Source organism: Mus caroli, unplaced genomic scaffold (genome assembly GCF_978045245.1).
Source record: "Mus caroli unplaced genomic scaffold, Mus_caroli_1 scaffold_9, whole genome shotgun sequence".
In the NCBI taxonomy this organism is placed as follows: domain Eukaryota; kingdom Metazoa; phylum Chordata; class Mammalia; order Rodentia; family Muridae; genus Mus; species Mus caroli.
In genome coordinates this window covers 76,232,682-76,367,672 of record NW_028227264.1, presented here as the reverse complement: position 1 = coordinate 76,367,672, position 134,991 = coordinate 76,232,682, and the positions used below count along the sequence as shown (strand labels likewise).

General features: G+C 50.8%; 4 protein-coding genes and 2 non-coding genes across 9 annotated transcripts; 5 read left to right on the top strand and 1 right to left on the bottom strand.

Moving 5' to 3' along the window:
• Window positions 1-15,530: 15,530 nt before the first annotated feature.
• Pfkl (phosphofructokinase, liver type) lies at window positions 15,531-37,591 on the top strand. Its single transcript, XM_021173872.3, has 22 exons — window positions 15,531-15,708; window positions 19,864-19,937; window positions 23,361-23,438; window positions 23,954-24,143; window positions 24,613-24,778; window positions 25,266-25,310; window positions 25,501-25,609; window positions 27,814-27,909; window positions 28,995-29,087; window positions 30,020-30,145; window positions 31,194-31,258; window positions 31,955-32,018; window positions 32,842-32,988; window positions 33,295-33,365; window positions 33,940-34,027; window positions 34,559-34,711; window positions 35,077-35,241; window positions 35,426-35,487; window positions 35,799-35,910; window positions 36,526-36,625; window positions 36,711-36,816; window positions 37,134-37,591. The coding sequence occupies exons 1-22, from the start codon at window positions 15,624-15,626 to the stop codon at window positions 37,279-37,281; spliced, it is 2,343 nt and encodes a 780-aa protein (XP_021029531.1). The 5' UTR covers window positions 15,531-15,623; the 3' UTR covers window positions 37,282-37,591.
• A 2,480-nt stretch (window positions 37,592-40,071) lies between these two features.
• On the bottom strand, window positions 40,072-46,894 carry Cfap410 (cilia and flagella associated protein 410). Of its 3 annotated transcripts, none has more exons than XM_021174317.3 (7): window positions 46,729-46,894; window positions 45,731-45,749; window positions 44,967-45,013; window positions 43,688-43,917; window positions 42,468-42,639; window positions 41,910-41,985; window positions 40,072-41,100 (listed from the first exon to the last, which is right to left on the bottom strand). In XM_021174317.3, exons 1-7 carry the CDS (start codon window positions 46,803-46,805, stop codon window positions 40,972-40,974), a joined length of 750 nt encoding a protein of 249 aa, XP_021029976.1. In that variant the 5' UTR covers window positions 46,806-46,894; the 3' UTR covers window positions 40,072-40,971. The 3 variants fall into 3 exon arrangements, with proteins under 3 accessions (XP_021029976.1, XP_029338436.1, XP_029338434.1); XM_029482574.2 differs by lacking the exon at window positions 40,072-41,100 and adding an exon at window positions 41,128-41,584; XM_029482576.2 differs by lacking the exons at window positions 45,731-45,749; window positions 46,729-46,894 and adding an exon at window positions 45,461-45,713.
• Window positions 46,895-55,576: 8,682 nt separating this feature from the next.
• Window positions 55,577-113,447, top strand: Trpm2 (transient receptor potential cation channel subfamily M member 2). 2 transcript variants are annotated; one of them, XM_029482913.2, is made up of 34 exons: window positions 55,577-55,724; window positions 56,848-56,985; window positions 59,042-59,287; window positions 60,073-60,161; window positions 65,542-65,710; window positions 72,938-73,118; window positions 74,194-74,360; window positions 76,053-76,233; window positions 78,112-78,173; window positions 78,906-79,106; window positions 80,758-80,860; window positions 83,758-83,879; window positions 84,066-84,416; window positions 86,215-86,352; window positions 87,061-87,190; window positions 87,409-87,554; window positions 88,543-88,655; window positions 89,668-89,881; window positions 91,359-91,477; window positions 92,045-92,177; window positions 92,621-92,792; window positions 96,054-96,237; window positions 97,746-97,927; window positions 98,277-98,409; window positions 101,932-102,019; window positions 102,794-102,866; window positions 103,481-103,638; window positions 104,343-104,416; window positions 104,692-104,793; window positions 107,942-108,028; window positions 108,830-108,935; window positions 110,091-110,192; window positions 111,347-111,463; window positions 112,428-113,447. In XM_029482913.2, the coding sequence occupies exons 3-34, from the start codon at window positions 59,126-59,128 to the stop codon at window positions 112,572-112,574; spliced, it is 4,506 nt and encodes a 1,501-aa protein (XP_029338773.1). In that variant the 5' UTR covers window positions 55,577-55,724; window positions 56,848-56,985; window positions 59,042-59,125; the 3' UTR covers window positions 112,575-113,447. The 2 variants fall into 2 exon arrangements, with proteins under 2 accessions (XP_029338773.1, XP_029338774.1); XM_029482914.2 differs by lacking the exons at window positions 55,577-55,724; window positions 56,848-56,985; window positions 59,042-59,287; window positions 65,542-65,710 and having other exon boundaries at window positions 60,072-60,161.
• LOC115032201 (Z6 small nucleolar RNA) lies at window positions 108,889-108,942 on the top strand. The gene has a single exon (XR_003837858.1). It is a non-coding gene; the product is annotated as a Z6 small nucleolar RNA (small nucleolar RNA).
• Window positions 110,059-110,134, top strand: LOC115032202 (Z6 small nucleolar RNA). Its single transcript, XR_003837859.1, has one exon. It is a non-coding gene; the product is annotated as a Z6 small nucleolar RNA (small nucleolar RNA).
• A 7,742-nt stretch (window positions 113,448-121,189) lies between the features above and the next one.
• Window positions 121,190-123,080, top strand: Lrrc3 (leucine rich repeat containing 3). The gene has a single exon (XM_021174044.3). The coding sequence runs from the start codon at window positions 121,288-121,290 to the stop codon at window positions 122,059-122,061; it is 774 nt and encodes a 257-aa protein (XP_021029703.1). The 5' UTR covers window positions 121,190-121,287; the 3' UTR covers window positions 122,062-123,080.
• Window positions 123,081-134,991: the final 11,911 nt, after the last annotated feature.

Here is a 134,991-nt window from a genome sequence, read left to right as displayed (position 1 = left end):
TTCCCATCTCCACCCCTGTATTAGTCTCCCTGGGAAAGCCCCTTCCCCCATCATTCAGTCTTACCCCAGGCCCTTGCCATGTGAAGTTTTCTGTCCTATGTCATGTGTCTATCGTCCTTGAGACCTCAGTCACCCACAGTGTCCCTTCACTTACTCATTAAAAAAAAAAAAAAAATCAGCACTGGAGAGATGGCTCAATGGTTAAGAGCACTGACTGCTTTTCCAGAGGTCCTGAGTTCAAATCCCAGCAACTACATGGTGGCTCACAACCATCAGTAATGAGATGGGGCATCTGAAAACAGCTATAGTGTACTTACATATAATAAATAAATAAATCTTTTAGCCGGGCGGTGGTGGCGCACGCCTTTAATCCCAGCACTTGGGAGGCAGAGGCAGGCGGATTTCTGAGTTCGAGCCCAGCCTGGTCTACAGAGTGAGTTCCAGGACAGCCAGGGCTACACAGAGAAACCCTGTCTCGAAAAAACCAAAAAAAAAAAAATCTTTTTAAAAAAAACCCAATCCCCACTGTATATCTATTACCAAGCATTTTTCCAGGCAGGCTCCAGAGGGGAATATCGTAATCAGAGGCACAGAATCTGAAAACACTGGTCTGACCTCAGACAATGTAATGGCTGTGAAGCCAGAAACTGCAGGGATCAGAGGGGGACCAAGGGTGTGCTGGGCCATGGCTTGGGACCCTGGAGGAGGCGGGGAGCCCATGTGTAGAGGCAAAGCACAGACCCTCGGGTATGGTGAGGGATGGGGCTGTGCATTGCTTTCAGAAAGTTGGGTTTCCTGGCAGCTCTAAGCCCAGAATCGTGTCCTGGGAACGCTGTGACATATTGAAAGGTCCCAGATGCCAGATGGCAGCTGTTCCTCATCAGGCCCTTAACTGAGATGCACCTCAAGGGAAGCACACAGCTACTGTCCTTATGCGATGCTCTGAAGGGGGAAGTCACGCAAGATGAAGAGCTAGGACCCCTAGAGCCTACCATTCTTGGTGCTAGTGGTTGGCAAGAGCCGGGCTGGGTGATCCCAGATACCATCATGGATGCATTGACATGGGTTCCACACAGTTCTCCCCAGATGACCCCTCCCCCCAGATAGAGAGAGGGACCACCCACCTCCAGCCCTTCCCAGCCATGGCTGGCTTCTCTCACAGGGCAGCTTGTGTCTCAGCTTGGGAATCCTGGAGGACCCCATTACAGATAGTTGTGAGCCACCATGTGGTTGCTGGGAATATGAAAGAGCCCATGGTCACCAGAACGTTTCTCCAGACAGGTCCAAGGAGGATTCCATTCAAGGTCCACCCCTTTCACAGGGACCTCGGACCTCCATGAAATATTTATTTCATATATATGTGGGTACACTTTCCTTGTCTTCAGACACCGCAGAAGGCGGCGGCAACAGATGGTTGTGAGCCACCATGTGGTCGCTGGGAATTGAACTCAGGATCTCTGGAAGAGCTCTTAACCATTGAGCTATCTCTCCAGCCCCCTGGCTGGTCTTTTGAAAGGAATGAAACATGGCCTTTTGCCTTTAGGTGGGGCAGGTCCCAGTCCTTGGACCCGTCACTCACCCCACTTTCTGGCTCCTCTCACGGGCAGCCCATAGGATTGTCAAGCCATCTCTTGTTCCTGTCTGTCTGTGGGTGGTTTGTCTCCTTCATCAGAATCCAAACCAGGACTGCCCACCATTGTCCTGAACTTAACTGAGTAGCCTTCTTGACCAGGCCTTTAGTGCCACCTAGTGGCTATCAGAGGAAACAACTGCTTCTGCTGGTCTGGGAAGGTTTACCTATTAAGGCTTACCTTAATTTTATGCAGAGTGCTGTTTTGCGTGTGTTAAGTTGTAAATGGAGTTCACCCAAAGGGAGATTGAACCGTGTCAACCTATAACAAGCTTAATTGCTTGGTGCCCTCCAAGACAGACTACAGGTGCACTTCAGCCAGACTTCCACGAATTTGAGGCTTCCAGATGCCACTCCTTTAACTGGCTTGACATGGGTTTAACCCTGTGCAGAGGGAAGTAATCTAGAGTCAGATTTCTTTTAAAACGTGTCTTTAGATATATTTAACTTAATGTATGTGTCTGAGTGTTGCGTCTGCATGTATGGATGTCTGTGTGCCACATGCATGTCTGGTACCCACAGAGGTCAGAAAAGGGTCTCAGACCCTGTGGACCTGGAGTTACAGATGGTTGTAAGCCACTACGCTGTGTGGGTGCTGGGAACCTAACCTGGGTCCTCTGCCTGAGCAGCAGGTGCTCTTAACAGCTGAGCCCTCTCTCCAGCTCGGAGTTCGCTTTCTTTACAGGTGATTTCAAAGTCCTCTTGGTCACATAGTTTGTAGAGACTGACTTCTATCTTTTCATCAGTATGTCAGAGTAGAATATTTTTTTCTCATACAAGGGCTCTGAATTAAAGAGTCAACAGAGGGTCTGGAGAGATGGCTCAGCAGTTAAGAGTACCGACTGCTCTTCCAGAGGTCCTGAGTTCATATTTGCAGCAACTACATGGTGGCTCACAACCATCTGTAATGGGGTCTGATGCTCTCTTCTGTCTGACGCCCTCTTCTGTCATACATGTAAACAGAGTACTCATATAAATAAAATCTAAAAAAAAAAATGTAAGATAACTTTTAAAATGTAAAAAGTCTTAACGGGGCTATTATATCAATGTCTTTTATACAGTCAGTGTGAGACAGGTCTTTAGCCTGTTGAGTTCTAAGAGTGAGATGACAGAGGGACTCAAGTGTAACTTTCATTTTTTTAAAACCTTATGTTTAGTGATGGTTTTTAAACGTTTTAACCTTTCTTGTAATCTATCACCCACCAGAGGTAGCGGAATAGAAAGGATACGGGGGACGCAGGCCTGTTTAGAAAGGTTCTTTGGAGCAACTCCCATCTGTGTTGTCTGAAAATTGGCAGTTCAACTCCTAGGATAGCAGCATCGGCAGCTCAATCCTTTCGCAAACACTTCACAGATGCTCCAGCTGTCCAGTTCAGTAGAGTCACGATAGCAACAGCGGTGACATGACCTAGCAGAGGCAGCCAGGCCTCAGCCTCAGCTTGAGTCAGCAGGAGGAACCAACAGGAACACCAGGAGAAGTTCTAGGCTGTGCCTCTCTCAGAGAAGTGAAGATCAGCTAAGATGAGCTAAGTGTTGCACAGCTAGCTGTACCAGCAAGCCAAGCTCTGTCTCTGTCACTCTGTGGCATCCTATCTATACCCTCCAAACATCACCTTTCCTCCATGTGCCTTGCTCTGCACGAGCCTCCAATCAAACTGAGTCCGTGGAAGCAGCAACAAGCTGCAGTGCATTTCTCTCCAAGACATCTTGACAAATGCAGTTCAACTATGCAATGTAATGTGGACCAATACATGCATGTCATTAGCAAAGTATCCTTCATCACGTGTCCTTTCACATGCTTGCCGGAGCAGAACATCCTCTCTCCTGTGTCTGCTTCAGCTAAATGTTCCTCATGAGTCTGCCTGAGCCTTTCACACCTGTGTTCACTTTAACAAAACGTTCCCCAGCAAGACCCATTCAACCGACTTTCCAAGGAACCCTTACCTTTCCACTTCTCTCAAGCCTTTTTGTGGTTTTTTGAAAGATCATTTCATTTGTCATGTAAAATTACTGTAAATGACAATGTATACAGACTTTCTGTTTATGTGTTAAACTGTAAACCATTTAAAAGACCTTCATCTCTAAGCTGAGTGAAGGAGCATGCCTGTAACTGATCGTATGGGAGGAAGCAGGAGGACCAGGCAGCTTTAACTACAGGAGATAATGTCTCAGAAACAAACAAAAAGCCTGGCAGTGGTGGCACAAGCCTTTAACCCCAGCACTTGGGAGGCAGAGGCAGGAGAATTTCTGAGTTCGAGGCCAGCCTGGTCTACAGAGAGAGAGAGAGAGAGAGAGAGAGAGAGAGAGAGAATTGAAAAAATAGCAAGGATTTGTCTTTCTCTTGCCTCTGTGTGCAACAATGTTGAGATTAAGACCTACACACAATCCCAGCACTTGGGAGGCAGAGGCAGGCGGATTTCTGAGTTCCAGGCCAGCCTGGTTTACAGAGTGAGTTCCAGGACAGCCAGAGCTATACAGAGAAACCCTGTCTCGAAAAACCCAAAAAAAAAAAAGACCTACACATTTTCTTAGGGTGAAGATTTCCCCAAACTCTGGTCAGGCTCTGGCTCTTGATTTTGCCTCTGTCCCTGACCCTCATCTAATTTTTATTTATTTATGCTTCCCCCCTCCCCCCTAGATTTATTTAATATATGTATGAGTGCTCTATCTGCATGTACACCTGAGTTCCACAAGAGGGCATCAGTAGATGCCATTACAGATGGTTGTGAACTCAGGACCTCAGGGAGAGCAGACAGTGCTCTTACCGCTGAGTCATTTCTCTAGACCTTTATTTTGGTTTTTCAGTACAGGGTTTCTCTGGGGAGCCCCCATGATCCTGGAACTCACTCTGTAGGCCAGGCTGGCCTGGAACTCATGTAGATCCACCTGACCTGTCTCTGCCTTCCAAATGCTGGGACCACCACCTGTCAAGAATTCTGCTGAGTCAGTTTGAAGTGTCCCTGACCCACCCACTCCAGAGTCTGATCTCTCTCTTTCTCCCTGCGTCCCCCGACCCCGTGTGAGTGAGTGTGTGTGTGTGTGTGTGTGTGTGTGTGTAGGTAGGTATGTAGCTGAGCAGGTGCTCTCTCCAGCTCTTCTACTGCAGCATGTCTGCATGGACATCTTTATCAAATGCTGTGACCTCCACAGGACCAACACTAGCTTCCCCCTCTGCAGGAGGCTGCCCTGAGCTAGGCTTTGTGCTGGGCTGTCCACGATTGGGAATAAATAGCTCTGAGCAATTCGTGTCCGTCCTCTCCCCGCCCCCCCCTGCCCCGCCCCCAGGTACCTGTGTGGGACCTCAAGTTCTGATGAGGGTCACTGGAGAAGCAGATGAAAGAATATACAGGATGTTGAGCCGGCCTGGCCTATGTGAAGGCAGCGCTTCTTCTGGAAGCCATTCCCCTACAGGATGGACGGTGTGTGTGTGTGTGTGTGTGTGTGTGTGTGTGTGTGTGTGTATGAGTGTGATGTGGGGGTGTGGTGTAAGCCTGACCCTGAATTGTCCTTGGGCGAAAAGCACAGCTGGCCAGAGGCCCCACTTTGTGACTGCAGTGCTCAGATCCTGATCCCGGTCTTAGGCAGTTTGAAAGAGATCTCTTTTCTTCTTTCTTTTTTTTTTTTTTTTTTTTTTTTTTTGGTTTTTCGAGACAGGGTTTCTCTTTATAGCTCTGGCTGTCCTGGAGCTCACTTTGTAGACCAGGCTGGCCTCGAACTCAGAAATCCGCCTGCCTCTGCCTCCCGAGTGCTGGGATTAAAGGCGTGCGCCACCACGCCCGGCTCTTTTTTTTTTTTTTAATTTAATATATAATGACAGATTTTTTTTTCAAGATGAGGGAGATTTCAATTCTTGTAAATTGTCAGTGATGTGGGGATTTGAAGGATCCCCAGGAGCTAACAGGGGACCTGGGTCCAGGCCACAAGTCCTCAGACTACTGATTCTCCCCTGTTGCTTAGCTACGCGTGCCCAGCCTTCCAGGGTGGCAGAGTCGGCGCTTCCACGAATGTGTAATTCAGCTCAGCCGAAGGCCACCTTTAGCCTCGCTACCAAAGAGGCAACTACAGGAGAAAGCCTCGGAATAAGCGCCTTATCTTTCCAGGCCGGTGGTGGTGGTGGTGGTGGGGGGGGGGGGGTTGCAAAAACAGCGTTCAAGGTCGACTCACGCTGTAGGCTGCAGCTCTAGCGGTAAGGGCACAATGCCACCTGGTGGCGACCGGCAGTACTGAGAATAGCGGTCGGCTGTAATATTCAGCTACTAAAAGCAAATGAAGTCTGAGATTTGTAGAGGGAAATACACAGGAACTGGGTTTTGTTGACGATTTCTAATATTTTATTTATTTTCATGTTACATGTGTAGATGTTTCCCCTGTGTGCTGTCTAGTTTTATATCAACTTGGACATAAGCTAGCGTCATTTGAGAAGCGGGAACCTTAGTTGAGAACACGCCCCTACTAGACTGGCTTGTGGTCAAGTCTTTGGGGGGCATTTTCTTGATTAATGATTGATGTGGGTGATGCCAACCCCGGGCAGGTAGTTCAAGGTTGTGGCGAGCCAGTGAGCGCGTTTCCTCCACAGCCTCTGCTTGAGTCCCTGGGCTGATTTCTCCGATGATACAGTGCAGTTAGCGAGAAGCAAACCCTTTCCTCCCCAGTCAGGACGCTTTATCACCGCAATAGAAGCCCTAACTAAGGTGTGAAAACTATGCTCCTAGAAATGTGTGTGTGTGCTGGGCAGTGGTGGTAGACTCAGGCCAGCCTGCTCTACAGGAGTCCCAGGGCAGCCAGGGGTACACCAGAGAAACCCTGTCAAAAACAAACATACAAACAGAAAGCCCCCCAAAGTGGCTTTGAGTCTTTAAAGACATTACTACTTTGTGTGTATGAGTATTTTGCCTGCACAAACATCTGTGTACTACAATCATGCCTGGTGCCCTGGGAATTAGGAAGAACGTATCTGATCTTCTAGAACTGACTGCAGTTACAGCTGTGAGCCATTGGGACTGAGCCCAAGTTACCTGTAAGAGCTAGTGGTGCACTCTCTCTCTCTCTCTCTCTCTATATATATATATATATATATATATATGTATGTATATATATATATACATATATATATATACATATATATATCACATATATATATAATCATATATATATATGATTTTAAAGTTCTGTTTATTTATTTTATGTATGAGTACACTGTAGCTGTCGTCAGACACCAGAAGAGGGCGTTGGAACCCATTACAGATGGTTGTGAGCCACCATGTGGTTTCCTGGAATTGAACGCAGAGCCTCTGGTAGAGCAACTAGTGCTCTTAACGGCTGAGCCATCTCTCCAGCCCTGATTTATTTGTTTTACGTATGTGAGTACACTGTAACTGTCTTCAGACACACCAGAAGAGGGCATCAGATCCCATTACACATGGTTGTCAGCCACCATGTGGTTGCTGGGAATTGAACTCAGGACTTCAGGAAGAGCAGCTAGTGCTCCCAGCCACTGTGCCTGAAGCCCCATGTGTCCATCTGTCCAGCACAGGCAGCCTCAGCACACCTTTGCCCAGTGAGTAGCCTGAGCATCTCATGTAGTGAGGAGGTGGCAGTCAGTCCTGGCTCTCTCCACTAGATTCATTCTACTCAGGAGGGGCTGGAGATGGTGCCTGGGAGCAGGTGGAGAGAGCATCCCTGCTTGAGTGACAGGCCTCCAGGATAAGAGCCTCTAGACCTGGCTCCTGCCCTCCCTTGTGGTGTGAACTAGTCGGTAGTGTGAATATTTTAATAAATTCTGGGGTGCAGTTATTTCCCACCTTTGACCATTTATGTTCCTGGATGAAACACACACAAACACTTTATATTTTAAATATCTTAAGTAGCACGGGACAACTGCCTACTCTCCATGCTGTTAGAATTTTACTCCTAACCATAACCCAAGTTATTATTTACTGTATACTTCATCCAATAGCCAGCCCACATGGCCACATTAAAATGGTGCAGCTAACCCCTGGTGGCTCCTTTCTTCTCTCCAGCACTCTCTTCTAAGGAATGGCGGCTCCCTCTTCTTCCTTGTGGTGGTCCCAAGCCCTGGAACCCTAAACCCCACCTATTCTTTTCTCCTCAGTTATTAGCTGCTGGCATCTTTGTTTACCAATCAGAATTATCTGGGGTAGGGTCTCTCTCATGCAAACAGTTTTGGGGGAACCCAAATTAACATTAGAAAACAAGCAGCATTAGGGCAAACCAGTCTCTCTGCCTCCCTACCCTTACACATGCCTGGTCCCTGGATAGCCCTACTGCACATCACACACATCAGTTGTCTTCTCTCTGTGCCCACTGTCACTGATCCTGTGGCATCTCTCAGCCCCCAGCCACTTCTCTCTAGCTTCTCTGCCCCTAGCCCTGCCCACCCCTGCTCCTCTCCCTCCTCCCAGAGTTGATTCTTAAGGAGCACAAGCCATTTTACCACTGCCTCTGATAACCATGCTTATTTCCCAGAGCAAAATGGAAGACCGGAGAGACCAAAACCAAGCCTAGCTGATCTCAAAGGTTGCCCACATTGCAGGGCCAGGTCAAAGTTTCCCCCACGTGGCTGGAGGCAGGCCCAGCTTCTGTTGTCTGCAGACAGAGCCCTCCTCAGTCTCCCTGCCTGCCTACCTCTGAGCAGAGCCTCAACCTGACTGGCCTCTGCACTGATATTGCAAAGCCTGTGTTTCAGGGTGACCCTTAACCTTATCTTGAGCTAGAAGCACAGAGACATGTGTCTGGTGGGAGTGGATGTGAGGCTCATTGTGGGCAATATGTGGGTGATAGACGAGAATCTGGGGTGTTTCTGCAGTCAAGCTGGTGGCTAAATTGGGCAAGAGCAGACCAGAAAGGTCTCCCCTGACTCAAACAAGTTAATCTGCTCTCTCTGAACTTCCAGACTGTTTTTGGTTTTTGTTTTTAAAGATTAATTTATTTATTTCATGTATGTGAGTACACTGTCGCTGTCTTCAGACACAACAGAAGAGGGCATTGGATCCCCATTACAGATGGCTGTGAGTCACCATGTGGTTGCTGGGAATTCAATTCAGGACCTCTGGAAGAGCAGTCAGTGCTCTTAACTGCTGAGCCACCTCTCCAGCCCCACTTCCAGACTGTTAAGTTACAGTCACAACTACCTGTAACTCCAGTTCCAGGATTACAGACATAAATTAGGTTTTCACTAAGCACGGTGTAGCCCTGAGTCTGTGAAGGAGCCTGGTCTTCCCTGACCCAGCCAGTCTCTAGGGATCTGGAGGGTCAGTAATAGAACCAAATCCAGGTACTGTCTGTGGCCTAATCCTAGCACTGGGTAGACCAAGGCAGGAGGGTGCAAGATCAAGGCCAGTTAGGAAGTCAAAGTGAGTTCAAGGTTAGTCTGGGCTACATAGCTCCTCCTCCCCAGATAAAAAGGAACATTCATAGACTAACAAAAATAGCTCTGGCCAACAAAGGCATGACTGCAGACAGGGAGACTATTATGCAAGGTTAGAACTTCTTGTAAGGGACATTATCTGAAAGCAGAGCAACAGGGAATTAGGAAATAGGCAAGAATGTTAAGAAATGCCAACTCTTGATCAAGGAAATCCAAGGCAGAAACACTAGGCATCCAGAAAGGGTCAGGGGGACACAGAAGGGAGAAGTAGTGATCAGGCAATAATAAAAAAACCTGGAAGCTGGGCGATGGTAGCACATGCCTTTAATCCCAGCATTTGGGAGGCAGAGGCAGGTGGATTTCTGAGTTCGAGGCCAGACTGGTCTACAAAGTGAGTTCCAGGACAGTCAGGACTATACAGAGAAACCCTGTCTTGAAAAACCAAAAAAAAAAAAAAAAAAAAAAAAAAGAAAAGAAAAGAAAAGAAGGGATAGCATTGGAAATGTAATTGAGAAAAATACGTAATAAAAAATATTAAAAATTTTTTAAAAAGTAGCTGTAAACTCATTCGGATGGAATGGTTCTGTTATGAAAATGAGCAATAAAAATGATTCTTATATTTCCTTTAAAAAAAAGAAAAGAAAAGAAACCTGGGAGGCCTGCATGCTCATTGAGGGTCTGGGAAACAGACCTACTCTGTCAGCCTCTTCCGATGTGATTTACAACATCTGGGAGAAGACACCCTACAACTTCTGGAAAGGAAGTCTTAGGTCATTTGCCAAAGGTACGGGGTCAGAAGGACTGACTGACTCTTTCCCAGTAATGCTGAGGATAAGAGAGGTTTGGACAAGCCTTCCCAACCTTGTGGGCAAACAATTTTAGTTCTCAGATCTGTGTAGATTGTTTCTGTGAAGCATCCAGGTAGACAGTTTAATGGTCTCAGGAGAAGAACAACTTACCTCGGCACCTTGCCGAGGGAGCACTGAATCTAAAATCAGGGAGGAAAGAGAGAGGGATCCATGAACAAATGGATAGGAGTCTGATCAAGTCTAACTAGAAGCTTCATCCCTACTGCCTGGCATTCATGGTACTGGAAGGTCCTCTGCAGATGACCAGAGGAGAAAGGAAATCCTCAACCAAGCTACTGAACCCTGCGATCTACAACATTAACCTGCCGCCACAATATGCTACTGCAATAGTGGTAGAGATGTTATTGGTGTAACCAAGCACTTAAACAATTTTCCTGAGATTATGATTTATTACAACATCTCCCTTACCCTTTCTCCCTCCAAACCCTTTCAAATACCTTTTCCCCACACTTCTTTAAATTCATAGCCTCTTTTTCCCAACCACATTTTTTTTTTTTCCGAGACAGGGTTTCTCTGTATAGCCCTGGCTGTCCTGGAACTCACTTTGTAGACCAGGCTGGCCTCAAACTCAGAAATCCACCTGCCTCTGCCTCCCGAGTGCTGGGATTAAAGGCTTGCGCCACCCACCACGCCCAGCTCCAACCACATTTTTGAATGGGTTTATTGAGATGGAATTCACACCCTGCACTGCTAAAGTAGCCAAGAACCCGAGGCTAAACAGGTTGTGGGCCTAGGGGGAAACCTAATACTATTATTCTGCTAAAGGAGCATAGCATTAGAATGACTTGTGATGGGGCTGGAGAGATGGCTCAGGGTTAAGAGCACCAACTACTCTTCCAGAGGTCCTGAGTTCAAATCCTAGCAACCACATGGTGGCTCACAACCATCTGTAATGAGATCTGATGCCCTCTTCTGGTGTGTCTGGAGACAGCTACAGTGTACTCATATACATAAAATAAATTAATAAATATTTTTTAAAAAGGAAAAGTTTTTTTTGTTGTTGTTGGGTTTTTTTGTTTTTGTTTTTGTTTTTTTGTTTTTTTGTTTTTTTTAGACAGGGTTTTTCTGTATAGCCCTGGTTGTCCTGGAACTCACTCTGTAGACCAGGCTGGCCTCAAACTCAGAAATCCACCTGCCTCTGCCTCCCAAGTGCTGGGATTATAGGCATGTGCCACCACTGCCCGGCTTCTTTTCTTTCTTCTTCCTTTCTTTCTTTCTTCCTTTCTTTCTTTCTTCCTTCCTTCCTTTCTTTCTTTCTTTCTTTGAAAAGTGTTTTAAAAAATATTGTATAATTTTATTTATTTATTTAAAGATTTATTTATTTATTATATGTAAGTACACTGTAGCTGTCTTCAGACACTCCAGAAGAGGGCGCCAGATCTCGTTACGGATGGTTGTGAGCCACCATGTGGTTGCTGGGATTTGAAGTCTGGACCTTCGGAAGAGCAGTCGGGTGCTCTTACCCACTGAGCCATCTCGCCAGCCCAATTTTATTTATTTATGCTGTATTGTTCAAGATAGGGTTTCTCTGCATAGCCCTGAACATCCTGGAACTTCCTCTGTGGACCAGCCTGGCCTCAAGCTCAGAGATCCACCTGCCTCTGCCTCCTGAGTGCTGGGATTAAAGGCGTGCGCCACAATGGTTGGCTTATGAAAAAACAATAATAAAAGGATCTTGACAAAAAGCACTTAGGGTTTAATTGGCTTATGATTCCCGGTTCCAGTCCATCAGTTCCAGCAAGGTACTCTCTCCCTCACTAAGGACGACTTATGACGTGCCCTTGTTCCACTCCTCCCCCCCCCCCCCCCCCCCGCTTTAGGAATTTAATTTTATATGTATGAGTGTTTGCTTCTCGCATGTTTGTGCACAGCATGTGTGCCTGTTGCGCTCAGAGATCAGAAGAGGGCGTCAGATCCCTGGAATTGGAGTTAGGAATGGTGTCGAGCTTCTGTGTGAACGCTGAGAACCAAGCCTCGGTCCGCTGCAAGAACAGCCAGTGTTCTTAACCACGGAGGCCTCCCTCTCACCCTCTCACCTTCAGGATAGGTCAACTAGAGAATATAATCTCCTGATGCGTCGTGTCCTGACTAAAATGGTCTGAGGAACTTCCTCTTCCCTGGCCCTTGTGGGTGAGGATGTGGGTGTTACTCAGAGCCCAGCTTTGACCTCTGACCGTTGGATGGTCCTTCCCGGGTTGAAAAGGCAAATGACTACTCATTCATTCCCAGACCACAATCAGGCCTGACCCTAGGACTTCAGAACTCTCTCGCCCACACTTCGACCCTGCCCTCATCTTGACCACACCCCACCTCCACCCCTGGCCCCTCCCACCCTGCAGCCTGGACCAGATCCTGGAACACAGGGCATAGCAAGGACCTGGTCGTTTGACCTTGGCCTGTGTTCCAGGATCTTAGCAGCCCTGGCACGCGCGCCTGCCCGAGAAGGGTCTGCTGCTGGTGGTTTTGAGACAGGGCCACACTGCTTCCACTCTGGACTCTCCAGGAGGCGGAATTTATCCTTTTTCCCTTGTGAGTTTACTCCCGACTACTGGAAAGTTGGCTGATTGCTAACTCCCAGGAGACAGCCCACTGCCTTTTGGATAGCATAGGCTTCGCTGTGCCAACTGTAACACAGGAGGCCCAATTTCCAGTCCCCTGAACTTTGGGCTACCGGTTTTACTGAGTCCTGAGTCCGAGAAACACACAGCATATTCTTGCCCCGATGTGGGAAGCAAGGGCTCCTGCTTCAGAGGGCAGACCCTGACAGCAGGGTCCCCACTAGCATGGACAACCTGGGAATAGCCGGCAGTGTAGCCCTACTTCAGATGGTGAACCCATGTTTATGTTTTGAGGACCCATCAGGCAGTTTGCTTTCTCTCCTCAGTGCCTAAGTGCTCCAAGCAGACCACTCTGGTCAGCACTTGCCATCTGCAGATGGATAGTGACCTATGGCTCTTCTAATGAGTGAGATGGAATCACATTGTATTTTTTAAAAAAGATTTATTTATTTATTATATGTAAGTACACTGTAGCTGTCTTCAGACACTCCAGAAGAGGGAGTCAGATCTTGTTACAGATGGTTGTGAGCCACCATGTGGTTGCTGGGATTTGAACTCTGGACCTTCGGAAGAGTAGTCGCGTGCTCTTACCCACTGAGCCATCTCACCAGCCCCACATTGTATTTTTAAGAATATAAATGAGCCAGGCGTGGTGGCACATGCCTTTAGTCCCAGCACTCAGGAGGCAGAGGCAGGCAGATTTCTGAGTTTGAGGTCAGTCTGGTCTACAAAGTGAGCTCCAGGACAGCCAGGGCTAAACAGAGAAACCCTATCTCGAAAAGAAAAAAAAAAAAAAAAAAAAAAAAGAATATAAATGGGAGCCAGGAGTGGTGATACATGCCTTTGCAGAGACAGGGGGATCTCTGTGAGTTATAGGCAGCCTGGTATACACATTGAGTTCCAGGCCAGCCAAGGCTACATGGAGACTCTGTCTCAGGAACAAACAGGGCTAGGGAGATAGATGGCTCAGTAGTTAAGAGCACTGACTGCTCTTCCAGAGGTCCTGAGTTCAATTCCTAGCAACCACATGGTGGCTCACAACCATCTATAATAGGATCTGACGCCCTCTTCTTGTCTGTCTGAAGACAGCTACAGTGTGCTCATATAAATAAAATAAATATGTGTTTTTTTTTTTAAAGAACAAACAAAAACCAGAAGGGCACACATGTATATATACATAGGTGCTAAGATGACAAGAAAATGATGATCAAAAATGTTGGTACAGCGGCTACTTGTGAGGGCTCTATAGCCAGCATATAGCTTTTATGCTCCTTTTTTGATGTTTTTAGTCCATTGTAAGCCACATTAGACATTAGTATTTTCTTTTTCTTTCTTTCTTTCTTTCTTTCTTTCTTTCTTTTTTTTTTGGGGGGGGGGGTGGATTTTGAGACAGGGTTTCTCTGTATAGCCCTGGCTGTCCTGGAACTCATTTTGTAGACCAGGCTGGCCTCGAACTCAGAAATCTACCTGCCTCTGCCTCCTGAGTGCTGGGATTAAAGGCATGCGCCACCATGCCCGGCTAGTATTTTCTATAAACTACTTTGAAACTTGAGTTTACAGCAAGTTTTTCTCTCCTAACCTTTTATGCAGGAGTTATAACCCCCCTACAACCCAGTAAAACATTTTTTTTCTTTTTTTTTCTTTAGGTTTATTTATTACGTATACTGTGTGTATGGCCTGCCTGTATATATGCAGGCCTGTATATATACAGACCTGAAGAGAGCACCAGATCCCTTTACAGATGATTGTGAGCCACCATGTGGTTGCAGGGACTAGAACTCAGGACTTCTGGAAAAGCAGCCAGTGCTCTTAACCTCTGAGCCATATCTCCAGCCAAATCACCCCCCCCCCCCAACAAAAGCCCTGTTATGTTCTTAGAATTTGAGTTAAACGGTCCACCCCTTCCTTCTTTCCTTTATTCCTTTCATCCCTGTTCTTGGTTTCTTTGTATAGCCTTGGCTGTCCTGAAATTTGCTCTATAGACCACGCTGATCTTCAAAGATCTGCCTGTCTCTGCTTCCTGAATGTTGGGATTAAAAGCGTGTGCCACCACTGCCAGGCAATAAAAATAGCTCTTAAAGAATTTAGCAAAACCAGAAAAAACACAAACCATCAGGGTCAGATGGGATACCCTCATCTCTGCAGGACAGCCCTACCAGGACAGCGCTACCATGGCAGCCCAGATCCAGCGCTCTGGACTGTAGCTTTCCTTGAGAGTCCTGGATCTGGCCATTGCTCCACCAGCTTCGAATCCCTCTAACCAATCCCGAGGGGCTGGTTCCCCACCTTGTGCTCCAGGCAAAGGCCACTCGCCTGAACCAGGAGCTCTCTACAGGCTGTGAGAGTTGAGAGAAGCGGCAGGTTTAGCAAATCCCCCTCAAGTAAGAATGCTAAACCGGGCGTGGTGGCGCACGCCTTTAATCCCAGCACTCGGGAGGCAGAGGCAGGCTGAGTTCGAGGCCAGCCTGGTCTACAAAGTGAGTTCCAGGACAGCCAGGGCTATATAGAGAAACCCTGTCTCGAAAAACCAAAAAAAAAAAAAAAAAAAAAAAAAAAAAGTAAGAATGCTATGCTAAGTGTTTTTTTTTTTTTTTTTTTTTTTTTTTTTTGTTGTTTTTAACTTCGGCTCGAAGGAGACTGTTGCAAGCCTAAATCAACTCAAGGAGCGGCTTAGGAATGCTCACCTAAGCCACGCCTGCATCCCGGGATGCTGGCCAAGTGGGATTTAAAATGCCGGTGAGACTTGGCTACAGGTTTCCTTTAACAGCGCCTGGACAGATGTAAAATCAGCTTGCCCAGAACTCCGCTTGCCCAGAAACTTCAGTCAGGCTCAGGTTGTGAACTTCCTTTGGTGAGGACGTTGATCCTAGCCTGCTGGGTGCCTGGGGAGTTCGGTGGCGTGCCTGGGGACCCAGGGTTCCGGAACCGCTGCGCAGGCATTTGTGGACTGGCGTGCGCTCCGCCCTTCTTAGCGCAGTAGCAGCTACCTTCTCCAGCAGCCACTAGAGGGGCGACTAGGTCCCGGAGCCTGTCAGTCAAACGTTATACTGGGGGCGGAGCCGGGGTGGGGCGGGACGAACCGGGTGCACAGGCAGCCGCACGGGGCGGGGACAGGCGACAGCGGCGCGGAACGCAGAGCGGCGGGAGAGGAGCTTGGGCTCCTGGTCTCCGCTGCCGCCATGGCTACCGTGGACCTGGAGAAACTGCGGATGTCGGGGGCTGGCAAGGCCATCGGAGTGCTGACCAGCGGCGGTGATGCTCAAGGTGATGGGTCGCGGGGGCGTGTTTACGGATGGATCTGGGGTTTCTGCCTGTCCTCGGGACCCTTCGGGCTTGTTCACTGCCCCTCGCCTAGGGATCTGGGGTGTACTTGACCAGCCAACCTCCTGTGGAGCACCGTGGCTTCAGGTCCCAGTCCCCAAGCTCCGCCCCGGGTCGCTGGCGTACGTGCTGCAGGCCACGGGCCTTGGCACGCCCCGCCCTCCCGCTGCCTAGGTCCGCCCGGTTTGGGGGTGTGTCCGCGCAGCACGCAGACTTAGGGCACCGGGCTGTTCCTTTCTAGGCCACACGTGTCAGGACCTCTAAGAGAAGCGCACCGGACCAAGTTTCACAGCCCAGGAATTTGAAAGGATCAGGGACCCTGTACCCTCCCCCGTGCAGCCTGTGATTCCCACCTTCTCTGTACTGGGATGGGGTGAGGATGAGGCAGGCTTGCCCACACGCCTTTGCCTGGGCTGCTTTCTGTCCCTTGGATGGAGACTTAAGTGGAGAACAGAGCGCGTGGAGCGGGGGTTTGGGATAGGGAACTTTAGGGTATTTTTTTTTTTTACCGGTGTAACAGGGCAAGGACTACATAGGGGCTAATAGTTGAGGGTGCACAGCCACTTCTCAGCCTGGTAAGGCTAGGGAAAAGTCTGGGCTTGGGTGGATCTGCCCTCTTCTCAGCCCCTCCCTCTCTTGGTGGCCTGGTTCCGGGCTGACTGCTGATGTGCGAAGTCTGTGGCTATAGTTGGAACCGGCTGAAGAGCAATACTACCCAGCTGGGGGCTGAGGAAGACACGTGGAGCTTCAAGGGGCTTGGCTTCCCTGAGCCAGCCCTGCAGTTGAGCTTCGCCATTTCCTTCCAAACATTTCAGGAAATACAGACACACACATGCTCCTAAGCGGGGTTCCTGACTGCCCAGCCCTTACCTAAGAGATCCGTGGGAACAACACAGGATAGATACATCTTACAAGCATGGTTGCAAGCCCAGGAAGGCAGGAAAAAATGTCATGCTGACTCCCATAATGCTGGAAATCTCAAATCTCTGTTGGGTCCCCTGGGCCTGGTCTAGGCTGGCAGTCAGCATACCCCTTTTCAGGGCTGTGGCTGTAGCTTGTACCCTAGAGTACATCCCAGTGCTGGCACCGAGACTGGGTCGGGGACCTGTGGAAGAATCACCCATAGTAGTGGACCACAAGAGAGGCCCTGACTGGGCCCACCTCACCCATTAGATAGGCATTTCAGTGAGGCCAGCAGAGTCCTGAGTCCCATTTGTAGGGCTCCTGCCTCTGGCAGGCATAGATAGGCTATCCACCTCAGGCTCCTGTCTGAGCAAGGGAGGCCCCAGTGTCTGAGGGATGGTACTATTGAGTGGTCTCTGCGCGAGGACTTCTGCTGCCTTCTGTGAGAGGCAGCTGCCAGGCCAGGGCCACCAGGATGACAGACATTTGTTTTGGAGGCTGGTGGAGGAACCAGAGACAGGAGGCCCTTCCTGGTCAGGCGAGGGTAGGCAAAACCTGCTTACATTTCCATTCTGGCTTCAGGGCAAGATCTCTGCAGGTTTTCCCAGAGTCCTCTTTGGGTAGGGCCAGTATCAGTGGGCAAGGGGCAGCAGCTGGCATGGGACAGAGTGGAACCTTCTGTAGCTTGAATTCTGGAAGCTGCCTGTGGGTGTGTTCCCCAGGCCCCTGCTTTCTTCTGTGCCCAGTCAGCTGCTGGGCTCCTCATGCCTTCTGTGTGCTCAAGGAGCCCTGTCTGCATGCATTGAACATGTGAACACCAGTCCTCATTTGAGAAGGCAACACGGGCCTAGATCCCAGTCCTGGCCTGGCTGGAGGTAACCAGCTCCCTGGCCTAACCTGTGCACTGCCTCTGGCCTATGAAAAGGTTTCTTTTTTCCTTTGAGCCAGGCAGGAAGACCCATCCTTTTCAGCCCCAAGTCTCTCCCTTCCTGTTGGCCAAGAGCCATGTTAGGGAGCTGAGGAGGGCTGCTGTTCACCAATGTCTGTTTGACTGGAGGACTTTGTTTAAAAAGAACTACAGGTAGAAAAAAAAAAAAAAGCAAAACAAAAAAACCAATTTACCAAACAACTGCAACAAACCAGCCTGGCTAATCTCAGTCACATCCCAGCCTGGGCACCGGTCTGCTCTGGCTGCTCCTTCCGGGCTCTTCCCAGTACCTAAATTGCTCTGTGGTTCCGTCTTCCCTGCGGTCAGGGGAGACCCTGATTTCCTGTTTGTGTAGCGCTGCCTGCACTGAGGGGGGTTCTGGGATTGGACACAGACCTTTTAGCTGATAAGTAACACTTTGGTAGGCCTGGGATCATCTCTTGGTGTCTGTATAACACCTTGTTTTCCCAAAGGTCTCTCTCTGAAGTAATTTTTGCAACAAATACATATCCAGCCTTTGGCTCTTCAGAGGGCAGCTATGGCTGTCCGTTGACAGACCAACAGACAATGCCTGCTGCCTGCTAATGGCTCTTTGATTGGGCCTGGCCTTTGCCCTGTTCGTTTCTGAGAAGGAAAAGCAAATTGAAGTGCAGTTGAAAAGGCCTTTAGCTGGGTGCAGTGGCTCAGGCCTGTAATCCCAGTAATTGGGAGGCTGCGGCAGGAGGATTGTTATGAGTTCTGGGCTATAAAATGAATTGTGGGGACAGTGGCACACAGAGAGGGTGGGAGCCCAGACCTCTGCCACAGTCTAGCATGCACAGCAGAAACGTGACATTAGCACTGAAGGCCATGCTGCCCCCTCTGGCCATCCCTTGTTCCCTGGCCTCAGTGCAGAACACAAAGTGTCACTGGGTGCATCAAGCTGGGGGGTGCCCCTGTCCTCCAACCTGACACTTAGCCCATCAACACAGTGACTGGCACTCTACAGAGTGGTTCAACAGCAACAGGAATGCTTTGCCAAAGCAGCTTTCTTGCTGCCCTCTCGGGCTTCTGCTCTCCCAGGTCCCCTCGAGGACCCTGTTCTAACAAGAAGGGCCGTCTCCATAAGAGTTGCTTGTTCTCTGCAATGCTGACAACTGCTTGGATTGGCACCTGTACTGTGTCTAGGGCTCAGTGTAGGCTTTGTTTTAGGGTGTACTGGAGGGGTACACTGTACATGGCCCTGTGCTACCCTCCACCCCCACGCCCACCCCAGCCACCTTCCAGGCTGCCTGGTTAGATACCCTTGACAGTTAAGACTGGCCTTCCTAAGAGAGCGTGGCTTCCCCTCCCCTGAAGCCAGAGGTGACCAGGGGTTGGACGGTGGGTCCCTGGTTGGTCTCTGGCATCTTCAAACTCTATCTGAGCTGCTAAGGCTCCTATCCTACCTACCAGGACCTAGGCTCCCTCCTCTGGGCCTGCTGGCATGGGCTAAGGGGAAGAAGGAAGCTTGGTGGTTGCTGCAGACTGACTAAGCTCATCTCTCAGGGGGAGCCAGCAGCCTACGCCCCAGCCTTGGCTATGGACTCTTCTTTCTAGGCCTTGGAGCTCATTCTGGGTGTGTGGGATGTCCCCTGCTCCCTCCAACCTCAGCCTCAGCACTAATACTGCTTCCCATCTGCCTAGGGGACCGGAGGCCTTTGTTGCTTCTGCAACAGTGACCTTTCCTGCTGTGGGTCCTGGGAAGGTGTGAGGCAGAGCAGAAGTAGAATTTCCAGTCAGGTGGGAGGACACAGGGAGGACACCCTTCAGCTAGGTACAGCCAGTGACCCTTGGTGCTCTGTTCAACTGCTTGCTGAGGCGTGGGGGGGGGGGGGGTATGGCCAGAGAGGCAGCATGGCCTTCAAAGCCCATGCCACCTTCCTGCCCTATGGCAGAGGCCTGGGCCCTATGCTCTGGGTTCTACTGTCCCCATATATCATGCTAGGCCCCATGGTTAACACCTGGCTGTGTGAGCCTGCAAGAGTGGGGTTCTCTGCTGACCAGGTGAGACCAGGGTCTTCCTATTGCCATACATAGGGCAACACTGCCCAGAATGGAAGGAAAACAGGCCCACACAAGAGCAGCTGCCACATTCCTCCATATTCTTCGAAGTGTTTCAGAGAGGAGTTTAATGCCAGGCTCTGATTTCCAGGCCCTGAGCTCACTAGGATGGGGTGGGGGGCTACTTACTGGGAGGATCCAGTTCTCCCTGCCTGGACTGATGGCGTGTCCTGACTCCCTCACAGGTATGAATGCTGCTGTCAGGGCTGTGACCCGTATGGGCATATATGTGGGGGCCAAAGTCTTCCTCATCTATGAGGTAAGGTCATGTGTGGTGGGGGTGTGTGGTGGGGGTGGCCTGTGGTGAGGTAACCTGTGTGTGTGCCTGCAGGAAACACATTGTTCTGTGGCACGGGATAGTCTGTTGTGTTCTGGTCACCTTGGAAGCTTCAGGTGGCTGGGCCTGGACTCATAGAATGGATGTTGTCTGGGGGAAGGGGATAGAGCCTAGACATCTGCAGAATGGAAACATACTATGGGGTTTGTGCCCACTGATAATTTGTCCCACAGTCACCAGAAGACCAGCCAGGACAATAAGATCAATAGGAGGAACCAATAAGAGGGATCCTACCTATGCCGGTCAATAGCACAATCCCACCTCCCACCTCACCCCGGGGCCTTTGTCTGCCTAGAACCTTAGGGACATAGGACTGCCCTCCCCCCAATCCCTTTCCCGAGCCACACTGTCCATCCTGGTTTGTTCCGACACTGTGGCCTATAAGAAGCAAAGTGGGGATCCAGGGGCTCCCTGTTGTCACTTCTGGCAGACACTGTAGTCTTGAGAGCTATTTTCTTTTTTTCTCTCCCCACCCACTCCCTGGGTGTCTGTCTCCTTGCCTCACAGGCTCCTGAATTCCCTTGTATTATCTTGAGGTTGTATTGTATTCACCTTTTACACACAATGTATCCAACCTGCCTCCCATAGGGCCTCTGCCCCTCCCTCTCGCTGCTGGGTGTGTCCTTGTCCCTTTGCCCTGGCCCCAAGTGATGGCAGGGCCATACCCAGCCTTCTGCTCTACAGATGGAGGGGAGGGAGAGATAGTTAGGGGGTGTGGGGGTGTGAGTACAGCTCAGGCTTCAAGCTTGGATGGGGGTGGCACGGAGAGCCCTGCAAACCCAGCTGGGGAGTCTCAGAGATCTGAGGCAAAGGAGCCTGGCAGATGTGGCTGGTGGCCTGAGAATATGGGGGCTCCAAATGGGGACAACTGGGTCCTAGCTATAGATAAGGCCTCAATTCCTCAGGATCCTAGCCTCTTGGGTTCCGTGGGAATACTGAGAGCCTGGTGTGGGTGGTGAGTGCATCTAATCCCAGCACTACAGCTGTAGAGGCAGGAGGCAGGAGGATATCTGTGAGTTAAGAGACTAGCCAGAATAATCTTTATTTATTTATTTTTAAAGATTTATTTATTAAGCCGGGTGTGGTGGCGCACGCCTTTAATCCCAGCACTTGGGAGGCAGAGGCAGGTGGATTTCGGAGTTCGAGGCCAGCCTGGTCTACAAAGTGAGTTCCAGGACAGCCTGAGCTATACAGAGAAACCCTGTCTCGAAAAACAAAACAAAACAAAAAAAGATTTATTTATTATATGTAAGTACACTGTAGCTGTCTTCAGATACCCCAGAAGAGGGCATCAGATCTCATTAAGGATGGTTGTGAGCCACCATGTGGTTTCTGAGGGTTGAACTCAGGACCTTCAGAAGAGCAGTCAGTGCTCTTAACCACTGAGCCATCTCTCCAGCCCCAGAATAATCTTTAAAGCAAAAGCTTGTTTGTTTGTTGCACTGACATGACTCACAACACGTCTGTCACCTATCAATGTCTCAAAGACATCAAGGAAAGCTGATTAGCTGTGCTCTCTTCTGTCCAGCCTTGCGCTTCCAACTCTCCCCATTCACGCTTAATCCTAAACAACACCCCTCATAAACCTCACCACCCCACCTTTAAACCTGTATATTTCACTCTCAGCAGTGGGACTGGGAAAGCCACAAGGCCCCACATGCCCACTGCTTAAAAAAAAAAAAAAAATCCCTGGAGAAGTCCACGCTGTCGCTCTCCCAAGTCTCAGAGTGTTCTGTCCTCTTTTAAATGTCTTTATAACCCCACCTGCTTCTCACCGGCTCTCTCTGAAATCCCTCCCAACTTGGAAGTAAGGAAATCTTGGTGCATGGAGGTCCCTGCGGAGGAAGGGTGTGGAGGTCCCTGCGGCAGAGGAAGAGGAGCAATGGCTCCCCTTCCCTTACCATGGGGAAGCTGACACCCTCAAAGCCCACCTCTCCTCCTGACACCTCTCCTCCTGTGGGTCTCTGAGCTCAAAGGTACATCCCCCATTTACGTACCCAGTCATTAAAAGACCATCTACTAGGAGATAAGGGAGGACTCATTTTCCATTTAATTTTAATTAATTCATTTAACTAATTAATTAAAATTTTTTATTTTAGATTTTGATTTTTAGCACTGGTGTCTGAAGTCTTCCGACTTGCATGGTCTTTTCCCTATCGTTGCTAGAGGTCTCGAGTGGCCAGAGGAGCTACCTACCATTGGCCTGACCTGGACTAGGAAAGCTAGCTAGTCCCCAGACTGGGATGCCTTGTCTACCTGGGGCTCCTTAGAACCTTCTGGTTAGATTGCAGGGCTGAAGGCTGAGCTGCTTGGGTGGCTGCTGTGGCCTGAGCTGACCCTTCACTGCCTACCCTCTGGGGCCCTGCCACTTGGCTAGGGAGGAGCACGGGAAAGAGCACAGGGAAGAGCTGAGTTAGGCAGCCCAGGCTAAGCATGAATGTCCTTTCTCCCTGGTGCCCCCTGAGGCTTCAGAGCATCGTGGTAGAGGCCATCCATCTTGTCATAGCCTTTGAGAAGTATCCGTATCCCATGTCCATCTTGTATAAAACCTCCTTGTAGGCAGACACTACAATGTGGTCAAGGTACTTGGCTGGCACCAAGATGAGCAACAGCAGGGTTTTGCAAAGGAGCCAGGTTGGGTCCCCATTATGATCCAATCCAAAACCTCCAGAATGAAAGATAGGTGCTATGTGGTCCTGTGAGGGGCAGCACCCTGGACTTCCGTTGCTTTGCTCTGGGGTGAAGAATTGACCACAGGTATCTGGGAACACACAGGACATTGTTTTCTGTGGTTGCCCATGAATCCATGGGACTTGTGAGTTCTCCCTTGGTTATGAGCCTTTCCATCCAAAGCACATGCATGTTCCTATGAGATGTGTATAGTGTAACAGCCTGACTTCTGCCTTTAGTAGGCATTACATATGCGTGTGGGTAGGGAAGGTGTCATGCTCTGCTGTTGTGTAGCAAGGTACATCTCTATTCCTGTAGACCACAATCAGGTCATTTCCACCGCTCACACTGGGCAGATTTCCTTTGAAGGATATCAGCCTTCCCTTGGGGTTCTGTGTCCTGGCTTTGACTCTCTGACTTGGGTACAATGACATGAGCTCAGCTTGGGGACAGTCTTGGAGTGTCTGCTTGTGCCACAGCACATACTGTGTGTTTTCCTCCATAGTAAGCAGACCTTTAGGCATGTGGAGCATGCTCAGAGTCCCAGAGTAGGATGCTGGGCCTTTGAGTGGCAGGGCTTGCCATTGGGGCCCCTTGAGCTTGCTCACTGCCAGTGAGCACAGTGCTTCTGGCCACGATGGGGTAGCTCTCTCAAATGTCCTTCTTTGTTTTCAGGGCTACGAGGGCCTTGTGGAAGGAGGCGAGAACATCAAGCCAGCCAACTGGCTCAGCGTTTCCAATATCATCCAGCTGGTGAGGCTTGAAGCCAGGTGGCTCCTTCCCACCCTGAGAGTGTGTGAGCGCGTGTGGGTGTGTACTCATGCACAGAGGCATTCCGGCGCAGAGAGCTGGTGGGCCCACAGACATATCCAGACATGTAGAAATGACAGATAGACAGACACACACACACACCAAGACATAATAGTCTAGACCAGGGAGGCTGTGGGTGGAGACAGGGAAGGTTCAGTTCTGCCTGGTGGGTGGTGTGTATGTGGGATGTGTATGGGTGTATGTGTGTGGATGTGTTGAGGTCTGTGTTGTATGTGTGTGGAGGGGGGATGTGCTTTCTAGTTCTAAGACTTGAGAAACTCCCCCAAGGTTTTGGACTCAGGGAGAAAGGCCAGGGTGTGGGAGGAGCTATACAAGATTCTAGAGGCTTCTACCCTATTTAATTCTGTGGGGTCCACCTCATCCAGCAATGGCATCTCTCTGATGTCTCCAGGGACATTTTGCCACCCTACCTGAAGGCTCTTGTTTCTTCCATGCAGGGTGGCACCATTATTGGCAGTGCCCGCTGTAAGGCCTTCACTACGAGGGAAGGCCGCCTGGCTGCAGCCTACAATCTGCTACAACACGGCATCACCAACCTGTGTGTCATCGGTGGCGATGGCAGCCTCACGGGGGCCAACATCTTCCGCAACGAGTGGGGCAGCTTGTTGGAGGAGCTGGTGAAGGAAGGTGGGTCCATGCAGAGCTGGCTCTTATCTGGCTCTGGTGGTGGCTGGAAGTTAAAGTCTGTTCCTGATGTGGTATAGTCTGCAGGTCATAGGGTCAGCATGAGGTTAAGGCTCCTGGCTTGAGGAAGCCCAGGTGGTACCTTGTGTTCCAGCATAGCATGTTTCCTTCCAGCTGTGTGATGGTCATGCTTATAACCTATTCTGGAGAGAGTCTGATATGGGGCACAGACATCTATTTGCAGAGGTGTAGCTATGGGTTGGGTGACATTCGATTCGAAATCCCAAGGTTGCTGTGGGGAAGGTGCCTCCTTTGGGGAACCTGGAGCACAGTACCCCCCATTGGTCCTCCGGAGGCTCCTGGCTGGGCCGTACCCCTTCTTATAGATGGTGGACGAGGCAGGAAAAGGTGTGGAGGTTGAAGTGGCTGGCCAGGTGGTGGTTCTCATCTGGCCTTTGCTTCTCCGACCCAGGCAAGATCTCAGAGTCCACAGCTCAGAACCATGCACACTTGACCATCGCCGGTCTGGTGGGCTCCATCGATAATGACTTCTGTGGCACTGACATGACCATCGGCACAGACTCAGCCCTGCACCGCATTATGGAGGTCATTGACGCCATCACTACCACTGCCCAAAGGTAAGTGAGGATCCGTGCACACTGGCTGGCTTGGGGTAGTGAAGCTGGCTTCCTAGGGGGCTGCCACTGCAGGGGCCGTGGGTGCTGGTGGCCAACGGGCTCTGCAACTGTATCCTCAGCTGGTGGCTTCTAGGCCTATGTCTCCTGTTAGAGGAGATTCTGGAGGGTCGGCTCCCATCCCTCTACGTGTCAGTGGAGCACTAACTGTGAACCCCAGCTGTCAGAGGCTACCACGTTCCACGGTGGTGGTACACCTGAAGGGGGTTCTTGGCCTCCAGCCAGGGATCACCAAGTCTGGATCAGTACCCGGCTCTCAAGCTGCCTGGTAGACTGGTGGGTGTTTCCTAGCTCAGGGCAGCCCTGGGCATGAGGAGATGGGCATTGTCTTCTTTTTAGTACTCCTGTCTTCTTGGTCTAGTGTAGTAGGTTAAAATGTGGGGCTCCCAAGACCTGGCTTTGATATCTACACCCATTTTCTTCTCCACAGTCACCAGAGGACCTTTGTTTTGGAGGTGATGGGACGGCACTGCGGGTGAGGAAGTTTATCCTATTGGCAGGGAGAGGTGGGGCCTGATGGGGACAGTGGGGGTGGGGGTGAGCACATAGTGTCTGGCATGTACTAGTTGATCATTTAATGTTATGAATATGAGGGAGCCCTGGCAGGCAGCAGGGAGAGAGACAGGGAGGAGGTCCTGAGCAGGCTGGCTCCTCTGCTCCTCCAGGTACCTGGCGCTGGTGTCTGCGCTGGCTTCCGGGGCTGATTGGCTATTCATTCCTGAAGCGCCCCCTGAGGATGGCTGGGAGAACTTCATGTGTGAGAGGCTGGGCGAGGTGAGTGGCCACTAGGGATTTCAGCCACTTGAGAATCTCCGAGGCAGGTGTCCCTGGGACCTGTCCTTCCCTTACTGGTTCACAGCATCCGTCCCTTCCCTCTGGGGAACTAGGAGGGTCATAGTGCTGGCTATTGTCTGCTCTTGCCTGTGTGAGGGTCTTGATGCTCACTGCTACACATGCCTAGGTGAGGTTCATAGGGCAGGTGACTTAGACATTCCTGTGGTCCTACCCTCTGTGGGCAGAACCAGTGGAGACGTTCAGGCCACTGTCTGGGTCCATCTCTGTGGCCAGTGCAGGGAACATGGCTAATTTGTTTCTTGGAGTGTTGGCTTTAGCTCTTAGCCTCTGAGAAGTGGCTTCATAAGCTAGGGCCCAGAGCAAGAACCCTGTGAGAGATAACCATGCAAAGACCCAAAGAGTAGGTGAAGGATCTGGGGGCTAGTTACTTGTCTACTGGGTCTGTGCTCCTGTGGGTGTCGGCGGGGGTGGGGAGGGGGATTCTAAACCAGCATATAACTGTGTAGAAGTGTCTGCCGGTGGCATATACCAGGCCCTAACTAGGGAGTCCTGGAAGGAAGGGAAATGTGTGTCTGGTAGGAGAGGTACCTCTAAGACAGCTGGGGAACTAGCTGGTCCCTTGGTCTGCAGCAGGCTACTTGGGACACAGCTCTTGGGATGAAACTGAGGTGATTCTGACAAAAGTAGGTAAACCCTGCTCTGCAGAGACCACTCAGTCTGTCTGCCCAGTGACTCTGCCCCTTTTATTTCTATATTCTGGGGCACCTATGTTCTGAAGGAGAGGTAGAATCATGTGACCAGCCCCAGGGCACACCACAGGTCCCTGTCCCCAGAGAAGGTGGTACCTCCTTACGCCTGTACATCCTATCCAGGCAGTAGAGCTTCCTGGGGTCATGACCTCTTTCTAGAACCTTCTTGAGTGAAGCTTCAGGCAGGATGGAGGTAGACCAGGCCTAGCTGCCTCAGTGGGTCCTGAGCACCTGGGGTCTGTGTACCTGGTTCTGTTTTGTCTGTTTAGGACGATTGGCCTCTGTGAGCTTTCCCTTTTTTTCCTGAAGAGGCAGGCATTTCCTGCCTTGCCCATTGCTCAAGCACCATCGAGGGACGGGAGGAGCGCTGGCTTTTACCCTTCACCTGCAAGCTTGGCCCTGAGGTCGGGCTCCTTGCCAGCATCCCACTCCCCTTCCAGGAAGCCCTTTCTTTCCCTCTACTACCCCTGGGGCGAGTCATAAGCTGCTTCCAGCTTCCTGAGGCAGGAGGAAGATGAGTTCTATGCCAGCCTGGGTGCTATGCAAAGTCTAGGCCAGCCTTGGCTGTGTAATGAGATTCTCGAGAGCTACTTCCACCCCGTTCCTACATTGGCCCTGGGGGTCATTTCTGCCTTGGAGGCTTGTGGGGCACAGCGATTCTCATGAAAGCCTGTCTGTCTGTCAGTCAAATCTCTAAGGGAGGTATCATAGGTGAGAGTGTTCCGTGATGATTGGATTAGCAAGTGGGACTGTCAAACTAAGAGAGCTGGTGCTGAGCCTTATGGGTCCCCTGTGCTACCTGTTGACCTCCCACTAGTTCTTGGGTAGAGTATGTCCTGGACTCCTGGCTGATGGTTGCCATTCGCAGGGGTTGTGGGGCTGGGGTCCCCCATTAAAGGATGCAGAAATATCTTGAGATGGGACCTGAGGGTCCTTGGTGAGCTAACTGTAGGAATAGCTGTATGTAGTGTGCCCCCTGCAGACACCCTATCCAGTACCTGCTCATCCCCTGCCCCCACTCCCTAGCTTGTTACCCGCCATGGGGACGGTAGGATCCTAGTTGGCTGACCTCAGCTCTACTATGTACTCCGGGTATCTTTTCCTCTCTCAGAGGTGGGGAGAAAGCTCACCTTGCTCAAGTGGGTTGCAGATACAGTTTCCTAGACCCCAGTGAGTCTTAAAGATTTATTTATTATATGTAAGTTCACAGTAGCTGTCTTCAGACACTCCAGAAGAGGGTGTCAGATCTCATTAAGGATGGTTGTGAGTCATCATGTGGTTGCTGGTGTTTGAACTCAGGACCTCTGGAAGAGCAGTCAGTGCTCCCAACCGCTGAGCCATCTCTCCAGCCCGACCCCAGTGAGTCTGGGTGGTGGCCATGTACAGCGAGTGGTCCATAGCTGGAAAGTGAGCCCAGTGTCTCTTCTCTGATAGACTCGGAGCCGAGGCTCTCGGCTGAACATCATCATCATCGCAGAGGGCGCCATCGACCGGCATGGAAAGCCTATCTCATCCAGCTACGTGAAGGATGTGAGTACGGCAGCTTCCCGGGGCAGGGTGGGTCCCCTGACTCCAGCAGCATCTCCTGAAGATTGGTGCTGGTCCTGCCCTGGGCAAAATAGGCACTGGGACATTACCTGTTGTGTCGTGGTTGGCTGGGATCTCTAGAGAAGCTGAGGATCCAGGTCTGGTCCAAGGCACTGTCCCTCGTATTGTGAGCCCAGCCAACTCGTTGGGTCCTGACTTTATTCAGTCTGTGTGTCTGGCGGGGCCCCTCACACCCCAGTATTAAGTCCTAGCTCTGTCAGCTCTCCAAGTGATAGAATACCCCTACCTCCCCGCTTCACCCCCCATACCCCTCCCCCCAGCTCCCCACTCCAGACTCAGCACTCAACAGCATGAGCTGCCAGATGTGTGCACACCTGTAATCTCACACTAGGGAGGCTGAAGCAGAAGGAATGTGAGTTCTGTGCCAGCCTGGCATCCGTACAGATTCTAGGCCAGCCCTGGCTGCATCATGAAATTTTATCTCAAAACAAAACTAAAGGAACTGGAACATAAGTAGTGGTTAGGACTGTGAAGAGCTTTTTCTCTAGCCTCTGGTGATGGTGGTGGCGGTGACAACGGCGGTAGTGGCCATCCCTCAGGGAAACCCAGCCCCTACCTTTTTCCCCCTCGCCCCCTCAGCCAGTGATTGTGCTCCTATATCTTCTGACTCTCTGCTAGGTCTCTACCTTATTTGCTGTCCTCTCTGTAACTAGGCCTCCAGAACCACAGAGGTCCAGCGGACACTGAGCAGAGGTGCCAGAGACTACATTCAGCTTTGAATAGCCAGGGCTGCAGGCCATGAAACACAGCCAGTCCTGTATGCACAGATACACCTCTCTGCATAAACACACGGACCTTCCATGTACACTCACAGGATCACATGACCCGCACATATTCATCCACAATCACGTGAACCTCACACTTGGATAGTGTGGCTTATTTCTCAGGCTGGTTTTGGGGAACCTCTGTGTTTGTAAATCTAAGGCTACATGGGTGGACCATGGGATCTAGGCTCATAGACAACTGGACTTAGGGACCTACAGACCCTCTGCTCTTTTGACAAATAGCTGGTGGTTCAGAGGCTGGGCTTCGATACACGAGTGACTGTGCTGGGTCATGTACAGCGAGGAGGGACGCCTTCAGCCTTCGACCGAATCCTGGTATGTTTATAAGCCTCTGCAGGAACTCTGTGTGTGTGTGTGTGTGTGTGTGTGTGTGTGTGTGTGTGTGTGTGCGTGCGTGTGCGTGTACTGAGGAACTGGGCTGGCTTGACCCCTGTATATACAACATCTACTTTGCTCTGCCAAGAACCCTGATGTACCATCTCCTTGGCCCTACTGAAGAATTGGACATAAACCCATGGGAAGGGGACTTCCTGGCTCATCCAGGCCTTTCCACACCCTACATGAAACTCTAGTCTCTAAAGAGGCCGAGGGAGTCCAAGACTTGGGCACAAGGCCAATAGATACCACCCCACCAGGATCTGAAATGTCCTGAGATCTATGCTCAGCCGATGCCCTGGATGTTGGTGGGACAAGCTGCCTGGGCAGAGGTGAGGGACAACGGCCAGCTCATTACAGTTTGGCTATCATGGGACTGCCAACATCTTTATGCCAGTTCTGAGTCCAGATGTGTACAGGGTGAGCCAGGGGACACCTGCTCAAGGAGTAGGTCTTTCACAAGTCCTTCATCCCTGGCTGCCTGCCTGTTCTCTCTGCTGTGCCAGGGACAAGTTGTCCCAGCCTGTCAGCCCATGTTCATCAGGAGTGTGACATATGAGGGTCCCAGTGTGGGATGTTATAGAAAGAACCCTGGAGCCCTAGCTGACACTTTCAGTCAGAGAGAGGAGTCCTCTCACCAGGCCCACTTAGCCAGGCTGTGGGGACTCTGGTGGGAAATGGAGCCTGGTTAGCTGCTATGACTGTTGATCATCGGGCCACGTTTTCATGATCTGGGCCAGTGTCGGGGAGGCTCAGAAAGCTGGGAGTGTGTGCATCAGAAGGGGGCCTGTGTTGGTTTGCAGTGCGTCTGTGTGCAGCAAGGTGGGCTGTGCCAGCCAGCCCTTAGCCGCGCTGCCCTCTCTCCTGAACAGAGTAGCAAGATGGGTATGGAGGCCGTGATGGCGCTGCTAGAGGCCACGCCTGACACACCGGCCTGTGTGGTCAGCCTCTCCGGGAACCAGTCTGTGAGGCTGCCTCTCATGGAGTGTGTGCAAGTGGTGAGTGCGGCCTCCTTCCAGAAGAATCCTTGCCCTTTCAGAGCTCCCTCCAAGTCCCTCTGCTTATGTGTATGTGATGGGGTGGGGGGAGGCAGCGGTGGCAAGGACTGCAATAGGAGAGCAAGGGGTTTCTGGGCTTCAGGAAGCCAGGAGAAGGGGCTGGAGAGATGGCTCAGTGGTTAAGAGCACTGACTACTCTTCCAGAGGTCCTGAGTTCAAATCTCAGCAACCACATGGTGGCTCACAATCATCCATAATGAGATCTGATGCCCTCTTCTGGTGTGTCTGAAGACAGCTAGAGTGTATTTTTTTACATATAACAATAAGTAAATCTTTGGGCTGGATCTAGCGGGGCCAGAGCAAGCAGGGGTCCTGAGTTCAATTCCCAGCTGTCACATGAGGGCTCACAACCATCTATACAGCTACAATGTACTCATATACATAAAAACAAATTTAAAAAAAGAAAAGAAAAGAAAGCTAGGAGAAGCTGGCCAGAGGGTAGGACAAGTGTTATCAGGGGCTGGGGGAGCCAGATCTCAGCTTCCTGGGGGCAGTGGCATTGGGTAGGGGACTAGGTATTTGGGATTAGGATGGAAGGGAAAGGATGGTATACTGGGTAAGGTTCTGGCAGGTAGGGTAGCCACAGCAGGGACTTTAGGATGGGGTACAGGTGAGGTCCTCCTGCTGGCTTTGGCTCAGGTTTGGGGGCTCTGTGGCTGGGGATGAACAGGGGTGCCTGGAATGCTGGGCTGTGGGGTAGGAGGGAGGCTTGGTCCCTATCCCTAGTTTAGACCAGTTTGGGTATTGGTTGTGGGTCTGGGAGGTGGGGTTGGGGGGTCCTGTCATTCCCAAGACTGAGGGGCTTGGAGCCTGGTGAAGCACAGGACTGGTTTGTAGGGGAGGACTCACGCTTGGATCTCTTGAGCCTCCTGAAAACGGGGCTTATGGCATGAAGGTGTCAGCTAAGAGTCCCTCCTCGAGCCCAGCAGCCTGTGTCAGCATGTGCAGTCTGGCCTCCTTGACAACCTGGCTGTCTTTTCTCTTTAAGACAAAGGATGTGCAGAAGGCCATGGATGAGGAGAGGTTTGATGAGGCCATCCAGCTCCGTGGCAGGTGAGGAGGGTCACCATCATTTCTGGCAGCATGGAGGTAGGGGTGAGATGGATCTCGGACAGTGCTACGGAGGCACTGGGCCGCGCTCCCCTCTGCGCTCTGTACTAATACCCACTGTTGTAGGAGCTGAGGGGAGGGAGCTAACTGTGAGGTGTGGGAGGGACTTCTGTGCCAGGGAGGGACCTACAGGGAGCGTATGGGGAGGGCGGGGTAGTAGTACTGCAGAATGGATAGAAGTCATGACCAGTTTGGATGCTGTGGGTGTGCCTTACTGGAGGACTGGGGTGGGGGGCCAGCAGGTGTGTGGACTCTAGTCCTTGGTGGCACGGGGTGCCACCTCCTGCACCTACCTGGCCCCGAGGTCTGAGTGTATATTCTGGATGGGTGCTCAGGCCATGTGGCTTTGTGACCTGGGAAAACACACCCTTGTGTCCTGTTGGATCTCATGTGGGTATTGAAGATGCCCAGGTGGGACATAGCGATAGGATACAAGCTGACTGCACAGGATCGGGCTGGTTTTGATCTGAGTTCTGGCCCTGTGCTGGGAAGTCACTAAGCTCCCAGAGTCACATGCGTGATGCCCGTGTGGCCTTCTGACTGTTGAGCAGCCAGCCTTGCGTCTCACCAAGTTCGTGGCTGTGTGTAGCCAGAGGGATGGCGCAGGGCTGGGAACCGAACGGTCTTCTTCCTTTCCAGGAGCTTTGAGAACAACTGGAAAATTTACAAGCTCCTTGCCCACCAGAAGGTGTCTAAGGAGAAGGTAAGGATGAGGGCGGAACCCTCAGGGGCAATGTTGTGGTCCCCCCATCTTCCCGCTTGCTTCCTCTTGCCTCGGCTGCTACTACCCTGCTGGCTGCCTCGTGGGGTGCTGAGTTCCAAGTTTGGGGCTGGGGAGTGCACAACAGGAGCTCCATCCTCCTGCCTCAGGTGTTAGCTGAGGACTGAGAACCGCACTCAGCTATGAATGCGGCTATAGGGCCCAGCTACAACACAGTCTAGTGTTGCTCAAGGACTGTTGAATGAATTGGCCCTGATATATGATGTATATCATACATACAATGCGTTGAGTTGTTCCCTTATAGCTGAGATCCTGGGGAAAGATATCTCCGGAGGAAGGGCTGGTTCCTGCTGCTTCAGGGACCAGGGTCCCACTCAGATACTCCGAGCTGGCACACTGGCTCATACAGCTTATGGATATATATATATATATATAATCACTTTATATCAACTTAGCACCACAGCCAGTGCTTCTGTTCTTGGTACGGAGCGGCTGCCCCTCCCCCACCGTGGCCACACCACTACCATCTGAGGCTGGCTGATGCCTGAGGACTTGGAAGCAGCTGTTGATCCAGCCCATCAGGCTGTGCCTGTGAGCCTGGCTGTTACGTGGTGTCCACTTATCATGCCAGGAGACCTGGCCATGTAGGCAGGACTTGCACTTTCTTGCTTAGTCTTTCCCAGAACTTTCTAGAATGAGCAGGATAGCTCTATTACTCTGTATATAAGGGAGCTGATAGCATTCAGGCTGGCCGGGGATCCCTCTGGCCCCGTGGCTTACATTTCTGTCCTTTCTCTTTCTGAAGTCCAACTTCTCCCTGGCCATCCTGAATGTGGGGGCTCCAGCTGCTGGCATGAATGCAGCTGTGCGCTCCGCAGTGCGCACCGGTATCTCCGAGGGACACACGGTATACATCGTGCATGACGGCTTTGAGGGCCTGGCCAAGGGTCAGGTAGGTGTCGTGGTGATGCAGGTGGTGTCTGGGGCTGTGGGCTCAGTCACTCACATTTGAAGATCTGAGTGGCGTGGGATGTGTAAACAGGACAGTCCAGTTCAGGCACATGAAAGAACATGATAGCCCATGGGGAAGGCCTGACTGCTTTGGGTGTGGAAACTGTAGGGCTCTGTCCTCATAATCAGCCCTGAGACCCAGGCCCCTCCTTTGAGGTGATGGCCAGCTTTGACAGGGTCTCTGTTAACTGGCTGAGGAGTCGCTGGTGAGACAGATCACTTTCCTGAAGCCATGGTCTTCCTGCAGGTGCAAGAAGTGGGCTGGCATGATGTGGCAGGCTGGCTGGGACGTGGTGGCTCGATGCTGGGGACTAAGAGGTCAGTAGCTCCTGGGCAGAGCACAGCCTAGCGCACGGGACAAGTAGAGACTCTAGTCCTGAACTCCAGGCCTACAGCCCTGTACCTCCCAGCTCAGCTGGGGCACAGGTGTCCCTCATGAGAGACGGGCTGTTCCTTCTGTCTGTGGGCTGTGGTTTTTATTCCAAGGCCTGGTGGTTTTAGGGTCACGATCCTCCTCAGAGTTGGCCTGGGGTGGTTATGGGCGGTCATGTTGTATGATGATGGGAAGTTGTCCTGCCCAAGTCAGTGGGGCTGCAAAGGCTGGAGAGAATGTCCCTTCCTGTCACTACCTCAGCCAGAAGGGACACCCAGAGTAGACTGATAGGCAGAGGCCTAGCCATTGCTAGACAGTGCCCAACAAGGGTGTTGAGTATGTGCCTAGGCCTCTCGCATCCATGTTTCTGTTCCACATGAAGCCACGGAGAGGCCCTTTGGGGATGGACCTCTGGCTCTGGGAAAGGCTGAGCCACACATTTTTCTGAGATGAGAGGCACTCTGGTTTTGTGAGTTGTATGTGTGCCTCCTAGCCAGGCTGATGTATGTCTAACCACAGGACACTGCCCAAGCCCCACCTGGAGGCCATTGTGGAGAATCTCCGCACCTACAACATCCATGCCCTGCTGGTGATTGGCGGCTTTGAGGTGAGGCTTTCTCATCCTGGGTCACTTGCTGTTGTGCCCACAAATGTGACCTCAAACATGGACCTTGGGCTAGAGCAGCCAAAGGGTCAAAGCTATGAGTATAGGGGCTAGGTTGGGGATAGGATTTTCCTTTCTGAAAGTCTTACAGAGTACACTAGGCTAGCTCTAGGACATCAGGAGAAATAGGCCCCCAAAGGGAGGGGGAGCGAGGTCTATGGGGCTCGCTGATGGCATGTCCTGGTGCTTGGTGAGTCCTTGCCACATGGTTCATATGAACATGGGTGGGTCTGAACCCAGGATCTGCAACCCTCTGGTCCTCATTAGGACCCTGCTTTTCTGGAAAGGCGAGTGTCTTTAGGCGAACAGCTCCATCCAGGCATCTCACCCAGCCCCTGGGTGGGAGTAGATTGTGTTATCATGGTACCACACATAGTCATCAAACAGGGCAGGGCAAGATGGCTCCCTAGCTCTGATGGGACCCTGCCTCACAGACACCCCCCACCCCTGCCTGCTTTCTTTCCTGCGCTGCAGGCCTACGAGGGTGTGCTGCAGCTGGTGGAGGCCCGGGGGCGCTACGAGGAACTCTGCATCGTCATGTGCGTCATTCCAGCCACCATCAGCAACAATGTGCCTGGCACTGACTTCAGCCTGGGCTCAGACACGGCTGTCAACGCTGCAATGGAGGTGAGGTATCCTGGAGAGTGTAATCAGGGCATGTGCGGGTTGCTTAGTGGTTCTCCTAGCCCCTGGGTCTGTGCAGACCCAGTGGAGGTAGCCCAGGCTCTGTCCTGTCCAGCTGTTATGCGTATTGGGGGAGCCCTTGGTACTAGATGCAATTGCTGTTGCCTTGAGATCCTTTGTAGCAATGTCCGTGGAGACTGGGAAGGATGGGCACAGAGGGTTCTGCTGCATTCTGTAGCCCAGGCTAGATTAGAACTCACTACATAGCTCAGGCTGGCCTTGAATTTGCCTATCAACATCCTTACTAACTGAGATTATTGTAGTGAGCTGCCAATGCTGGGCTCTGACCACCCCCTTGATCTCTCCAGAGTTGTGATCGCATCAAGCAGTCAGCCTCAGGGACAAAGCGGCGTGTGTTCATTGTAGAGACCATGGGGGGCTACTGTGGCTACCTGGCCACTGTGACTGGCATTGCTGTGGGTGCTGATGCTGCCTACGTCTTTGAGGACCCTTTCAACATCCACGACTTAAAGGTGAGCCCAGCCCTGCTCCTGTGCTCTGCTGCCACCCATGAGTCTGACTAGCCGTCCGAATCACTTAATGGGTGTCAGTCAGCAAGTTCCATTTTTAAGTAGTGTGTTTTAGCGTCATGGTCTTGTCCTCTCCCTGAGGCTGCTGGGTCTGCCCACCTCTTAGTTTACCGCCTCTCCTTCCTAGGCCAATGTGGAGCATATGACAGAGAAGATGAAGACAGACATCCAGAGGGGGCTGGTGCTCCGGTGAGGCTCCTACGGGTGATGTGCAGAGTGGCACAGGACTGGGAGTTGCTGCCTCTTCTCTTAGTCCACACTACCTTTTTCTGGTGGGGCGGGGGTGGGGCCAGACCTCATCACCTATCCCATTCTACCTGTGTCTGGCCTAGAGGTGGGGCCAGACCTGGTCACCAATCCCACTCCACCTTTGTCTGGTGTGGGGGTGGGGCCAGACCTCATCACCTATCCCACTACCTGTGTCTGGCCTGGGGGGGGGGGGGGGGGGCGGGGGCGGGGGCGGGACCAGAAAGCGCTGACTGCTTTGTACCACTCCACAGGAACGAGAAGTGTCACGAACACTACACCACAGAGTTCCTATACAACCTGTACTCCTCAGAAGGCAGGGGTGTGTTTGACTGCAGGACCAATGTGCTGGGCCACTTGCAGCAGGTACAGCTCTCAGGGCAGTCCCCTGGCCCCTGCAGTACAAATCTGCAGGGGTTCCCATCTCCATTCCTATTTTCTTCTCTGGGGTTCCTGGAAGGACCCTGGAGGGAGAGGCTTCGTGCATGGTCTGGAGAAGGTTTTTGTCAAGCTTTTTTTTTTTTTTTTTTTTAATTCTCCAGTACTCTGGGGTACTGACTGTTCCCATTTCTCTTTCATGGAAAGAGGACTGAGGCCCATCTTTTGAGTTCTCACCTCAGGAGGATGGGTCTGAGACCCAAACCTGGCACTTCAACTCTGGACTGAGACCTCCTCTTCTGGGAGGTGGTCCAAGCCTCTGTCATTCTGTGACTATCTCCTCCCTGTCTAGTGTCTAGACCCTGTTGTCACATGGTGGCTCTCAGGAGGCCTGGGGCTGGGGCCATTCCCTATGGATCCATTTCTGACCTCTGGGATGGCTTCTAGGTAGCACTCTGAGGCCCTCAGGTGGCCATGCTGCTTGGAAGGATACATGGTGACATGGTTCATGTGGCCTAGGATCTCCCTCCCCCCCCCCCCCGCCCCCCACCATTGTGTCTAGTCCTTGGTCAGCTCCAGGGACATGGTTTTGACTGTTTCCAGGGTGGTGCTCCAACCCCTTTCGACCGGAACTATGGGACTAAACTGGGGGTGAAGGCCATGTTGTGGGTGTCGGAGAAGCTACGTGATGTCTACCGTAAAGGTAGGTGGGGTGGACTGGCCGGACCTGGCACTCTCGGGGTCTCTAGAGGCTTGGACTTGCTAACATGTACCTGTTCCCATAACAGGGCGGGTGTTTGCCAATGCCCCAGACTCAGCCTGTGTGATCGGCCTGCGGAAGAAGGTAGTGGCCTTCAGTCCGGTCACAGAACTCAAGAAAGAGACTGATTTTGAGTAAGTCCTTGTGGAGCTGAGTGGAGAAGGGAGGACCCTGGGAGGCCCAGAACTTTCCAGGACAGGGCCCCTAGCAGGCTTTGAAGAGCAGGAGTCTTGTCCATGCGTTCAATGGCCAGCACAGGGCGGTCTGGGGAGGGTTTGTGACTCTTGCATCTGAGTCTACCTCAGAAGTATTTCCCCTCACTCCCAGCCAGAGGAATGGGGCACCCAGATGTACCCCGTATACCCTGGTCAAGATGGCGACTAGGTATTCGGGGTTTAAGGGATTTCGGGGTTCAGTTCTGTAACTAACTATCCAACCTTGACCTGCTCAGGCACCGCATGCCCCGGGAGCAGTGGTGGCTGAATCTGCGGCTGATGCTGAAGATGCTGGCACACTACCGCATCAGCATGGCAGACTATGTGTCTGGGGAGCTGGAGCACGTCACACGCCGCACCTTGAGCATAGACAAGGGTTTCTGAGTTCACCGTCACTACCGTTCCTGCTTTCCCGGACTCTCTCCCTCCCAGTGCTAGCCACAGATCCCAGCACCGAGGGGAACTCATGTGGAACTCGGAGCCCATGGCTGGCTGAGGGATGTGGGGGTCTACTGTGCTGCTCTGGGGCTCCTCCTTTAGCCCTCCCCCGACCCCCAGGACAGAGAGCCTGCGGGGCCCCTACCTTCCAGTCAGACCCACATTGCCTCTCCCTCACTGGCCAGCTGGCTGCCTCACCACACGGCTGAAAAGAGCCTCACTTTTTTTAGAAATAAAGTCACCTGTCTAGAGCATGGTCACTGGGACAACATGACCAGAGGAGTCCAGGGAAGAGGGTCATCAGGACTCCGGTGCAAACCTTACCCAAGGCTATATTGTTTGTTTGTTTAATTTATATGAGTACACTGTAGCTGTCTTCAGACACACCATTAGAGGTCATCAGATCCCATTGCAGACGGTTTGTGAGCCACCATGTAGTTGCTGGGATTTGAACTCAGGACCTCTGGAAGGGCAGTCGGTGCTCTTAACCAATGAGCCATCTCTCCAGTCCTGCCCACAGCTATTCTACAAGACTGGAATTTAGGGAACCCTCCCGGGAAAGGACTAGGGAAACCTGAGCCCTTAGCTCTGCCTGAAGGGCTGAGGGGAGAGCTACTGAGGCTCGTGTGCGTCCCATACCTGCCCTGGAATGGCTGGGGTATCCACCTGTGGGCAGTGTGCAAGCCCCGGTCTGGAGAGGAGACTGTCATTGTCAGTATAGTGTTCTTGGCTGATTGCTGCCCTTCAGGAGGTTCTCGAGGTCGGGACGCTGGCTCCTCAGAGAAGTTTATGAAGGGCTGAGCCCTGGCCAGCCCCACCTCAGATCCCTCTCTAAGCCCCTTCTCAGGGTTTCTTGTGTGAGCTGCTGCTGGGTCCATCCTCTACAGTGCCTGGATTTTTACAATATTTACAATAGGTGGAGGCTGTTTCTGGTTTCTCCGTGTATGGAGGTCAAGGGTTGTGACTTTGGCTCTGTGGACCTGCAGGCTGCATTGGGGCAGTGGTTTCCTTGGGTAGACGTCTCCCCCCATGGGTCACTGTAAGGCTTCTGTGGGGGTATTGCAGGCCATGTACCCAGCTGCTTCATCTGGCTGGAGCCCCCAAAGCTGCTGGGAGCAGAGTCCTGGAGTGTAAGTGTCACATCACAGCACAGCACTCTGGAGGGTTTGGTCTTGAGCACATGGCAGCAAGGCCTGTGTATTAGGGCTCTAGAGAAACAACCAATAGAATGTATACTGTAAAAGTGGGTTCGCCAGACTGGCTTACACAAATGGGCTTGATAGCCTAATTGTCTTAGGGTTTTATTGCTGTGAATAGGCGCAATGGCCACAGCAGCTCTTATAAAGGAGAACATTTCATTGGGGCTGACTTACAGTTTCAGAGGTTTAGCCCATTACCAGCATGGCGGGAAGCATGGCGGCATGCAGGCAGATGTGGTGCTGGAGCGGTAGCTGACAGTTCTCCATCTGGATCTGCAGGCAGCAGGAAAAGACAGTGAGCCACTAGGCCTGGCTCCTGAAACCTCAAAGCCCACCCCACAGTTGTAAGCTTCCTCCAACAAGGCCACACCTCCCAATAGTGTCACTTCCTATGGGCCTGTGGGGGCCATCTTTATCCAGACTACACCAATAACAACCATCTGCTTGCTGGGGAGGCTGAGAGCCTGGGAGCTGCTAAATTCACAGCAGCTCCATTCTAGTGCTGAGGGCCTGGAGGATCTTCACTCCACACTGGAAAGTCAGAGTTCACGTCTGATGTCAGCAGAGGGTGGTAACAGCAGAAAGAAGGGCTGGCAGGCAGCTCTGCCTTTTACTTGGAGCACCTAATATCTGGGCTGCCTGCTGGTAGAGGCAATCCCTGGAGAGGGCCTTCCCCCTTTACTAAGCCTTCCTGGAATAGCCTCGTAGGCCACCGTAAGGCCTCTTAATAATTCTCCAGGTTAATTGACAGGCTCAGGTCTGTCAGGACAGCTGGGAGACACCTGTGCTTGTTCCAGAGTCACCATCAATGTCCACACCTGTTAGTGTGTTCTCCCTCCACCCAAAGCAGCTCAGGACCTGGGGACACAGAAGGCTGTAGTTGGACATCTGAAGATTAGAGCAGCACCTACCCGGCCGCTTGCTCAGTCTGGGCGTCTGCTACACAGGGGGTTCTGCAATGGGGAGGCATGAAGGGTGGGAAATCCAGACACGGGGCCTGTGTGGCTCATTTTGTTCATGGCCAGGTGGAGTCAGGTCATTGTCCTCAGCGTGGACTCAACTCTCAGCATGGAACCCCTGCTAGATTCAGGGTCTACCTGCTTGGCTGCAAGGTGGCTTTGGGCCCTGGTGATAGCAATGGCTTCAGGTACAGAGTAGCCATCTCTTTCCTCTCTTCTCTTGCACCACATCCACCCTTCCAGGAGGTTACACCTCCAGCCTTAGCTCTCCCCGCTGTGAGTTGGATGGGAGGGCACCTAACCCTTGTACGGCCAATTCCTGTTCTGTTCAAGGGGCTGGATCCGCAAGATTCCAGATGTGGCTGAACGTCCCACGCTCGGCTCCAGGTAGGGATAGCAGAGGCTGGGGGTGGGGATCAGGGATCGGGGGCTCGCTGCAGCTGGTAGTCTGCCCATCCCTGGGTATACGTGAGTGTGCCACAGGAGGATGGAAAGCTAGGATGTTACAGGCATGGGGTGTGGTCCTGAGGGAACCTGCTGGCATTTCCTGGAAAGAGGAAGTAGGCCTGGGACACAGACACTGGTAGAAACGGTTTATTAAGAGAGAAAGCACTCCCAGGTTTGGAAGTGGGCCAGCGGTGGAGCAAAGCCAAGGGTCCAGCTGCCCTGAACCGTCAGCATTGAGACCCTTACAGGTCACCTACAGAGCCAGCAGCCTTCTTTGGCATGTTCTACCTGTCCCTCTAAGGGCCCTTCTAGACTTTTTTGCTTAGGTTGCTTTACATATGCTAATCTTGGGACCTTTCCTGGCTTGTTCTCTTATGGCAGGTGTAAGGTCACCCCAGGGCACCAACGTGGCCCTGCCTAGATAAGCTACAGGGCCTCCCCCAATTAATGGCTCTAACGAAGACAACTTTACCAATGGCATCTGGCACCTCAGAATGACGAGCAACAGTCAGTCTACCTAGGTGACATCCCTCTCCTGAAGAAGAAAGAAAAAGGACAGTGTCCTGACCAGCCTTGTCCTGAAAAAACAAAAAAATTCCATTCTCCCAGGCTATGTCTAAGGACAGCTGGGACACAGTGCCCCGTAAAGATATTCTAGGCATCTCCGAGGGTAGGCTTGACACAGTGATACTAGGGCTCCCCCTAGTGGCTGAGAAACAACATGAACCTCAACGTCAAGGCCCCGAGATGCTTCCTGTCCCAGACCTTCCAGCCCAAACAGAAAGTGCTAATTTATTGGAGGGTATGGCTCCTTCTGGCCTCCCTTGAGGAAGGGTCAAACAGTGCCCAGAGCTCCGAGGCCTCAGCAGGTAAGTCCCAGGGACCATGCTGGTGGGCAGCATTTCTGCCAGCCCTAAGCACAGGAGAGGGGTCTGCCTTGCTGGCAGCCACTGGGCCTGCTTTGAAGGCTTTCCAGGTAGGGCTGTGTTTCCTCAGAATATAAAAGGGTCCAGATACTGGGGCGTCTGAAATCACTCCATGTCTTCCTGGGGCTCCGGCCTGTGCAGCGCCTGTAGCCGGCTGCCCACGGTCTGCTGGACAGTCTCCAGCCCCTCCGTATCCAGCTCCCGCAGCAGTAGCAATATGGCGGTCAGGATGTTCTGGAGACAGAAAGAATGACCTAGGACCTGGCTGGTGGCATCCTTTACAGGACAGAAAGCCCCAGACCTTCCAGGAAGCCACAGCACAGACACTGGTACACTGTTCCCTATCCAGTTGCAGCCAGCCAGGCTTGGGTCTGAGGGTCCTGTGCCCCTCAGAGTGGTATCCTCTCATACAAAGTGGTGGAGAGCGGTGTTTCCAACCCAAAGGTGAGAGACATGCATAGCTGAGGGGCAGCACCGGTGGCTCATTGGGAGGAATAGGCCAGAAGTGAATAACTTACTTTAGCTTCTGACCCCTGACCTCTATAGCATACTAAGGCCTCTGCAAACCCTTGTGTGTGTCCTTGTTCTACAGATGCAGGTCCAAGGGCAACCAGCTGAAGGTGGACCTTGTTCACTAGGCAGGAGCACCTACTGTAGCAGCAGGGAGGAGGGTGCCCGGTAGGTGTGGGGAGACAAGTGCCTTCTGGCAATTGAGGACCTGGTGAGGGAAGGGAGACTGTGAACACAGCTCTGCTCTTGGAATTGAGTGTGTGTGTGTTTGTGTGCGTGCGTGCACGCGCGCTGGGGTAGGGAACAGCAGCAGCAAGTGGAGAGGGAAGGGATCCTGAGGGGACAGTGACCTAGTGAGGCTGTGCTCCGACATGCTGGAGTAGGAAGCAGAACTGAGCTCGGGTGCTGTGGCTGACACTCCTGCCTCATGGACCACACTCCTCCTATGAGTTCAGCCCTGACCCCATGTTATCTCCACCCATGGAAGCCTGCCTTCTGCTGCTGTCTGGAGAGAAGGGGCAGTGGTCACTCACCCTATTCTTGTGACTCCTCATGGTGTCCCTTGGTGAGAAGGAAGGAGACTGGTCTGTGGTAGTCTGGCCCTGGACTCTGTTGGTGAGAGGGAGACACTTAGAGTATGATAGTCACAACGCTCTGAGCACCACTATCTCCAGGCCAAGGCACACTGGCATGTGGTCCTAGTCCAGAGCGGGACACAGACAGCAGGCGCCCTCAATCTAGGTACCTTTATAATGGCACAGGAGCCCAGTGTGCAGAGTAGGGGCCCAGAGCCACCAAGAGCAACTTCTCTCTGCCCAGGGCTCCACTGGCAATGCTTTCCACCCAGGGTCTCAGGAAAGGCCCAGAAGTGACCCCAGTGGGACTCAGAGCCCAACAGTGGCCCGTGGCCACTCCCACAGAGTTCATCTCCAGTTTGTCAACTATGGCCCCTCTAAAGGACCCACGGCCTGGTGTGCACAGACGGGTTCTTGAGGTCACGCCCCCCCCGTCCCCCGAAAGAGACGGGAAGTCTCCCTCTCCTGCCTGAGGATACCCTTGGGACAGTGGGTCTTGCTTCCCTGCAAGCTCACTCTGTCTCCTCTGTGTAGCTCAGCAGGTTCTGGCTGGTCTCAGTTGCAGAGCTGACAGAGTTGAGGGCGTAGGGGGGCTTGGGACAGCCATTGCCTGCACCTTCTCTGTGCGGGGCAGCAGTGATCTCATCTCCCTCCATCAGCGCACGGGTCAGCTCTTCCTCGGTCACAGCTTGTGGAAAGGACAGGAATGGCAGGGCATCAGGTCTGTGCAGCATGGCCTCCACGCAGTGCCTCCTCCAGGCTTCAGCAGGCCTACTGCTGTGTGCACCATGTGCTGGAGAGGGCAGAGGCGCTGTCCCTGGGGACAGTTAGTCCTGCTCTTTCCAATCCCTAGTCCCAGAATGTGTGACACCTGTCAGAAGGGCAAGGGGTGCTTGCGACCCCCCAGGTGCAGCATCTAAAAGCAATACTTCCAATCCAGGTAAACCTCTGTGGTGCTGGGGTCGGACCCAGGGCCTTGCAAATGCTAGCGGGTTCTCTGCTGGCAGCCTGGAAGTTTTAAAAGGAATGGAGTTCACCTATTTACCCCGCTTCACTTCTTGTTTAGTAAGTGTCTGGGAGAAGACAACTGTGGGTAACTGAGGAGGATCAGAAACTGTTAAGAACATCATCTCCGCTGGACAGATGGCTCAGTAGTTAAGAGCACTGACTGCTCTTCCAGAGGTCATGAGTTCAAGTCTCAGCAACCACATGGAGGGTCACAACCATCTGTAATGAGATCTGATGCTCTCTTCTGGTGTGTCTGAAGACAGCTACAGTGTACTTATATATAATAAATAAATACATCTTTAAAAAAAATCATTCCATGGAGTCAGTGAGATGGACTCTGCCAAAAGCCCTGGGCAGGGCTGTTTACCATGACAGAGGGGCATGTAGACATAGCGTCGGTGGACATGGTGTGGCTCCAGAGGTCTGGCTGCCAGCTGAGACCACCACATGCTGCCTGGTCACTGTGCATTCTCACCACGGCACAGGGATTTTCCTTATGGAGGGAGGCAGAGGGAGGAGACTGTTGAGGCACGTAAGCCCAGGTGGGATTATGACAGGACCCCTGAGGGTACTAAACCCTGCAATGGCACGTCTGAAAGGGGACACTCTCACAAGGACTGAGCAATGGGTACACTGGGGGCTGCAGAAGATGGGGAGGAGGGGTGCCTCCTCAGTGGTTCCTTCAGGAAAACCCCTCAGTGGGCCCCACCTCAGTTGCCAGAGCCCACCTTGGTTGTCTAGCTTCTGCAGGTGGGGCAGGTTGCGCAGCACGGTCATGCGGTAAAGGTGCGGGCTGGTGCCACAGCACGGGTTCTCGGCCAGCCAGAGCACCCTGAGGTGTGGCAGGTCTTTTAGGTAGAACAGCTCGTTCAGACTGGGGATGCGGTTCCTCCTCAGGTACAGCTCGCTCAGGCGCCTGCAGCTGCGCACTGGTTCCAGGGTGGAGACACTGTTGACACTGCAGGGACCAGCACACTGTCAGGGACCCATACGGTCTCAACCTCCATGGGCCAGCGGCCTCCACCTGTGGGTCTGCCTCACCCATGGGTACCAAGAGAAGGTCTCTGCCTTAGAATGGGTCAGAACCTAATCAGCAGGAACCCCTCAACCTGAGATACCACGTGGGCAGCTCCTTGGCCTAGAGCTCTGCATTCACATGGAACTATTGTGGCAGACAAGATGCCTCACTCTGCTTCTTAGATGATACCGAGTCCCCAGAGGACACGCTTTGACCCACAGCAGGCACTGGTTAAAACTCAGCAAAAATGCCCACAGGCTCCATATCATACATAAACCAAAACAAAACAGGGCATTAGGATGATTTCCATCCCATAAGAAAGTGTGGAGACACAGGAAGGGAAAACAGCATCCACTCACTGCCAAAGTCCCCCCCACACACACACACCTCCATGGCCTCTGCATCAGCTCCTGCTTCCTGGCCTGCTTGAGTTCCAGCCCTGACATCCTTTAGTGATGAACAGCAATGTGGAAGTGTAAGCTGAATAAACCCTTTCCTCCCAACTTGCTTCTTGGTTATGATGTTTGTGCAGGAATAGAAACCCTAAGACAGGCCCTAAGTGTCAGCCTTATCCTCGGCCCCAGGATGGGCAGGAGAGAATTTAGGGATGGAAGTGATGGAATCAGGAAGGCAGGGGAGATAGGGTACTGGGAATTTCAGGGGACAGATGTAGCCACAGGGAGGACTGGCCTACCTGGACTACTGCTCATTATTAGGGAGCCTGCTACAAGCACACAGATTACTTTCTGGGGTGAATGTGAGAGGACAAGCAGAGGTAAGCCTTTAGGAGGCCCAGGTAAGATCCTTAAAAAGCAGGTAGGGGCTCCAGATTCTTGAAGTCCCATTCCCTAGACAGTTAGCAGATGCTGCTGTCTTAGATGGCATTGGGAGTCTCCAGATTGCCTGTTTTCCCACACTCCAGAGGAAAGACATGAGTTCCCCTGCCTCCCCATTGCTTCCATGCCCCAGGACTACAGTCAGTCACGTACCTGAGTGTGATTACCTCTAGGCTGGGCATCTCCCGGCATATGGAAATCTAGGGAGGGAAGAATGGGGCCAGTGAGTTAACAATAGTGTGGTCACCTCGGGTCAGGGGACACATGTGTCCTGGGTCCTGTCACCTGTACTAACGGGGCCAAGGGGTATGGGCTTGCACAACCAGGGCACTCAGAAGAAATCAGCTGCATGCTGGTCTGTGGCCCAGCCCGCTCTTGGGGTGTTCTACACTGGGTGTTTCTACCTGACAGTTTACGACAGTTCTGGGTCTAACACAGAACATCATTACAGTCAATACCCTCTGAGGACACCTGGCCAAGGATCTTGTGGTTTCCCACCCTGAGATAGATACACAACCCTTTCTCCTTGCTGCCCCTGAGGCACAAAGAAAGGACAGACACTCTCCTTGCCAATGGTTCTGGGCTCAAGGCAGACAGAACTGCAGATAAGTTTGGCCACAACACACCATCAGATCTGTGGTTCAGACCTGGGCTGTGGGCTCCACAGTCCCAGTTGCCTGTCATTTCGGGTGGGGTTGGGGTGTCGCCTCCTGAAGCTGAGGGAGGTCATGCAGAGTGCCCCTGTTGATGTCCTTGAGGGAAATCACTCCTCTCAAGGCAGAGCTTTGACTCTGTTTTCCTCTGTGCAGGTCCAGCAAGTGACACGGCACTGAGCTGAAGACCACAGTTCTGTAACTTTAGCTATTCTTCTGGGGGAAGGGGCATCCGGAAGAAGATACAACCAAGGCAGAACTTACATCTGTGAGCTGGCTGCCCCTGGAGAAGAAAAGAAATAGACTTTAATTTGTTGAATGAAAATATAAAAAAAAATCCCCAGAGAAATGGCAATTGTCTATAAACCTAAAGATTCTATGTTCGGAACGGCACAGTAAGGAAGGCTGGTTGCCCAAATAAGGGTGAGGTTGGTTTCTGCCAATACTCCCTGCTTGGTGCATGGGGTACACAGTTTCCTCCTCTCAGGCTCCCATAGCAGAAAGCTCTTTCCAGTCACACACATAAACAAAGGGGTCTTCATAAGAGGCCAAGCTCAAAGGCTGGTCATGCAACTTCTGAAGCAAACTTCACGGGCCTGCAATGTGTCTGTTGTTTCTGCTTGCACAGAGGAAGCTCCGATGTGCTCGCTGGCTCAACAAAGAAAGGCATTATTGAAAACCCAGGACAGGGAGGACTGTGGCCCCGACACCAGATGTGCCAGGGCAGAGAAAGGCTTTTAATTAACAAAGCTCACTCCTTCCAGTAGCCCGCTGACCATCACTAGAAGCAAGGGTCTGCATTTGCTCTGCCACTGCTAAATGCTCTGGCCACAGCGTCCCACCCAAGTCCCCAGAGACACCTGTAGCTCTTTCACACGCCAGATACAAACTCCTCCAGAAGCCCGGGGCTTTCAGTATTAGTGTGACCCAGCCATGCAACTTAGAGTGCATCCATATAATAGCATTTAAGGTCTAGGCTGTCACTCACACCAGGTCACCCTCTCCAGCACGGGATCATGACTTTACAACCTCAGTCTCTCCCTGTAGACATGCCACTAAGCGCCTCTGTCTTCAGATACCAGACACAGACACAGAGGGTTAGCGAAAACCCCTCAGCAACACTAGAGAGAAATTCTAGTTATCCCTGCGGGGGTCGCACCCCTCTGAAGCACTGGCCTCAGAGTGAGCCTGCAACCTAGCTAGCCTGGGGTAGCAGGCGCTCAGCGCGGCCTCTGCTTCCTCCCGCTCCTGGCCGGCCTCACCAGCAGTTGAGCTTCCGCACGTTGTGCAGCTCCGAAGCCTTGGCTCGGGACAGGACCATCTTTCGTGTCAGCTTCATGGTGGCCACAGGGCCGCGGGCCCGGCCGCCCTCCGCTGTACACTCGGCTAGCGGGAGAGGCCTGAGCCGCGGCGCGTCTCCAGGGGCGGGGCCCGTGTCTCTAGGGGCGGAGCCTGAGGTCCTATTGGCAGCCAGGTGAGAGGGCGGAAGCGCGCTGGCGAAGCGGGACGGCCCGACTTCCGGGATACGAGGTTCCGCCCCGCCCCTTTGGCGGCCCGCAGGTCCTGCGCATGCACGAGGCTCCGGGCTTTGCTGCCTGGGGACCGCTGGTCTCAGCATCCTGTGTGCGCGTGCGCAGGAAGGGCGGCCCTTAGGATTCCAGGGTGCTAGAGTCTGAGATGGGCTGGCTTGGGTGAGAAAGGCGCCGGTGTGTGAGGAACTCAGGACGCCTGGCAGGTCTCGGAGACATCGAGAAAGACAGACAAGGTCGAGTCGGGAAGGGTGACAGAGTCCTCCTAGTGGATGCCAACAGAAACCCCTCCTGGGACGCTTGCTCCGGATCCTAATCCCTGCCATGGCCCTGGTCACCACTGAGCCCTCACCAAATTCTGCTTGACCCCAAATCGGGGATTTGTGTTACATAACAGCCAATCCACCACCAGACGATGGCTCACACTTGTAATTGATACACTCAGGCTGAGGCAGGAGGATTGCCTGAGCCAGTTTCTGGCAAGACTGGCTCATAGAGACATTATCTCAAAGCACAAAGCCGAGTAGTGGGGGCTTGGGGAGGGACTGAAGAAACAGTTAAGAGCACTGGCTGCTTTTCCAGGGCACTCGTATGGCCGGATCACAACCTTATGTAACTCTAGTTCCAGGGGACCCAATGCCCCTTTTTTGGCCTCCTTGCACACCAGACAGATCACTCAGGTTGCACACACATGCAAGCATAACACTCATATGCAGAAAAACAAAACGAACAAAACAAAAACCTTAAAAACAAACAAACAAATAGAAAATAGACCTTATGTTTTTGAAAGTCTCCCAGTCCTGTGCCTGTGGTTGTCAGTGTGCATCTTAAGTAATCACAAATGAATTTTTGTTTTGTTTTCTTCTGGAGAAAACAGATCTCCAGAAGAAAACAAAATGAAAGATTGTAGGTTGAAATCTTCATATCTTTTTCTATCCTACAGATTACACCGGGACAGGCACTGGGTACTTCAGGCCCTTTAGGTAATAAACTGTCCTTGATGAAGTATTCCAGGGCTCTATTGTCTGTCTGACCACCCTGGTCTGCCTTTACCAAAAACAAGTGAAATGGTTCAGTAGGAAACGGTACTGGACGCACAAACCTAAAAACCCTAGTTTGCACCCTGGAACCCACAGTGGAAAGAGAGCAAACGCTGAAGATTTAGCCTCTGGCGGGCCATTACCATCAGGAACAATAAGGCTTGAGCTGGAAGATACAGCTCAGCCACCAGTGTGGTGGGAAGAATTTTATAGGCTCAGTTCAGCCACGTTTAAAGAGATCTGTTGGCCGCTCCAATGGAGGCCAGAAGGACATGGATGATGGCAAAGGAGCTAAAACTTTGAGGAGTGTTTGATAGGAGGTGGGCATCTCCTACTCTGCCCATTTGTCCTGAAGAGACCTGTGGTGGAGTTGTAGTATCACATTGTATTACATTGTGTTACATTGTATCACATTGTATCAAGTGTCAAAGTTGAAGGCGGATGGGGAAGTGTGGAGTTGCTACCATGTTCAGCTTGGTGGAACTTCCCTAGTTCTCACCTCTTCTACCTAGACAGGCGTGGCCAAGGTACAGGGGCGGTACCCGAGGAGAGTGGGCCAGGTCAGGTTGTGGGGCGGGCCCTGGCTCTGCGGCTCTTTCAGTCTTAGTATCTGGCCCTTGCCCACTGATATATAAGTCCAGAGAGACTTCCCTGCAAAAGGCTATTTATTCCTGGAGATTTTTGATAGGGGTGGGCCTGAAGAAAGAGGCTCTCCTGCAGAGTCGTGGTACCTTGTAGGTTTGATGGAAGCAGTGGACAGCCATATCCAATAGAAACAGTGAGAGTTAGGGAGCCAGCAAGCTGCTTGGCACAGTTCCAGGGAAGTTGAGTAGATTGCTGCAATCGCTGTCCTGTCTCCAACTGTTGGGTTTTGGTCTCCGCGCGTTGCATTCTTGGGGACTTTCTGCGTTATGATTCATATTATGTCTTTTGCTGAGAAAAATATTATGTCTGAGTCTCTTTGGAAAACTCCTAAAATTAACTCTATCTGGCCACTATTTGGGAGTATTCTTTATGACCTGGAGATCATTAAGCACAGATGAGGCCATTACTCCAGGAATCTTTTTGGGGTATCTGCCCCTGAGCTACCTCAAGCAGCATAATCGGTACAGGGTAAACAGAGACTTTTGACAAACTCTGACTGGCCAGGAGAATAGGTTACAAATTCAAGGTCTCTTTTTTATTATAGGCTTCTAAGCTCTCTGAAAATGTAGTTTAAAGATAGGGGGTCATACAGGGTATACCCTGGAGGAATAGAACTCAATGAGATAGACCAACTAAAAGAAACTTTCCCTACTTTATAGCCTAGATGATGAAACATATAGTCATAGAAGTTAGATATTAATATTTCCTATTCATAAAAAGACCGGTTCAGATATTTCTGTTTGTCTGGGGTGTTTTCAAACTGCAAACACTGCCAGCCTAAAAGCAGGCTCTCCTATAGTAAATGTGTTTGCTTTGGAGAAGACAGTCTTTAGATTCTTTACATTGGAGTTACAGGGAATAAAACCTATTCTGTTTTCTAATTGTAACTGAACTTGTAACCTGGACATGGAATAAAACAAACAAAACACATATTCCGTACAATTAGGGTAATCATTAGCCTGTCTTTGTTCTGTGCAACCTGTATAAATAAATAAAGGAGGACCGGGCTGCTAGTGAGTCAGAGCCACAGAACCGCAGATTAGTTAGCCAGCTGCTAAATACCCCTGGCCATCGCCTGACTCCCTTCCTCCCCTCACCGATTCCTTATCTTCCTTATCTTTTCTGAGGGCTGTCCTGTCAGCAACGACCCTAAGACTATCAGCCCGGGAAGGTCCCACTACCACAGGGAAGACACCCCGCCCTCACTCGCCCTCTGGGCCTCCTCCACAGCAGCAGCCCTGACTTTCAGGGCTTGTGGCTTTTCCTGCCTTAAGAAGTCGTAGGCAGCTGAGCTAGATCAGCGCTCCCTTGAGTTCCTGCAGCAGTATATATAGCATCTACCTGAAAACAACTGCTTCTCTCTGAGTTTCACTGGCATCTCTGGTTTAGAAAGACCGGAGGTGGCTGCGTCGTATAGCCCCTGGAGCTTCTTCAGACTGTATTATATTTGGTGGCTGCAGGAGTGCCTGCTGGTTAATGGAAGGACCAGATGGCTACAGCTGAGATTTTAAACGAAGGAATCCCAAAGAATACATGGTATCAGAATGCACTGCCTGGGTTCAGTTGTGTTCCTAGAACTCCCTTCCCCCACAACTCCAAGCTGGTTTGACCCCAAGAGAAGCAACTAGCAAATGTATATGATCTGGAAGGTAGGAGGAGCAGCAGCCGTGGCCACATGGGAAGGTCACTGTGCTGAGAGATGACCGAATGTCTCCTTCTTAAGCTGCAGCCAACAGTCTATGTAGACTCATGGCCATCCTGCACACGGTCCCAGAAGCACCCTGGCATTCCTAGGTGCAAGCCCGGAGCAGAACCCTTATGTTTTTCCAGCTGTCTGTCTGGTCCTGTATCTACAGTGGTGTGTGGAGGAGGGCACTTGGCTCCCAGTATCCCACAAATGCTCTTGTCCTACTTCAAGAGAACTGCCAAGGGGCTTCCCTAAACTCTGCAATTTCTGCTTTCCACTTCCATTCTCTGTAACAGTTGCATAAAGTTTGGCACCTATTACAAAGGTCTCATTTCAAACGCAGAAGGGTGTCTTTTTCCAACAAAGAACTCTGGCACAGACAGGAAAAGTCACCCCAACTTAGGTAAACCAAAACGAAAACACTGCCTCCCAGGCCTGAGAAACTCGAGTTGTGGCTTCTGACCTGGGCAACCAGGGCTGTCAGGGCATGGCCGCATTCTGTGTTCTACTGACCCAAGACCACTGTGGTTGGCCTCCTACTCGAGGTATGAAGTTGGCAGTTTCACATCTGGCAGGAAGAGGGCTTCACGAAGTTCCTCAAGCCTGCATGTGGGAACTGGCCCTGTTTGAGTCATGTGCTGTCCATGAACTGAGTGTGCACTACCTCAGCTGCAGTCTGTAGTCCTTCAGAGGGGTTATAATGGCGGGACACTAAAGGACCAGGCAGTTGCGAGCCTGGCATTGTTGTGAACAGGGAGGCCCTTCTCTGCTACTGCTTGGTTTCCTTAGAACAAACACTTCATTTTTTTTCTAAAAAAAAGATGTATTTATTTATTTTATGTATGTGAGTACACTGTCACTGTCTTCAGACACACCAGAAGAGGCTGTCAGATCCCCTTACAGATGGCTGTGAGCTACCATGTGGTTGCTGGGAATTGAACTCAGGACCTCTGGAAGAGTAGTCAGTGCTGTTAACCGCTGAGCCATCTCTCCAGCCTGTGCTGACACTTCTTGATGCTGCTGTTCCCTCTCTGTGGGGCTGAGGTTCATTTTCTAGTGTTGTGTGGCTTTTCCTACAGAGACACAAACAAACATCTATAGGGCAATGACAACAGACCAGAGAAACAACTCTCCGTTCAGTTTGATAAACTGATGAGTTTATTGGGGTTCATTATAGGAACATGGGTGACCACTCACCAAAGCTGTATCCATCAAGCTCCCTCCCTGAAGGACTTGTAGGCAGTGGGTGCTCAGAGAGTCTCCTCTTCTCAGCAACTGTAACTGTTTATCTAACCTTGGGGCGGGGGTGGGGGTGGGGCTTGTGAGTCTTGTAACTTTCTGAGCTTCCTGAGCCTTGTGAGTTTCCTTTGCTTTTTTTCAATCTTATGAGCCCTCCATTCTCCCTTAACAAGTAAAAATTTCAGTTCAGAGGAAACAGCTACCCCACACTTGAAGCCTACCTCTTCTTCTGCCCCTGCAGAAGAGGAATGCGGGTGTTGTAAAATGCCATCGCCATCAGATTAACTGTGCCAATTTTCAAGAGGTCATTCGGAGTAGCCTGGCTGACTATTGATGTTCTCTGATAGAATGAGGGGTTAGGGGGAGGGTCATTGGACCCTTGCCGAAGAGTTTAGCCTGTCCCCCCCGACCCCCAGCCATTTGTATCCAACTTTGTCCTTGGTTGCATGTGGTCTTGGGACATGAGAGAGTAAATAAGCAGGGGAGGTTAATGAAAGGGGGCTGCATCTACGAGGCTGTTGAGGGAAACTGTCATCCATACTGCCTGAAGACTTTCCAGTGTAGCTTCTTTGATGCCGCACCCCCAAAGATCCCATCAGTAATGTCACATGCATTTTCTATAAGTAAGCCCAGTAAAATCATTGGTTCTCCAAGGTGAACTTTGGCGACATCTCAGTTTGGTTTGTGGTTAAGACCATATTAGGGAGGGGTGTGTGTGTATTTGACATTGCGTACATCTCCCCTGGGAAAGAATTCTCTACCCAGGCTTGCAGTAGCAGAGCTGGTAGACCCCAGGGCCAGGGGCAGGAAAGGTGGCTGAGACAGAAGCAGCTACAGCAGAGCACAGAGCCAGCCCCTGGTGAGAGCCGTGATGTTTGTGAGGGAATTGACTCCAGGGCAGGTTTTCATTGGCTGCCTGCTGGCCACTTCTTGGTCGCTCACAGCTGGCACTTTGTCTTCTGACCAAGGCAGCTTCGACCCCAGGCCATGCTCCCTTCCAGTCACTGGATGAAGCTTAGATGGGCACCCAAACAGGTCTCAAGGTTACAAAGCTGTGAAGGCCGTAGCCTCTGGCTCTAGATCACACCTAGGTCACAGTGTGGATCATTCTGTCCAGCCCTGTCCCTTCCTCCTCTAGCTGAAGCTGCGCCCCACCCCTCCCCTCGGCCCCACTTTGATATTCCTCCCAAAGATGAAACGCAGAGCCAGGTCCTGGGAAGTTGCCAACAGAGGCCAGAAGAGGGCATCAGATCTCCCAGAACTGGAGTTACAAGTGGTTATGAGCTGCCAAGAGAATCCTGGGAACTGAATTAGGGTCCTCTGAAAGAGCAGCGGGTGCTCTTACAGTCTGAGGCAGCTCTCCAGCGCCATACAGCGGCTCTTTTCTGAATCACAGGCTATCAGCATTCTAAATGGTTACAGAGGCCAGGTACCTCTTACGGTTTTAACCCACTAGAGGAGGTCTTTTGGGCACTTATAGCCGTCCAGCTTGCTGAGGAACACAGTCGCCTGTGCTGGCTCCTGCTCTAGAGTCCTTACTGGGGCTTCACAGGACAGGTTTCCACAGGGGACACTTGGCAGCATTCAGCTGTCTTAGCTGTTCTCTCCTTCAAAGAACGCGCTCAGACCTTGCTGTGGAGGTTTACCTGCCTGGCCTCTCCCAGACCCAATGTGGGGCATCCGTCTCAGAGGGGAGGCACGTACAGTGGATGCTAGTACATGCACTCCCTGGACAGTATGCAGGGTTCTGTGTGTGCAGTTGTGAGTCTTACAACACAGCAAAGAATAATCTCATCCCATTAAAGGTTGAGGGTTTCCATATCCACACATCTTACAAGTTCTTGGTTTTGTTTTTTAATTAATTAATTAATTAATTAATTTTTGAAACAGGGTTTCTCTGTGTAGCCCTGGCTGTCCTGGAACTCACTCTGTAGACCAGGCTGGCCTCGAATTCAGAAATCTGCCTGCCTCTGCCTCCCAAGTGCTGGGATTAAAGGCATGCACCACCACTGCCCAGCTTTTTTTTTTTTTTTTTTTTTAAATCTTGTTAAAGGACAGATATTTTGGGGGAGGGGGGTAGATTCTGTTTCTTTTTTTAATTATGTGTATATATGTGTGCTTATGTTTGGGTTTATGTTGTTGATTTTCATTCAAAATGTCCTGTGACCTTTGGGCCCTGGGGTCAACTCAGCTCTCAGGTTGATGTTATACCCAAGGTAGCATTCAACAGTACTCAGTGAGTGGGCAGTTCTCAGGGTGACACTAGCTACTTTTCTTACAACTTCCTACAGTGTCTTCCCACCCACCACCGAGTTCTCTGGAGCAGTCCTTTTGCTACAATGTTTCTGGAACTCTCCAGCCTGAGCCTCAGCTCCAAATCTGGCCCTCTGTCTGTTTGTGTAAATATTTTTTTTTCTTTTTCTTTTTTCTTTTTTTTTTTTCTAGCACACAGCCATGCTGGTCCACTTAACACACCCCCTAGTCTGCTCTTCCTAATACAAAGTCAGAGTCAGCACCGGGACAGAGCAGTTACTGTGCTCTGTAGAGCCAGTGCGGATGTTCTGCTCCAAGACTTCTCCTTCCCCAGCTTCCTTCACCCAGTTTCTCATTCATGACCCCCCATGCAGAGAGCCATCAGATCACCACGTTTCTTTAGTTTTCTTTTTGCTACCACAGCAGGGACTTTTTATCTTGGGCATAATGTCCTTTAAAAAAAAAAAAAAAAAAAACCAAAAACAAAAAACCCAACCAAACTCCTTGTGCTGAAATTTTCCATCAGAATTGAGGCAACTTTCTGGAGAGATCAACGTGTGCTGCATCTGCGTTTTATGGATGGTGCCCATCATTTTTATGGATGGATATTTCATAAATGCCATTGTAATGTATCTTGGAAGATGCAATGTGGCCTTCCAGTAACCTGTGGTTCTTCTCTAGAAGAGAAAGAGCCACCCGGGGCCACCCAGCACAGACACTTCATGGGTATGCACAGTTCATTGGCCGGTTCACCTTAGATGATGTTCCCTCAGGGGGTCTGGACTACTTGGAACCAGAGGCCAGTCTGCTTATCAGCTGGCCATGCTGCAATTACTGTCTTATGAAATATTAACTGCCCGTGGTGATTTCAGTTAATGAGCTGTCTTAGGGAAGGAACATGCGCAGACGGCATGGCGGGGCGGGGTAACCACTTCCTTACCTGTTAACGATGGGTCTGGGCATGTTCCCTGGGAGTGGCAGCTCAGTCTCTAATCTACCACTCCTGGAGCCTTAGTTGCTAGACAGCAGGGGACAGGGAAGTCATCTGGGTGCCCAAGCCATCTGGATGCCCGTGCAGCATGTAACTTAATAGAGCAGAGTCACTGCACCGGTGACCACATGCATATTTATCTGCCCTGTGACCTGCCTTGCCATTCACTGTTTTGGAGGAGAGACAGCCCCCTCCACCTCCACCTCCACCTATGGCATTATTCCTAACAACATTTCATACAAGTGCTATCCCTGTGCATCTTTTGTTTCTTTGTTTGTTTTTGTTTTGTTTTTCGAGACAGGGTTTCTCTGTATAGCCCTGGCTGTCCTGGAGCTCACTTTGTAGACCAGGCTGGCCTCGAACTCAGAAATTCGCCTGCCTTTGCCTCCTGAGTGCTGGGATTAAAGGTGTGTGCCACCATGCCCGGCGCAAACAGTGCATCTTTACCCTGGCTCCATCCAGACTCGGGTGGCTGGATGGGAAGATGTCAGGCATGGTGAGAATCAGCAGGCTGGTTGCCTAATCTGGGGTGGGGAAGCCACAGGGTGGCTATAGAAGGACCTTCAACAGTACATGCTGAATCAGGGTCTGTAAGGAGGACTAGTCCTGGGGAGGAAATGAGGAAGGAAGCTGCTGGCCAGGCACGACTTCCTGGGCAGATCCCCCACTATTTACATCAGAGGTCATACATACACCAATCCTCTTCACTTTCCTGGCACTGAAGCCAATGGCTCAGGGGTTCTGCTGGGCATTGCAGACTGGTTGGGAACGGAGAGGAAAGAGTGTGATTCAGGGATGAAGGAAGTCTCAGTCGTCTTCCCAGGAGTCAATACAGCCCTCATCACGCTCAGGAACCAGTCACAGCACATTCAGGGTAACTGGGGATGGGGTGGGTAGGGTGGGCATCTTTGAAACCAGCCCTGTTGCAGGCTCAATTTAGGATCAATCCTACTGGTTCTTTCTGTCTCCTCTGTTGTGCGACACACTTGGAGGGACCCTGAGGCTGCCCCAGGCTTTAGGTCCAAAGTCACCCCCTTGGAAATTGTCTTTGGCTTTGGGTGCTCCTGTGAGGAGCACAGCTAGTGTGAGGGTAGCTGTAAGGGATTTTTAGCAGGAGGGTACTGAGGCAGGAATGAGGCGGGTACTTAAGTCCGCTCAGGTCCAACTGGGGCGCCCTGGCTCTTTATCCCAGACTGCCTCCTTTGAGGTTCAGGGCTTGAAGACAAGGCATATACAAATCTTTTCCTACACTTTGTGGAGGATCTGATTCCCGGGTCCGTAAGTGCCTTTCTAGGTGTCCCGAAGAGGCTGACCCGCAAGTGGAGCATCTCAGGAGGCCCAGCACATGCTTGGCTCCACGTTCTTACTTAGTTGCGGCTGCCACGCAATCAGGCTGAGTGACGCAGAGTGCGGGGCGGGCCATTCAGGCTGCGCCTAGCGGTGAGATGCGGGTGAGAGCGGCTGTCCTGCGCAGTTGCGCGTGTGACGCTGGGGTGCGCGGCCTCTGAGCAGGTACCCGGCGCTGGTCAAGGGGCGCTGACCCAGTATCTGGAGAGGAAATGGGGGTTCAGTTGGGGGATGGGAACGCTGGTTGCAGGGGCTCATGTGGGGAGGGGCGCGGGTTGCAGTGTCCTTTGAGTGTGACAGAAGTGTAAAGATTAAGTCTTCAACCTGGGTGCAGGCATGAGCTGGAATGCGACTGCTTTCTGGTGCAGAGAGTTCAGCCTGAGTCTGGGGGAGGGTGTACCCTGGGGTAGAGGCGTAAGTTGGGGGTGTTGAGGGAGTGCAGGGTTTCAGCTGCATCTAGGTACAGGCTCTGGAGCTGGTACAGGGGCACAGACTCAATGTCAGCCAGTGTGGCCTGTGCCCACGCGCTATAGCTCCCAGCTCCCAGCTCCCGCTCTTCTCTGGACCCTCACAGAGGACTGAGGGTATTAGCTTCTGTGCCCTTTCCTATGTTTAGCTGTTTATAAAATCTGAACTGCTTTCCAAACCAGTATGTCCAGGATGCCTGGGAGCAAGCAGAGAGCTACTGGGAAGCCTGAGAGATGCAGAATTTTTCAGTGAGTGAGGTAAAGAAGGTGCCACACGCCCCAGGCCCCAGCCAGGGCTCATGAGCCCTCCCTCCCAATAAAGTAAGTCCCGTGTGTTTGCTGGTATTTTTGTGTGCCGGGGTGGGTGTGGTGGCCAGAAACACACTGGTCCAGGAGTCTTGAGGATAACTAGCTACTTGGAAGATGTGCCCAGAGCCCAGTCGGATTTGGCTATCTTCTATCCATTCCTAAAGGGGCTCTCTCAGCAGGGGCTGGATTCAGTTGCTTGATGCTGTAGGTACCACTCCTCCTCCTCACATCTGAGCCCTTTCCTGTCTCTACCAGTGTGTGTGTGTGTGGATAGAGCTCAGGTCTGGAGGCTCATCCTACACGGGGGCCTTGCTCTGTTCTAGCCTGCTGTCTTCTACAGGTAGATCTGATGACCCAGATGAATACATTTATAGATGTCATGTTGTACCCAGGGTGTAGGCTCTGCCAAGTCCTCTCTCTCTGTCTGTCCATTCATTCTTTGCCCTTTGGAGTACTCTGGACACACACACACACACACACACACACACACACACACACACACACACGTAGGTGTCAGTGACTGGGGAAGCCCACTGAGGGCATTGCCAGTCTACCTGTCTCTATCTATGGCCTTTTACTCTTTTTGGACAGAGGATGGGGGGAGAAAGAAGCTGAGCCAAGGTCACAGTGTAGCCTAAGAGCAGTGGTGGCTTCAGGTGGGAGAGCATCTCAGGGTGGTTTGCAGTTGGCTTTCGAGGACATCTGCAGAGACTCAGTGATTGTGCTGAGACAGGAGCTGTCTGAATGTGAATCTGGATTCAAATACCTCGGAGTCCTTAGGACAGGCAAAGCCTTCAGACAGGCATACTGTGTACTCACGCCTGGCATCTGGAGGGCAGGCTATCTCAGGAGCTGCCTTTAATATAGGTCTCTCCACACTGGCTGCTGTATTAGCTTCCTTTCTTTTGTTGTCAAGTGGGCGTCTCTGCTTCTCTGTAGATGGGAGGCTACTGAGTGTACAAGACTAAGTCTCTGAAAAGTTGCACAGGGACAAGCAATGTCCTGGACTCTTGTAGCTTTGCAAGGGGCTGGTCTAGTATTTAGTCTCACAGCCCTGGGTTTAGGCCTGGGGAAAGAACAGCAGATAGAGGGGCCAGCATCTCTCTGAAGCCAAAATCTGTTGCCACAGTTCAGCCCCAAGAGCCCTGGAGAGATCAGGGAGGAGGGCTGATCAGCGAGTGGGCAGAGGAACAGCTTTGGGAACTGGTGTCAGAGAAGTGGTGTTCATCGCAGGGAGGGACTGAGGTATGCGGTTGGGTTTTGCCCCCTGGCAACCCCTCCTGTTTGCCTGTTGGAGCAATGGGGTGAGGGGCTACTGTCATCAGAGGACAGTGTTAGGGGGTATGTCTCAGTTCCAGGGAAGCCCTGTGGAAATGAATACCTTTGGTTTCCTTGGAATTTTGTTTGTTTGTTTGTGGTTTTCTTTTTTTCTTTCTTCCTCTCTTCCTTCCTTCCTTCCTTCCTTCCTTCCTTCCTTCCTTCCTTCCTTCCTTCCTTTCTTTCTTTCTTTCTTTCTTTCTTTCTTTCTTTCTTTCTTTCTTTCTTTCTTTCTTTCTTTTTTAAGACAGGGTTTCTCTGTATAGCCCTGGCTGTCCTGGAACTCACTCTGTAGACCAGGTTGGCCTCGAACTCAGAAATCCACCTGCCTCTGCCTCCCAAGGGCTGGGATTAAAGGTGTGCACCACCACTGCCCAGCATGGTCAACTGATTTCTGTAATCACGAGATGCAGAACTGCAGCCCATGTGGTGGCTACAGGAACTGGTCTCCCTTCACTGGTCTGGGTTCTTATTCAGGGAGCTGGTGAGTTGTGGGGTTTCAGAGATAGCTGGGATTGTGCCCATTAGGAATGGGCTCTTATGGTCCTCATATGCTTGTGAGCTTGTAGACTGTCCAAGGGCTCTGCCAAGGGACAAAGCTTTGGAAGCTCAGAGAGATGTCCAGACAAAGGGGAAATAGATGAAAACTCCAGAAGGGAAACGGGTGGGTGTGTCTGCTCAGAACCGCATCCTCACCTTCCTATTTCAGATATATTTCAGGACCTCTCTCTTGGGGTGTTTTTATTTTCAGAACCCCCAGTCTCACAAATGAGAAGCGATTTCCCTGAAGGCATCTAGAGGTCTCTGTCCTTGGGTGAATCTGGAGCCGTGGAGGATGGAGTCCTTGGACCGGAGAAGAGCTGGCTCTGAGCAGGAGGAGGGCTTTGGGGTGCAGTCCAGGAGGCCCACTGACCTGGGCATGGTCCCCAATCTCCGACGAAGCAATAGCAGCCTTTGCAAGAGCAGGAGGTTTCTGTGTTCCTTCAGCAGTGAGAAGGTAGGTTTTTGGTGGCTTGCCTGCTACATTCTGGGCCACAGAGGCAGCTTAATGGTCATCGTTGGTTAGGTGGTCCATTCATGCTGCCCCAGCCAGGGCCAGAAAAGGAGCATCCGGTGAGTGCAGCTTCTAGCCTCAGAACAACTCAGACAGGCAGGTCAGCTACAGAAGCAAAGTGACTTAGGTTTAAGATAGGTAAACATTTTATTATTGTATTGTTAGGGTTAGGTAATCTAAAGCCACATTGATGGGGGGTTGGGATGCCCCAGATGGGCTGCATTCCTGCATCATGAATGATTAAGCACAGGATGGGCTGCCCAGTGCAGATGGCCTATCCTGAGATAAGATATCTTCCATTCACGGTGGCTATCTTCAGGCTGTTCCTTGGGTGGGGAATTTCTTGTCTTGTTCCTGGATGTTGGGGTCTGCTGCTAGAGCAGATGGCTTATGGCCTAGTTTCTGAGTGGGGACAAAATGGGAGTGATCACATTGAAAGTACATTTGAGTGTGTGGCCAGAAAGGCAAGAGGGCGTCTTCAAAGCCAGGTACCAGATTTTCACCTCAGATGCTCCTTAGCACCCCCAAGGAAACACACTGGGCATGAAAAGAAAAGGATCGCACAGGTTCATCCTTGTCTCCTGGGCACACACCCCAGTGTGGGCCCCACACGGAGCCTTTAAGCTTTGAGGTAGCTTTGGGTACCTCAATGGCAGCTGGCCAGAGAGATGTCTAAGGGAGGCCTGGGGTGTATGGGTTCACGTCAACATATTCTTTTTAACTCCCAGCAAGAAAACCTTAGCTCATGGATTCCTGAGAATATCAAGAAGAAGGAGTGTGTGTATTTCGTGGAAAGTTCCAAACTCTCGGATGCAGGGTAAGTGGCATGGCTCTGATTAAGATTTCTGTTCCATCTCTCCTGGTGCAGTGGGACTGCTTGAGGAGACCTGCTCATCTCACCTTAGCCAGGGCCAGGAAAAGAGCACCCGGTGTCCATGCCAGGCTGAGAATCCCCAAGTCTACACACCTCATTTCAGGAGACACTTGGGGAGCACGTCCAGACCAGACCATCTCTTTCATGCCTGGGACATGTGATGTGCCTTGCAGATAGGTCAGCCTAAGGCAGAGGGCCAGATGACCTGTCCAGAGCCTTACTGTGGCGAAGTAGCAGCAGTGTTCAGATCAAGCCTGGTGCGTCAGGCCTCCATTACCTGTCTTTAGAGCTTCTTGATTTCCAAAGAATCAGGGAACCAGGAATAAAGAGACCTTGGGGAAGTCCCCAGGCCAATGTCCTTAAAAGCCACATTCTGCTGCTGCAAGGTCTCTGGGCAGTCCTTTCTCCATTCACTTAACTCACAGTGAAAATATGGTCTCTAAGACCAGACTAGAGGCATTAATGGTCACTCTAAGCAGTTGGTTATTTCAGTTCCCTGGATGGGACTGCCATTTGGGCAATCAGAGGCACTATGAAGTCCCATCCCTGTTCCTAGGGATGCAATGCCCTTAGACACTGCTTTCCAACATGGAGGTTCCTGAGACAGAACTGGAGACTCTGAAGCATTGGGTATCTCCCAAGAGCTCTCCTTTCCTCTCAGTATGTTGTTCCTCTCATGCCTTAACAGGCCAAGACTGTCTGATTCTTTAATTTCTGAGTTATCCATCACAGCACAGCTTCCGCTTCTGGGCCAGGATGGAGAACTCCATGGAGGTATGAAGCTCATTTTACCAAAGATGAGAAAGGGCACAGCCTGGCATTACCTGGTAGGATCCTTGGCACCATTCAACCAAGGTACAACACCCACCAATCTCAGGGGTATGTCCCTGCAAGCCGTGCCAGCAGTGGTGACATCTTTGATCCCAGTAGTTGGGAGGCAGAGGGAGGTGGATTTCTGAGTTCGAGGCCAGCCTGGTCTACAGAGCAAGTTCCAGGACAGCCAAGGCTACACAGAGAAACCCTGTCTTAAAAGAAAACAAAAAGATTCTTGGAAGCCAAAAGTTCCCAGAGTCTCTTCTAGGGTTCTGTATGTTTTTTTTTTTTTTTAACAGTAGGGGCAGAGAATTCAACCCCCTCATGATAATGATGGATAAATTGAGACAAGAACTTCCAAAGCCAGCAGTGGCAGGGATATGAGATATGAGGTTGCCTCTCCGGGATCAGCCATCTTCTTGTGTTTGTCTGGGTTCCAGACTCTATCTGGCTTTTGCCTCAGCTGTACCCTGTGTTTTGTAAGGCTCAGTATATTGTGCTTGTCTCTTCTCTTTTTTTGTACTGGGCTTTGATTGCATATATTCAATTTTTAATTTGAAAATAATTACAGATTTAAAGGAAAGATACGCCAGGCTCAAAGGTGTATGCCACCACTGCTGGCTTGGCTTGCAAGGGATCTTAAGGAACACTGGCTGGCATTAGAGGAAGGCAGGGACATAGCCCTGGGTGTTGAGTCTTGGCCTAATGGTGGCAAGCTGACTCCTTTCCCTCTTGTCTTTGGTAAAATGAGCTTTCACATCCTCTTGATGTTCTCTGTCCTGGTCCAGAACAGGAAGCTCTGCTCTGTATAACTGTGGTACTGTATCCAGTGAGAGTTCAGTCTCGGTCAGAGTGCACTCGGCTTGTGTCCTTTCACCACCCACATAGCAATGTGCAAGCACTCACACAGGAGGCACACAGCTCCTATCCCACAGAGATGGCTTTGTACTTCCCCTTTGTGGTCTGGTCTCACACACACACACACACACACACACACACACACACACACATACCTCTACCCTTTCTCACCCTCTAGCAACTAGTAATCCAATTGTCACATAAAACGTCTATAAATATGTCACTTGGAGTACGCCATACGAACTGAGTCATTTGCCTTTGGGTCTGCGTCACACACAGTGGGGGCCTGTGCCCTTTGACAGGTAGCCCTTGAGATCCATTGACTCTTTTTACTGTTAAGCAATTCTCTAATTGTATATATTTGACGTGATGCTTTGTAAATAATGACTAGGTCCTTGTTTTTGTTTCCTTTGCTTTTTAAAAATTAATTAATTATTATTTTTTAAGCCTAACTAAGACGCCTGGCATGGGATCTTGAAATCTTTTTTTTTTTTTTTTAAAGATTTATTTATTTAATGTAAGTACACTGTTGCTGTCTTCAGACACACCAGAAGAGGGCATCTCATCCCATTACAGATGGTTGTGAGCCACCATGTGGTTGCTGGGAATTGAACTCAGGACCTCTGGAAGAGCAGTCAGTGTTCTAGTGTTCTTCTTAACCGCTGAGCCATCTCTCCAGTTCTTACTTTGATTTTGAATCCCATCTGTCAGTGTCTTCGTCCTCTCTCTCTCTCTCTCTCTCTCTCTCTCTCTCTCTCTCTCTCTCTCTCTCTCTCCATCTTCCCCTCTCTCCCTCCCTCCTCCCCCACTCTTTTCATACTCACAGATTTTCCTGCCTCTGCCTTCCCAGTGCTGGGACTAAAGGCATACACCTGGTGTGGTCTCTACTTTTTAATGGGTATATTTAGATCATTTACCTTTAATATAATTGTTGCTGCATTGGGGCTTAAGTCTGCCACTTTGTTTCTGTTTTTGGTTTTCTTTCTGTTTCAGCTCAGCTTCTTTGTGGCTGCTGTGGTTATTAAAGTTACATAACCAAGTGTGTCAGCATTCAGGAGTGCTGACAGGCTGAGAGTTGCAGTAGAGTGTAGAAATACCTCCTTCCACCACTCCTTACAATTGTTGAGAATACCGTGATTGATCCAGTTCAACCATCAGACACAATTTTGAAAATTCAAGAGAAATGAATTGTACTGACTCATATTACTTTATCTACAGCTTCCTCCTCCTGGTAGTCACAGTGTCTTTGTGCTTTCACTTTTGATTAGACATTAAAAAACAAAAAACAAAACCCAAAACAAACAAACAAACAAACAAAACCTCAGGGTCTCATGTAGCTCAGGTTGGCCTTGAACTCCCTGTATAGATGAGGGTAACCTTGAATTTAAGATCCCTCTGCCTCTAGATCTTGGATACTTGGGTCACAGGGGGGCACCATCATGCCTGGTTCATGCAGTGCTGGAGACTGAACCCAGGCCTTTGACCATGCTAGGAAGCACAAGTGAGCTATATCCCCACCCCCCTCACCCACTTTAGCTGTTCTTTGGAGTTGTTCATCTGTTGATAAATCCCCTTAATGGTAGTTCAGCTAAAAGCATTCCTTGACTTCTTCACTCTTGAAGGATAGTTTTGCTGGCAATAAAATTCTGGGTTGTAGTTTTTTTTTTTTTTAATCTTTCCACACTGAATTTCCGTATGGTTTCTATGACTTCAGATACGAAGTATGTTGTTTTTAAGCTGAGTGTGGTGGCTCACACCTTTAATTCCAGCACTTGGGAGGCAGAGGCAGGTGGATTTCTATTGGACTGCAGAGATGGCTTAGCAGTTTCAAGCACCAGCTGTTTGGGCTGGAGAGATGGCTCAGCGGGTGAGAGCACTGGCTGCTCATCCAGAGGTCCTGAGTTCAATTCCCAGCAACCACATGGTGGCTCACAACTATCTGTAATAAGATCCGGTTCCCTCTTCTGTCTGATGCTCTCTTCTGTCATGTAGGCATACATGTAAATAGAATGCTCATATACATAAATAAACAAATTAAAAAAAAACTCCAGGGCCGGGCGTGGTGGCGCACGCCTTTAATCCCAGCACTTGGGAGGCAGAGGCAGGCGGATTTCTGAGTTCGAGGCCAGCCTGGTCTACAGAGTGAGTTCCAGGACAGCCAGGACTACACAGAGAAACCCTGTCTCGAAAAACCAAAAAAAAAAAAAAAAAAAAAAAAAAAAAAAAAAAAAAAAACTCCAAAAAACAAAGTACCAAGGTTCAACTCCTAGGACCCACATGATGGCTCATCTCTGTTTCTGGCTCCAGTTTCAGGAACTCAGATATCTTCTTCTGGCCTACCTGGGTACCAGGCACACATGCATGCAGAGGAGAGAAATCAGCAGGTGTCAGTTCTGTCTCTCTGATGTCAAGCTTTTTTTCTTCTTTGGTTTTGGAAGTTTGACTATGTCATTTTTAAGCATGTGACCCTCTGGGCGTATGTAGTTTGTTGCTCATTTAGACTCTTGAATCTGTAGGTTGTTTGTTTATTTATTTATTAAGCAGATTATGAGAGCCCATGTAAGAAGGCTGTGAACGTACTCTGAACTATGGAAGGGGCAGCATGCAGGATGTTCTTCCCGCACGGTGGCCTTCTAGAGAGAATGGCATAAACCGTAAGGGACGAGCTTGAACATAAGGGCGTGGAAGGGAAGGCCCTTGGTGTGTCCACAGTATCTCTGAGAAAAAGGCAAAGGCCTGAGAGGAATATTCTTGGTTTTCCCACATGACCAAAGATGATAAGACAGAACACCAGGTGTACTCCCTCTCTGTACTTAATCATCACTTAAGCTAACTGTAAACATCACTTCCTCTTTTATTTGCTTTAATAGTGATGACAAGAAATGCTTTGCTCGCCCCACCTTTGAGCTCAAACCCATTGAGTTCCCTGGTTACTCCAAGCAGATCTTTGGCATTTCCTTTGATCCATGGAGACTTAGCCTGGCTGGCTGAGGATGGCTTAACAGGAAGTTTAGGGTATTCTTTCTTTACATGGCTATATAGGCTTGTCTTTTCCCTCTGGGACTCTGATGACCCTGCAGGTCTCAGTGGCTCTGTGTCTATGCGTTTCTATTCTGGTTTATTTTCTCTCTCTTAGTTATTACCCTTGGCAGAGCTGAGAGTTCCAGTTGCTGTTCCCCATGTCTTTCTGGAAGCTTCGGTTTGTACCCAGGGTGGTGGAAGCATTTTTAACCTGGATGCTTTAAAGTCCTTACCAGATGGCTCCCAAACCTATGCTGTCCTGGTGTGGGTGGCTGTCCTAGCCGACTTGCTCAGTGTGACTGATGATTTTTCTAGCCTTTGAGTTTTGCTGGTTCTGAACCCTGTCTGAGGGAGGGAGGGACAGAACTTCATCATTGCTACATAGGAAAAGTTCAAAGTTCAAGCCTAATGTCTCCTTTGACCTCATTGGCTATCCATATTTGGTTCCTTGTTGATGCTGTCTGACTGGGAGGGCAATGGTGCCTCATAACCACTGCTCACACGGCCCCCTTGACACCTAGGAGGGGTGCCTTGTCGCTGCTGGGTGAGATGAATGTCCTGGCTCTCCTCTGTCCCTGTAGAGAGCACCAGAGTCATTTTATTCCCATGACAACTCTTGGTATCTTCACAGGAAGGTAGTGTGTGCATGTGGTTACACCCACGAGCAACACTTAGAGGTGGCCATCAAGCCACACACCTTCCAGGGCAAGGAGTGGGACCCAAAGAAGCACGTCCAAGAGATGCCCACAGATGCCTTTGGTGACATCGTTTTCACAGACCTGAGCCAGAAAGTGGGGAAGGTGGGTTCCGTCATTCTCTCACCCTTTTCTGTGTTGGTCCCTGGGACATGGTAGCAGGTTTCCTGGTGGGGGCAGGGTGGCGTGGGGAGAATGAGAAACTGGTATGGTAGGAGTGTAGGTATATGGAGTCCACTATACACAGAGAAACAGCATGGGGTGGTGGGCACTGCTCAGGCGAACAAGAGGCCCATGAGCAGAGGGGAGAGTGTAAGGCTTCCTAAGGGAGGTATGAGCTAGTTCTGAAGGGCCTGTTTGGGTCTATGGCAGTGGGAATGGAGAAAGGAACCCAGGATCTGGCACAGGTGTGGTGGGGGTGAGGTCTCTGGAAGGGAGGGGATAGGGGAAAAGCCTGGTTCAAGGAGCAGAAGCAGGAGCCACTGCAGTTGGCTGAGCAAGGCTACCCTGGACAGAAGATGATACAGGTAGGTACAGGAAAAGGTGCAGAGAGAATCTCTTATAAATATCACCTGTCAGTAAAAAAGTTGACATCTAATGAGCTGAGGTAGGACACAGGCAGGAAGAGAGAGGATTCTGGGAAATAGTAAGGGATAAAAGAGAGACGCTACGGGAGACAGACCAAGATGACAGAGATGAACCAGCAGGGAGATGCTGAGGAGATGTGAAGAAGGAAGCTGGGACTGAAGGAGAGATAACTAATCCATGGTAGACATTGAAGAGTTTAAATGGGATAAGTAAGTCATGGGCTCATCAGGGGATGAGCCAAAGCTCATGGCCTAGGCCTTTATTAATAAATATTTAGTCTTAGAGTCATCATTTCTGAAGCAGGACTGGGAAGGAAAACTGGATATAATATTTTAACAAGAAGGTCCTGACCCCTGGCCTCAGGTAAGGAAGAGAGGTGTGGAGAGGGCTCAGTTCTCACTCAAAGCTATAACAGGCAGAGCAAGGGTGGGTTTGCAGCCAAATGAACCCTGGGCCAGGTTCCTAACCTGACAGTTTGTTTCCTCAAAAGGGTAGGGACAGAGATAGTTCCAAGCCAGGGACAGTTAATGGTGGGGGATAGAACTTCCGTTCCAGCAGTGACCGGGACATCTGTTGAGAACCATAAGATATGTCCTGACCTCAGTGGAGCCCCCTCTGAGTGTGTGAACCCATCAGTGATCTTGCTTGCCTTGTGATAAAAGGCAGTTTCTAGAGGAAGAGTTTATTCTGGCTATGGTCCTGCATGGTGGAGAAGTTGTGATGGAGTTCAAAGGAGCTCAAAGCTGTGGGTGTAAGGCTGCTGGTTGCATCTCGGTAGGCCGGGATAGGTAGAGAGATTCATAGGAGAGAAGAAGATGTATGTTAGGTTTCACCTCTGTCTTAGTTAGGGTTTCCATTGCTGTGAAGAGCTCCATGACTAAGACAACTCTCATAAAGGGAAACATTTAATTGGGGTTAGTTTACAGTTTCAGAGGTTCAGTCCATGATCATCAAAGGTGGGAAGCATGGCAGCATCCAAGCAGACACGGTGCTGGAGAAAAAGCGAAGAGTTCTACATCTTAATCCAAAGGTAGCCAGGAGGAGACTGTCTCCTGTAGGCAGCTAGGAGGAGGCTCTGATTCCACACTGGGCAGATATTAGGCATAGGAGACCTCAAGGCCTGCACATAGTGACACACTTCCTCCAACAAGGCCACACCCACTCTAACAAGGCCACACCTCCTAATAGTGCCACTCGCTATGGCCAAGCATTCAAACACATGAGTCTTTGGGGGTTATTCCTATTCAAACCATCACAACCCCCTAAGACCTGCTCCCCAGCAACCCTCTTGCCCCAGCTAGATGCCATCTTGTAAATGTTCCACAGTGTCTCCAACAGGAGACAGATGTTCAAACGCATGAGCCCGTGGGAGAGCATTTCATGTTTAAACTTTAGTGCTTTCCATGTGGATCCACACCCCTTTCCTTCTGGGCATCATATGATTTACAATCCAAGGGCAAGGCCATGGGAGGCTGATCCTGGATACCTGCTCAGCCCTTTGAGGGTGGTCCACATTAGCATTCTTGGTTGTATGCTGTGTCCTGTTTGCTCTAGGACTCCTAAAGTCCCTTGGATTTTGTGTTCTCTATCATCCTGCCCATCAGGGGTCCTTCAGGTGGACCCTAGTCAAGCTGGATCTCCTCAGACAGTTGATTTAACCAGAATGGAAAAGTTCACTGTGAGTGTTCTCTAATTCGCCCGCGAATAAGGACACCACACACAATAGCGTTCTTCTGCAGCAAGCTTTATGCGTCTTGAGAGGGAGAGCATAAGCTTCACAACCGGAGACCCCAGGCAATCCGAGCCCCTCCCTTTTATAAGAAATTCTCCCTGCCTCGGACGTGGCAAGCCATGATTGGCTCAACACTGATTGCCCCATCCCTGAGGCGGAGCTGCCCGGGGCGGGGATTTCCAGCACAGGATGTTTACGAGTTGTTATTGAGGAAATGACTCAGCACAGGATGTTTACGAGATAGTACTGAGGAAATGACTCAGCACAGGATGTTTACGAGATAGCGGCGCTCCACATCTCCCCCTTTTTTGTCTAATAAAACCAACTGGACACCCAGTATGAGAGGACGGGAACATTGGCCGAATCCTCTTACTCAGAGATGTAAGAACTATGTCTGCAAGCAACAACTAGGCTTGAGTGGGACCCGAAGTTGCTCCGACCTGTCCCTCTGCCATTTTTTCGAGGAGGGGAAGACTAGGGCAGGAAACCCCCACTAGACGGCATATTCCCCAGGTGGGACGGGGGGACCACCTGTGCGATGCATTGCTCTACAATCCTCTAGGGCTGCTGAAGCTCACCCGCTAAAGCGCGGGCAGCCAGCGACCAGTGGTGCAAATCAATTTTGTTTAAGCGCCGCCTGTACAGATTGCCCCTGCTCCAAGGCAGCAAGCGCCTGGGATATCATGATTTTGTCTCTATTATTTTTCTTATATAATTTGCAAATTAACCATAAGCTAGATACCGATCCGAAGCAAAGGAGAATTCCAAACAAACCCACCCCCACCCATTCCTTAAAATAAGAAACAGCAGAAGAAATCCATGACGAAAAGCCTTCGGTCAAGGAGAGGTCAAGTCTGGTGGAATTGATTTGGACGATGGCCAATCTAAGTTTCTGGAGGGTTTGATCAAAATCAGACGTCCAATTATATAGCAGCTGTTGGGACAAACTCTTAGAAAGATTAGCGGCATATGTGAAATTATAGCATCATGTTTTTTGCCTTGTTCAACCCTTCCTCCGACACGATTTTTTCATTGGACAGGGTTAGGCCCAAATGTTGCATAATGTCTCTCCCCCAAAGGTTTACTGGGAGCGGGAGCACATAAGGTTCGAATTTACCCTTTTGTCCCTCAGGAGCCTTCCAGGTCAAACTCATTGAGCTTATGGCAGGGCATGAATGATATCCCAGACCTTGTAGAGAGTGGGACGATTTTGTAGTGGGCCAAGCTTTTGGCCACCAGTGCGTGGATATAATGCTTTTGTCTGCCCCGGTATCAAGAATACCTTCAAACCTTTTTCCATTTACTTCGAGGCAGAGTTTGGGCCTTTCATTCAGGGATACAACAAGGTAGGCTGAATCAGTTCCTGACGACCCCATCGTTTTGGGACTGGGGCCTGGGGAGCCCTCCCAGAGGGTGTCGGGGAGGAGCAGCAATTGAGCTATCCTATCTCCTGCACTGATGGAAAACACGCCCCTGGGGCTGGAACATAAGACCTGTATTTCGGGGGAGTGTAGATGGTCAACAACCCCAGGATGGACCACTAGGCCCCGTAAGGTGAGTGATCCTCGTCCGAGGATAAGGCCCATGGTCCCAGGGGGCAAAGGTGACATTGGCTCTATAGGTACTGGTTGGATACTCATTTGGGGCATTAGTAGGAGGTCGGAGGCGGCGCGCAGGTCCACCCTTGTGGGTCTTCCTGGGTCGCTTCTTCCGCCATCCCGGATGTTCTGACAAACCGGTTCCCATATCTTTGAGGGCCCTGGGACCGTGGGCCCAGTGACCCGTTTTTTGACACATTGGGAGCAGGAACATTTAATGGAGGCAAAAGCCTTCCCTGTATATCTTGCACTGAGCGACATTGATCTGCTCTGTGGTACCCTTTACCACACCTCGTGCAGAGGGTCAAGACCCCCCCTTTCTTGTCTGGGGCTTTGCAATCTCTTTTGAAATGTCCAGGCTTACCACAATTAAAACAGGTCCGTTCACCGGTCTTCTTTTGTGGAGGATGCTTTTGTGCTAACATGATGGCGGCCGCGAGGCCAGTATTGCTAAGTGGACCTCCAAGCTCTCTACACACTCTTAGCCATTCTTGCAACCCTTTTGATTTTCTAGGAGCAATGGCATTCCTGCATTCCTGGGTGGCTTGTTCAAAAATCAGTTGCTCAATAAAGGGTCCTATCCCCTCTGGGTCCCCAAAGATTTTTCCTGCCGCCTCCACCATGCGTGCGACGAAGTCGGCAAAGGGCTCCTGGGGCCCTTGAACAATTTTTGTAAGCTGATTGGTGGTTTCTCCCTTGTGATTAAGTGACTTCCAGGCCCGTATGGCTGTGCTGGAAATCTGGGCGTACGCCCCCCAATGGTAATTAATTTGATCTGCGGCCCACGGGCCTTGGCCTGTTAAAAGGTCAAATGTCCAATCCCGCTGCTCTTGCGTAAGGGCTATTGCGTTGGCCCTGGCCTGGGACTGGGCTGCCTCATGCCACAAGGCTTTCCATTCTATGTATTGTCCCATGGTAGGCAAGGCGGCCTTAACCACCATTTGCCAATCACTAGGTGTCATGGCAGTTTGTGCCATTCTTTCAAGAATCATAATAGTAAAATTAGCATTGGGACCATATTTTCTTACTGATTCTGCAAGATCTTTTATCTGACTATAGTCTACAGGAGCGTAGATTCTCCCCCCTTCCTGTTCATAAACAGGAAACGCTAAGTGTAGCTTGCGGAGGATCCTTTGGGGAAAAAAGGAAGTTGTGGATGACCGGGCCTCATAAGGTGGGGGAGCGGAGGGAATGGCGGCAGCCAACAATCTCCTATCCTTAGAGAAGACACCGGACGCGGGCTTACTTGACTCAGGTCGCCCGCCTTCATCTGGGTGATACCTTTCTCCTTTATATCTAACTGCTTCTTCTTCTAACTCGCCCTCTTCCTCCGAGGTCAGCTTACTATCCTCGGTTTCAGAAGAATCCGAGGTATCTCTTAGGTGGAGGGCAGCCAGTTCTCGGGTCGGATATAACCCGGGCCTGCTGCTCCCCTTCTCTCCCTTTCTATTTCTCCCGGGAGGTCCTTTTTCACTTCCCTTTTTTGCCTTTTTTACGGTTTTTGTGCGCACACCCATCCTCTCACTACGCTCGGATTCTGACATACCTTCCTGCATAGCTTCTAAAACCTTTTGCCCTTTCTTTCGGGCTAGGAACCATACAACCAAAGCCACGAAGACGATAATTAAAGCCTCGGGCAATCCCTCCCACGGCCCAGTTAGTTGAAGGGAGTGCGAAAGGGTCAGGTAAAATTCAGGCATACCTTTCCGAGACGTAGTTCCTGCAGTTCTGGACCCTCCCCGTCACCGAGGGATCTCCGACGGTGCTCACGATGTTCTTTGTTTTCCCGGGTTTTCGGCACCAGATGTGAGTGTTCTCTAATTCGCCCGCGAATAAGGACACCACACACAATAGGGTTCTTCTGCAGCAAGCTTTATGCGTCTTGAGAGGGAGAGCATAAGCTTCACAACCGGAGACCCCAGGCAATCCGAGCCCCTCCCTTTTATAAGAAATTCTCCCTGCCTCGGACGTGGCAAGCCATGATTGGCTCAACACTGATTGCCCCATCCCTGAGGCGGAGCTGCCCGGGGCGGGGATTTCCAGCACAGGATGTTTACGAGTTGTTATTGAGGAAATGACTCAGCACAGGATGTTTACGAGATAGTACTGAGGAAATGACTCAGCACAGGATGTTTACGAGATAGCGGCGCTCCACAGTTCACCACGGGATGTGTGCTGCAGGGCTTGCCTGGCATATAGTGGGTCTCTGGGTTCCATCCCCAGTGCATACTGAACACACGTACACACAGGGGACAGGGGACAGGGGACAGGGGAGGAGATGGGGAGAGGGAAAATAATAGAGGGGATAAGGAGGGAGAGAGAGGAGGAGGAAGGAGGAGAAGGCAAGGGGAGAGGGGAGGGGGAAGGGAGAGGGAAGGGAGGGGGCCATGAGGATGGGGAAGGGGGAGGGAAGGGGGAAGAAGGAGGAGAGAGGGGAGAGGGAAAGGGGAAGAAGAAGGGGGGAGAAGAGGGAGAGGGATGAAGGAGGGGGTAGAAGGAAAGGGGAGGGAAAGAATAGAGGGGAAGGGAGGGGAGCAGGAAGAGAGAATAGAGGGGAAGGAGACGGGGAGGAAGGAGAGGGAAAGGGGAGGGGGAGAGGATAGAGGGGAGGGAGAGGGGAGCAGGAGGGGAGAATCGAGGGGAGGGGAGAGAGAGGGGAAGAAAGGAGAGGGAAACAGGAGGGGGAGGGCAGGAGAGAGAGTCTACCATGGCTCAGGATGTTCTGGAGTGTGAAGCCAGGGAATTGCCACTTCCCACCCCCACCCTACCCTGGAGCGGGGGTGGGGTGGGGTGGGGTGGAAAGAATATGTGTACACAGAGCAGGGCTCAAACTTGAACCCCAGTGACAGTTCAGTGGCCAGCAGAGTTCAGCCAGTCCTGGGAGCGGGATGTAAACGAGGTGGAGGCCAAACCAAATGGAGGATCCAGTGCCAGGGTGACAAGGAAGGGAGGAAGGCTGGAGGTGCTCCCTAAGCAGAAAGGATGAGGAGAGAGAAAGTGGGTGGGGGTGGGGAGAGCTGGGCCTACATGCTTTGTAAAGAATGGCTGGCTTTACCTAGGGAGGCCCCATTGTACTTGAATCTCTCCTCTGGGCCTCACCTTCTTCTCTTTCTTCTTACAACTCATGTCTTGACTAGACGCTGTGGCTACTTTTCTTCCTGGGTGTGAACTCGAGGTGTCCAGCCCCGAGCTGAGCAGACGCAGGTGGCCACACTCAGTGTTGAGAGTGAAGGATGCAACCATTCTTCCAGGGAATCCTCACCAGCCCCTGCAGGGCTCCCTTCTGTCCCCTGCTCGGTCCCTTTGACCTGCAAGATGCCCTCGCTGTCCCTTGCAGGGTGTCCTTGTGCCTTGTAAGGTTCCCTTGCTGTGTCTTCCACAAAGTGCCCTCACCGGCTCACGATTCCCCTGCAGTATGTCCGGGTCTCCCAGGACACGCCCTCCAGTGTCATCTACCAGCTCATGACCCAGCACTGGGGCCTGGATGTCCCCAACCTCCTCATCTCTGTGACCGGTGGGGCCAAGAACTTCAACATGAAGCTGAGGCTGAAGAGCATCTTCCGGAGAGGCTTGGTCAAGGTGGCCCAAACCACGGGTGAGTGCGGAGGCCTGCCCAGGCCACGAGTGTAAGGTAGGATGATGGGGATCTCTGGGGCCAGGGTTATGGGGTCTGGAAAACTCTTGGGGATAGCTGAGTGTGCACTCCAGCCTGGGTTAGATTCCTTGGGTCCCTCATCTGCAGACAGCACTTCCTTCACGCTATCTATTGCCCTGATACCTTATAGCCACTGCCATGTGCTTCTGTGCTAGATTAAAAAAAAAGATTCATTTTTACTTAGTGCCTATCTGTGATGTGTGTACATGCATGGGCACTTATGTGCATGTAGGTGCATGTGTGCATGTGTGAATGCTACATGTATTCAGATGCCCATGGAGGACAGAAGGAGGCATTTGATCCCCTTGGAGCTGAAGTTATATTATAGGTGGTTGTGAGCCTCTTAACATGGGTGCTAGGAACAGAACTTAGGTTCTCTGGAAGAGCATCCAGTACTCTTTACTACTGAGTTATCTCTCCAGACCTTAGATTTTATTTAATGTCCACATCACATGTGGCTTCAAGTCACTGATTTCAGAGGTCTGGCCAGCACTGTGTAGTGAGCTGAGCACCCAAACTATAGCAGATGGGTCTTGACTTAAGTTGCATGTATGTACTTGGCTCAGGTTGGAGGCATATTGTCATCTTCAATGAGCAGGGTGGAGGGATGGGGGACATGGACATCTTCCACCACTCTCTGGGTCTCAAACTCTGAAAGAAAGGTGGAAAGCTGCAGAACAGGAGACTCAGACCCTGTATGCTCCTCATCCTAGGATGGAAAAGACAGAGGGGCAGGAGAGCGTTGGAGAGAGAAGATTCGGATCTTTGTTTCCTATTCTTTCCCATCACCATCTTTGTAGCGTGGGGAGCTCAGGTCCCAGAAAGGCATCAGAAAGATACCATCACAGTATAGTGTCTCCTTCTCAATCCTGCTTTAGAGACATAGCTGCCAATGTCCTTGAGAGTCTGAAGATGAGGGCCCATGTCAGGAGCCCAGTGGGATTCTGGGTGTCAGGATTAGCCTGGCAGGGTGCACATTGGAACCTAGAAGCATGGCCCGTCTCTCTTTCCTCAGGGGCCTGGATCATCACTGGAGGATCCCACACGGGCGTGATGAAGCAGGTGGGCGAGGCGGTACGGGACTTCAGTCTGAGCAGCAGCTGCAAAGAAGGTGAAGTCATCACTATTGGCGTAGCCACGTGGGGCACCATCCACAACCGCGAAGGGCTGATCCATCCCATGGTGAGTAGCCATTCTAGAGTGAGTCTGGGTGGGGGGAGGAGGAAGGCTGGGGACAGAGGGAGAGGAGTGCAGGGAGCACGTTGGGTGCCAGCATGAGTGTTCGGGGAGGGAAGGGCACAGTGAGCAGGGTGGGCAGCTAACACTGACTGACTGTACAGGAGGCATCCACGTGCTGGTTATTACTAGAAGGGGGTACATCCCAAGAGTTGCTTTGATGAGAAATGAGCTTCAAGGAAGGGAGTGACTGGCTAGGACCACACAGCCAGCAAACACTGGGGTCGGATTGAGCCAGGCTATCTGACCACAAAGCCTGAGTTTTTAGCTTTGAAGCTTTTTGCTCAGAGGCCTCCAGCCTGGAGTTCTACAGGGCAGCAGTTTCTGGCAGTCAGCAGCAAGTTGGGCTGCCCTTTAATGCTACACCCCAAGCTTGGCTCAACAGCTGCTTAAGAATGGAGATTTTGGGTCTGGAGAGATGGCTCAGCGGTTAAGAGCACTGACTGCTCTTCCAGAGGTCCTGAGTTTGATTCTGAGCAAACTCATGGTGGCTCACAACCATCTGTAATGGGGTCTGATGCCCTCTTTGGGTATATCTGAAGAGAGAGACAGTGCACTCACAAACATAAAATAAATACATCTTTAAAAATATGGAGACTTCAGTGGATAATTTGGTTCACTACGCAGGATTTTCTAAAAACACATTGTATATGTCCTAATGGGGATATGAACATTTTATTCACATCCACAGAAGTCTAGGGACAAACTAGGGAGTCTTTTGTCTCTGCTGACAAGAGTGTGCTTGGCTCAGTGTGCAGTTCCCCTGGCTCAGGGGCCCTTTGTCAGACATAGTTGCTCTAAGGAGCACAATCTTTGTCTTTCTCTTGTGTCTGAATCATGGAGTGCATCCCTGCACAGAATGGGCCAACTGTTCTGTTTTGCACACCCATATTTTTGGTGTAAGCCTCCTCCCTTAGGAGGCCAGTGGTGTTCCGAGTTAAGAACCCTTCCGGTTGGAATGCTGTTCCCTGCTCTGTGGACAGTAGGGATGGTGTCTTGTCCGGCAGCATATTCCAGGTTAGTAGCCTCTTTGGGTGCTGTAAAACAGGACCACAAATCTGGTGCACAAGTAACTACAATTAGAAGTTACTCTCACCAGGCTGGAGAGATGGCTCAGAGGTTAAGAGCACTGACTGCTCTTCCAGAGGTCCTGAATTCAATTCCCAGCAACCACATGGTGGCTCACAGCCATCTGTAATGAGATCTGATGCGCTCTTCTGGTGTGTCTGAAGACAGCTAAGTGTACACATATAAATAAATACATAATTAAAAAAAAATAAAAAAAGAAGTTACTCTTGCACACAGCACGGACGCTGTATCACTCAGCCCCAACGAAAATGAAGTTATACTATTCTGGGGCTCTGACCCTTCTTGTTCCTTAAACTGCTGGTGTTTCTGGGAGTTCCTGAGGCCCCATCTAGACAAAGCTAGTTAATTATTTTTCATGTTTAGATCCTTAACATCATAGCTACAAAGGCCCTTTCTCCAAATAAGGGAACACAAGTTGACTTTTGGTTCTAGGGATTGGTATCTATGAGGGTCATTATCCAAGCTCTTAGACCCCCCTATTTCCAGAATACAGGCATGGCTTTTTTTTTTTTAAACCAATGTGTGTGAGACTCGCCTGGTCATCCACAGGGAGGCTTCCCCGCAGAGTACATGCTGGATGAGGAAGGCCAAGGGAACCTGACCTGCTTGGACAGCAACCACTCCCACTTCATCCTGGTGGATGATGGGACCCACGGGCAGTATGGTGTAGAGATTCCGCTGAGGACTAAGCTGGAAAAGTTCATCTCAGAGCAAACAAAGGAAAGGGGAGGTAAGTGTGTGTGTTCCTGAGGGAATCTGGGGCAGAGAGAAGAGAGGCTGGCTCTGTGTCAGAGCCACAGATGGCCGTGACCTGCATAGTTCTTGAGGGTGGGTTCACAACGTGACTGTATTCATTTCCGATCACCACATGACTATTCATTTCCCTGAATGCTTCTTCATGGGCACGTGTCTTTTCTTGCCGCTTCGATCCTCAGTGGAAGGGTGTCAGTGTAGGCTTGGCTGTTGGCTGTCAGTTAATAGAACATCCTGCATTTTCAACTAGAGATGGTTTCAGGCTGTGTCTTAGTCAGTGTCTGTATTCCTGTATAAAACACCATGACCAAGAAGCAAGTTGGGGAGGAAAGGGTTTATTTAGCTTATACATCCACATTGCTGTTCATCACCGAAGGAAGTCAGGACTGGAACTCACACAGGGCAGGAACTTGGAGGCAGGAGCTGATGCAGAGGCCATGGAAGGGTGCTGCTTATTGGCTTGCTTTGCCTGGCTTGCTCAGCCTACTTTTTTATAGAACCCAGGACCACCAGCCCAGGGATGGTACCACCCACAATAGGCCCTCCCATCCTTGATTACTAATTGAGAAAATGCCATACAGTTGGATCTCATGGAGGCCTTTCCTCAAGGGAGGCTTCTTTCTCTGTGGTAACTCCAGCTTCTGTCAAGTTGACACACGAAACCAGCCGGTATAAGCTGTGAAAAGGGAACAGGTGACAGGCAGACTTCACAGCTCGATCTCAGTTGCCTGTGGGGAGAGGGTTGGGAGCACGCAGAGTGTGAGGTGAGGGGAGAACACACAGAGCATGTGTGGGGTGGGTTCCAGATCAGCACATGGATTGTTTGGAATGAAGCTGGGCAGCAGATAGCAAGCTTCCTTGTGCTTCCTGTATCAGGGTCCCCACTGGGGTTGGGCACCCTGCCCTCTAATAATTCCCCCAGGTCTGATGGTGTGTCCACTAAGTTCCCAGGAGATCTGCAATCTGTTTAGGCACCACACTGGGGGAAGCACTGCTTGGGGGAGCACTGTTTACGGGAGGACTGCTTGAGGGAGCACTGCTTGAGGGAGTACTGCTTGGAGTAGAAGGTGTGTGAAGGCAGGCACCCCTGTTGGCCCTGGGTGGGTGGGGAAGGGAACTCCTCACATCACCTCTGTTGTCCTGCCTTCTGGGGGGGTGTTGAATAGAAGGGGAGAAGACTCATGATGTGTGCCCCCACCCCCCTCAGCCCACGCGGGATGTGTCCATCCCCTTCTAGAGACTCCTTGAGCCAGCCTGGATTTTGAAGCACCATGAAAAGAGCTTCAGAGAAAGGCAGGCTGACTAGAGCAGTCCACTGAGTAGAGGAGATGGAGTTCTGTTCTTGCCCCTTCTGTACAATTCAATCAGGATGGGGTAGAATGCAGGTGGAAGGCTCGGCTGGGTAGTCCAGTGCAGGGCTCCCTACTGTGGTAGATGCAGGGGTAGGTGGAGGGATGGGGTGAGTGGGCGGGGGCAGGGAGAATGGTCTGGGGGGGGAGGTTAGGGGTGGAACAAATGGCCAGGTCTTGGTTTTGCTTCATCTACCCAACCTCCAGACAGGGTCTCTCTTTGTAGCCTTGACTCTCCTGGAACTCACTCTGTGGACCAGACTGGCCTAGAACTCACAGATATCAGCCTGTCTCTGCTGGGATTATAGGTGTGTGCTCCCACCACCTGGCTAGGTTTGCTCTTTTACGGTGAATGAGGCCACCATGGTTCACCATTAGCAGCTGCCATTATCTGCCACTGGGCCCAGCTGGTTCTTCCCCCATGTGACTAGGGTGGAGACAAAGGACTCAAATGGTGGTCTGTGCTTCCCCCTACTTGCCTTCACATGGGCTCCGTGTCTGTCTAGGTGTGGCCATCAAGATCCCCATTGTCTGCGTGGTGTTGGAGGGTGGCCCTGGCACTCTGCATGTGAGTACTCGCTGCTGTGCAGGGTAGGGCTTGGGTGCTGCTGTGGAGGGAGAACTAGTAGATGTTTTGGAGGGAAGACTGGTAGGTGCTTTGGCTAGAATCTGGTGCCATCACTGAAAACACACATGGCACGCTGTCCTCAGGATATGGAGGAGAGGGAACCCATCATAGGACAGGGATGTTTCTGGGTGGGAAAAGAGGCACATGATGGATAAACCCTCCTGTGGGAGAGGTGGCTTGGCTTTAGCTCAGGTCATGGTGGGTCTGCTGGCCTCTCCCTTTCCCAGGGCCTCTCCATAAGATGTCTACCCAGTGTCCCAGTCACTACTCTCCGAGTACAAGACCCAGACCCAGTCCAGCTCCTGGAGCTGAGATCTGGGGCTTTCCTCGCGGTTCTGGTAACCCTTGGGTTTTGGTCATTCTGGATCCACACAGCATCCCCGTGTGTGTGTCGGGTCAATGGCTATGCCATGAACCCTTTTTACTAATTGGTATTGGGTGTTGGCTGACAAGCCCGAGTCAGGTGTATCAGTGGTACATTCCTTGTGTGTTAGCAGCAGCTCTCTGGTGTGCACCAAACCAGTGAGAGTTTCCAGAAGGTTCCAGCTTTATAGGCTCACTCTAGCAGCAAGTGAGATGCAACCTTAGCTGCTAGTGAATGATGCTCTGTTCCAAATTTGTGAGACCCGGGTGAGGACTCTGGCCGGCTCACACTTGGTTCCGCTTTGGCAGACAATCTACAATGCCATCAACAATGGCACACCCTGCGTGATAGTGGAGGGCTCCGGCCGAGTGGCTGACGTCATCGCTCAGGTAGCTACTCTGCCTGTCTCTGAGATCACCATCTCCTTGATCCAGCAGAAGCTCAGCATCTTCTTCCAGGAGATGTTTGAGACTTTCACCGAAAACCAGATCGTGGAATGGACCAAAAAGGTGAGGCCCAGGCTGACCCCCAGACACATCAGGATTCCTGAAACCTGATGGGTTAGAGTGGGTGCATGATTGGATTTGCAGATGATGGGGGGCTCTGCACCCCAGAAGAGGAGAGGTAACCCAGTTGGGCACTGAGAGTTTGAAGCATGTGACAGCATACCAAAGGAGAACTGGGTTTTGAACACTATTTGTAGAATGCTAGGGCCCCTCTGGGACACCCCAGCTTGAGAGCACTGTCCTGGGACCCAAAGCCTGTTGAGATAGAGGGGTGTGGTACTTGGGAAGGGCCAGAAAGCACAGGAGGGCCCTTACCTGGTATGCTGGCAGCAGAGGAGTTTACTGGTCACAACAGTGAGTGGTACAGCCTTGTCTTCTCATAAGAGCACTAAAGAGTGACCTCAGAGGTACCCAGCTCCCCAGTCCAGAAGCTGGGTTTAGGCGTGGTGCCCTCATGAGACCTACAGAGGCACCAAACGAATGCCAAGTGTGTAGCAAGTGTCTATACATTTGAAATATCCCCTGCAAGGTGCGCTGAGTCTCAGAGCTCCCAAGCTTACTCTTAGAGCTTTGCTTATTAAGTGAGCTTCTTGGGGTGAGCGTGAGCAGTGCTAGGCTTCAGTCGAGCTGAGTTTAGGTCCTACCAACCATAGGCCACTGGGCACCTGGAGCTAGCCACACTGGAGTTATGAAGGGACTTGGGCTGTGACCGAACAGTGGAAAATCAGGAGCTCTCTGACTGGGTAGCTTAGGGAAGCACGGAGACCTCATTTTAAATTTGCCAAGGACTCAAGAAAGGCCTTGTTTGATGTGGATGCTGTGATGGTTTATATAATGCTTGTGGGTGTGGACTTTAAGGCCCTCATCCTAGCTGCCTGGAAGTCACTCTTCCACTAGCAGCCTTCAGATGATGAAGATGTAGAACTCTCAGCTCCTCTTTCACCATGCCTGCCTGGACACTCCCATGTTCCCTGCCTTGATGATAATGGACTGAACCCCTGAACCTGTAAGCCAGCTCCAATTAAATGTCCTGATAAGAGTTGCCTTGGTCACGGTGTCTGTTCACAGCAGTAAAACCCTAACTGAGACAGATGCTCTATAGGATTATCCAGCAGGGAAACAGCCTGAGTTCTGTGAGCTCCTCATCCCCTTCCTTTATCCCCTCCCCAGTCCTGAAGACCTTTGCTTCCTTGCTGGGTGTGCTGTGAGCTGTAGGGCAGGCCAGGAACCTTTTCTCAGTAACATTATAAATTATTCAGGCAATTCAGAGAACTGAATTCAATTTCTCTCTTTATCCAAAAATATTTTTGTTAGTGTGTGTGTGTGTGTGTGTGTGTGTGTGTGTGTGTGAGAGAGAGAGAGAGAGAGAGAGAGAGAGAGAGAGAGAGAGAGAGGCTCATACTCACACACTGGTGCTACAATGCACACAGTATGGATATCAGAGGATACTTTGTGCAAGTCAAAGTTTCTTCTACCATATGGGTCCTAGGAGATTGAAGTCAGACATTTCAGGCTTGGTGGCAACTGCTCTCCCTGGGCCTGCGCCTGCCCAGACTGGGGAGTATCACTCCTTGTTGGGGCCTTGATTCTCTTTGACCTTCAAGGAGGCAGAGCATCTTCAGCCCTGAATCTCACTGAAATCCATTCGCTGCAGATCCAAGACATTGTCCGGAGGCGGCAGCTGCTGACGATCTTCCGGGAAGGCAAGGATGGTCAGCAGGATGTGGACGTGGCCATTCTGCAGGCGTTACTGAAAGGTGAGGCTAGGAGTCAGGGGGGAAAGGGAGGGGAGAGACCAGAACTTGTGTGTTCAGGATAAACATCAGCATCTCAGTCAGGTGGAGCAGCTGCCCTGCCATGCCCTGCACACCCCTGTCACCCAGGAAACAGCAAACTCCCAGTGAGATGAACTCACTCGCCTACACCTATTCCATTACAGTCAAACTTTCCAGAGGCAACAAATCTTGAGAACAGCAAGGTGAGATGACCGTTATCCCATACAAGGGAGTCTCAATAAGATACTATGCAAGGGCTGGAGAGATGGCTCAGCTGTTAAGAGCACTGACTGCTCTTCCAGAGATTCCAAGTTCAATTCCTAGCAACCACATGGTAGGTAGCTTACAACCATCTGTAATGGGATCCAAATGTCCTCTTCCGGTGTGTCTGAAGACAGCAACAGTGTACTTGTATGCATAAAATAAATAAATATTTAAAAAGATAATGTGCATATTTCCTTTAGAAGGCAGAGGGCTGTAAAGTTGAAGAGAAATTAAGATAGTCTTAGATAAACAAGAACATAGGGAATTTGTAACCACTTGCCAGGAGTTACAAGAAATTCTCAGGGGGCCAGCAGGGAGAACTTAAAGTTACTGTCTATTCCGTAGAAGACAGTGATTCAAAGCCATAGGAAGAAGTAAAGATCCCAAATAGTCAAATTCACAGGCAGTTAAAAACTTTTGAGTCAGTGTAACACTTATAATTGCAGTGCTTGTTTTCTTCATTACATAAGAGGTTAAGACAGTAACAGTTGCCAGGCAGTGGTGGTGCAAGCCTTTAATCCCAGCACTTGGGAGGCAGAGGCAGGTGGATTTCTGAGTTCGAGGTCAGCCTGGTCTACAGAGTGAGTTCCAGGACAGCCAGAGCTACACAGAGAAACCACAAAAAAAAAAAAAAAAAAAAAAAAAAAAAAAAAAAAAAAAAAAAAAAAAAAAAAAAAGAAAGAAAGAAAGAAAAAGAAAAAGAAAAAGACAGTAACAGTTACTAGTCTAAAAGTTAGTATTCTAAGCCAGGTCTCCAGGCTCATGCTTGCAATTCCAGAACTTCAGAGCCTAAAGCAAGAGATTCACTGCCAAGTTCAAGGCTAGGCTGGGCTATATAATACTTTGCAGATTAACCTGGGGAGCCTGAAAGAAAGTGATACAAACATCACCACAGCAAACTTCACTTATAAGAAGGACTTAGAGTAGATAAGCCTAGAGAAAGAGGTGAAGCCACGGGTGTTAGGGCTGGAGTGAGGCTGAGTAAGGGCTAGAAACACATTCCTGGGGAGACATCAATGAACCATCTGCTCCCCTCAGATAATAAACCGATGACAGACCAAAGTAACACTGCTGCCAAACTCCAATTTGGTAAACCAATGAGTTTGTTGAGGTTACTAGAGGAGTGTGGGTGAGAATTTACTCACAGAATCATGGGTGACTCAGAGGCAGGGACATCATCACTGAAAGGCACTCCAGTATTGTTGACAACTCAGGAAACTACATCTCTGGGATTCTCTGTACCACTTGCAGGCAGTTACATGGTTGGAAGCATCTTCTTGTCTCAGCATTCCTCTATTGCTTATATAACTCTGGGAAGTAATGGGCCTTGTGAGTTTGTCGAGTTTCAGGGACTTCCTGAGTCTTAATGAGTTTCCTTCCAGGAAGGAGGTTTCAGCTGGAGAAAAGTACTACATAACAGAGGGCTGGGGACCAGCCTGGACAGAAGTAGAGTCTTTGTGTGGTTTCAGTATGTTTTTTTCTGGTGTATTTCCTGTGATGTGGAGCATGCTTCGTGGCCTCTGCATTTCCTCTCCTCCTTGGTGACTGATATGAGTCCTTAGTCAGATGTTTGAAGTGGAAAATCTTCCCTTGGTTTGCAGGTTGCAGCCACGTTTTCTTCAAGTGGTTTTAAAGAACAGAGGGATTAGCTTTCATGGTTTATCATTTTTCCCTTTGTAGTTCGTATTCTCTGTGTCCTGGCTCAGAACTCGGCCTGCCTCATGGGTGCTGATATTCACTGATGTTGCTTTACACACCTAGCCCGACTCAGCACCCTATTGCGTGGTGTGTGTGTGTGTGTGTGTAAGCTGTTTTTTGTTTTTCTCCAAATAAAAATGTACAGGCTTGTGGACCTGAGTTCTGATCTCTAAAACACACACACACACACACACACACACACACATGTATGTGTGTGTCTGTGTGTGTGCATGTGTGTCTGTGTATGTGTCTGTGTGTGTGCAGATGTGTGTGTGTGTGTCTGTATGTGCATGTGTATTTGTATGTGTGTGCATGTATGTGTCTTTGTGTGTCTGTGTGTATGTATGTTTATGTGTGTGTATGTGTTGGCTTTTGGAATTCTGCTTTGCATGTTAATGTAAATGAATGCTCTTTAGAGTCCTGTATCTTCTTTTATTGTAACTTATGCTGTGGCCCACCTATCACAGAGGGGCTTGGTAAGTCTGGAAGGTGACCCAAAATGGGAAGATGGGACTAAAGTGATGACCAAAGCCCTGAGATTCTCTGAGCCTCACAGTGATTAAAAAGCACTTCTCGGGGGCTGGTGAGATGGCTCAGTGGGTAAGAGCACCCGACTGCTCTTCTGAAGGTCCAGAGTTCAAATCCCAGCAACCACATGGTGGCTTACAACCATCCGTAACGAGATCTGACTCGCTCTTCTGGAGTGTGTGAAGACAGCTACAGTGTACTTACATATAATAAATAAATAAATCTTTAAAAAAAAGCACTTCTCAAGGTGGGTGTCCTGGGAGGGGGTCAGCACTGAGCTCTGAGTTCGCCTTGGAATCTTTATGGGAACTAGAATTCCTGGCCAACTTCTGAGCCTGGCACCAGCCAAGCCTCAGGTAGTGGTACCTGACACACACTGTCACCCACAGCCTCTCGAAGCCAAGACCATTTTGGCCACGAGAACTGGGACCACCAACTGAAGCTGGCCGTGGCCTGGAACCGCGTGGACATCGCTCGCAGTGAGATCTTCACCGATGAATGGCAGTGGAAGGTGGGGTGTTGTGTGGAAATGGGGTGTGTGTGTTCCTTCAGGGTTCCAGTTCTGCCTTAGGTCTTTGACTAGGGTAGGCTCCATCCTTCAGGACAGATATCCCACCAGCCTCTCCTGGGGCCTGAGCTCAGACTTCTAGGAGGCACTGACTTAGTGTGAACGTCACTGAGCAGTGCTCCCTCTCAGCCTGCAGATCTGCATCCCATGATGACGGCCGCTCTCATCTCCAACAAGCCTGAGTTCGTGAGGCTCTTTCTGGAGAATGGGGTGCGGCTCAAGGAGTTTGTCACTTGGGATACTCTTCTCTGCTTGTACGAGAACCTGGAGCCGTCCTGTCTCTTCCACAGCAAGCTACAGAAGGTGCTGGCCGAAGAACAGCGCTTAGCCTATGCATCTGCAACACCCCGCCTGCACATGCACCATGTGGCCCAGGTGCTTCGTGAACTCCTGGGGGACTCCACGCAGCTGCTGTACCCTCGGCCACGGTACACTGACAGGCCACGGCTCTCGATGACTGTGCCACACATCAAGCTGAACGTGAGTGCTGGGAACATGGACCCTGGTGATGTAGATGCTGGTGTGAGGGGTGCAGGGACATGCTGGCGATGTGCAATGTCTGGTTCCTTGGTGGATGGCCACTGTGTCCTCAGCTGGGTTGTGACCTCTTACAGTCATTAGAAAACACATTGCTAAATGTGGGGGGAGACAGGGGAGCTGGGAGGGAGGGTATTTATAATTTCAGCTCTCAGGAGGCTGAGGTAGGAAGATGAAGAGTTCGAGGCCAACCTGGGTTACATGATGAGGTAGTCACTGAGGTAGTCCCAAAGGGAGAGAGAAAAGAGAGAGAAAAGCAAAACCAGCTAGCCATACGAATGAGCCCACAGCAACAGGCTGTGCACTCTGTCTGGAAAGGCATAGGCTGTGTGAAACGTTGCTGAACCGGGGCTTAAACAATAGATTCATTTTCACACAGTAATGGAGGCTGAGATCTGAGGGCAGTGGCAGGGTGGTTCCTGCAGAGACAGACCTCACTCCCTGTTTTGCAGGAGGGGGCGCTCGCTGAGCCTTTATATGGGAAGATGGTCGGAAATACCCTCCTCACTTAAACCCCAAAGGCTCCCGAATAACCCCATTTTGACTTGATTACCTCTAGAAATGTCTATAGTAGTTTTTTCCCCCTTCTCATTGAGACCAAATACCTGACCAACCTCCACCCCCCGCCTTGACCCCACTCCCATAAAAGCAGCTTTTGGGAGGAAGGTTTTTATTTTGACTCAGTTCCAGGGCACGTCTTGGTGAAGTCATGCCAGCGGGATCCTGAGGTAGCTGGTCATGTGGCATCTCCACTCAGGAAGCAAAGAGAGAGATGAGCGCTAGGGATTAGCTCGCTTTATCTTTTTCCGCTCAGTCTGTGGCCCACGTCGTGTCACCATATGTGTTCAGGATGAGATTCTCCTCCTCGCTTAAACCCCAAAGGCACACCCAGAGGTGTGTCCTTTAGGAGGGTCCAGATCCCATCAGCCAGGATAAATCTCCAAGGTGCCGTGTCTTTGAAGTTCCACATTGCAGGTTTAGGCTCCAGCATAGCACTTTTGGAGGGGATCAGTTTGCTTGTAACGCCCCCATTCTAAAGATGAGAAGACAGAGGTTTCTCAGGGAGAGCACTTCCCCTCTACCCTGAGTCCCCAAGTCCTGCTCTGTGTCTGGACTGATAGGAATCACCGTGTGTCTTGCCAAAGGAGGTGTGGCATTTATACACACACCACATACTTTAGCTGGCATTAGCATCAGGAGGATCCCTTGCTTCTCTTGCTTCTTCCCTTGCTGTTTATGGCTTGAGTCTGGTGAATTGGTGTGTGTGTGTGTGTGTGTGCGTGCGCGTGTGCGTTCACGTGTGTGTTGTATATACATTTGGACCTGTGTGTGTCTGTACGTGGAGGCCAGAGGTTGACATTGGGTAGCTCCATCAATTGTTACTACCCAATTTTGAAGGTAGGGTCTGTTACTGATTCCGTAGTTTGCTGTTTCAGCTAGCCTGACTGACTGGCCAACACTAGGAGTCCTCCTGCCTCTGCTGCTCAAACACCACCATGCTTGCTCACTTTTCTTTCCATGTGGGCAGCGGGGTCTGAACTAAGATCCTCAGGCTTATGTGGCAAGCTCTTTACCCACCTGAGCCATTTCCTCAGCTCCCAGCGAATCATTTAATTACGTTCCCAATAGTGATGTGTGCCATCTCTCTGTGACTTCACAAGACAGGACACGCACTGCCCACTACCTTGGGGGTCTGATGCTGGGAACGTCTTTGGGACATGAATTTTTCTCTGCCTATCAGGTGCAGGGAGTGAGCCTCCGGTCCCTCTATAAGCGATCAACAGGCCACGTTACCTTCACCATTGACCCAGTCCGTGACCTTCTCATTTGGGCCGTCATCCAGAACCACAGGGAGCTGGCAGGCATCATCTGGGCTCAGGTACCAGGCCCGGCTCAGTTGCAATATCTAGACTGGTGGTCAGAGTCAGGGACTCACTTCCTGCAGCAAATCACAGCTCACATCTGTGCGGTATGGTTAAGATCTCTAACTCAGAGAGGCTTGGAGTACTCAGAAGTAGGGAACAAGAAATGTTGGTGGAAAAGTAATTCTTAAAGATTTATTTATTTATTTCACGTATGTGGGTACACTGTCACTGTCTTCAGACACACCAGAAGAGGGCATTGGATTCCATTACAGGTGATTGTGAGCCACCATGTGGTTGCTGGGAATTGAACTCAGGACCTCTAGAAGAGCAGTCAGTGCTCTTAACCGCTGAGCCATCTCTCCAGCTCCAGAAAAATAATTCTTAAATGAAAGACAAAAAGAAAAGAAAGGAGAGATAAAAGCCCTATAAGCAAGCTGCTGTGGTCACTTCCAGGGCTTCTGATGTGGGCAGTGCTGTTCTCTGTGACCTGCCCAGGTTCCTATCTGTTCGTTATAGCCATTAGGGAGACAAGCACAAGGTACCCGTGGGTCCATACAAGAGGCCACCCTCAGAGGGTTATGTGTTAATGTGGTGTGAGTCAAGTTGTTTATATGAACAGGCTTCAGGTCCTAAGCAGCTCTGTTCACTAACATAGCTTTCTGGGAGCAGGGTGGGTAAACCTAGCTAGTCCCCCAGATCCTTACAGTGTCCTTGTGTCCCAGAGTCAGGACTGTACTGCCGCAGCGTTGGCCTGTAGCAAGATCCTGAAGGAGCTGTCCAAGGAGGAGGAAGATACAGACAGCTCTGAGGAGATGCTGGCACTGGCGGACGAGTTTGAGCACAGAGCTATAGGTGAGTCTCCTGGGGACCACCTGCACTGTCACCGGCATCTTGATCTCTGCATGTCAGTTCTAATGCTACTGCTTAGAGTCCTTGCCCACGGTCTAGATGTTTCGGGACAGTACCGATGTTTGTCTCACCCAGTGTCCTCACTTTGCTGCAGGTATCACTTGATGGGCTGACTCTCTGATTGTCCCCATGCGCTGAGTGTTTCTTCCTCTTCTCCTCAGGTGTCTTCACTGAGTGCTACAGGAAGGATGAGGAAAGAGCCCAGAAGCTGCTTGTCCGTGTGTCTGAGGCCTGGGGGAAGACCACCTGCCTGCAGCTGGCCCTAGAGGCCAAGGACATGAAATTTGTGTCTCATGGAGGCATCCAGGTGATTCCCAGAGGGCCTGTTTGCAGAGCCAGGTGCTTAGGTGGGCACTTCCCTGACTCTGATGACATGGCTGGTCCCAGCAATGCAACTCTTTGGTGACTGGGATAGTGCCTGGTACTTCACCATAGGCGGATGGATGGGCCCTTGTCTCCTAGTTTGGCAATGGGCAAACTGGCGCACAGCAAAGTAAGTGGCTGGTGGCTGTGAAGGAGAGCAGCTCAAATGTGAGGTGGCCTTCAGTGCACTTTCCAAGAGCCCATGCCACCTAAGGGGGCCTCAGGAAGAACAAGGGGGGAGCATAGCCTTCGTGGAACATTAAGGACCAGGGAATGTACTTATTTATTGCTTTATTGATTGGTTATTCTTTTTTTAAAAACCTCTTTTTAAAAATATGTTTGTATTTATGTAAGTACACTGTAGCTGTCTTCAGACACCCTAGAAGAAAGCATCAGATCTCATTACAGATGGTTGTGAGCCACCATGTGGTTGCTGGGATTTGAACTTAGGACCTTAGAAGAGCAGTCAGTGCTCTTAACCGCTGAGCCATCTCTCTAGACCTTGATTGGTTGTTCTTAGAGAACAGCCTATGCTGTTACAATATCTATGGAGCTCCTCGTGTCCTGGGCTGTGCAGAACCTGGGAATACCCAGGGAGGAATCCAAGTTAGCCCAAGGCACTGAAAAGGGTTTTCTTATGACTGCCTGGGATTGTATGGCCTTGGGACCTTGGAGAGACTGGGAATTCTGCATCTGGAGGAGGGATGGCAGGCAGGAGGGGGATCAGAGCCCCGTGTAATAAGTCCTGTTTCTCCCCTATGCACAATGGTCTGGCTCCAATCTCCCAAACCCTCATTCTTCTGCTGGCTGACAATGGGGTACCTGTCAGAGCACTGTGGCTATGAGAATGTGACCATTGCTCATCCTTGGGTGATTGGGGTCTTGGGTCAGGCCTTTGGGTACCCACTGTCCTGACACCACCCTGTCCACAGGCTTTTCTAACTAAGGTGTGGTGGGGCCAGCTCTGTGTGGACAATGGCCTGTGGAGGATCATCCTGTGCATGCTGGCCTTCCCGCTGCTCTTCACCGGCTTCATCTCCTTCAGGTGAGGGGGAGGAACCACTAGGATGTGCATGAAGTAGGGGGAGTACCAACCACCGATGCTCAGAATCACCTTGGGTCAAATTTCCACATCCTGAGTTTTCTGCTGGATGCTGGTAGTGCTGATGAGTCTGTCTCCATGGCAACGGGGATCCTGGAGTAGATAGGTGTGGCCTTGGTGATGCAGCTGGACTGGGTGGAAGACTGAAGACAAGCCCTGGATATGTTTTACTTGTGGTCTCCTTGGAGCACACGGGCTCTTGTGACGATGTTATCTTTGTTTTGATAGACAGTGTTGCTGGGTTACCTGGGAGTTCAGAGCCAGGTGGCCAGTGGGAAGCCCTCTCATAGACATAGATCACGTGGTCCACCACCTTCTCACAGCCTGACTGTTGGAAATATGTCCTAGGGGAAACTGAGGCACTGAGGAGCAGCCTCCGTCTGCCTTGCCTTCTGGATTCCCACCCTCCACAAACCTAGGAGGACCAGAAATCAATCTCATCCTGCCTGTGGTCATGGACGTCACCCTGCGACCTTTGTAGTGTCTTCCCCTTCCCTGAGAGGAGCAGAGCTGAGCCTGTGTTTCCAATAGCAACTGTGACAAGATGCTTCACATCAGAGCACAGCTCTTGGTCATATTGTTAGACTGACCCTTTTGACAGTAACGGTAGCTGGTCCTCGTTTGTGAGGGCACCTGAGGCCTAAGAGTTCCTCTAAAGCTTAGGGCACTTCACAGGGAACCTAACCCAGGTCAGGCTCACAACCAAGGATGGCTCTGGATAGGAGCTGTGTTGTTCACAGGATGTACAGAGATTTGACATACAAAGAAACCTTTTGGGCCTATTTGAGGTTTGGGGTCTTTAGTGCCAAGGCTGTCTTGCTGGCCTGTCTATAACTGCTAAGTGACCTTGGGTATCAGGAGAGCTATTCCTTTCTGAGTGCATTTGCCCCTCGAGCCAGGGTGAGTGGAATGCAAAGTCTGTGGGCTATCACAATCACCTGATTGTCTTCTGCAGGGAAAAGAGGCTGCAGGCACTGTGTCGCCCAGCCCGCGTCCGCGCCTTCTTCAATGCGCCTGTGGTCATCTTCCACATGAATATCCTCTCCTACTTTGCCTTCCTCTGTCTGTTCGCCTACGTGCTCATGGTGGACTTCCAGCCTTCTCCATCCTGGTGCGAGTACCTCATCTACCTGTGGCTCTTCTCCCTGGTGTGCGAAGAGACTCGGCAGGTGCTCATTGCTCCTTCATCACGTGTCTATTAATAACGGAGCCTCACCCAAGCTCCCAGGTGCTGGGCAGAACCCCAGAAGGCGGGTACCTACTCCTCCACTTGGGAGCTCTCCTCCATGGCCTGGCTGCCTTGTCTGAGGCTGGGCTTCTGGACCTTTCCAAGGCAAAACACTCATGATTGACCTCAGATTCCGGTGCTGCCAGAGGTTGAGCCAAGGTCCCCCACCAGCCTAATCACATGCGGTGGCCACCTTTGAGTGAGTGGGTCTCCCCACAGTGCCAAGTGTGGGGCTCTGTGTGATCATTTGCAAAAGACTTGGGCCGATGGAGAGCCATGCACATTGCTCATTCCACAAAAGGGGCTTAGAGTAAAACGTGCCAAACACGGAGGGTACCGGGCCACCCAAGGACGGCTGACCCAGAGTATCCAGAGGTCACTTTCCTGAGGCAGGGACAGAATCTGATACTCCCTGAAAGGATGTGTAATGACATTTAGGGACAGGGTCACTCAAGCATCTTTCGCAAGCTCCAGGGTCCAGGGTTTGTACTGGGGGCTGTACACAGACAAGCCTCTGTCCTCATGGCTGATCTGTCTCCAGTCCCTTTAGAGTTGAACTAGTCCTGAGTGCCTATATGATGACCTGGACTAGCTCACACTCCTGATAAACATGACACTCCTGTGAGGCTGGACATTCCAGGGTCTTGAGGTCACCTCCTAGGATAAAGGCCTTCAGGATCATTGAGCAGACTAGCTCTTCACTCAGGGTCCCACTGTATCCTTGTGGTATCAGATTATATTGGGTGGACACTTTCTGTTGGGAGACCCAAAGAAGAAAGAGGAGACCCCAGAGAGGAGCCATGGGGCTGGAGCTGGATGGGGCTGGAACAATGCTGAGGGTCTGGAAGTTTGGGCTTCCTCGGCTTCTGTAGCCAGACCTTCCATGAAGGTCAGAGCTTTTATGTCCCCTGAACTCACCTCACATGGCAGTCCCAAGATAGAGGGCACATATATATGTCTCTTAGACTCTGTCCCTCAGGACCAGAGAAAAGACATGCCTTTGTTGGGGACGTGGTAACAAAAAGGATGAGGGTTACGGCCAGGCAGACCATGTGAGGATCCTGGGGTCTCATGGAAGTAGGCATCATTCTGGATAGAGTGGAGATCCTTGTGGGAGGTGCTGGTAGGGAGGAGGGAGGTTCTCCAGCATACATGAGTGCACACACACATACACTCATTCACACATGTTCATGCGCACACATGTACACACAGAATAGCATCCCTGGTCCATGGGATACTAGCAGTGAAGTCGGGTAGGAACTTACCTCAATATGTGCTATTTGTTGAATTTGTTGAGTGCCAAGGTCTGCCCTGTGTCCTGCTGGCCCCCACCATAGTCAAGATCTCTCCACAAAGGGCTTTGCTTCTGTGACACCGATAGAGATGTTGGCCTCCCCTAACTGTTGTCTCCTCAGTAGCTATTCTACGATCCTGATGGCTGTGGACTAATGAAGATGGCGTCCCTGTACTTCAGTGACTTCTGGAACAAACTGGACGTTGGGGCCATTCTGCTCTTCGTAGTAGGACTGACTTGTCGGTGAGTAGCCAGAGTGCCCTGGCCTTCTCCCTGTGTGGCACCCGGACCCATCCAGTTTAAGAGAAGGTGGGTAGCTGGCTTGACCTCCTGACAGGTGATCTCTGAACCCCAACTCTTGCCTGTCTGTGGATGACCCAGACCATGTGGCATTGATGTCGAGATGGTGTTGGGGTGTGTGACTGCTCTTTATCCATCCTGGGTTGCAGTCTTATGCACGGGCCGCCAGTCACGGTTTTCTGAGCTTTCCAGACACAGAGTCTCCCCTTTGCTCCTCGATGTGGGGTTACACCCCACTCATGACAGTTGTGTATCTGAGAGGTGGTGGCCCTCTCTCTTCTTGAAGTGAGATAGGTATGGCCAAAATTCCTCAATTATTTCTTAGATGTCCTTGTCCAACTCAGTTCTCTGTAAATAGTCTGCCCTTGATGTCACCCTTACCTTTGATGTATTTAAGCCTGGCTCCTCCAGAGCCCTGTACCACCAAGGACCACCCCAAGTAGGGAGAGGTTTTGCAAACCCCTGCCTCCTGGCGTGCAGAGGCTGAGATGGTACCCTGCCTACCACCAGGCTCATCCCAGCGACACTGTACCCTGGGCGCATCATCCTGTCTTTGGACTTCATCATGTTCTGTCTCCGTCTCATGCACATCTTCACTATTAGCAAGACACTGGGGCCCAAGATAATCATCGTGAAGCGGATGGTGAGGGCACAAGGGAGGGGCTGACTTGGGAGGGGCTGGAGCCCATGGCCACTGTGAGGGAAGCTGAGAACTGTGCTCATCATGAAGGATGTAGGAAGGGGTGGAGTTTACTGCTTGTACTGTGTCTTGGCTCTGCCTCATCCCCAGAATGTACGAACATCCCTCATACTGTTTTCTGAATGCCACCTCCTCCAGGCTGCCTTCCATGTTTCTCACTTCACAGTCCCAACATGGACCCCACTGCTGTTCAGAATGCAAGCCCTTTATTCTTTGGGTTAACATTGATCCCACTCCATGTCTTGGGGTACACCCTATGAAGATGTCAGTGTGCTTTGTGGGGTTGCATGGAGGCCCTGGGATGCTCCCCAGCATCTTGCATCCATATCCGGGTGATAGTGGGGAGAGGCCATCCAAGGTGCAACCTGTTGTTTCACTCTCTGCAGATGAAGGACGTCTTCTTCTTCCTCTTTCTCCTGGCGGTGTGGGTGGTGTCCTTCGGCGTGGCTAAGCAGGCCATTCTCATACACAACGAGAGCCGCGTGGACTGGATCTTCCGTGGGGTTGTCTATCACTCTTACCTGACCATCTTTGGGCAGATCCCAACCTACATTGACGGTAGGAGCCAGCTTGTGGGCATCTAAGGGGCAAGAAGAATAGAGATGGAGACGGGGATCCCCCTAGGACTCTCTCAGAGATGGGGTTCATTTCCAGCCAGCTGTGTGGCTTTCTAAGGACTGGGAAAGTCTGGGGCTCCATTGGGTCAGCTTGCCTTGGATGTTGATGGTCCCCAACAGAGAGTGAAGGTACCTGCATTTCCCCATCAACGAGGAGTGTGTGACCAAGAACTTAAGCTATGCTGGAGACATATGGGCGCAGCTGACTGTCACCCTGTCCCCCTTTCCCTCACCCCACTATAGTCAGAAATTACTTCTTACTCTCTGACACAAAGATGACTTTCATGTGTGTGTGTGTGTGTGTGTGTGTGTATGTATATGTGTGTACCTTTGCCTGTATGTGAGCCTGTGTGTGCATGTACATGTATGAGTGTATGTATGTGAGCATGTGTGTGTGTGTGTATGTGTATGTGCACACCTGTGTGAGTGCATGTGTGTAAGCGTGTATGTATGTGTGGTTGCCAGAGGACAACGTCAGGTGTCATTTCGTAGGAGCCACCCATTTTGTTTGTTTGGTTTTCACTTTTTCCTTAATTTCTATTTTACGTGTATGAGTGTGTTTGAGTGCTCACTGTGTAACTGTAGCATCCATGTGGGTATTGGGAATCGAACCCGGCTCCTCTGGAAGGACTCTTAACCATTGAGCCATCTTTCCAGGCCCTCATTTTTTTTTGAGACAGGATCTCTCAGTGGTCTGGAACTTGCCTCGTAGGCTAAACTGACTGAGCAGAGTCCCAGGGATCCACCGGTCTCCTCCTTGGCACTGGTCTTGAAAGTGTGAGGCATAACATCTGTTTTTTAACAAGTTCTCACACCGTGAGGGAAACATTTTACTCTTTCCTAGTCAATATGCATGTTGTTTTGTTGTTATTTTTTACATGTATATGAGAATACCAGATTACATTACAGATGGCTGTGAGCCATTCTGTGCTAGCTGGGAACTGAACTCAGGACCTCGAAAAGAGCAGTCAGTGCTCTTAACCGCTGAGCCATCTCTCCAACCCCCACTGTTGTTCTTTTTAACCGACATCCTTCAGGTAGACTTCCCACATCACAGCTACCCACAGTAGGTCCACACATGACACATGAGTGGTGTCTTACCAAAGCTAGCTTCAGACCCCACCCCATCAACAGCTGCTGCCATCCTCCCTCAGTCCTACAACCCCCACCCCCCACCCCATCATCTATACATTTACTCTCTAGGACATGTCACACATTCTAGAGCTAAGGTGGCATGAAGTTGGCTGTGTCTGGCTTTGTCACCTGTGTCATGTTCAGGGTTCCCAGGAGTGGGGTGGAGCGAAAGGAATTAGCACTTCACCCCACTTTATCAATACATTGTATTTTTCTGCATGGATGGAGCACCTTTTAGTTATCTGTAAGCTGGGAGCACTTGTGTTCCATCTGGGTTTTGGCTACTGTGGCTGCCGCTGGTGTGAACTTACATCTGTGCTCCCGTGTAGGTGTGTTTAACTCTGTGAACATGCCAAACTATTTCCACAGAGGGTACGTGCTTCAGTTTTTTTGTGCTCACACTTGTGAATGTCAGGTGGGTGTGGGCGGTGTCTTCCTGTGGATTTGATTGACATTTCTCTAATGGCTTCTGTGGACGTATTTCCACGTGCTTACTTTCTGGACCATTTGTGGAACTTCTTAGGGGAAATATCCATTTCTATCTGGTGCTCATTTTCCCTCTTCCATTATATTTTTTTATTATTGAGCTTTTAAGACTTTTATTGTTGAGCCAGTGTGCAGCACTTTCTGTTATGACAGGGCTGGTCTTTCTATTTTATTTATGAAAAGACAACTTTCTTTGAAGCATAGAATTTTAATGAGGTGTGGCTTGACTTTTAAAAATCACTCAGGCCTCTTGATCACAGTGGAGAAGACACTGCCGAACCCAAGACTCAAAAGGTTCTGCTTGCCTTGTGAGGGTTTATAGCTTCTGATCGTTCCTTTGGCCTCCGTCCCTTTTGCAAAGGCTAGCGTTCAGCCCTGCCCCATCGGTGACACTGTCCTGGCCCCCTTGGCAGCCACAGATCTGCTTTATCTACACATGTTTGTGTGTGAGATAAGGGTTGCTCTTGTATTTTCCTTTGTAATTTTGTATGTATTGGTGTTTTGTTTGCATGTATATATCTATGCATTACGGGTATGCTTAGTGCCCGGGGAGGCCAGAAGAAGGCACCAGATCCCCTGGAAATGGAGTTAGAGAGAGTTGTGGCTGCCATGTGGATGCTGGGAACTGAACCCAGACCCTCTGGAAGAGGATCCAATGTCTTCAGCCCTTATTTGTTTGTTTGTTTGTTTGTTTGTTTGTTTGTTTGTTTTTAAATGCATGGTCCTGAAACTGTCAGTGACTCCCCTGCCTCTGCTTCCCCAATACTGGCACTCTATATATCACCAGGATTCATAAGGGTCACTCTTTCCCATGAGGATGTCCCTTGTCCCAGCAGCACTAGCTGACAAGCATCTCCCACTGAGTTATCCTGGCTCTCTGTCAAAGTCTGCAGCTATTAAGTTCATTCTTGGGTATGGTCTTTTTAATGGTTTTGCTGTTATTTTCTTTCTTTTTCCTTTTTTTAAAATTCCTATTATTTTTCAGATTTAGTTAATTTTTAATGCGTATGTATGTTGTGTATCCGTATGAGGGTATGTGTGTGTATATGACAGTAATGCCCGCAGTATCTGATCCTCAGGCTCTGGAGTTACAGCTGTTGAGCGCCCCTTGGAGTGGGTACTGGGAACTGCACTTGGTTTCCCTGGCAGGGCCGTTATGTAATCGTACCTGCTGAGCTGCCTCTGTAGCCCCCGATTATTTCTTTTAAAATCATTTCCTTCTAACTAAATTTCTCAGGATCAGGATCCATACACTAATGACTATAGCCATGAGAAATGCCTTGGGAGAGAGACGGGTGGATCCCGGGGTGCAGTGTGCCAATCTGCAAGACAGCTCTGGCTCCAGGCTCCCCTAAACAACCCATTGCCTGTTTGAAGATATCCTAGTATAAATGGTCCTATTCTCAGGCTTTGGACCCTAATCAGACACCCAGCCCTTAATTCCTGGGATGCAAGTGTCCAAGCCTGTGGGGACCCTCAGTGACCCAATGGCCAGGGTCCCTGGCAGCCAGTTCCCAGAGACTGACTGCATGTTTTTTGGTTGCCCTGGTAACTCACTGCATGTTTTTTTGGTTGCCCAAAGGTGTGAATTTCAGCATGGACCAGTGCAGCCCCAATGGCACGGACCCCTACAAGCCCAAGTGTCCTGAGAGTGACTGGACGGGGCAGGCGCCCGCCTTCCCCGAGTGGCTGACTGTCACCCTGCTCTGCCTCTACCTGCTCTTTGCCAACATCCTGCTGCTTAACCTGCTCATAGCCATGTTCAAGTGAGTGTGGGCTCCTGTGTAGGGCAGGGCTCTCCTGGGCTGGTGTGTACACAGGCAGCCACATGACAACCTGATATGTGTGTATGTGTGTGGCCGTGGCCAGCATGTCATCCTGTCTGTGTCACCATTCCTAAGGGCCCAGAAGCCCTTGTCTGTACTATTAATAATTTAAAATAAATCCCAGTGTGGGGTTACTACCCGCCTCAATGGTTTATGTTCCCAAATAAAAGACAGACATAGCTTTTATTATTATTATTTTTTAAAGATTTCTTTATTTGTTATATGTAAGTACACTGTAGTTGTCTTTAGACACCCCAGAAAAGGGTATCAGATCTCATTACGGATGGTTGTGAGCCACCTTGTGGTTGCTGGGATTCGAACTCAGGACCTTCAGAAAAGTAGTCAGTGCTCTTAACTGTTGAGCCATCTTTCCAGCCTCCCCCACCCCTCATATTTTAATATGCCTTAGGCAGCACAATAGCTGGGCAACTGTCTACCTTCCATGATGTTAGAATCTACCTCCCGCTGATAATTCCGAGTTATTGCTTACTGATTTCTACATTCCATCTTGGCTGCTCTTGACCCAATTGAGCAGCCATGTTCTCTTGGCCCCTTTCCAAGGCGTCTCTGCTTCTTTCTTCTGCACACTCATCAGGCATGGAGTCTCTCCTTCCTCTCTTCCCCCTGGAGAAGCCTGGGGACCCTAAATCCTGCCTCTGTCTCTCCTCCCTAGCTAGTGGCTGCTGGCATCTTTATTTACCAATCAGAATTAACTGGGGGGCAGGTTCTCAGAAGCTGTGCAGCAGACACTCTCATGCAAATAGTTTTGGGGACCCAATTAGCATCAAAATATAAGCAGCTACACTGGTCCACTGACTTGCGCCCTAAAACCTTCTCCTACTCTGCTGGGGATCAGCTTAGCCATGGAAGGTCCAACCTGCCCACAGCTAATTAAACCCTTGAGCCCTTGACCCTTCTGTCTCAGCAGACAGGTTCTGGGTGGCTGGGAGCTTGGGAAGTCTCATTGTTATGGTGTGCACTGTTCATTCTTTTCTTAGCAGCTGAGTTTGGGGTCTGCCCCTTCTGTTTTAGAGTATTCTGAACATTAAGAATCACCTGTGCTATCTGAGATCAGGGTAAGGGGTCTGGGTAGGGAGTGGGGAGGACTCTGTCCCTTAGGCAGGAAAAGCCATCTGACAAAGTGGTACATGTCCCTTCCCTTGCTCCTGGGTCTCCATGTCAGACTTGGGTACCTGAAGTATCTGTGACATCATCTTCTGCTTGTCCAAACCACTAGATACACACATTAGCTCTGTCTAGCCCCTCCCCGATGCTTATTCCTGAATACAAATCTAAAACTCCCGTGCTTTCCTGTTCCTCACCGGCTTCCCAGATGCTGGCTGCCTCTCAGCGTTTGGCGTGCTTTCTGCTCACCTGCCTCTGCTCTTCCAGGCTGGACTGCTGTGTCCCACAAACATTCTGATACATGCACTTCTGCCTCCCACCAGCTACACCTTCCAGGAGGTGCAGGAACACACAGACCAGATCTGGAAATTCCAGCGCCACGACCTGATCGAGGAGTACCATGGCCGGCCCCCGGCCCCTCCCCCACTCATCCTCCTCAGCCACCTGCAGCTCCTGATCAAGAGGATTGTCCTGAAGATCCCTGCCAAGAGGCATAAGCAGCTCAGTGAGTCCCCTTGTCCCCACACTGCAGTCCCACCATCCTGAGTATGGACGCTAATTGGCTCCCTACAAAATGTTTGCATGAGAGCATCTGGGAACCTGCCCTCAGTTAATTCTGATTGTTAAATAAAGATTGCCAGCAGACAATAGTTGGGGAGGGAAGATGGAGGCAGGATTTAGGGTTCCCAAAGCCCTGGACAGTCAGTAGGCATGCTAAGCTCTCATGTTGGGCTGTCCCTGCCTCTGGAATGAGTCAGTAGCTCCCTGGGCCTGGAGATGGATGGGGTAATAGACTCTTTCCATGGGGCCCTGGGTGAGTTATGGGGTCCCTGTTAACCCTATCCTGTCTCCAGAGAACAAGCTGGAGAAGAACGAGGAGACAGCCCTCCTGTCTTGGGAACTGTACCTGAAGGAGAACTACCTGCAGAACCAGCAGTACCAGCAGAAACAGCGTCCAGAGCAGAAAATCCAGGACATCAGTGAGAAGTACAGAGGCCGAGAGTCCCCCCAACCCCTTGGGAGGGCACCCTTAAAGCCATGCCCTGCAGCTCTAAAGCGTTCTAAGTGTGGCCCCATGGGGGAGGGCTCATGCTCAACTTGTGGGAGAGAAAATAGACAAGCAAGTAGGGCACCTGATTGCGATGATGAAAGTGGAGATGGTGCAGATGATGATGGTGATGGTGATGGTGACAATTATAGTACTGATGATGGTAGGGGTGGTAATGGTGACGGTGTTGATGTGACATGGTGAGGGCGGTCTTAGTGCTGGAGGTCATGGTGACTATAGTGTTGGTGATGGTGATAATGTTAGAAGTGGTGGTGTTAAGATTGATGGTTCCGTTTCTGATGGTGCTGGTAGTTATGATGACAATGACGGTAACACTGAGAAACCTCAATGAACCAGCTGTCGACCACAGCCCCTTCTACCTACTATGGTGGGAGAATTAGATAAGGATGTGCTGATTGCTTGAGTTTGGGTGCAGTGACATCCTTGGGTGTTATCCTTGGAACACCCTCTGCCGAGAACAGTCTTCGACTCACTGTTGCTGCATTAAAGAGTCTGCCCTGCTTCCACACTCTCTTACCTTAAGTCATTCTGAAGGATGGCTGGCAGGTTGCCTGGTGTGTGGGTTGACTGTTTTGTGAGTGAATAGTTTGGCGAGTCTGCCTCAGGTTCCTTTGCGGTTTATTGGTGGAGTTGGAGGTAAGCAAGCCCACTGGTTGACCAATGTATCAACTGATTGCTTGAGATTGGTACTGATTACAGTAACTGTGATAAAAACACCATGACCCAGGCAACTTAGAGAAGAAAGAGTTTATTTTGATTTACAGGTCCAGATGGTTAGAGTCCATAATAGTGGGAACAGCATAGCAGTGGGTGGCAGGTGTTTCAACAGGAGAACAAAGTGAAGAGCTCACATTTTGAATGCTTAGCACAAAGCAGAGAGAACAAATCTCAAAGTCCACCTGTGATATACTTCCTCTAGCAAGAATGGACCACCTAACCCCTTTCCAGACAGGGCCATCTACTGGGAATCAAACATTCAAATGCCAAGACTTGGGGAAGAACAGTTCTTATTCGAACCACCACAGTGGGATAGGGTAGTATCCAGCTGTCCCTCCATGAGCTTCCTGAAAGCAGGGACAGAATCCTACAGGGTCCCCACAGTCATGGGCCCCCATCAAAAGCTCAGAGTCTGGCAGAAAGTTAGTGAATGCTGTGAAGTTCTTGAGCTATGGATCCTGGCCTGGGCTGGCTGACAGCAAGCTGGGCTGTTGTGTTTTTTGCTGACACTACATTCTCATTATATAGTTAAACCAATAGCAGATCAACACCTGCCTGCATTCCTGCAAGCCTGCATGCCTGCCTATCTGCCTGTCTGTCTGCCTGCCTGTCTGTCTGCCTGCATGCATGCATGCATGCATGCATGTCTGCCTGCCTGCCTGCCTGTCTGTCTGCATGCCTGCATGCATGTCTGTATGCCTGCCTGCCTGTCTGTCTGCCTGCATGTCTGCCTGTCTGTCTGCATGCCTGCCTGCCTGCCTGCCTGTCTGCCTGTCTGCCTGTCTGCCTGTCTGCATGCCTGCCTGTCTGCCTGCCTGCATGTATGCAAGCTCACTTGCCTCCCTAGTTTTGCCCTGGGATTCCTCCACTTCCTCCCACTTGCAGTGCATGCATGCAGACCCTGGCACCTTGTGGTCTCTCAGGACCTGCTGTCACCTGCATTTGATTTTGAACAATAGTTGTGCCCAGATACTGGGCTGGGTGGTATCCAGGGAGCTTCTGAAGTGGGAATTATGTGTGGATGCTCGGTCAGCAGGACGATCTTGAGGTTGGGTCAGTAGGGTCAGCATGAAGGTTCTGATAGGCACAGCGTCAAGGACTTGCTGTTGACTGAGAACATGACCTGCATCTTAGGAGGTGTTGGTTGCTTCATCTTTGCCATTGAGGGGACAGAAGAAGAAGAGGCCAGTGCTTGCTGCTGGTAAACAGCACACCCTGGATTTGAGAGCCTGTCCTGATTTTGTGTTCTCTTGCCTCAGGGAACTAGGCTGGCCCTGAAGAAGTCAATCACATGAGCCTTCTCAGCCCTTATCCCAGACTTTTCTCCTTGTCTGAGGCTCAGAATGGATCTGATGTTCAGTTTCCAGCCTAGGGCCCAGAGTGGGAATAATATCTAGCATGCTAAGACATACCATCTCAGAATCTCTGCTTATTGTCTAGAAATCTATGCATTCAATAGGCAAGTGCTGTGAAGCACAGAGAGACAGGGGAAATGATGAACAAGTGGTCCCTGAGACCTGGTGAGGACCCTGGCCTGGTCATTTTCTTTCTGGGGACACTGAGAGGGATCCAAGGCTGAGGGAGATACCATTGATCCCAGCCCCTCACCCCCAGAGCATGGCTGGAAGTTTTGGGGCTTCTGCCAATCTCGACAATTACCCTGTGTCACTGTGACTAAACTGTGGAATTCCAAACATGCTACAAACATCACCCTTGCATGTTTGTAAGGTTGTCTTGGGGGAAAAAAGGGGGGCAAGGGTACCAGAGTGTCTTTTGTGGACTGAAACAACCCAGTGCATGGGAAAGCAGACGCCAGCACACACAGTGTGGTCCTTCGCTTCCCTTCCCTGGCTGGCTGTTTAAATTGGGTCACATCCCAGAAACACTGAACAGATATCACCACGCAGCTCACTTTATTACAAAAGGATATTGCTAGCAGTTGGCACTGCAAGTGGGAGGAAGTGGAGGAATCCCTGGGCAAAACTAGGGAGGCAAGTGAGCTTGCATACATGCAGGCAGGCTGACAGGCAGGCATGCAGACAGGCAGGCATGCAGACAGGCAGGCAGATAGGCAGACAGGCAGATAGACAGATAGACATGCAGACAGACAGGCAGACATGCAGGCAGACAGACAGGCAGGCAGGCATATAGACATGCATGCAGGCATGCAGACAGACAGACAGGCAGGCAGGCAGGCAGGCAGACATGCATGCATGCAGGCAGAAAGACAGGCATGCAGACAGACAGGCAGATAGGCAGGCATGCAGGCTTGCAGGAATGAAGGCAGGTGTTGATCTGCTATTGGTTTAACTATATAACACAGTTGGCCATGGAGGGGAATGGAGTTTCTGGTTCAAACTAAACAACCTGTGCATCACCTGCACCAGCCCAGCTGTCCCCAAAAGCCTTGTCATCTAAGGTAGCTTTCAGAGCTCATGGCCCAACACCAAGAGGCAAGCACAGACAAGTGGGTTGCTGTGAATGCCATTCCCCATACCCCACAGCTGACACCTCTGATGGCTCATTGGGTTAGGCCACATGAGCCTGGGTTGTCTGAGTGATGGGACAATTTTATTTTACGTTACAGATGTGTGTCATAGATACTTTTCAATTACAAGAGACAGTATTGAAGTGAGAGCCGGGAGGATGCCACGTCTGGGCTTCTGGGTTTGGGTGGGGTTGTCTGGAATTGTGGTCTCATTTGTCTATCTGTCTTCTTTCAGAGTGGACACCATGGTGGATCTGCTGGACATGGACCAGGTGAAGAGGTCAGGTTCCACGGAGCAGAGGCTGGCCTCCCTGGAGGAACAGGTAAGTAGGTAGGAAGTCAGGGCCTTGTGGGACATTTTGTGTTGTGGTATGGTGACACTGAGACCAAGCACTTTGGGAAAAGATGCAGGAATGGATATTTGTAAGAGGAAGGGGCAAAAGGCAGAGGAGGGAGGGAGAGAGAGGAGAGAGGTGGAAGAGAGTGAGAGAAAGAGAGACAGAGACACATATACACAAACACACATACACACACACACATACACACACACACATACATACATACTCACACATACACACACAGAAAGAGTCAGAGACACACACAAAACACATACATACATACATACATACATACATACATACATACATACATAGAGAGAGAGAGAGAGAAAGAGACAGAGACACACACAGACACACAGAGAGAGAGAGAGAGAGAGAGAGAAGAGAGAGAGAGAGAGAGAGAGAGAGAGAGAGAGAGAGAGAGAGAGAGATGAGAGAGGTGGAAGAGAGTGAGAGAAAGAGAGATAAAGAAAGAAAAATCTTCTACTCAAGCCTTCTAACATTGGGCTTCCCCGGATTTGAATTGTGAGGCTCTCGTATTCGGTACACGTCCCTGGTGGTCTTGGAGTGCATGGCTCCTCTCTCCACTTGAGACCACTGGGGCCAGAAGCTCAACCCCCAAGTTCTCTTCCAAGGCTGCATGGCCCATCAGGATGCCTGGGTCACTTGGGGGATTGAGACCAGACCTCCAGGCCATAAGCCACATGCAACATGGATCACAGGAGGCCAACCTAGTCTTCCCTGGGACATGCCATCCAGGTGACTCAGGTGACCAGAGCTTTGCACTGGATCGTGACAACCCTGAAGGACAGCGGCTTTGGCTCAGGGGCAGGTGAGCTGACCCTGGGTGAGTATTTGGTCTCTTAGGAGCTGTCTCCAAAGGTCTGAGTGGTTCTGGGTCTGGAGGATGGGCTTAGAGGAGAGGCAGCTATAGGGGTTTCACTGAAGGAGGACTATGGCTGGAGCTGTCCCTGTGCCCTAGCGGGCAGCCCTCACCTCCTCCTGTGAGCTGAGCAGGTGTCTCCTGGCTTGAGCAGGTTCCTGGGCTCCTGGGGGCAGCATGCCATGTCTCCCTGATCTCCTTTATATATCTTGCTGCAAAGTTGGTAGCAAGGAACAGCTCTGGGTGACTGAAGCTATCAATCACATCAATCAAGACATAGAAACGTAAGCCCATTTCCCTGAATGCTCAGCCAGTAAGGACATGGACATGAATGGTCGTGGTTTTCGTAAGGTGAGGCTAGCCCCTAGGGAATAAACTTGCCCCCATTAATTGGACAGGCCCTGTAGCAGCTGGTGATATTAACCAACTATTGAGATATCTAAGTGTGACTTTAGCGGCAGGTATCTGGTAGGGGATGGTGACCTTTGTCCTTCCATGGCTGAGATCCCTGGAGTGGCAAGCAGGGTGTTGGGACTGTCACTCAAACTTGTGACTGTTTCTAGCACCCCAAAGGGCCTTTGATGAGCCAGATGCCGAGCTGAGTATCAGGAGGAAAGTAGAGGAACCAGGAGATGGTTACCACGTGAGCGCCCGGCATCTCCTCTATCCCAATGCCCGAATCATGCGCTTCCCCGTGCCTAACGAGAAGGTGCCTTGGGAGGTGAGTTTCTCTCTCTTATGCAGGCCATATCGGAAGGTGTTAGTCTCTTGGGGAGGAGAAGAGGTCCTCCCGAGTTCATGGTAGCCTCCACCCACTCTATCCTCTCTGGTCATCTGAACACTTGACAGCTGAGGAAACTAAATGAGGCAGGCATGCAGACAAATCACACGGGCTGCATGGCCAAACTGTGGAAGGGGCCAGCGGGGTGAGGGACGGTGGCCTTACAGAGTCATGGCTCAGGGATGCTCCTGAAGCTTCTCATGTGCTCCAGATGTCCTGGCCCTGCCATCTCACCCACCCCTCCTTGTTCTTGACACTTCCGTACCCAGTGAGCAACTATCACTCCCTTTTGAATGCCCGGCACGAGAGAGAGACCTCTATTCAGGGACAGGGATGCTGGCACCCGCAAGTTCACCTGCTTGTGGGCTTGAGGTTCCCATGTAGCCCCCGATCCATCCTGGGAAAGGTTCACACCATCCACGCTTGGGTCATGCTTGGGCTGGTCCCACGGGAGTGTTCATCTGGAGTCTCGTCCTCAACTCTACCAGGACTGGGAGATACCCAGGCACACTGGGCAAGGGAATTTGGTCCCGGTTGGCTGGTGGCCTCGTATGAAGCTGCTCTTGGGCCCATTTGTAGCCCTCAGGCCTAGCTCGCTTGGGAGTGGGATGGAACCCTGAGGAAGCTCACTTGCTGTCTTGCAGGCGGAGTTTCTGATCTACGATCCCCCCTTTTACACTGCTGAGAAGGATGTGGCTCTCACAGACCCCGTGGGAGAGTGAGTGGCCCCTTCCTCCACAGGGAGTGCATGCAGACTTCACATGGGGCAGGCCCAGGCAGGTTCTGCCTCATCTGGGAACTCCAGAGCAGCTCTTCCTGTCCTGGATACAACTCATCCTGACAATGGGCATGAGCAATGGACAGAGACCCCTCTCAAGGGAAAGGCCTGGGTGACTGTAGTTGAGCCACCAATGGAGGCCGAGCCCCTGTCCCTCTGTGTTACTCTGCCATAACCTCCCTCCGACAGGGGCATCTCCTTTTGCTTGTTCCCAGCACGGCAGAACCTCTGTCTAAGATCAGTTACAACGTCGTGGATGGACCGACGGACCGTCGCAGCTTCCATGGAGTCTACGTGGTCGAGTATGGGTTCCCTTTGTGAGTATGCTGAACCTCAGCTGGCATCAGCAATGGGGCGCATTTCTCTCTGAGAGAGCTGACTTCTCTTTCTGGCAAAAGCAAACGAGAAAAGGAAACTCAGTGTGTGCCGTTCCCTCAGAGTCTGCTTTCTCAGAGCCTTTTCCTGGAAGGTCCCTGGATCCACTCCAGCAGTGTCCCAAGAGCATGGGTCTGTTGGAACCTGGGGGCTTCAACTTATGGTCGGAAACCCAGGGAGCATAGTCAAGTCTGAAGAGAGCACTCTGGCTCTAGAGCATGTTGTAAAAAATATTTTAAAAATCCTGCCATGGGGTTCCTTCCCTCCTTTGACCATTTATGTTCCTGGATGAAAGACACATACACAGAGCCTTTCTATTTTTAAATATACCTTACTCAGCACAATAGCTGGGCAACTGCCTAACCTCCACACTGTTAGAATCAGCCTCCTATCGATAACCTCATTATTACTTTCTGTGTTCCATCTTGGCGGATCTTAACCCAATTGGGCAGCCCTCTGGGCCACATTCTCTTGGTCCAGAGCCAAGATGATTCTTCTTACTTCACCCTCCCATTGCCCTCCTGTCTCCCTTACCCTGCTCCTCCTCCTCAGGAAACCTAACCCCACCCCCACCCCCACCTATGTCTATTCTCTGCAGCTATTGGCGCTAGCAATTTTTATTTATTTTATTTTTTTTTTAAAGATTTATTTATTTATTATATGTAAGTACACTGTAGCTGTCTTCAGACACTCCAGAAGAGGGCGCCAGATCTCGTTACGGATGGTTGTGAGCCACCATGTGGTTGCTGGGATTTGAACTCTGGACCTTCGGAAGAGCAGTCGGGTGCTCTTACCCACTGAGCCATCTCACCAGCCCAGCAATTTTTATTTACCAATCAGAATTAAATGGGGGTGGACTCTCTCCTCTCTGGGGCAAAAAATTTGGGAGGATGCAAATTAGCATTAGAATACAAGCCCCCCCACTACAAGAGTGTGGGACTGGTGGGCCCACATTAGCGATGGTAACCTTGCCCAGCAACTATGATGGGCCAACAACGCAAGTACCCATAAATACCCATAAATACCACTGTGCTTCCAGATGGGGTGTAGCCAGCAGGGAGAGCAGTGGAGCAGAGGATGCCAAGGGGCCTGTGGGAAAGGGAAGGCAGGCATTTAGGAAAATATTCTGGAACAGTGAGTGGGCTACTGTCCCTGGAACCAGAGGTTGTATACAGTGGCAGCAGTGGAGGGGTGGCCTGAAATAGACCAGGGCTCTAGTCTGCATGTTTGCATGATGGGGCCATGATGACTGGGGCAAAGACGGCTTAGGAAGCAATGTCAGTTGCGGGGTGAGAGACAGGGAGGAAGAGCAACACTCAGGTGATTGGCACATACCTGCTGTCATGACAACTGTGTGGAAACATGAGCAGGAAGGACGGGAGAGGACTTTGGTCTCTCTGGATCACTCTACATTTGAGGCAGGGTCTCTCCATGAGGCTGAAGCTTAGCAGTTGGTTAGGCTGGCTGTCAATCATCCTCCTGTCTCTGCCACCCCTGAGATTACAGGTGTGTGCTTTTATGCTCACTTTTATTTTTTATTTTTTTAAACATGAATCCCGAGGATTTGAACTCAGACCTTACACTTGCATGGCTAACACTTTTCCTACTGAGTCTTTGTTCAACCCCAATTATTATTATTATTTTTTTTTGTAATCACATACGTATGTAGTTAGGACTTGCATACTGTTGTTTTCTTTTTCTTTTTCTTTTTCTTTTTAATTGTATTTCCTAGATATAGCTTCCATCTGTGAAATGATTGTCTTCGTCTGTTTTATGTTGCTCATAATAGAATACCAAAGTCTAAGTAGGTTATGAAAGAAAAAAAAAAAAAGAACGTTGATTCTGGCTCAAGGTCAGGGACTCACATCCAGCAATGCCTTCTTGCTGATGGAGGCAGAGGAGGTGCAGGATGTCACATGGCTAGGATAGTCTGGAAGGGCAGTCACCTCCTGAAGACCCCACCGGACCCCAACGCTCCACAGAGCTCATGGTGTATTGGGGAGCTTTGGTAGGGACAAGCGAGGGTTATAATGAAACATTGTCTTCTTTTCTTCTACAAAGTAGTGTTTGAAGTTAAGCCTTCTTACTGGATCACACAGTTGGAGGTAGTGGGGGATGTGCAAGGCAGAGGAGATGCTGGGCCAGTCAGCTCTCCATCATTATGAAAGACTCAGGATAACCAGCAGAGAAACCGAGAATTATCAGTGTAGCCTCAGTTTGAAAGCTTTTAGTTCAGACTCAAGGCGGCCCTGGTGACTCTGTGGGAAGAAAACCCCACCATGGCAGAGTGTGTAGAGTGGAGAGAGCTGCTCACCTCCAGGCTGAGAAGCAAAGGGGGAAGAGGAAGCTGGGGTTCTTCAAAGGGTATCCTGATAACCCAAATCTCCCATCAGGCCTAGACTCCACCTCCCAAAGGCTCCATGCCAGGACCAACCCATCGGGTGGTATGGGGACTCTAGGAACTCAGCTGAGCAGTGGGGGATGGGAAGGGAGGGAGGGTCACAGAGGACACTAGCAATACTGAAGGAAGCAGAGCCTGTCCATAGGGCGAGTCTCGCTCGCTGGCAGATGTGGAGCCGGGAGCCGGGAGAGTCATATATGGAGGAGACCGCTTGTCCTGTGGTAGCACCGGGGTGCGTCTCTCTTTGTTTTGCATCAAAGTCATGAAAACCGTCAGTTCTCAGTCCCGATTTAGAATGGAGTCTGGTGGTGAGAGAGGGGTCCTGGCTCAATGAGAGGTCTGCAGTTAATACTCTGTGCTCCCAGAACACAGTGAGTCCATGTAGCCACAACCTGGTTCCTTCAGCCTGGCTTTCAAGTGCAGCCACCCATCGTTGGTGACCGCAACCACCAGACATAGATCTCTGGGTGTTTGACCCTACTTGTGGAGGAGGGCTGGCCATGGTGGTTGCACACAGACTAGAAGCCCTGGCTTTGCTCTGTGAAGAGCCTTGTGGGGCCAGGACAGGTTGTCGGGAGCTGGCATACAATCTCTGCTATGCCCATTGTGACTTGGCTCCACCCATCCAATGTCCCTGGTCTTAACCTCCCAGTCAGATGCAGTGGCTAAGTGAACCCTTTCTAACCTAGGAACCCCATGGGCCGCACAGGGTTGCGTGGTCGTGGGAGCCTCAGCTGGTTCGGTCCCAACCACACTCTGCAGCCAGTTGTCACCCGGTAAGCACCATGTCTGCTATCTGCACTTTGGCTCCAAAGATGCTCCTCCCACCCGCGTGAGTTCCAAGGGCCTGGGGGATGGCCTTTGTACTTGGTATCTCATGAAGCCTGTGGGAAAACATACGCTGCATCCCACCCTCTCTGAGAAAGCCTAGGCTACCCCCTTTCCCCTGGAAGCTGCCTAAGTTTTTGGGAGTAGTCCCTTACCCATACTAGGGGCTGATAAAAATGGTGTTTAGAGCCTCTACTAAAGAGAAGAAGTTACAGAAATTACACACACACAAAGCAAAGCCTACCCACAATCCCACAGGAATGTTAAAGTTTGGAAGGTTTCCTACCAGAGAATATGTGCACATTCACACTCTCACACAGCCTTGCATGTACCCCTCAAACCTCATGATGTCTCCAACCCTGGGTCCCGCCTACCTTCTCGGCGGATGCTGATTGGCTGCACTTGGGGAAATGCTCTGGGGGTCCTAGCCCCGGTTGTATGGAGCCCAACAAGGCACTGGGCTCTCCTGGCAGTGCCAGTGACCTGGGTCAAACTGGAGAGGGACTGTATCCCTGTGGCTTCTGTCTCCGTTCTGCCTGGGAACTGGGGGGTTAAGAAAAAAGATGGTGGGTGGGTGGTGGGGTAGAGTGAGGAACATGGCGGGGAAGGGGGTGGTTGGAGGTGGAGGTTGAGGGTGTGGGGGAGGTGGCAGAGGGTTTGATGCTGCTTCCAGACCCAGCCAGTCCTCGCCAAGTGCTCTGCCCAAGGCCACCTGTGGCCGTGCAGGTGTAAGTGGGTCCCCTGCATAGGTGGAAGAGGAACCAGGGTGGAGCCATCTGCCGGAAGAGTGTCAGGAAGATGCTGGAGGTGCTAGTGATGAAGCTGCCTCGCTCTGAGCACTGGGCCTTGCCTGGGGTAAGCAAGGCATCTTCTCTGTCTGTCCCACTCACTCACTGTCTGACGACAGCAGCTCGCAGTCACGCAGTCACTGGCAGAGACAGTGACAGTCTCCGCCTCCTGTGGCCCTGGATGAGTTAATGTGGCCCAGTGCCTCTTTGGAGCTCCCTCCCTGGCTTCCTCATAAGCTCACGTTCTGGTGTGTTCTAGGCCAGGCTCTCTGGGATGTTGGAGGGGATAACTCAATACAGGGATAACCCACAGTGGCTCAGATGTGGACTGCTTATCCTGCTCCAGACTCTGAGTTGAGCCCTGATAGCAGAAGGGTATTGTTTAAGGGGTGTTGCATACGTCTTGGGCTTGGCAACAGCAGCTGGCTGTAGGGCTCAACTTGAGAGGGCACCTTTCAAGTTGGTAATGACAGAATTGGGATGCAGAGGCCCAGGCTGTTCATGCCGGTATGAATCCACATTGCTCATTTTCTCCATCAGTTTATCCTGCCTGCCCCTCCTCCCACCCACCACCAGGCCCGGCTTAGGGCAGGGGTCAGAACTTGTCCTGCTAGGAGAGATCAAGTACAGCCTGGGATGTCCCTCCTCTGCCCCTACTCCCTGAGCCTGTGGTCTTCCCAAATTCAACAACAAGCTGTCCTCCTGAAGACCTCTGTCTGTGGCCATGGCTCAGTGGCTGCTTTGGGAGGAACACATGTCCCTGAAGTGTGGCATGGGCAGTAGTGTCAGCCGGGGTCTTCAGGCTAGAGAGGTTGCAGGGCCAGGGCAGCATCCAGGTCTTCTGATGTTCAAAGCTTAGTGGCAGGAACCAGGTCGAGGGGACTGGGGACAGCAACCAATGAAGGTATTGCACCTGTCCCTCTCTGATGCCAAAGACAGTGAGAGGTGGTGACAGGGCTCATTGGCCTTCATGGAGTCATTGTGGCTACCCTTGCTCTACTTTAGCCCCATACCTTGCTCAGGCTGTGGGCTGCTAAGGCGGATGGTGTTCTGGACAGTGTCACTCAGCCAGCAAGCTGACTCCGAACTGACAGACACTGCCGCCTTCAGCCTTCCTCCCGACTGGCTGGCTGCCTACACTAGGCAGGTGGCCAGAGGTGATGGGCTCCTGGGATCCAGCTTGCAGGCCTTGCTGACTAGTCTCCACTTCCTCTCTGCTCAGGGCTCTCGGGAGCCAGGGGAGATGCTACCACGGAAGCTGAAACGGGTCCTCCGGCAGGAGTTCTGGGTGGCCTTTGAGACCTTGCTGGTGCAAGGTACAGAGGTAGGGTCTGTTCCTTATTCAGTGAACCCTATATGTTGGGCTCCTGTGCTGAGGGTCTGCTCCCTATGCAGTGAGCCTGGTACGTTGAGCCCCTGTGTGATACCGTCCTGGATCCTTAGACAGGGATCTGCTTCTTACTTCCTTATAGGACTGTCCACCCTCCCTAGCCAGACTTGGCTGCTCTCAGTACACAGACATGCATCTCTATGACTACTTTTTCATAGCATCTGAAACACTGTATTTAAGTCCAGATTTACAAATGCACCTCTTTTGTTAGGACTATCTGCGGATATAATGTAACCAATTTCAATAGTTCTGGGGCTAGGGGGTGTAGTCCAGCTGTTCTGTATCTTAGAAGGAAACAAAGTGGTGGCTGGTGACTCCTGTTGTTACCTGGAAGCTCGGAGATTTTAGATGATATCCTTAGCACACTGCCTCAGTGGACACCGCTGCCTCCTCTCTGACAATTTGCAAAATAATTTCTGTTTTTACTGGAGAAAAATTCACATAGTGTGAGTCTGGAGTCCCCTGTGGCTAAACACAGACACACCCAGAAACAGAACTGGGATGTCTACACCGCCATGCTCTTTGAGAGAGTCTCTTCCCCTGGAGGCTGAGTTTCCAGGGATCATTCCTTTAACCGACTGGGGGCTGACAGAAACGTTGTCTAGAATGAGCAAGTTCCTTAGATTTATACTCTTCTCACACGCTGTGGCCACTGTTCATATCTAGTTCCAACATGGGTCACCAAAAAGAAGACTTCTGCCTTTATGTCTGGAATGGTTGTTTTGAACTCTCATTTTGAATGGGGTTGTATAGCAGTGGCCTCTGCTGTCTGGGTTCTCCCTGAGGAGCATCTTTGAAGATGAAGCCTCTGGATACCCAGCGTAGGCAGGAGGGTCCTATGTTTGACTTGTGCCAGAGGTCAGCAGTGGGGTCAGGAAGCTGCAGGGCCTGAGACTGGTCAGGGAGAAAACATGTACTGGGGAGTCTCAAGCAGGCGCGGGTCAGGGGCTGAACAGGATAGCCAGCCATGTTCAGATCCTGCCCCAGGAAGCCCTCCTTCCACGTGGATCTGAGTTCCTCTATAGTGGGCTTGGGAAACCAGGGCTCCATCACTGGACCAGCTAGCTCACCCCTGCTGTGGCCTCCAGGTATACAAAGGGTACGTGGATGACCCAAGGAACACAGACAATGCCTGGATCGAGACAGTGGCTGTCAGCATCCATTTCCAGGACCAGAATGATATGGAGCTGAAGAGGCTGGAAGAGGTACGAGTCCCAGCATCTAGAGCAGGACGCACGGTGAAATGCTCCAGACATTTCAGGGACTTCTCAGTAGGGGTTGCTCTGGGGTCTTGAGACAGAGCTGCCCATGGCTGGGGAGGCTAGCTGGCAGATTCACATCCTGAATAGACTGAAGGGTACCAGGGAGAGGCCAGAGAACCGCACTAAAAGCCGAAGAGTGGCCCTGGACCTGGGTTGTTTAGTGAGTTGGGTATATTAGTGAGTCATTTTTTCTGTGTATTCGTTATATTGCTATGACCAAATACTTGAGAAAAAACAACTTAAGGGAGAATCTATCTTGGCTCACAGTTGATCCTGACTGGACAGTCACTCCAGCAGGGGCAGGAAGCAGCTGGTCACATCGCGTCTGCAGTCAGGAAGGAGGCATGAACGCGGAAGCTCAGCTCAATGTCTCCTTACATATCCCACAGCCTCGTTTCGGGGAACCGTGGCACCCACATTCAGAAGTGGGTCTTCCTTTGATACTTAATCCAGTCTAGATATCCTCTCATAGGCTCATACGGAGATTTGTCTCCAAGGTGAGATTCTAGATCCTGACGCATTGATGGTCAATATTAACCACCTCAAAAGGACTGGAGGACCATGTCCAGAGAGGGGCTGGCATAGCCTTCTCCATTCTCTGTACCCTCTTTATGGGACATATGTCCACGGGCGCTCAGAGCAGATCTTCATACTGCTGATATAAAACTAGGGTGGGAAAGTACCACTCTGTGAAATCCGGGTCATCCTGGCAGAACAAAGGCCTCTGAGTAAGGTCACACCTCTCCGTTTGCTCGGGTCTAGAGGGTTGGCTCAGGCACCCGGAGCGGGCAACACTATGTCATACAGTGAGCTAGCCATGGGTGAGATACAATATTGCAGGCTGCATTGGCTCCTGCAACCTGAGAATTCAAGGCACTGGGTAGACACAGGCTGTTTGTCCTTGCAGAACCTGCACACTCATGATCCGAAGGAGTTGACCCGTGACCTGAAGCTGTCTACTGAATGGCAGGTGGTAGATCGGCGGATCCCTCTGTATGCGAACCACAAGACCATCCTCCAGAAGGTGGCCTCACTGTTTGGAGCTCACTTCTGACTGTGGCTTCTGGGCCACAATGGCCTCCCAAGACTTGGACTGCTGTCTTGGGCTGGATGGCTGGTTGGGGTACTGGGTTGGGGTGGGTGGTAGGTTGTAGGGCTGGGTTGGGTGACCACAGGGATCTTAATAAGTCCCCAGAGGTGCTGTCTTGAAAGCCACTTCTGCCACAACAGGAAGGTCACAGCATAAGGACAGAAGTGTATTCAGTGGCTCCTGCTACCTATGTCCTCAAGTGCCATGCCTTGACTAGGGTTTATGGGGCCCTGACCAGCAAGATGCTGCCACTACCCATAAGCCTGGCTGGAAGTGCTCTCTCTGGGACAGGCACTTCCCCCTGGAGGGACCTCTGTCCTCATTGTGGGAGACTTCTGTCCTAGGCATAAGGTAGATAGAGGCTGTGCCTCCTTCAGGAAGAGACACTGTCCTTATAACTTCTGGTCAGTGCTGAGTCACAGGTATTGAGGGAGGAGGGCTTGGGGCTGGCATCACTGTCATCCCTAGACTTTAGAAGTGCTCTTCTGAAGACTCTCAGGCAGGAGGATACCCTCCCTCAGCGCTAGCTGACTTGCTGGTCACAGAAAGTACTGGAAGAAGACAACGGGGCATCCTGTCATGGCTTCTAAGAGGAAAGTAAAATCAAGAATGATAGGCTTTCTCTGACAGGGTGGTGACTCAGGGATTGGTACTGTGGCTAGGAGATGAACTCTGTAGCCGAGGTGGGGGTGGGGATGAGCAATACGGGGCTTTAATGGGACAGGACAATGAAGAACATGTATGATCAATCTATCTAAAAATGAATCTTGGAAAAGTTCAGGACTCAACTGGGGTCACTGAGAATAAAGTTCTGTGGTGTCTGGGGTCTGTCCTGAACTGCTGGAGGTCACCTGGTTTCCCAGACAGTAGGTGTCCCTGGTTCCCAGAAAAGGGACACCTAGATGCCCCTAGGGAGGTGGTCTGATTGGCGTCTTCTGACAAGCAACAAAGGGGTCTCTGGGAATGGAGAGGTAGCCCAGTGAACGCTGCTGAGCGGATCCATGGAAGCTGGAGGGCACGGTCCTAGACTGTCTTTTCTCCAGTTCAGGCTTCAAAACAATGCAGAGAGCCAGGAATTCTGGACGATCCAGGAATACCTGGAGATCCAAGAATCCCGGGAGATCTAAGATTTCTGGGAGAAACAAGGATTATAGTGGCACAGAGGAGGTCGTCTGGCTCAAACTGTTGAAGAAAAAAAAAAAAGGATCTAAAAAGCAACCGGCTCTGCTCTGGCTGGCCTGGCAGCTCCTTGTCCACACTATGTCATGCGATTAAGTCACTGCATGCGTCAATATCATGATGGTGCACAGATGGGGGTGGGGTGAGCACGTGGGAGCAAAACAAACCAATCTTATGCCCACCAGCTGAGAGATGCACTGAGAGATGCACTGAGTCATGGTTTCCTGCAAGGGCACCTCTGCAGTGACTGGAGACACCCCTATTCCAATTCAGTTCCACCTCCTGAAGGTCCCACCACCTTCCAGAAGCACCGTGTCAGGGGTGAAGCCTCCAACATTCAAGGTATGAACCCATGCCTAGTCCAAGAAGGCAGACAAGGAAACAAAGACATGCTGAGAGATTGCTTAAGAGCTCCTCTGCTTCCAGGTCATCCTTTAACCAAGCCAGTGATGCCAGGAGACACCACAGTTCTAACAGCTACGGTCTGGCCCTCATGCTGACCCGCTCTCTCTGGATTTCTCCTGGCTGTCATTTGTCTTAGGAGCTCATTATACTGATGCAGGCTGGTTGACACTGACTTCTTAGCTTCCCCCACCTGCAGCAGGACCTCAGACTTCTGCTGTCTGTAGCGACCTTTTCAGTGTTGAGCATCCTGTGTATTCAGTTCCAGTGTGTCTGCTGCCTTCCCACAGCTGCGTGGACTTGCTGGACAGGACATTTTTAGTGGCATTTTAAAAGGTGTGTTACAGTTTTCCCCTTACACAGCTGGCTCCCAAATAATTGAGACTGGGCTATTACATTTATTTTACAGCTGTGAGGGCACAATAACTGAGCAGTTATTACTCTATTTTAATCTATGCTAATCTGGCTACCTCCCAGGCAAAATCCCTGTGCTACTTGCATTTTATGGTTTTCTCTGCTTTAAGTGTTTTCTCATCAACTATCCTGGGCCCACTTTCTCTTTTCTCTCTTCTCTCCTCTCCTCTCCTCTTCTCTTCTCTCTTTCCTTCCTCCTCCTCTTCCTCTTCCCTCCCCTCCCCACCCCTCCCCTCCTCTCCCCTTCCCCCCCCCCAGGTGTAAACCCAGCCCTATTCTCTCCCATGTTCAATCACTAGCGGATCAGCTAGCTTTATTGACTAATCGGAATAATTGGGGAGCAATGTTTACACAACATCAAGACAAGAGATTCTTTTTTTTTTTAAACGTGTTGCTAATGGCATCCTTAGGGGTGAATCTTTTATTTATTTATTTATTTATTTATTTATTATATGTAAGTACACTGTAGCTGTCTTCAGACACTCCAGAAGAGGGCGCCAGATCTCGTTACGGATGGTTGTGAGCCACCATGTGGTTGCTGGGATTTGAACTCTGGACCTTCGGAAGAGCAGTCAGGTGCTCTTACCCACTGAGCCATCTCACCAGCCCCCAAGAGATTCTTAGAATAAGGACTGCAACCAGATACAGTGGCACAGAAATAAGCATTTGAATAATACAAGGATAATCTTTACATAGTGCATAATAACATTATGCCTACAGGACATCACCAGAGCAAGGCTGTACTCTTCTCTCTGGGTAGCTACTGTCTGATCACATAAACCCTCTGTGATGACTAGTCACTGTAAACTTGACTGGACTTAGAATCATCTAGAAGACTGAAGAACACCCCTGGGCATGTCTGTGAGGGTGTTTCTCAAAGAGATTAACTGAGGCAGGAATACCCACCCTGGGTATGGGCGACACCATCCTGTGGGCTGTGGACTTGGGTAGCATAAAAGAGGAAAAAAGAAAAAGTCATTTGAATGCTACCAGTCAGTCCCTTTGCTTCCTGGTCCTCCAAGATGGGAGTGAGCAAGTCTTGAACAAATCCTGCCTTCCGGACTATGGGCAGGCACCTGCTACCCTGCCTTCCCTACCCAGTGGCAGTCTCAAACTATGAACCAGAAAAACTCCTCCTGCAAGTCACTTGTAAGATATTGCTCACCAGGGAGAAGAGCAACCAGCACACTTGGCTCCATGGAGGGAGCTTTCTTAGAGTCTCTGTTTTTCCCTGTGGAGTTGATTGGTTTTGAGAGGTCCATCAGCACTGTGGGACCCTGAGGAAGTGGCTTGACACGGAAAGCCCCGCTATATGACAAGAAAGGACAGATTGGGACATGCTGCTCTAACTCGACCAAATGGAAGCTGGCCATGGCTGTATTAACACTGCAGAAGGTAGATGTCTAGAGAGCACATGCCGTCAGAACAGAAGGGTTCAAAATGAACAAAATAATCTCTTGATGGGGTGGGGGAGTTCGGTGGGTAATGTGTTCACTGCAACAAGCATGGAAAACTGAGTTCAGATCTACAGCACCCGTGTTTAAAAAAAAATTCAGGTGTGGCAGCTTGTGCCTGTAATCTCAGTGCTGGGGAGGTGGAGACAGGGAAATTCCTGGGCTTGCTGGCCAGTTGGACTAGCCAAGTTGGGTTGAGAGATACTGTCTCAACACAAGATAGAGACTGAAGAAGACATCAATGTCAGCTTCCAGTCTATAATACACACATGAGGGTTCACATACACATTCACGTAAGCATACATACACCCACATAGACAAGGCACATGCGCACACACATAATCTACAATTTTTTTTTAATTTATTTTTTAACATTTTATTTTAGCCGGGTAGTGGTAGTGCATGACTTTCATCACAGCACTCAGGAGGCAGAGGCAGGCGGATCTCTGAGTTTGAGGCCAGCCTGGTCTACTGAGTGAGCTTCAGCACAGATAGGAGTACACAGAGAAACCCTGTCTTGAAACAAACAAACCGCCCGGAAACCATTTTATTTACTGGTGTGTGTGTGTGTGTGTGGTGACTCACACCACAGTGCACAGGAGGAGGTCAGAGGGCTTCTTTGTAAAGCCAGTCTCTCCTGCCACCTATTTGGGGATTCTGGGAATCAGTCTCAGGCCATCAGGCTTTAGCAAGTGTCTTTACCAGCTGAGCCGTCTTGATGCACCTTATCTATGATTATAACTAGAGATTTTAGTCCCCACATCTCAGTAATTACTAGAGCAAACTGGCAAGTTGGTAATTTCCAGAAGCTTCTCTGTGATGTAGCCAGCAGCCTCCATACCACAGAACACACCACTGGGCAGCAGAACACATGTTCTGAGTGCATGCAAACCTTCTTTGTATTCTGGACCGTCAGTGGGTCTCAGTAAAATTAAGAGGACCTGAAATATAGAATATATCTTCTGACAATGTATTTGAATTAGTAATAATAGATTGCTGGAAAAATTTTCCAAACATCTGGGAATTGAGAGACATACTGTTAAACTCACAGATCAAATGAGAACTGGAGAGGCTGGTGAGATGGCTCATCAGGAAAAGGGTGCTTGCTGCCAAGTCTGAGGACCTGAGTTTGATTCCTAGGACCCACATGGTAGAAGGGGAGACCCTGCTTCTGCAAATTGTTGGCATATTTGTTTTTAGCTATTTTATTGGGTTCTTACATCTACCACTCTTTCAACCTTTATTCCTTCCTAATTCCTTCCAATTACCCCAACACTAGGTAGGAGAGAAAGAAGGTCAGAGGGGGAAGAGGTGTAGATCTCTTTCAGCCAACAAAATAGGCTACTTCCTGCTGGTTAGGGGCATTGGGTTCTTTGGGGCAAGTCCAGTCTTTATAGACAGGATTGCAACAGCAGCAACCAGGAGCAGTAAGGGGAGCAGGCAGGGGGAGCAGGCAGGGGTAGAGGCAGCTGCTATAGCCCCTCCTCCCCCCCCCCCCCCCCCGCTTTGGGTTCTTTCATTTACACTCTCTCCAGAGTTCCCAGAATTAAACTATCTGCAGCTGGCAAAAATCACATCCCTGCCAGTGCACGAGGCAAATCATAATCACCTGCTGTGAAGCAGCCTCTTATCCCACATCCCAGGTTAAAACAAAATATATTCACATAACTGGGTTGTTTTTTTTTTTTAACCAAAATTCTCACTACAGCAAGTTGTCCTCTGACCTACACGGTCTTGGGTACCATTTGCCTGACCACATAAACACAGATAAATAAATATTTACAAAAAAACTAGAGTGAGAGGTCATAGAGTATTTTAAATTTGATAAGAAAAAGAACCCCCACAAATATCAAAGTCCTAGGATGCAGCAGAAACAGGACAACAGGAAGTGCCGACAATGGAACAGGAAACAAACCCTGCCCAGGAGCTCCTCCTCTAGCTGAGGAAACTAGGAAGGGCAGAGGAAGGTAAATGTGTGCAGGGAAGAAGAAGAGACAGAACCACGACCAGAGAAGAAGCCAAAGGAGGAAAAGCAAAACAGTGGAAAAGCCGCTGACACCAAAACTGTTGTTCTGAGTTGATTAATATATGTCTCTCCCAAACTGTCAGAGAGGAAGCACAGGGCATGGGAGGGGTCCTGCGTGAGAACAGCGACAGTCACATTCACGGACACTGAAAGCCTTACAGGGGTGTCTTATGAAAGCTTTTATGCTGACTACTGCAGTAGCTTGGAGGGGGGCGGGGAGACAGAAACTTTCTTGAGTGATACAAAACATAAAGCTAAGGGGAAAAATTCAGTACTTGTAAACACGTTAAATAATTCAGCTACCATACAGAGATAACATCACAACTAAGTTGCTTTTATCCCCCAGCACGGGCCAACTTAACACTTGAAGATCAGTTGCTATAATCCAATGGTAACAGACTTACCCAAAAAAAAAAAAAAATCTAGGGCTGAGAGATGGCTCAAGGGTTAAGAGTACTGACTGCTCTTCCAGAGGTCCTGAGTTCAATTCCAAGCAACCACATGGGGGCTCACAACCATCTGTAATGGAATCCGATGCCCTCTTCTGGTCTGTCTGAAGATGGCTACATTAAATAATTATATATACATATACATAATTCAACAGCCACTTCTAACTAAATATATATATTATATGTAATATATTATATATTATATATATATTCTCAGCAACTAGAGATCTTCCTCTCAACAACAGACCGAATGAGCTGTTTACATGTCTCACACTACTTACCCAGATCAACTCCAAACCAAGACTCAGATGCAGATCGCTACATCCATAAGACCCTGTGGCTTTTTACCTAAGACAAAGACATCTTACGTAAGATACCTCAAAATCATTTTCCACCAGAGAAAAGATCGCTGAGTTAGAATCTCTCAAAATTAAAAAAAAAAAAAAAGAAAGAAACTGTGGGGAAAACTGTCAAGAGAATAGAAAGACAGTTCACACAGACCGAGAAACAATATTTACAAATTATGCGTCTGATAAGGAGGGTGTTTCCAGAGAACTCTCGCAACTCAAAATTAAAGAAAACAAACGATTCATCGAAAAGCAGAGAAACGAAGAAGACAGGAAACAAGAGCACACCATAAGCCTCTGGAGTGACACAGACCCGTATTACAGCTCAAGCCACCGTTCCACACCCAGAGTGATAGAGCCACCGGTCCACCAGGACCTGTTGGCTATGTGCCTGTGTTGTCAGTGGGTGTAACAAGGAGCCAACCCTGCTCCAGACACTGCCATTCAGGGTATGCACTCAAGGCTGCTGCACAACGCTCCCATGGCCCTTCTGTTAGAGTCCCAGATTAAAACCCTGCCGGAGCCGAACAGGTTACAGTACAGAAACTGGCACACTGGACCTAGGGAGCCACTCAGCGTGGTGAACCACGAAATAAGGAGGCGGAAAGAGAAAATGATAGGAAGCCATTTATGGAAGTCGTGGGAAACGCAGACTCCAGGCGCGAGGAAGACAGGTGACAAAGGGAGACTGGGGTCCTCCTGAGGCCGGTGGTGATAGGTTCCCGGCTGAGGATCAGGTCCCGCGTCGACGCCCCCATTTGCCTTTCTATGGTGATCTTAGACCTTAGACCTGAGACTTGGGGTGAGGGGCGTCAGTCATGCGGTGGGGCTGCTCAGGGCGGGGCTTGGCCACGTGGCACGCCCACGGACCCTTCCCTTACCAATGCCCTAAACCCGCCCACGCCCCTCCAGGCCCCGCCCACATCCCGCCCCAGTCAGTGCAGTTTACATATCAGGCCCCGCCCCTCACACAAACCTCGCCCATAACCCTGCGCACCCCTCCTTGGGCGCCCCCCTCGGTGTCGCCCCGTAGGATTTTATGAACTCTGTTCAGCTCTTCCTTACCCAGGCCCCAGCCCCTATCCAGTCCCTCACCTATCTGGCCCTTCCCCTTAAGGCCTTGGCCCTCCTCAAATAGGACCCTCCCCTCCCCAGGCCCTCTTCCAATAAGCCCCGCCTCTCGCACGGACAGCCCTTTAGAGACCCCGCCCCTCAGCACACAGACCATGCCCTTACCTGGCCCCTCCCACCCACAACATGCTACGCCCCGTCCCCCAACGCACAGAACACCAAGGTCCCTTACTAGGACCCCTTCTCACCGGCGCTGTCCCTATCGCAAGGCCCCTCTCCACCTATTCCTCCCCTCCCAACCCTCTCAAGGCCCCGCCCAACACACAAACCCCGCCCCTCTGGCCTCAGCCCCACCCTGCCCCTCCTCTTGCCGGCCCCTCCCCATAGGCAAAGGCCCCCGCCCCTCCCGCCATGGCTTGCCCGCCTCCCTTCTTTACTGGCTGCTCGGTGGGCACCGGGCGGATCGCCGCGGCGCCGGGAGGACTCTAGTCAGGCTCCGGGAACCTCGGAAGGCGCTGAGCAGCGGCGGCCGCTCAGGTAAAGCCCCCATCCGCCCGCGTGGCCTCCCACCCGCGGAGCTCCACTGTCCCTGCTCTGCCGCCCTGCTCTCTGCTGCCGCTCCCTGCCCAGCCCGGCCGCACGCAGGGGGCTGCTTTTCCTCTCCGGTGTCTCCAGCGCCTCAGGCATGAAGCTGCTGCTTCAGGGTGCGCGGCGAGCTCTATTGATAACCGCGATCTTTAAGGTGTCACAGGTAGCCGAGTGCTTGGGGACAAACTGGTGAACGCGGCCACTTGCCCCGCCCGACCTGGCTCGCACAGATCGGGAGGGAAGACCTCCGCCAGCACGAGCCTGGAACTGGGGGATGGGAGAGAGAGATGGATCCCTGGGCCTCCGCCCAGACTTGTGTCCCCAGCTATGGGTGGGTGACCAGAGGCTAGGACAGGGTTCTGTAACTGCCTAGCTAGGGCCAGTCTCCAGCCATCGGTCAGCCCTAGATGTCTTGCTTAGCTGGGAGGTGCTTCTCTGGGTGGCCTTGGGAATCTTCTAGAGTAAGTTACAAAGCAGGTATGTTTGATAACCGGGAGCCCTGCCTCAAACCTGGTGTGCCTACGACTCCTTTCCTCCCTGATCCCGTCCTCCCAAATTGAATTGAAATATGCAGTGGTGGTCACCCTCAGCTCCCTTTCCTTTTTTTTTCTTGTAGAACTGAGACCACTAGGCTCTCCAGAGGTGAAGACACAAGAGTTTGTGTTGGATGACTGCCTGCAACGTGAGGAAGGACAGTTGCTTGTACATCCCAGTGGAGAAGAGCTACCTGGGTCAGGTGGAGGCAATATGGGCCCCAGGGGCAGGCAGAACCCCTCATCCCCACTGGCCCCCTCCCAGGGGTCTTGCTTCTTCATCCTCTTCTGCTTACGGTTAGGTGCCTCCTGCCCACAGGCCTGCCAGTGCCCTGACCATGCTGGGGCTGTGGCTGTCCATTGCAGCTCAAGAGGGCTGCAGGAGATCCCTAGGGACATCCCAGCCGACACGGTGCTTCTGAAACTAGACGCCAACAGAATCTCCCGAGTCCCCAATGGAGCCTTCCAACACCTGCCTCAGCTGAGGGAGCTGGACCTGTCCCATAATGCCATTGAGGCCATTGGGCCAGCGGCCTTCTCAGGTCTGGCTGGGGGGCTGCGGCTGCTGGACTTATCCCATAATCGCATCCGAAGAATTCCAAAGGACGCCCTGGGCAAGTTGAGTGCCAAGATCCGCCTGTCCCACAATCCACTGCACTGTGAGTGTGCCCTGCAGGAGGCCCTGTGGGAATTGAAGCTGGACCCAGACTCCGTGGATGAAATTGCCTGCCACACCTCGGCGCAGGAGCAGTTTGTGGGCAAGCCACTGATCCAGGTCCTGGACTCAGGTGCCAGTTTCTGCAGTACCCACCGGAAGACCACCGATGTCGCCATGCTGGTCACCATGTTCGGCTGGTTTACCATGGTGATTGCCTACGTAGTGTACTACGTACGCCACAACCAGGAGGATGCCAGACGACACCTGGAGTACCTGAAGTCCCTGCCTAGTGCTCCAGTCTCCAAGGAGCCTCTTAGCCCTGTGCCCTAGCACCTGCCTCCGGTGGGCCACTGAGCCTGGCTGCCCTGTCTTTCTGCAGCAGGTGGAGGTGATGGTGCTCTTGTGTCCCCAGGGAGGTGCATTGCAGCTGTTCAACCCAAAAAAGCACTTTCATAGTTGGCATTTTGGTCCCTGCAGCCACTGCCTAACACTGTAGCGGGGGGAGGGGGTTGCCCATCTTAATGGGTAGGTAAATGGAGATCGAGAGAAACGGAACGCCTTGCCAAGGCTGGCTTCAGCTGCCACTTAAACCCAAGCTGTTTGTGGTATAGGTCTGTGAGCCGTCTGATCTGCCAACCTCCCTTTCCCACACCATGCTGTGGGAAGTGAATACTTGTGCACGCAAGGATGGGGCCCTGGCAGGGAGGATGGCGCCAGCAGTTTTGCCACCGGGGAATGGCTCATTTCTGTTTACCCCTGCTCTCCCAGTACATCTGAATGCAGAGATGTTTGCCCTTTCCCAGAGCAAAGTACCGGCAATCTAGACCTTTGCAGAGAGGTCAGTGCAAAGTCCAGCCTGCACTGGCCTGTGCTGACCTTTGTCCTGGGAGTTCTTTAGTTGCCCTTGTGCCAAAATGTCAGCCCATCAAGAGGGAGAAAATGGAGAAACACGAGAAAGGTCCAGCATGGGCTCACCATGGCCGTGTCAGCTGCTAAGACCACTTATGGGCCGCCCCAGCTTCTGCCACTTCCATCCATTCCTGGGCAGTGGAAACCTGTCAATCTCGGTGGCTCTTGTGCCTTGCTTTCTACTGCCAATATCTAAAGCAGCTGTTTTTTCAGAAGGAGGAGGGACTGAAGTTTGAGGTTGCCATGCCAGTCAACAGGAACACTGCTTTTCTCTAGCAACAAGAACCTTCTCTTCACCTCGCTGAAATCCCAGAGCTCACTGATCAACTTTCTTACCTGTAATTACTTCATCTTCAGGGGTAGATGTTCTAGCCACCTAACTCGACTTGACTTCCAGTTTTGTTATTTACTGTCCTTTTGTATAAGTGTTTATACCCTAAGCTATGTCGTCATTGAGTATCTGGGAGAAGTAAATGAGCATAGAATGTGTGTGTGTGTGTGTGTGTGTGTGTGAGTGCGTGCTGAGTATAGGGTCTAGATGCCTCTCTGAGCAGAAATTGAATGCGGCTTCTGTGTGTGCTGGGAATTCTCTTGTGATCTGCAGGGGCAAGGTGAGACTATGTTGGGGGCCTGGCCTGACTTGGTCCTTACCGTCAGTGTGGCCCACAGTTCTGTCACCATGTGACACACTTGCCTGAGGCTACATGGCTGTCAGCTGCAAAAGTATATGGAAGAGAAAAACACTCATGAATTCCAGACTTTCCCCACTGCTGAATGCCCACACCTACATGGTGACCATGGGGCCACCATGCCTGGCATCTGCAGGGTGAACAGAGCCCTGGATGAGCTCCCAAGCTGTCCACTATTCTTCCACAGCCCTGGGCCAAGCTACACTGTCTTCAGGGTCAGACCCTGGCAGAGCTAGTAGGACCATTCCCATTCCCATGAGAATTGGAACCTCAAAGCAGCCTCCTTAGGGACACCAGTCAATATTGTGATGCTGCCTGGCCCCCATTGGCTCAGACCTGCTCAATACACAGTACCCAGTTAAGTGTTAGAGGAGGCAGGTGCTGAGGGCTGAATGATTTGGACCCTGGAGGGTGCTGTGCCAAAGAAAAGAGGTTAAAAAGCCAGAGATGAGCCAGGCAGTGGTGGCGCATGCCTTTAATCCCAGCACTTGAGAGGCAGAAGCAGGCGGATTTCTGAGTTCAAGGCTAGCCTGGTCTACAGAGTGAGTTCCAGGACAGCCAGGGCTACACAGAGAAACCAGGTCTTGAAAAAACCAAACCAAACCAAACCAAACCAAACCAAACCAAACCAAACAAAAAAAGCCAGAGCTGAGGGCTTGGATTAAGGACCAGGTACTACTCTGATGCTGTGGCGGTGCTGAAGTAGCTATGTCTGTCCCATGGACAGGGACACCTAGCCTGACACATACTCTGGGAGGTGCCAGTGCAGAGGGTATGGCTTGCATTCCTCTTATCATGTGGTGGGGACGGTAGCTGCTTCCAGGCAGGGGCACAAGTTGGGAGGTAGCTGGCCCCTGCGGCCTTTCTACCCATCCTACTCAGTAGAGAGACCCTATTTCTGGAGCTTGCCACTGTCCAGCATGTCTGTCCCATTGACAAAACCAGGTCAAAAAAGAACATGGATGGAGGCCTGGTGGTGAAGTCTGTAGCTGCTCTTGTCCCAGGAACACCCTACTGGGTCTTTTAGATACACAGGTGTAGGTAGGGCTCCTTCCCAGGCTGTTCAACCCACTGCCAGGCTTGCTGCTCTTAACCTAGGGCTTGGCCCTACCTGGTTGCACATCTATACAGCTCCTGCTCAGCCCTTGCTGGAAAGAGGAGATGGGAGAGTCTCCTGGTATGGACCCTGGAGAGAGCATGCCCTGTCCTCCTATAAGGAGGACCCCAGAGACCTCAGCACTCTCCTGCTCATCCAAGCTTCCAACCCTGCTGCCTCAGAGTCTTATCTCCCTGTCGTCCCATTCCATGTCAGTCATTCATATATATATACACCCTTCCCTTCCTTCCCATGACCAACTCACAGGCTAAGTGGATGAGGCTGGAGCCTCTGGTGGAGACTTGCAGATGTGGGTAGTTGCATTGAAACTGTCTTTCTCCCTGGATCCCACCTGCTTCCACCAGCTTCACCTTCCTTCTCTCCTTGAATGAGATATTCTCCTCCCCCAACTCTGCACAGACCCTCTAGATCTCCAGGACTCTGGGTCAGTCCTCCCCTACTCTGCGCATCTCCACCACCCCCACCCCACCCCAACTTGAGTGTTCCTCAGGCACAGTGGGCAGGTTTTTTTTTTTTTTTTTTTTTTGGTTTTATTTTTGCCACATGGCTCAGTGTCCTGCCCCATCCTCACCCCCATCAGTATAAACCTATCATCCCAGGTCCCACCCACTGGCTCCTTTGGGCACTTTCCCTCCCACTAGTTACATGTGATTGCCTAAGACATGGTTCTAAATTGAAATCCTTGGGTGGGGTTAGAGGTTGAGGGGTGGTAAGTCACAGACTGAGATGGAATGTTCTGAGCCTGTGGCAGCTCTCAGGACTAGGACTAGGCTCCTAGGATGGCTTCTATGTTGCCTTTCTTGGAAGCTCAGCCCTGAACCTGATTCTGTCCTCTCCCAGCCTCTCTGTGAGCCCTCAATAAAACTTTTTGTGCAGGAAAGCTGCTTACTGGGATTCTGTCGTCTTCAATTCTAGCCGACACCCATCCCTCACAACTGTGTCAACATCTGTCTTCAGGTCCTCACAGCTGGGAGGGCATCTTCAACTAGCTAGACAACTGATTGTCATAGTTAGATCATAATGGCCGTCATTAAGTTTTCAGGAGTTCTGGGAGCCAGCTGTACCACGGTGCCTTGAATCTGACCACGTAGAAGGTCAGACGCCAAGGAAATTGGTAAACATCACATGTCAGAATCCCACCCTCATAGTCCTTGGAAGCAGTTATCATTTGACAGCACTCTGTGCGAGAACAGTTCAGTGAGGCCTCCAGGCTGAGCTAGCAGCACCCAGATAACCACAGTTCGGGTGGCTCCCACAAAGCCATGATCCTTAGGCCACACTGTCATGCCAGAGATAATTTTTCTGAATCTTCAGGATTTGATTTCTCAAGGGCCATGGCCCTTGGGATCCACCATCTATGGATGCTTATTGTCTCCTGACAGCTTTGTATCCCTGCTTTGAGGTCACGGCTGCCCGCCTGTCTGCCTCACCAACTTTTCCAACTGCTGTTTCCAGATACCCTATTTGGAGACTTAGTGTCCCCACGGATGGTCTGGTATCCACCTACCAGCCTGGGTTATCCCTTCCTACTTTCTATCCTGCCTTGTTCTCTGGGTTCTGGGCTGGACAATGGATGCAATCTCCTTCTCTCTGTAGAATGCTTTTCTGCCATGGAGCCCTCTCACACTCGGGTCAGTTTTCAGTTAATGTGGCTGGAAGACCCAAAGAGTGTTCACATCACCCGTCAGCCTGTCTCCCTTCCCTGCAGACTGGCTTGTCCCTTCTAGGAAACCTTCAGTGTAGCCAGTGTGGTGTCCAGGAGCTTCCACAATCTGCACGTACACACACACACACACACACACACACACCCCGTATATACACACACACACACACACACATATATATACATATATAAATACATGCATATGCATTTCCACTACATGTAAGCCAGACAGACACAGAGATATTGCTACACTCATGTGAGTGTACACAGGCTCACATGCAGATTTAGAGGCATGCACATTTCTGCACACGTGCACCTGTCATTGCATCCATCCCTCACTCCTGGCCCACTGTGTCTGTGGTCTTAGGAGGGAGTGTTAATCTGCACCTCCCCCCTCCCCCCAGGCCTCTAGAGACAGTTGCCTGCTTAGGGCTCTCTTCTGTAGCAGCATCTATTTCTTGACTTTTCCAGAATCCAGAGGTGGCGGCTGCTTTCCTGGGATTCTGAGGAATTTTGTAGCTCTCTGAACTTACAATGGACCCCTTGGCCTTGCACACCACAGGCTGATGGGACTCTGACATGGGTCCCTGAGTGCTGGAATCAGAGGAAAGGATTTGCTTTGGAAAGGGTCTCTGGGTGGCACCAAGGGCAAAGCTATGGGCAGGGGTGGGTGGGAGATCTGAGGGTCGGTTGCATCCAGGGAGCTCTGGCAGGGCTGAAAAAAATCCCATGACTCTGTGGGAGTCTAGCATTGGGCTAGCAGCAGCCCTTAGGACACTATCTTTACTCAGGAAATGGACCACTGGGAGGGGACCTCAGCCTCCACATGACAGGACCAGCTTGCTTTCAAGGGCATTTTAGTTGGTTCTTACAGTGGTTGGTTGGTCTGCTTCAGAAAAGGGTGTTGAAGTTCAGAAGAAGCGATATGCTTGCTTAGTGGTGGCTGGCTTCTGGCAGCTTGGGCTGGAATCTGCATCTCTGATGGCTGGCCTGGACACTGTCACTTGGGAGCTGGGCCTTGGGGTGTTGTCAAAACAAAAGACCAGAGCTTGGTTGACTACAGATGGAAGAAAGGTCAGCCGCCAGTGTGTGAGGCAAAACAGACTGGTTCATGTTCCCGAAACCTGTCTGCATGGCCGCCACAGCCAGGGGCAGGATGCTTCAAGCTTAAACTGGCTCTGCCCTTGTAACCATGGCAACAATACTGCCCAGAAAGGGAGCGGACACCCAAGTGTCACTGGGTAACATTAGCCATCAGAAGTAGCCATGTGCTGCCACTGGGACCAGTGGAGGCCATCTTACCCCCTCCCTTACATTCTGTACATACTGAAGCAAATCTACCACCTAAGGGACCTGAAGTCACAGTAGCAGCCAGCCCTTAGGGAGGGGAGACTCAAGCAGAGGAGAGGTTGCTATGGTTCACTCCACTTGCCCCGAATACAGTGGGTCCTGGGACGGTTTGACACATGACGCCTGGTCCTCAGGGGCTCTCATGTTCAGAGTTGGTGTGAGTAATGGACAGCTGGACCTAGGCCTCACCATGGTGGACAAGAGTAGGAGCCCTTGGTGTCTCCACTCTCTCAGGTTTGGCCAGGTGTGAGCTAGTGGGAGGCTACCTACAATTCCCCCTCAGAGCTCACGTTCCAAGAAAGATCAAGACAGGGTGCATGGGTTTGGAGGTGCTGTCTGGCTCAGTCTGTTGTCAGTGTCTAGTGCTATGGGTAAGGAGCTGGGAAGGGGGTTACCTCTGTCACCTGCGGGTGTGACATGCCCTTGATGGACATATGGGTCATTTCCCAGGTTATCAGTCTGTTCCAGAGGTTGGTGTCTGACCCCACCTTCTTGGGCAAATGCCCCCATGTGGTTTCCCCACTTGGGTCTGCTTATAGGAGCAGGTGGAGCAAGGTGGAGCCTTGCCATGCCAGCGATTCGGGTTGGTGTTACTTCTCCACATGCAAAGCCACAGACCTTCAAGCAGTCACTTCATACACTGTCTGTCTTTCATGGTCCCTGGTCATTGCTTACACCTTCAGAAAGTTGCTCCTTACCCCAGGGGGCAGGGGAGGTCTAGAAACATTCATGTCCCATATTTGGAACTTGAACCAGCTTTTCTTCCTGTCCACCTGCCTGTCTGCCTTCCTGCCTTCCTTCCTTCCCTCCCTCCCTCCCTCCCTCCCTCCCTCCCTCCCTTCCTCTCACTCTCCTCCCTCCTTCTCTTGGTACTCAGAGTAGAACCTAGGCCCTGGCACAGGATTAGCAAGCAAACAGGCACTGCACTACCAAGCTGCAGCTCCAGCCCTGTAACTTGGAGCTTTCCAGATAATAATACCAGCCACAGCTGTGTGTCTGCCAAGGGCGGGCTAGGAGTTGAGGCTACTTCCCTCCTGTCCAGGGCCTTTATTCAGTTCTTTTTGAAATGCTCTTGTACCCTCTGAGGAAGGGTGGCTCTTGGATTTGGATGAGAACAACCTAAAAATGATACACATATAGGGTCACAGTGACCAGGTGAGGACCAGGATGGGAAGATTTCTGTGCATTTCATGTCCTGCTATCTGATTTTGTGCCTTCCTTAGTTCCCATCTGGGGAATGTAGGCAGCTTTAGCTAGGTACTTCCAGGATGACAGATAAACTTTGGACACAGTGCCACCTTGCAGAAGAATAGCAAGAAAGATAACAATACAGCCTATTTTGTCCTTCTGTCCCATTAGGCTCCTGGAGGTGACAAGTCTGAAAAGAAAAAGAGGAGAACCCAGGGAACATTCAGAAGAACAGTGGCCACTACAGATGTCCTACCTCAATGCTAGAATCCATGCTTGCTTCTTTACATAGCAGAAAAGGACTTCAGGTTTCCACTACTGATTGTGGTTCTGTGGTCATTGTTGACTGTGGTTTTGTGGTCATTGTTGACTGTTGTCATTGTAGACAGTGATCCTGTAGCCATTGCCAACTGTGGTCCTGTAGTCATCGGGGAACAATGACTATGTAGTCATTGCCAACTGTGGCCCTGAGGCCGTCAGTGACAATGGTCCTGTGGTCATTGCCGACCGAGGTCGTGTGGCCCTTGGTGACCATGTTCCTGTGGTCATTGCCAACCGTAGTCCTGAGGTCATTGGTGACTATGGTCCTGTGGTCATTGCCAAGCGAGATCCTGTGGCACTTGGTGACCGTGGTCTTGTGGTCATGGCCGACTGAGATCTTGCGGCCCTTACCGACTGTGGTCATTGCCAAGAAAAGGACTGGAGGTTGTCATGGATAACTGGTCTTGTGGAGCAGGTTGGGAAGAGAGACTCAGAGGCTCTGGAGGAAAAGAGATACAGCCAGAGCGCCGGCCTTGGAACGAGGGGTGAGATCATAAGTCAGAGGCTGCCAGTGGTTCTAGGAGCTAGAAGTATGCAGAGACAGGCTCCTTTAGGGAGGGGCCATCTCGGTCAGCACTGCAGCCGGAGTCCCTGTGGGCCTTCTGCTCTGCCAGACAGAGCTGGGGAAGCTGAGATGGCTTTGGTCACTGACTTTGTGACAACATAGTGCTCTACCTAATCCTGTCTTCATGGCATTACAAACATGACACGGGTGTTTGGCCATCACCAACTTGCTGTCTGTCCTTCGACGGGAGGCAGAAGGAACCAGGCTCAGCTCTCGGAAGCCATCCTCAGTCAAGAGGACCCATGCTTCCCTTTCTGCCTCTGCAGCCTCCCATCTACCCTCTCGTGCCCTCCCACTGGACACACAGACCTTTCACAAGTTCTCCCATTCTCCTTCCTCGGGCTGCCTCTCTCTCCATGATGTCTGTGAGCTCTGCCCTGCAGGCGCCTACCTGTTGGTTATCTGAGAGCCGTGAGCTTTGGTTGAGAGAACCAGAGGCTCTGAAATGGAATTTGTGGGAGGTGGTTCTGTACTTTGTCATCAACCTGCAAACCTGTGAATAGCTGCGGGCCAAAGGATGCTTTCCTCTACCACCTTTCCCTACAGCCTCATGGAAGTGACTGCAGTGCCACAGACCTCCCAGTGCGGGGTCTCCTTCCATGGGAGAATCAGGGTCTCGGTACTCAGGTAGGTAAGGATTCAGCACAGTGGCAGACAGACACAAACACAAGAGAGATTTGAAGCTGCTGCGATTTGCTTTACCTTCAGCTGAGGTTATGTACACTCAAATCAGGAACGCAATGTTTGGCTACAGGCCACTACATGGAGCATCTCATACCCCAAAGATAAACACTAACAAGTTACCTTGAAACCAGAAGAATAAAACAGGAAGCAGCTCTTGGGAACCCTCTTGGTACCCAGACAGTGGTCAGCCTAGGCTTAGCATTCTGCCAGCCAAGGCTTACACAATAGTCAGAAGTTTAACTTTAACTTATACCAACTTCACAATCCTATGGGCCTTCTGGCCAATTTGGAAATGTTGTGACTGCTTCTATAAAACTCTCTTTAGAGAACAGGCTCTTATGATTTCTCCAAAAGCTATGTATTTGTCTTATGATTGCTCTCTGACCTCTGTTTGTCATCACACACCAAGGAAGCCTTGCTCTGGCAAGTCACTCCATAAAATTTAATGTATAGTATAAAATGCTCTCCCCATTAATATTGACCCATCTATCTCCATTCTCATGCTAGGCCCCTGTATAAGTTAAAGGTCCTGCAGTTGATCTTAACTTATAGGGTCCCCTGTACATAGGAAGGGCCCACCATCTGCCTCTAAAATAAACTCTTGCTCATCCTGAATGGGACTTTTAGGCCCCCTTAAAGCTTGAAGTCTATGACTTTCAACAACATCTGGATTTTCTACAAATGATTCCTGTTGCTGCAATGCATTTAATCACATCCCCAAATATTTCATCCTTGATCAATCAAGGTAGTAATGGTTTTATCAGAATCAGCAATAAGGGCCAAGAAGGCCATGAGGAAGAAGAAAAGAACACACATCACCCCACCACATATAGCCATTGCTGAGCCAGTGACCTCCGGGAGCCTGGGTTCTGGGGAACATGCGTCTCAGGTCTGAACATACTTTGTGGACTTTGTGTTGCACGTCACACAGACTCCACAGGAGTTGGTGTGGCACTGCAGGGCAAAGGCTGGTGAACAGGAACATTGAGAGCAGACAACCGGCTACTCAGTGAGGAGCTGGGGATGGCGACTGCTAGGGGAGATCAAGGAAAGGCGGCACAGCTGTAGGGGAGCCTGGGCCTGCTGAGGCAGTGGGCTAGGCAGGCAGGCCCAGGTTGAGCAGGTGACAAAGGTATGTGACCTCACTGGGTCTCACTGAACAGCAGACTTGTTAGACAGCATCCAAAGTGTGTAGCGTCTGCTCTTGCAGAAGGTTTTGGTGACACTCCGTGTAGAAAGAGAACCATCATGACTCAACTGTGAGGGAGCACTGTGCTTCATACTTGAGCCAGGCATGGGGGGGAGGGGTCTCGGGGCCCACTGCTCATGACAGAGTCCTTGGCTAGGATGGGCTGGAGGTGTGTGTGCATACATGTGTGTACATGTGTGTATCTATGGGAGGGTAGGCATATGGGTGCACATGCCAAGTGCCTGAGGGTAAGTGTGTATGTGTGTGTGTGTGGGGGGGCGGTATCTTGGACAGGGGAATAAAGGTGAGTCAGGAACCGTGAGCTTGTGGTTCAGCGAGCAGCCTGGGCTGCACTGGGTCCCATCTGATGCAAAGCAGAGTTGCAGCCACTGGCGAGCATGCTGTGAACACGTGACTGCTTTCTGTTCCCCTCTGGCTTGCATTCAGCATCTGAAAACCTTGATTGACATGTTTCGCTTCTATGTTTGCTTCCACTCAGCAGATCAGCCAGGGACAGGGTGGCACCTTTGTGTGGAAGACAAATGACAGTTGCCTAGTTTGTGCCTTCTTAGTGTTGGTGAGGAGTGCCGACTGCCTCCCCTCCTTGGCGCTAGCTCCCTGGGTGACTGGACACTGTATCATGCCTCATGCCTCATGCCTCATGCCTCATGCCTCATGCCTCATGCCTCAGAGGTTATGTGGACATCACCTGAGTCAAGAGGGAAGGTGCTCTGGGGGAGGGGGGTGATTAGGACAGAGCAAATGACAGCCCCGGTCCAGCCTTGCCATAGAGGCAGGCTTAAAGGCCTCGGGTGGTTGGTTGTCAGGCCTAGACTTGAGCTATCCTGACTCCTGCTCAGAGACTTTTGCCTGTTTGTGTCTGGTGTTCTCCAAAGACGCAAAACCTGCACAGGCCTGTCATTCCCACCTCTCTAGAGGCTGAGGCAGAAGGATCCCAAGTTACAAGTTAGTTTAGGCTACGGAGTGAGTTCAAGGGCAGCGTGAGTAATTTAGTAAGATCTTGTCATGAGATAAGAAAGGGGAGGGGCTTTAGCTCAGTGGTAGAGTTACTTAGCCTGGCATGTGAAAGGTCCCAGGTTCATGCCCAAATCATCATCACCATCATCATCATCATCAATGAGGGAGAGGGAGGAACTGGAGTGGGAGGGGGTATGCACATGAGCAAGAGAATGGTAAAAACAAACAGGTGACTTGGGATTAACCCTGTGACTGAGGCTAGCAATCATGCCCCAGGCCAACAAAATGGGGACCTAAGGATGCTGTAGGCACAGAAGTCCAACCTATGGACCTGCAGGCCCTTGATCTATTCAGGATTTCAATAGATTGCATGACGCCCAATTGTCTGCATGACTAACCTCAAGGTCAAATTAAAAGCTAATCTCCAGGCAGTTTGGGCATGAGTTCACAGGGACTCGCAGAGATGGAAGCGGTGACCACAGAGCCTGCTTGGGCCTGAGTTAGGTCCTCTGTGTAGAGGTTATGACTGTGTAGCTGGGTGTTCTCATGGGGCGACTCCAAACAGTGGGGGAGGGAGTATCTCTGACTCTATTGCCTGCTCTTGGGACCCTTTTCCTCCTACTGGGTTGCCTTGTCCAGTCTTGATATGAGAGGTTTGGGCTGGTTTTACTGCATCTTGTTATGCCTGGTTTGATTGATGTCACTGGGAGGCCTCTTTCTGAAGGGAAATGGAGGAGCAGTGGATCTGGGGGAGGGTGCGGGGGGGGGGAGGGTGCGAGGAGGTTAGGGAGGAGAGGCTGCCATCAGGATGTATTGTATGAGAGAAGAAGAGAAGAAGAAAGAAGAAAGAGGGAAGAAGGAAGAAGAAAGAAAAGAAGAAAGTAGAAAGAAGGAGAAGAAGAAGAAGAAGAAGAAGAAGAAGAAGAAGAAGAAGAAGAAGAAGAAGAAGAAGAAGAAGAAGAAGAAGAAGAAGAAGAAGAAGAAGAAGAAGAAAGGAGGAGGAGGAGAAGAAGAAGGAGAAGAAGAAGAAGAAGAAGAAGAAGAAGAAGAAGAAGAAGAAGAAGAAGAAGAAGAAGAAGAAGAAAGAAGGAGGAGGAAGAGAAGGAGGAGGAGGAGGAGGAGAAGGAGAAGGAGAAGGAGAAGGAGAAGGAGAAGGAGAAGAAGAAGAAGAAGAAGAAGAAGAAGAAGAAGAAGAAGAAGAAGAAGAAGAAGAAGAAGAAAGAAGGAGGAGGAGAAGGAGGAAGAGGAGGAGGAGGAGAAGGAGGAGGAGGAGGAGGAGGAGGAGAAGGAGAAGAAGAAGAAGAAGAAGAAGAAGAAGAAGAAGAAGAAGAAGAAGAAGAAGAAGAAGAAGAAGAAGAAGAAGAAGAAGAAGAAGAAGAAATACTTCATCTTACAAGAGCCCTCCAAACTGATACTTAAATTACCACAGGATAGAAGCTGAGATCTCTGGTACTCCTATTGGTTTGGAGGGACTTGGGCACCTGCTAGGGGACTCTAAGGGCAGAGCCACTGGAACCTCCTTGGTGGCACCTCGGCCTCTCTGGTTTTGGTGACCAGTGGCAAAGCAGTGATGGCTGAGATGGACCCTTATTGGGATGTAGAACCACCACAGTGTACCTAGTGGCCCTTCAGTCCAGGACAGGTGGTGCCCTCCTATATATGTGTCAAGAGCTCCTGCAGCAGGACAGACACAGGCTCAGTGGCATGTCTGTGTCACTGTGCACAAGGGGAAGCAGGAGCTAATGAGATCTAGGTCTCCACAGGAGCCACTGAAGATGGGGAGTGGGGTTTATTCGGCTTTACCCATCGATATAAGGGGTCCCCAAACCCAGGCCTGCCCAGATCTCAAGGACCACCCTTAACAGAATTTGGGCTTATCCATGGACCTAAGCATCATCCTTGGATGTGGGTGTGGTAGCAGGGATGTGGGAGCAGCCCAGATGGGAAAGGCAGGTCCTTTTTGGACCAGAAGCTTCATGGGAATTTCCCACCACAGCCCACAGCAGGAGGGAAGCTGAAGGTCTTCAAAGACACATCCTGAACTCACCAAGAGCTTCGTTCCCACTGAGCCTGGGGACAGAGTCCACTGGATGTTGTCAGAAGTGATTGACACTCAACTTGCTCTGTGTCCAGCATCTGTCACACTTCTGCCCCAGCCAGTGCCGTGGAGAGAGATGGCGTGAGGAGAGTGGAAGATGTACATCTCAGGACTGCAGGGCAGCACCTCCTCTCCTCAGCAGGACTGGCTTTAGAGGCTTATTTTCTAGCATGCCCATGTGAATGACAAAGTCTGGATGGCCCTCACAGCCCAGCCAGCACCCCATGTGAAGGGTGAGGTGGGGGCTAAATCAGCGCTGGATTCCTGAGCTAATCAATGGACTGTCCTGCACATTGGGCCTGTGGTGCTGGTCTGTTTATTTCTTGGGCTGAGAGCTCAGTTTTGGAGCTGGACCATTCCAAATCAGAATCAGTGGGCAGCCCATCATGATTGCTGCGAGGAACTTACCAAGCCAGAAAGCTCGCAGGCTTTAAAAGATGTGTGTAAAGTGACCAAATACAGTCACTTGAACATTGACTCTTTTGTGAGGTAACTGACAACTAAAACTG

Excerpts from the sequence above, each read along its gene's own strand:
- Lrrc3 (XM_021174044.3), top strand. The coding sequence starts at position 121,288 with ATGGGCCCCAGGGGCAGGCAGAACCCCTCATCCCCACTGGCCCCCTCC.
- Cfap410 (XM_021174317.3), bottom strand. The coding sequence starts at position 46,805 with ATGAAGCTGACACGAAAGATGGTCCTGTCCCGAGCCAAGGCTTCGGAG. Across the intron at positions 41,986-42,467 it reads AGCTACACAGAGGAGACAGA|AGTCCAGGGCCAGACTACCA; the intron begins GTGAGCTTGCAG and ends TCTCACCAACAG. Across the intron at positions 41,101-41,909 it reads TGAGGAGTCACAAGAATAGG|AACATCCTGACCGCCATATT; the intron begins GTGAGTGACCAC and ends TTCTGTCTCCAG.
- Pfkl (XM_021173872.3), top strand. The coding sequence starts at position 15,624 with ATGGCTACCGTGGACCTGGAGAAACTGCGGATGTCGGGGGCTGGCAAG. Across the intron at positions 24,144-24,612 it reads GGAGGAGCTGGTGAAGGAAG|GCAAGATCTCAGAGTCCACA; the intron begins GTGGGTCCATGC and ends TCTCCGACCCAG. Across the intron at positions 34,028-34,558 it reads TGGTGATTGGCGGCTTTGAG|GCCTACGAGGGTGTGCTGCA; the intron begins GTGAGGCTTTCT and ends CCTGCGCTGCAG.
- Trpm2 (XM_029482913.2), top strand. The coding sequence starts at position 59,126 with ATGGAGTCCTTGGACCGGAGAAGAGCTGGCTCTGAGCAGGAGGAGGGC. Across the intron at positions 79,107-80,757 it reads TCGTGGAATGGACCAAAAAG|ATCCAAGACATTGTCCGGAG; the intron begins GTGAGGCCCAGG and ends CATTCGCTGCAG. Across the intron at positions 87,191-87,408 it reads GTTTGAGCACAGAGCTATAG|GTGTCTTCACTGAGTGCTAC; the intron begins GTGAGTCTCCTG and ends TCTTCTCCTCAG.